This window comes from Podarcis gaigeae, assembly GCF_964106915.1.
Source record: "Podarcis gaigeae genome assembly, chromosome: 1".
Taxonomy (NCBI): domain Eukaryota; kingdom Metazoa; phylum Chordata; class Lepidosauria; order Squamata; family Lacertidae; genus Podarcis; species Podarcis gaigeae.
The window spans coordinates 93,645,139-93,759,125 of NC_139678.1; the positions used below are offsets into that span (position 1 = coordinate 93,645,139).

The following is a 113,987-nucleotide window of genomic DNA, read 5'->3' on the forward strand; positions in this document are numbered from 1 at the left end:
ACTCTGACTGGAGCAGGGCCTGAAGTTGTCTGTACCTGCCTCCCTTTGCCCTCTTCTTCCTCCTCAAAGCGCAGATGGCATATTGTAGCCATTAGAGTAGGTTGTTGTCAGGGTGGATGTAATAATAACAGTTCTTCTGTTTTGCAAACATGCCTATTTGCTCCAAAAACCAAAATGTCATCCTTATGTTCCATTATTTACAAGGCTGTTTTCCTTAAAGAGATGATGACTTGGAATCAGAGATTAGCTTTACTATGTTTGGTTTAGAAAAAAAGCAGCCCATATGACCTGGGGATAGGGAACAAAAGACTACAAATTGCATTTATTTTATGCTAACCAATACAAAATAAGTGCATGGTGTTCAGTGATCTCATCCACAAATAAAAAATAGCTTTGCATGATGATGATGATTAAAAACCTAGTGTTTACAAATATGATGGTTTGCTTGTTGCGGATATTCCTGCTCAAATTGGACTACTGAATAATAATTCACGATGGTCATCTGTGACCGATGACAACATAATAATGTCTTGCTGGCTCTTGTCTGTGATCCAAGAGTGGTCAGACGCCCCTGGAAAATTTACAAGCAAGGCATGACTATCTGTGGCTTGATATATGTAACCCCCTTCAAGTATTTTTATGAGTGTTATGGTTACAGACCGACGTTGTCGTGAGCAGTATTGGAACTGATCTGAAGCTTGGTGTGGGTCCACTTTCCAAGGCTGTGCTGCAGAAGGCAGGACCAATGCTCCAAGCCCAGTTTGATCAAGCAATCCAAAACCAAGGTGCTCAGGGCAGCTGTGTGATCCAAACAGGCGGATATAACCTGGCCTGTTCCATTGTGCTCCATGCCATCATTCCCCAATGGGATGCCGGAAAAGGACCTGCAATTCAGGTAATTGCTTCATACCCTTGACCACATTAATTGTAGTGGAATGTAAAATACACAAGTCATATGTTCTCCCACCCCACCCCGGGGACTCACAACAGCCCCAGCTAAGACGATCTCGCAAGTAAACTGGTCCTGAGTTGTTTTGGGGATTTATATACAATCAAACTTTGGTTCCTGAACGGCTTAGTTGCCAAACATACTGACTCCCAAACACCGCAAACCCAGAAGTAAGTGTTCCAGTTTGCAAACATTTTTTTTGGAACATCTGACGCGGCTTCTGCTTGAGTGCAGGAAGCTCCTGCAGCCAATCAGAAGCTGCTCCTTAGTTTTCGAATGATTTGGGAGTCGAACGGACTCCCGGAATGGATTAAGTTTGAAAACCAAGGTACCACTGTACTAATAGCAACACCTTGAACTTGGCCCTAGCAAATGGGCAACCTGCAGATCTCTTGAGCACAGGTACTGTTTGCTGGCAAGGCCTCAATCCTGTCAGCAATTATGTACAGCAATCCTGTCAGCAATAGTACATCAATCTGCGCTAACTGCAGCTTCCAGGTGAATTGCAAGGGAAGCCCCACATAATAGAGCACATTGCAGTAATCCAGTCTTGAAGCATCTGGTGCATGGACTACTGTGGCCAAACAGATGCATTAATTACAGTTGGTGAAAGGCACTTTTAGCCACAGAAGCTACCTGAGCCTTTGGTGACAGAGATGCACCCAGAAGCACCCCAAAACTGCTAGCCTGGTAGTGTGGGCCATGCTGAGCTAGGCGGACCAGTGGTCTAAATATATGGCAGTTTCCCATGAACCTTTCCAGTGTTGCTTGAAGCACCTTTTCCACAGCCCACCTCTGGCTACTAGAACTGAAGTGCTCATAATGGAGTATTATGAGTTAAGGTTGGGGTACCTAGCTTGGCACAGGGTTTGAACATGCCCTTAATGGTATATTGATAATGCACACAAGGAGGAGGCAGATGTTCTGGCTTGAATGGCTAAAAATCATATCTGAAGATACCTGGGTGTATATTTTACAGAAGCTTAAGGATATTGTGAGAGAATGCCTGGAGAACACTGAACGGCTGTCGTTGAGCTCTGTCTCCTTCCCAGCGCTTGGAACAGGAGGTTTTCACTTTCCAAAATCTGAAGTTGCTAAATTAATGTTTGAGGAGGTGCTTCAGTTCAGTAGCAGGAAGAATTTGAAGTCCCTTCAGGAAGTTCGGTTTCTCTTGCATCCAAATGATAAAGACAACAAACAGGTAATGTGATTGCTTTCCTGTCTTGTTCCAAATGTTGGTTTGCAAATACTATACTTCATAATATTAAGTCATGTTTTGTCTCCAGTTCTAGAACTGTGTTCTGTTCCTACATGGGGGGGGGGGGGAGAGTCGGGTCTCAGAAACCTTGTGGGTAACGCTTTGGTTTTCTTTCTAGGTCTTCTTACAAGTGTTCTCTCAAGCTTCTGGAATTTCCATGGGTGTTCCCCCGAGTGATGGAGACAGTACAGGCAAGTTGACTTGTTAAGTTGCAGCCGAATTCTGATCTCTCCGGCCCTCTTTGATGATGAATAAACAGCTACATGTGAAAATGAATTTGGACTGTGGCTCTGGGGGAGGGATTTTAACCCCATTTCCCTTTCCTCTTTTGAAATTGCCTACCTCTTAGGGAGCTAAGAGGAGCTTCAGTCAGGGAAACATGAAAGAATTGTTGGCTCCTACTTCCCCACTCCAAAATACCTCTCTTCAGAAGCTGCTACAGTGCTACCTCAGTTCTCGAACAAAATCTGTTCCGGAAGCCTGTTCGGCTTCCGAAACTTTCAAAAACCGAGGCGTGGCTTCCCATTGGTTGCAAGAGCTTCGTGCACTCAGCAGAAGCCGCGTCGCACATTCGGGTTCCGAAAAATGTTCAGAAACAGAAGCATTTACTTCTGGGTTTCTGGCGTTTGAGAACCGAAACGTGTGACAACGGAGGTGTTTGGGAACCGATGTTCCACTGTATTAACATTTTTAAAAATTGTGTTAGTTCCTGGTTACTGATCTTTGTGTTGCTTCAACCTTCATCTTTTGTAGCAAAATGAACAGTTTTCTGCATTGGTTAAATTCTCCTGCTTCTTTGTTCACTCTCAGGTTTCTTTGGGCCTGTTTCAACCCCTAGTTTGGGAATTCATGAAATGCAGATTGGATCAGTTCTATTTCAGATAGTAACAGGAGACATCACAAAGGAAAATACAGATGTAATTGTAAACTTAACAAATGCAACATTTGATTCCCAATCAGGTACTGAATTTCAGTTAATTTATCTATTGTCCTGAATTTATGTTGATGATGATTTAACTGGGAAATAGGAAAAAGCATTTTAATATGCAAACACGTTGCTGGATACGTGTGTGTATGTTTGCGACATCCACTCAGATAGCTGTAAAATGGTATTAGAAGATGGATTTTATCTAGCGTCACTATACTACACTGGTTCAAACTATAGTATACCTATAATGCAATGTCTAATGTGATTTCTGTTTGACAAGTTTGACATGTAAGTTATAGAGATGTAATTTTAAGCATTTGTTGGTGTTACTTGCAAAAGTGAGCTGAGTTTTCAATAGCTTTTATTACCTACAGTAATAAACTGTCTCCCTCTGATTTTTGAAGGTGTCTCCAAAGCAATTTTGGAAGGTGGCGGACCTCAAGTTGTAGCAGAGTGTGCGCTACATGGTATGACACAACAAACGGTCCCATTCAGTTAGATAATAATATTTAAAGTTCTTTCATAGAGAGGAACTGCTTATGGCTCATTGTAGATTTGATTGTTTCCTAATCAGCTATTATAGGGAGTGGGGTTATTGGGGCTAGATGAATCGTTATGCTGTATAATATGCAGTTGTAACCTGTAGTTTCTCGGTGCTGGCAAGATTCTAGTTATCACAAGATGTGCATTGGCACATTCCCAACTAGAAGGATGTTGCATGCTAGCACGAGAAGCAGAATACTGTTGCCTACTGCATAATACTTAAAAAGTATAATGGGGAGGGATGCAGTGTGTATGATGGTACCCACACTTGAGTTGGCCTGACTTTTGGGGGGCATCTGCTGACAGAGGAGAAAGTGTACCTTATGCATCAGGGACAACCATTCTCAATTCCCTAAATATGATCTGGATGGGGCATCTCATATCCTTCTTACACAGAGCTCTGGATATTATACACTTGTTTCTCTTCTCTTCTCTTTCAAAAACATAAACCAGTGTGCAATAGCATGCAGCTGAAAAAACCATCTAGGTACACAATAGGGTGATCTATTACCAAATATTTGTGCTGTAGGGCATAGCTTTTAATGAAAAGTAAGTTTTATCTATGCATGCAATGCTTTTGGATCCCAGTTTTCTGCTATTTTGTGGCAGGCCAAGGATAGCCATTTTCAAAAGTCTGGTGACTTAGGCAATTTTCAGCAGATTTGCCAGGGATCTCTTGGCATACTCTTCTTTTGGCTAGAAAACCTGAAGTCAATCAAATGCTAAGAGATGTCTGTAATAACACAGGGCCCACCATACACCATACGTTTTGATCGACATTGGAAGCCAATGTTATTTGCGGTCATTGCCTTTTCCTTCCGCAAATTCTCTTAACATTCACAAAGGATTTGGTGGGGTTGGGAAGCAACCTCTCAGTTTCTGTGTGCTTTAGAGACACTTGGAAGCAGCTTCTAAATGACTCCCAAACCCAGTGGTACACAAATTCCAACTGACTTTGTGGCAGGTGGGTGGGATGGCCAGGCTCAATCTCACACTATGTGTTTTGCTGTGGACCGCTTCCGATCTCTCTTTGGCAGCTTCTGACCTTTCCTAACTCCTGGCACTGAATGTGAGTGAGCCTGGTACAAAATGAAATGTATGTTCTCTGTGCACATAGCCGGAAAATGTATTGGAGGTATCTACCCAGCATGCAACGGGACCCCCCAAAATATGGGCAATGTGCAGAGAAAACCCGCTTTGCTTGAGACAATGAAGGGCAGACAGTTGCCAGAAAGAGATTCCTAGTTAAGTATGAATATACAGGTTGTCATCCTTTTTTCTTTCTTTTTTTAGGCTCACAGTCTCACAATGGATTTATAACAACACAAGCTGGCAATCTGGTCTGTAAGAAAATAATCCACCTTGCGCCCAATTCTGATACCAAAAATCAGATCTCCCTAGTGCTCCATGAATGTGAAGCAAAGAAGTATACATCTGTTGTCTTCCCTGCAATTGGAACAGGTTTGCAAATAAGGTTTCATTTAAGGAGTGAAGGGCAGAATTCTAGTGGAAAGTTTCACCTATTCTTAGGTCACTGTCGTTAAGGCATTTGAGTTCCTGGAATAGATTTCAACGGCAATGCTAGTGGGCTGGCTGCCCATACACTGCCAGGCCAGGTTCGAGGTTCTTGCATTAATTCATAAAACTTTAACCAACTTGGGTGCAGGATACCTTAAGGATCACCTGCACAGTTCATATCCACCAAGAGCCACATGTTCAATATTGCTCGATCATGCAGGCAATGCTGGGATCTTGAAATACCAACAGAATATCCAAATAACAAATAACTGATGACAACAAAGGTCCACATTTAAAGCAGCATAATTAATGGAAAAACACCATAGTCTCTTAAACATAGAAGATTATAATTAAAAATACAATGCAATACAATAAATAAATTAGGGCTGCCAACTTCACCCCACCCACGCTTTGTTCCTGTGCCCTCCAAGAACTGTACGACAGGCAGAACTTCAGCGTTAAAACCTTTTCGTAGCATGGAAATGCACTGGTGGAAACAACTTCACATTTTGAATTTCTGCCTCTGTCCAAGGCACGGGAGCCTTGTGTAGGGAGGACTAGGTGGCAACATCCTTCCTTTTCCTTTCATTCTGTTTGGCACCATTGCTTTTCTGCTGTGCTTTCCCACCTCCTCGTTCCAGAAATGGCAGAGGGTTGCTGCAGCCATAAGGGCTTGCACACTTGCATTCTGGTTACCATACTTTTCCGTGTATAAGACTAGGTTTATTTCCTTAAAAATCATGGTAAAAAGTGGGGGTCGTCTTATACCTTGGTAGCGCATAGGGTGGACGTTTGATTTGTTGCTGCCGCAGCTGTCAACAACTATTATACGTGTTATTGGTTGCTGCATGAATGGGTAGTGGTGAAATTTCCTGAAATTTCTGTCCCCCAAAATAGGGAGCATCTTATACATGGAGGCATCTTATACACGGAAAAGTACAGTAATTTGGAAGAATGTTTTCTGTGGGGAGAGCAGGGAGACTTGTGGTCTAACCTGTCTGCTGGCCATATGGAACTTGTGATGGGCATTTGTTTCGCCTCATTAAGGTGCTCTTTTTTAACATCAGATGCGGGGGAAGGAAGGAGCTATGGGGTTTACTTCTTTGCTCAGGTGATTATTACTTGTCAGCCATGTTGAACCGGTGGAAGGAAATAGGACCTTCTATATTTTAAAATGAAAGTGCAGACACTTACACTAACACCTGTTTCTGTTTTCTTTTGTGAGATGAGCAGCCCCTCTCCATTTTGTGCATAATGCATTTATTCTTCTCTGTTGTGTTGTATACAGGCCAGGCAGGGAAGAACCCAGCAGATGCAGCTGATGACATGATTGGTGCAGTTGCTGACTTTGTGGGCAAAGTACCACTGCAATATTTGCAGATGATCAAAATAGTTATTTTCCAGCCGCATATGCAGAATGCTTTTTATGCCTCTATGAAAAAGAAAGAAGGTGCTGCATTACCTACCTCTAAATCTGTGTTTTCTATAATTAAAGGTAAGTGCAGAAGGTTATATCCTTCATATTCCTGGCACAATGTCTTGTAATATTTGTTTGGCATATTTAACAGAACGTCTCTTTCTATGCAGATTTTATCTCTGGTAAGAAAAAAACCCCTGGAAAGAAACGTCAGTTGGTTGTGGAAACCAAGGTGGAGGTTGCCGTGTTTGAAGTCTGTGGTGAAAGCAAAGAAAATGTTCAGGAGGCCGAGTCCTGGTTAAAGAAAATGATTCTTCGGGAACAGACAGAAAAGCTTATCTCTGATGAATCAATAGATTTATTTGGTGATGAAGAAATTAAGGAACTGAACAACCTCCAGAAAAGACTGCATATTGCCATTCAGCTGGAAAGAAAGCAATCTCCACCTTTCATTCTCGTATCGGGCATTCCTCGTGATGTCCTGGAAGCCTACTCACAAATTGATGACCTGGTCAAGAAAATTAAACGTGACCGAGAAGAGCAATCCAAGGCAGAACTTGCTCATAATTTGGTCGAGTGGCAATATTCCACAAAAGGGAATGATTTTGCGCCTTTTGACAAGTTAAGCAATCTTCATTTGGAAGATGCTAGAATGAGTAAGAAAAACACTAAGGTCCAAATTCTCGGAAGGAGCTACACAGCAGACACCAGAAAAATGTGTGCTGTGGATGGCCAAGGAAAAACTGTAAACATTAAGCGCATTGTAAAGGAGGAAGGTAATGAGGGGCTTAACTAATCAAGGCCTAGGTTAGTGCCTGTATTCCTTTTGGGTTTGTTGGATTCCCAATAGTGCAGGGATGGGGAACTTTTTCACCTCAAAGATTGTTTTCCCTTCTGGGGGCCACATGCTGGTTTGGCATCACCAAAAGCAAGAGTGGGCAAAGCAACAAATGTATGTAACTTTTACCTCTGTCCAGTGGTCTAGTTTCTGCACTCACTCACCTATTCCTCCCTATCCTCCCTCCAGAGAGTCAAGAGGCCTTATCAGAGCTTAAGGACCACTTTCTATCCTAGCAAAAACATTTGGAATGGGAAGCGGGGTGTGGCCTGGAAGGAGAGGGTGTGGCCTGGGGAGAGTTCTGAGGGCATGGAGTGTGGCATTTGGTCACTAGGCTTGAGGTTCCTTGCTACTTGGTTGGTGAATGTGACCTCACCAAAATACCTCCCTCAGGAAGTAACAGCAAGAATCAGCTGGAAGGGATGTGGTGGCAGTTGATGGCATGAAACAGTAGATGCCTTCATAGCCCAAATTCCCAAACTCCAGAGCTTAAAACAAAACAAACCTCTATACAGCGGTCCCTCTGGTTCCATACGTTTCAGGTTACAGATGCTTCAGGTTACAGACTCCGCTAACCCAGAAATAGTGCTTCAGGTTAAGAACTTTGCTTCAGGATGAGAACAGAAATTGTGCTCCAGCGGCAGCAGGAGGCCCCATGAGCTAAAGTGGTGCTTCAGGTTAAGAACGGCTCTCCAGAACGAATTAAGTACTTAACCCGAGGTACCACTGTACTTATGCACATCTTTAATTTGTAATGTCAATGTCGGGTCACCAGTGGATTGAGGCTGTACCCGTAAAGTCTTCCCTCGGCACCTCCAAGGCCTCTCAGCCCTCATTCTCACTGTTCCCTTGGACATACAGTGGTGAGGGCATTTACTTTTTTTCTCCTTTGAAAAATCCATAGAGCAGAAGGAGGAAGCTGCAAGAGTGCCACTCTTTCCTATTTCCTCTTTCAACTGTTTGTATTTTCTAAGCCTCAGATTAATTTTACCGGGTCCAACTTTTACTTAGATCACTTGGAAAAAAGTTTGTGTGTTCATGTTTTCACTCTTTTTGCCTCTCAGGGTGGGGGTGAAGGGTGTTGACCCAAGGGAAGGGGAGGGGAGGGACCAGAGCGGATGGCTCCTTCAGCACACAAAAATCCAAATGTGTTCACCCTTTGCAGGCGGACCGTCAGTACCTGTCCCTACACAATGGGAAGATATGAAGGGACATCGTGTCAAGATGGTTTTGCTGCAACCTGCAACAGCAGAATACAAAGAAGTTGAAAAGAAATTCCGGAGTAGCTGCCCTGCAAACAAAATAGAAAAGGTGCGGTATGTTAGAGGCAACAAGCTTGGGGAGCATGTTCCCCTTACAAGCATGCATCATTGAGTTGTATCGAAATGCTGTACAACGTAGTCAGATCCTCGTGTAATATCCAGACACATAATATGTCCATGCAACTGAAGAGTGTGCATGCGTAAAAGCTGTCATAGTTAGGATATCCCCTTTCCTCCAGCTACAATTCCTATTTACATTCAGTTATATGGAATAACTGTCATTTGCCCTCCACATTGTCTCTGAAGCTGGGAATAGGAGCATTATTTCCGTTCACATAAAATCAAGCTACTGAGCTTAGTGATGGGTTAAGCTTGCAAACCAGGCTTCTCAGCCTTGTGTTTGCTGAATAATGGCACCTCTTTCAGGGAGAAGCAGCAGGTGTGTTTCTTAAGCATTCCCCACCTACTGATTTTCCTCTGTAACACTTGGATGATGACAGGCCTGCTTGGTGAAGAAGGTTGGTAGTGGGGATTAGTGGTAGGGAGCGGGTGGCGCTGTGGGCTAAACTGCTGATCTTCTTGGGCTTGCCGATCAGAAGGTTAGCGGTTCAAATCCGTGCGACGGGGTGAGCTCCCGTTGCTCAGTCCCAGCTTCTGCCAACCTAGCAGTTTGAAAGCACACCAATGCAATTAGATAAATAGGTACCGTTGCGGCAGGAAGGTAAATGGCGTTTCCGTGCACTCTGGCTTCCATCACAGTGTCCGGTTGACCACATGACCTGGAAAACTATCTGTGGACAAACACCAGCTCCTTCGGCTTGAAGCGAGATGAGTGCCACAATCCCATAGTCGCCTTTGACTGGACTTAACTGTCCAGGGGTCTTTTACTTTCTTGTTCCCTTCTGTTGCTGTTTCCCTGTAAATGCCACCCCTTTATGTTATCAAGCATGGGGTTTGGAATACAGTGGTACCTCGGGTTACATACGCTTCAGGTAACATACGCTTCAGGTTACAGACTCCACTAACCCAGAAATAGTACCTTGGGTTAAGAACTTTGCTTCAGGATGAGAACAGAAATCGTGCTCCGGCGGCGCGGCGGCAGCAGGAGGCCTCATTAGCTAAAGTGGTGCTTCAGGTTAAGAACAGCTTCAGGTTAAGAAGGAACCTCCGGAATGAGTTAAGTACTTAACCCGACATACCACTGTATGTGCATGTTGACATAGTGTGTAGTTGTGCCCTTTTAATGTTCCAACGAGACCTATAATCTGTTTTTACAACCAGATACTGTCTTTTTCTTTTTCTTAATCTCTTCTTTGCAATTTTTGTAGATTGAGAGGGTTCAGAATCCTTACCTTTGGAAATCCTACCAACTCAAAAAGCAGGATATGGATAAGAAGAACAGCCATAACAAAAATGAACAGATTCTATTTCATGGGACTCCTGCTTCCACGGTGACCCCCATTAACCACACTGGATTTAATCGCAGTTATGCTGGAAAGAACGGTAAGTCAATCTGAAATTAGGTAACTTTATAAAGGAATGTGATAGCGAGTGTGATTTGCAAACCGCTCTAAAAAGCAGATAAAGAAATACCTACGATTCAGTAAAGTGGTACCTCGGGTTCCATACGCTTCAGGCTACAGACTCTGCTAACCCAGAAATAGTGCTTCAGGTTAAGAACTTTGCTTCAGGATGAGAACAGAAATCGTGTTCCGGCGGCATGGCAGCAGCAGGAGGCCCCATTAGCTAAAGTGGTGCTTCAGGTTAAGAACAGCTTCAGGTTAAGAACGGACCTCCAGAACGAATTAAGTACGTAACCAGAGGTACCACTGTAGTGAATGATCCCTTCTATTATCAGAGTGGGGAACCTGCGTATTGCCCCCATCAAGTTGTTGGATTCCTGTTCCCATTAGACTCAGCCAATATAGCCGGGTCAGTAATAATGGGAGTTGTAGTCCAACAACATCTGGACAGCCACAGGTTTCCAGGTTTGAAAAACCTTGCTTTCTTATAGCCAAATACCTTTTAATGTCTTTTCAGAAATTAGTCTTGCTATTTTGAATAAGACTTTCATACCATTGTAAGTGCAAACAGGATACTTAGACTATATACAAAATATTATTTCTGAGAGGCAATGATGGGGTGGGAATTCCCATTGCTGCTACAGTGGTGCAGGGCCTGATTCTGGGTCATTAGCTCATACATGGAAGCAAAAGAGGTGGAGAGACTTCAGTTGGAACACCTTTGAGAGATTCAGTGGAGAATTCTGCCTTAAAATAAAAACAAAAGGAGATGTTGGCTGAAGTATTGGAAAGGAACACATTGTATAAAGAAACAAAACATGTGCCCATGTGGGAACTGTGGGTAACATGTATGCCATCTTGGTTCCCAGATGGAGGAAAAGTGAGATATAAACGTAAGAAACGAAGTAAATCCCTCTTCCAGTTGATGTGTTTTTATACAAGACATTTTTCTATTTAAGGATAAAAATGGTTAATGTACCTAAATTTTTGCCTTCGAAAGCAGGAACTTGTAATAATAGTAATAATAGACAAAAGTAATAAAATAATAAAATAAAAGTAGTAACAGTAATAGTAATAATATAACATATTCATATACTACCTTTCTCCCAAGTTGTGATTCAAGGTGACTTAACAATATTTAAAAGCATCATTATAAAATAGAATTAAACTAGTTAAAAGACAATAGTGAAAATACATCAGAACACATATAAAACCAGAAATTAAAACACAGAATGCCCTCAGAGCACAGACCAGTGATCAGCATCATCAGACCTTAGTTTTCAAAGGCTGTCAGAATAGGAAGGTGTTAGAATGTGTGTGTTTTCATTTATTTAATAGAATAAGCTGCTTGTCTAGTGTATCAGATAGCTTTGCAGATTAAATATGGTTGTAATGCCTTGCATTAGTTTTCTAAGACATTAATATTTTCTGAGATGTTTCTTTTTTTTTTTGGCCTCAGCTGCAGCGATTGGAAATGGGACCTATTTTGCTGTTCATGCAAGCTATTCTGCAGGTGATACATATTCCACACCAGACGCCAATGGTAGCAAATATATGTATCTTGCTCGGGTTCTTACTGGGGATTATTGCACCGGAAAACACGGACTGATTACTCCACCACCAAAAAGCATAGGAGGCGTTGAAATTTACGACAGCGTGACTGATGACACGGCTAAACCATCCATGTTTGTCATATTTTATGATTCTCAGGCTTACCCAGAATACCTTATTACTTTCAGAAGATAAATTTCTTTTGCAGCCGAAGACCCATTGTGCTGCCCCTCCCCCCGATAATCTGAAAATGCTTTTTAGAAATTACTAGTTTTTGAAATTTCTGACTAATTGGTTTAGCTATGCCTTCCAAAGACTCAAATAATTTTGACTGATATCTAGTAAAGCTTGTGACACGCGTTTTGAAAGTGTGCTTGAAGTCAGGCAGGGTTTGTACAACTTGGTAACTTTAGTGTAGGTAGAACTGACTTAAACAGAAAATGCTGAAATTAAAATAGGGTGGGTAATATGTTAGAACCATGTGTGCTGTCATCTCATAAAGGCAATGGGTAAAATATATCAAGGGTGGTCTCCGATGTCTGCCTTTCCCTATACATTCTTCAATGTTCTACTCAGTTTGGGTGGAACTGCGCATTGCACATGGATACAAGCCTCATTGACTGTTGCTTCCAGGGATAGCAGTTGCAGCAGGGCAGAGAACCTCCTCTTTGCTCAGTGCCCTTTACAATTGCATCTTCTGTCCAGTCCCTTTCCCTGCTGCTCTCTATAGAGTTGGAGATGTGTTTGCTCTAAAAAAAAAAGATGGTTAAGAAATAGCTTTTGTTAGTGGGCTGGTGCAGTAGCAGCAGAAGTTACAAAGCAGCCAAGTAGAGCTTTGTAATGTAGGTACATCCTTACTATCTTTGCTAGTTCTCAGGAAATTCTGAGTGTCACCACTGTGCCTCTCATCCACTTTTTCAGATTGTTGTGCCTATTTGCAGTGACTTGTCTATGCCGTTCAGATCAGCAGCCTGCACTACCTATGCACAGTGGCAAATCATTTTTCTCAGGTACTTAGCAGGCAAGAATGTACCTATTTCTGGAGACATTTTTAGCAACGAGCTTTTTCTTAAAACGAAAAGGCCCGTATGTATTCACCGCAAGAGTTTCCTCTGAAAGTACTTTATGCCCTCTCTTCGCTTGCTGGTTAGCAGGGAATTAAATGAAAAAAGAGAGGTCCTTTGATATATCAGGGACAGACTGTTGAGTAATGTTGCCGAATGACCAGAAAAAATACCTAGCCTGGGGTTACTTCTGTGTCTTTGGCAGAAATCAGCACGTGAGGCGCTTCACAGTATGAAAATTATCTGCACATCAAACAAAGGCCTAATCTTAAGAGAATGGGACATTTTTAAAGGGTAATGGATGATTCTTACATCTGAGGCTTTAGAAAACAGTTCAGCCTCCTGTGAGAAAGCATAAGAGGGCGAACAAGGAAGAGAGTACATTTCTAGTAATGTGTACGTCCAAGTGCCAATATGCATATTATGCAGACTACATGAGAAGCAACCATCTCTGCTTGTAGATACCTGAACTCTCATGTCAGTCGGCAAATAAAGCTGAAGGGCATTGCTATCAAGAAGAGGAAAGAAAACACTTCTCAAGCTGTGGCTTTTTAGCAGCTTCCAGCGGTGGCTCTAAGAAGTTTTGATTCTGTATGTTTGGGTATGCATAGAGTATGGTGCCCTTTCACACTACAGGTGTGGCTTTTGTTCTTAGCAATATTGTTTTATATGGTGTACACATGAACTAATGGAGTTGTCAGACTGAACTGCCAATTCACATCCCTGTTTACAGTTCTCTCTGCATCTATATGGGCATACATACTGCCACCTTAGTCAATGCTTCACACCTTTTGCCATAATAAATTTGCTGGACTTTAAAGTATCGCACAAACATTCATTGCTTCTTCTTAGCAGCCAATATCCCTTGCTATTATTTTCAGCTGCTAGGACAAAATTAGAAAAGTGCTTAGCTAACTCAAGGTAGATCATTGGGGGCAGACAGCACTAGGCCTAGGAAGATGCTTAAAAGGTGTTCACAGCAGTCTTTAAATCTCTCTCTTTATATTCAGCCCAATAGCTGCCACTCGCAAAATTGTTAGCTTTCTTCTGCTGCCAGGTTATACCATTGTGTCATTAACTAATTTTGGTTTTGTCATATTTCAAATGCCTGTATTATCATGTGATTTCTGCTACTGCGACTCTCCTTAAAATTAGTTCTAATCTTGCCTCGCATGTAAGTTTATTAAAGGTTATAAAAATGCTCAATTTGTCAAATATTTGAACTTGTCATAGGAATGTTGTTTGTTTCATTCACAAACCATTTCAGAGTGGGCCTTTGTCTTATTGCTGCTCCTCGCTGAAGCTGGAAACGCCACAAACCACAACTGTGTGCATCATCACAATGACCTAACACAGTATTTTCCTCCACACAGTCCGCCGCCAGTCATTGGCAAGGTTGAGGCACATCACTCATTTTTTTTGGCCTAACTGCAAACCATATCAAGAGAAGTGGAGTCCATAATCTTATAATAAAAATGTTGATATTTGCTCTTGTATTATTCACTGTTGTAAGTTTGTCGATTTCCTCCCCATCACAAGAGCTTTTTTTTAAAAAAGTGAACTAGCACTCTTGGATTTGCCCTATGCATCCTGTTAAATGTTTTGGCCCCTATCACTTAAAGCAGAGGTTACTTCATGATCCTGGCTCCAAGCCTCCCCCCATTTATTGTAGAGGTAAGGAAGTTCAGTATGGCTTTTAGAGGAAGAACAGCCTGAAAATGCACTACAATGCAGACCTAAAATGAAATGTTACAGGCATGTGAAAGTCTGAATGCAGCCCCAGTTCAGAACAAAAACTTCCAGAATGGCATGAAATCTTTCATTCCATTCCTTCTTTATTTAAAAAAATCATTTCATAAAACATTGCACCATTCCTCTTAAGAATCAAGATTCACAACATAATCAATTTAATGCACAAATTGTTGATTCTAATTCATAATCGGTAGCATGTCTCCCAAATAAGCAATAGGAATTATGACCATTTTCTAACTTGCTGGTACTGTTGTGTGATTCTATTTTTCTGGTATGTTAGATCAAGGTACTTTTACTCAACTAGTATTCCTCTTTTCTTGCTTAAGTAGTTCTTTCAATCACTACTGAAATGTTTGAAGTTAATGTACATTTTCTTGTCTTTATCATGTTAATTTATCTTGCAAATCTGTGGCCCCTGGAAGAATACCTCATGGGTAAGGGTTCCCCATTTGTGCCTGCTGGCCCAAAGGTTGAATTTTGGGTGTACCAGGGGCCGAGTCACAAAATGGCTCCCTCCCATTGTGAGAGGGAAACCATCATCATACGACAAAAGACTGAAGCCCTCCCTTTATGGTCTTGTTTGCTAATTAACATATTAAAATACGGTGTACACATATAAGTAAGAATTATACGCTATTACTCTTCAGCATTTTCACTTTTAAAATTAGTTACTCCACCCTCCTTTAAAAACAGCAAAGCCATGTTAAAAGGCAGGAAAATCTCACCTACTTCCCAAAACTGGTCAAGGAAAGATCTTTAAAACAAATGAACAAAAAAACAGACCGCAGACACTATTTAATTAGCATATAGAATTTTATTTCCTTTTAAGTCACATTTAACAATTTGCTGATGAATATACTTTAACCTAGCCAGTTTAGTGGCAGCAGCAAGCTAATAGAATCTGTTGCCTCATGTCACATTACATTGTGCTATGTGCCATAGAGTAAAGCAGAAAATACACACAAAATGTACTGCGATGCCTTCAGTCTGGTGTCAAATGGAAAGAAAGAAAGAAAATATTGCTCAACCATTTGATTTTCAAGAGGGGGAGACCGATCAAGGACATAGTTTTAATAGCCACTTGGGTTCCAGATTTTGTTTTTTTCTTGTGGGACAACGATGCTCCAAAGATTCAAAATAGGACACAAACTGCAACCTTTAAAAAAAGTAATAAACTTGGGTTGAACACTATACTTCAGTCTGCAGATGGCATTTATCTTAAGTTTTACTCTGAGCAGACTCACTGAAATCAGCTCACGTAACTAATTAAGAAAATTTAGTATGGCCCTGAACTCACAAAATGCTGAACCATTTTTATTGGTTTGCTTTTACTTAAGAATCTTCACAATGCAGAGAAAGAAGGCAAAACATAGCCCAGTTCTGCAAAGGTGAGAAAAACTAAACTTCGTTCCACCCAGTTATGCTGCAAGTGGTAGCAGTAGCAGTAAGCACACAAGAGAGGGGAAAGTGTTTAACAGCCTAATCACGCACGCTTCTACTTAAAACCGACACCAAGTGACTTCAGTAGAACTGTGAAAATCAAGGTCCGCTGCAATCAATGGGACTGGGCTCCATGAAATGTGGTTTGGTCTATAGCAGCTGTGTGACACTTGTAGCCCTTGATATGTTAAACTCCAACTCCCTTCAACATGGCAAACTATCATGGTTGATGGAAACTGTACATCTCATGGGCCACAGGTTCCCTACCCCTGGAACGACAGCTTTACTTAACAGCACTGCAACAGATTTTTAGGAAGTTATTCAACAAGTTATGCAATTCAGAATTTTGTACTGGATAAGCAAAAAAAAGCACCATAAGCTGAATCCAATTGGCACATCTTTGGACTGGTACAGATTCTGGACAGTCGACTGGAAGAGCGCTCATTCAATTCCTTTCGCCTTCAGTTCTTCTTGAACACGTTTCAGGTAATCTGGATCGGGGTAGCCAAAACTAGGAGAGAAAGAGTTTTGTTTGTAAACCAAGCAATTCTCCAATGAAGAGAGGTTGTTGTCTTAATATATCTATCAAAATACTGTGTACTCAAATACTGGAGAAACAGTGTGCCGACACCACGGTGGCCCAAGAAAAAGAACCCTGCAGGAATCTTCAGTTATTTTGAGGTGAGGATTTGAATGTAACATTTGCGCCTTGGCTTTATGAATACTTAACATGTACACAACATGCGCCTCATAGAAGAAGAGAAGAAGAGTTTGGATATGATATCCCGCTTTATCACTACCCTAAAGAGTCTCAAAGTGGCTAACATTCTCCTTTCTCTTCCTCCCCCACAACAAACACTCTGTGAGGTGAGTGGGGCTGAGAGACTTCAAAGAAGTGTGACTAGCCCAAGACTAGCAGCTGCATGGGGAGGAGTGGGGACGCAAACCCGGTTCACCAGATTACAAGACTACCGCTCTTAACCACTACCCCACACTGGCTCTCTCATAGGGGATGTGTTAAGCTGAGGTGAATGACAGCTTGCTGCTGCAGCAGCTTTCCGCTCTCTTGATGGCCTTGAGTGCAGGAGGCCTATAGGGAGTTGACTCCATGGCAAGTGGAAGGAAGTTGAAGTAGACTGGGCCCAGGGCTAGACACAGGACTGGATTATTTTGATTATTCAAAATACTCAAATGCTATGTACATTATATATACTACTGCAGTTTGAGAACATGGCATGCCTCCTGAGCATGCAATTAACAAACAAAACCTGACTCTGCTGTTTGGATCATGCAAAACAAATATCTGCAGCTAAGATTGTGAAATGTGAAAAAAATGTCAAATCACTGTCCAAAACACTTCTTCCAAAATGGTTCCTATACTTGAGTGAATCTGCATCCAACAAAATCAAAGCTAGAATGAGATTACATTGAGAAATGCATCATTGGCACTTAGAACAAACAAATACAACACACCTGCTTGCCCCTCCATAATAGTTAGTTTTGTGGTGAATGTCATTCCAGGTAACAACATTTTTTGCACCGGTTGTACGTGACTCGCCAACTGTGAAAATCAACTTTTGATCAAAGGCCTTCTGAAGCAACTTCAAAATTTCTCTTCCTTCTGGGTTATCGGGTAAATATGCTGTCCGATGTGCACCGATGAATGGTCTTCCAGGGTTTGGGTGGCCTTTCTGCAATGCATAGGTATTAAAATAGGTAAAGTGTTATACTTTACTTGCATGAAGCTCAGCAACTGTCAGGGAAGCACTTCTGCTGGATTCCCAAGTGTTTATCTAATCCAGCATCTTGTTTCCAACAGTGGTCAGCCAAATGGTTCTGGCAAGGCTCCCAAGGATGGCATAAACAAACAGAAGGAAGCCATCTTCTGTGATTCAGAGGAATCCTGAGAGTACCATTTAGCTTCCATAGCTAACAGACTTCTTGTCACCACACCTTGGGGTAGGGACTCTGAGCATTTAATTGTGTTGAGCTAAAGAATTACTTTACATACATACATACATACGTTACAATACATTTTCAATCAACATATCCTCTCTACAGACACCTCTGTGATGATGGTGGAATTAAAATATCCCCCTGTTCATCAATAAAAGAGAAAAAGGGGGACCAGATTGTGTCATATGTATGTTTTTTGGAGATGCCTTTGATTATTCGCTGATGGTATGTTGCTCCATCAGAACGCCTCACATAATTACTTTCTTGTGCCCCAAACTCCTGCCACAATCAGCGTCACTGGGTGCAACCTTCCCATGTTTGTGACAGAAATTTTGTTTACACCATTCATAATTCCACATGCCTCTACCCCAGAGAAGGGCAATCTGTGGCTGTTGGCCTAATTTCATTTAAGTGGCAAGGATGGACAAATGGGAAATGGCAGGTTGTCCAGAAAGGAATGTGGCCCTTAAATTACCCCAGAAAAAGGTTCCCAACCCATACCATAGAAGGAAGATGGGGAAACCCAGCCAGATGGGCATGGTATAAATATTATTATTATTATTATTATTATTATTATTAAGCCAGAATGGCTGGGCTGAATAGAACTGCTGGGAGTTGCAGTCCAAACCATCAGGAGGGCAATGGGGTTAGCCCTATGGTTAAGTGAGACAAACCATTCAAGTGGAAAAGAGAACAAATGTTCCTGAGGCAAGAAAGGATGTATGTGGAATAATGGCAGATTCTGCAATTGGGGTAATTTAAGCTCCATCCTGTTTATGGCTCTGCTGCTCTCGCCTTCTGGAACTCCCAAACCCCGTCCCAACAGTATGTCACTAGTACAAGTTTTGCCTGTGCATGCAGCAATATAAAGTTTTCCTAAAAGGATATTATGAGCAGATATAAGGTGGGGCTGCTCACACTCCCTCATGCCATTCCAATCCCTCTTCAGCCCCCAAAGTGTTCCTTGCGACTTACCGTTTGAATGCCATCAGGTATGTTATATGAAATTTGGATGGTACCATATCCAGCATAACCAGGAAGCGACGCTCGAGATTTCTGGATGTTCATTGTCCCTGGTGGTTGGTTTCCTTCCACCTTCCCATAGGCCACATTACACACAGGGCAAACAGGCTTGTATTTCAAGGCCTGCTCAATGCACTCAGTACAAAACTCATGCTTGCATTTGGGCAGCACTTTCTTCTGGTGGATTGTGTCCATGCAAATGGTGCACACATCCTCTTGTTTGACTTCCATTTCCTTTGACTCCTTTTGCTCCCTGGGAGGAGGGGAGTGCATTTTGGGGGCCCCGTTTTGCTCCAAATATGCACCTTTAGTTTCTTTGGAGCTGGAACTAGGACCTATACTTCCTACAGGTGGATGAACATCAGCTTCCAGAAACCTCATGATGTGCTTTTCAGCAGAAAGCACATGCTCTGGAATACCAAGCAGAATTAGATTATTTTTCTTTGATATACGAATTGATACTCTGGGATTTTCTTTTTGCAGTGCTGAAAAGAACGTGTCTAGTTTTCTTTTCTGGTCCTCAAGAAGATTCAAAGGGATGACTCTTTCTATGAGCTGGGTTGAAATAATCTGATAAAAATGGACAAAGCTCTCATAGGCTTGTAAACATGAATCTGGGTTTGGATAGTTCCTATGCTTAAAGAAAACATATGCTTTCTGCAGGCTGAGAACAAACTTTTTCTGTGACTCAGTATTGTACTTTCGGTTTATATATACAATTTCTTTATCCAATTCTGGTTCCAATAATTTAAATGTCTTAAGATCAAATCCGGTGTCAGTTTTCAAAGGGTAAGCTTCAGATTTTTTTACCAATTCTCCTGCCTCTAATTCCCCTATTGCCCCTTTAGCAGCTGAAATCTCCTTTGCAGGGCCACGGAGAACCAATGCATTTCTCTCTGTTTTAACAAGGATGCTCTTGAAATTGAGGTTTAAAATCTGCTGTGCTTTAGCCATCTGGTCGCTGTCAGCAAAAGACATTCTCTCCTGTTTCAGATCTGCGGTCACCTTCTGAAACGCTGTGACAAAATTATGCTGAGCTTTCTCTAGGAAGCTAGGGTCCCCAACAGAAGAGAAGCGTAGAGAAGCCAACCCATTTCCACATTCTTGACTAGTCAGCTTTACACTGAACTTCTGCTCCAGTTCATCAACTTGTTCCTTGCAGGCCTGGCTGAAGTACTCAAAGATAGCTGAAGGAACCTTGATATCATACACATCTACATCATTCTTCCTTCCTTCCTTCCAATCATCCACGGGCATCTCTCTCATAGTTTTTGGCTCTTTAGGGTGTGAAAATTCATTGCTGCGGTGGTGGGGGCCTCCAAGGAGCTTCTCAAAATGACGGTGTAACTTCTCAATGTCGTCATAATCTCCTGATACCTTTTCTATGCCAGTCTGCCCTGAGTGCACATCTATTTTTAAGGTGGGACAGACAGTTGTCACCTGACTTCTCTGCTCTTTTGTGAGCAATTCAGTATTCAAAGTGGCAGATACGCCAAGAAAGATCTGAAAACAAGAAAAAGAGAGAGAGAAAATCGGTTTTATTAACACACATGCACATAGGGCTTCTCCAAATGCCCTATGTATTGAACATCCGTCCCAATTTGCTTGTACAAGACTTACATGGAAGTTAGATTGTTCAATAAAGACGAGACAAATTCATTCTGATTTGTGGGAAGGCTATACAACAATTAGCATTTATTCCTATTCGCTTGCGCGGTGTTTATACCTTTCCCAGTTTTTCCTTCTTTTATTCAATGTCCAACTGCCTGATATTAATGATTCAGTTGTTATCAAATAAATGGGTAAAAATAGCCAATTGAAGAAAACAGTAAAGATGCAGTTAACCAGTACTGGAAGAAGAGGGGTGCAGCTTAGGCGTTCTGAAGTTCTAGGCCTTGGTGGATTCTTACCTTTCTGGTCATACTTTCCAGATCACCTGCATATTTTTCAGTCAGCTTTTGCTCTCCAAAATCATTTGGAAGTGGCAGAGTGCTTGAAGCAGAAAGCGAGCCGGCTGCTGAGCTCTTCAAATAATTTGCAAGTGATGTTTCTGTCATATCCATCATTGACACCTCAGAATCTGGAAGGATATTTATCTTTACAGATCTTCCAGAAACTTCTATGAAATGAGGTCCATTTTTCTTCACTTGTTGCTTCACTAAATTTATTCAAATAAGAAACATATGTTATTGCTATTTCACTTATAATGATACTATGTCACATTTTTGCATTAAGATATCTCAAAGCAGCTTACACGATCAATGTAAAAGATATGTATGATATATCTGTTTTGGTGATATTCATATTGCAAGCCTAAGAAAATTTAATTCTGAAGCCACAGTTACACCAGGTGATATTTGATCCCACATAAGCCAGTGTAACTCATTCAAAGCCAAACTCCCTCTTACTCTTCAGAATCTCCCATTTTCTGTCCTAAGACAACTTCCCAGGCAATAGACAAATCTCGACCTGGCTGACAGGATTTGCTGTGACTAGTCCCTTTTTGAACACAGCTATATGGAAGCGAGTGATGTTGCTTAATTTCCAAAACAAGAGAAGGCAGCTAGATTGCAGCCTCTGTAATGATTAAATTTTTGGAGAATTATTCTAATCACCTGTGAGATTTTCATTCTAAACTAAGCCAAGTATGAATCTGGGAATTGGTTCTCTTCATATAATTTATAAAGACTTCCCACTCTCTCCTTATTTTCTCATTAGAATAATTTCTTATTAAACTCATAAGTTTGGTCAAATGACAGTTTAAAAAACCCATTCTTCTTGGTGTTATGTTACTTTTCCAATGTTCCTAATCATTTCTCTAAATGTGCTTGCCAACTTCTCCCTCCCTGCTTTTTGGAAGGGCTCCAGGGCCTTTAACAGTTAAGCCAGAGATGTCCTTCTTCAGTTTTGTCTGCCCCTCTTCTTTGGTTGGAGTTGTACACACTTAGGATCATCTAGTCCAACCCCCTGCAAAACACAGTCAGTGGCAGCAAAAGCAGCATGGCTCCATCAGTGCCGGAGTTCTGTATAAAAGGTAAAGGTAAAGGTACCCCTGCCCGTACGGGCCAGTCTTGACAGACTCTAGGGTTGTGCACCCATCTCACTCTAGAGGCCGGGGGCCAGCGCTGTCCGCAGACACTTCCGGGTCACGTGGCCAGCGTGACAAGCTGCATCTGGCGAGCCAGCGCAGCACACGGAACGCCGTTTACCTTCCCGCTGGTGAGCGGTCCCTATTTATCTACTTGCACCCGGAGGTGCTTTCGAACTGCTAGGTTGGCAGGCGCTGGGACCGAGCAACAGGAGCGTACCCCGCCGCGGGGATTCGAACCGCCGACCTTTCGATCGGCAAGTCCTAGGTGCTGAGGCTTTAACCCACAGCGCCACCCGCGTCCCCCAGTTCTGTATAAGCTAAGCCAAAATCCCTTATTTGGGCTGCTGATCCCTTATTTTCGAGACTGCTGCCCCTTATTTTCAAATCTGTAAGTTGACAGCTACGATAGAAACTCAAGAGATAGGGAAAGCTTTATCTCTGCCTGTCGTGCAGCTGTTGGATGGATCAGGATGAATGGGGGGGGGGGTTGGCGTGGAAGGAAATAGCAGACGAAGCATGGCGAAAAGGGGAATTCATACTAAGGGCAAAAAGGAAGAGAAAGCTGGAAACTCAAGGGAGCTAGGCGAAAGTGGAAACTCCTTCCCTCTAGACATTTAGACATTTATTTAACTTTGCTACAGAGAAAGGCCATGCCCAAATGCTTGGAGCCAAGTAACTGTACACCACCCCGTCGGGGCCTCTGAAGCCTCCAGTTACCTTCCTCCGACAGGAACTGCACCGAATAAACGTCCCGTTCACGATCCAGAACTCGCACTTCGCATTCGCCGCCCCCGGAGCGTTTCCGGGATTGGAAGTGGCTTTGCAGCTTGAACTCGAGCCTCCCCAAGCCCCTCTCTTCAGGAAGGAGAGAGAGCTGCACGAAGAGTGGAGCAGGAGCGCAAGCCATGGCGGACCAAAGCAGGGGGGGCGAGGCTCGGACTTTCACTTTCGGTTCTTCGCCAACTCCCTCCGAGGCGAGCCTGCCTCCTCCTCCTCCTCCTCCTTTCGGGCGCGCCGGAATCCGCCGCTCGGCTCCAGGCTGCGTCGCCGCAGCGCCTCCTGCCGGCCCATCCCTGGGAGCCGAGAAGCGCGGCGGGTTACGGAGGAGGCAGGTTGGCTGCTTTTCCGGGAAGGCTGACTCGCCGCTTGCCGAGCGCTGGGCAGAAGCTCAACCGGCGAGGCGGGCCCGGCTCAAAATGCTTGTACACTTGTACGAGAGCGGAGGAAATGGGTGAGCTGAGATGCCCGAGCTCAGGGCTCGTTCCCAAGGCGAGACGTTTCGTCCTTCGAACAGAAGATCACGACCTTGTGACTTCGTTCATTGAATTGCTCCTTAGTACCTCTACTTTTTCGACTCGGAATTGCTGAAGCGAATTAAGGTGCAATCCTACACTCATTTATTTAGGGATAAGCGTCACTGAACTCTGCAGGAGCGTATAAGTAGATATGTATAGGGTTGCACTAGCATACCCTCCAACATTTCTCGGATGAAAATAGGGACGTCCCATTCCATCATGATAATTTTACTACTTATACCCCCCCCCCCACATCTGACTGGGTTGCCGCAGCCACTCAGGGCAGCTTCCAATTTGTATAAAAACATAATAAAACGTTAAACATTTAAAAAAACCTCCCTATATAGTGGTACCTCGGGTTAAGTACTTAATTCGTTCCGGAGGTCCGTTCTTAACCTGAAACTGTTCTTAACCTGAAAGCACCACTTTACCTAATGGGGCCTCCTGCTGTCGCCGTGCCGCCAGAGCCCGATTTCTGTTCTCATCCTGAAGCAAAGGTCTTAACCTGAAGCACTATTTCTGGGTTAGCAGAGTCTGTAACCTGAAGCGTATGTAACCTGAAGCGTATGTAACCCAAGGTACCACTGTACAGGGTTGCCTTCAGACAGCTCAGGGGTCAGATAACTCCAACGTTTCTCCAATTAAAATAGGGACATCCTAAGGAAAAGTGGGGACGCAGGTGGCGCTGTGGGTTAAAGCCTCAGCGCCTAGGACTTGCAGATTGAAAGGTCGGCGGTTCGAATCCCTGCGGCGGGGTGCGCTCCCGCTGCTTGGTTCCAGCGCCTGCCAACCTAGCAGTTCGAAAGCACCTCCGGGTGCAAGTAGATAAATAGGGACCGCTTACCAGCGGGAAGGTAAACGGCGTTTCTGTGTGCAGCTCTGGCTCGCCAGATGCAGCTTTGTCACGCTGGCCACGTGACCCGGAAGTGTCTCCGGACAGCGCTGGCCCCTGGCCTCTTAAGTGAGATGGGTGCACAACCCCAGAGTCTGTCAAGACTGGCCCGTACGGGCAGGGGTACCTTTACCTTTACCTTTAAGGAAAAGTGGGACATTCCAGTTCAAATCAGAAACCGGGATGGCTTCTCTAAATCAAGGACGTCCCTGGGAAATAGGGACACTTGGAGGGTGTGCACTATAACTCCCTCCACTTAAATCTAGAGTCGTATAGTGGTGGTAAAAGGGGGTGGGTGGGAATGCAAAATAATAGAATCTAAGAGCTTTAGCCCCCTTGCAATGTAGGAATATGCAGCTGCGTACGGATCGAACCCGCAACTTTGGCATTATCAGCAGCACCTTCTATCTGGCACTCCATCCTTTTTGCATTCTAACTAGTAGCCATGAAAGGGTGTTAAAACTGTAAGGTATCCACAGTCACAGTTGCCACAGTTGGAATCTTAGGCCAACCATATTTCCGTAGTGGGGTGGTTCCTTTTTATTTCTATTCAACACCTTCCAAATTAGTGTGGATTAAATTTTAGCCAGGCAGCCCAGTCCTAAACACGTTTACTAAGGTGTAAATCCCTTGTGACATGAAGTAATATACCGAGAGCTGGTTTCTTGGCGATGACAAATATGTATCACTTGGAGGCTTTGGGCAAGTTAGTTGGGAGCCCAGACGACAGGAATACAGTGGTACCTCAGGTTAAGTACTTAATTTGTTCCTGAGGTCTGTTCTTAACCTGAAACTGTTCTTAACATGAAGCACCACTTTAGCTAATGGGGCCTCCTGCTGCCGCCGTGCCACCGGAGCACGATTTCTGTTCTCATCCTGAAGCAAAGTTCTTAACCTGAAGCACTATTTTTGGGTTAGCCGAGTGTGTAACCTGAAGTGTATGTAACCCAAGGTACCACTGTACGGAATACTGTTAAGAGTTTGGGGTTGGGGGAAGTAGGCTGTGTGCAGAGACCCTTCTAACCCCTGGATCCTAATAAAGTCAAACCTCGATTCCCGAACGGCTCAATTTTGGAAGGTTTCGGCTCCCAGAACCCCGGAAGTAAATGTTTTTGAACGTTTTTCGGAAGCCGAATGTCCAACGCAACTTCTGCTTGAGTGCAGGAACCTTGCAACCAATTGGAACCTGCGCCTTGGTTGTCAAACATTTCGGAAGCCGAATGGGCTTCTGGAACGGATTACATTCGACAACTGAGGTTTAACTGTAAGTGTAAGCATTTTTTAAAAATCAGGGTTGGGGAGTCTGTGGCCTTCTAGATGTTCTTAGACTCCAGTTCCCATCAGCCCCAGCCAACATGGCGGATGGCTTGGAGTGAGGAGAGCTGTGGGCCGCAGGATCCCCACCCCTGCTTCAAAGGACAAGAAGATTGTGATCTGGGAAGCAACTTGACAATGGGGTTGAAGTTCCAGCAGGGGTCTCCATGGCAACCAGACCAGAGGATTCCAAGGCAGGCCAGTGTGGCAAAAGCAGCTCCTTGCTGCTTACCCTAGCCTAGGCCAATGGAAAATGGAGGAGCAAAGCAGCAACATCTAAGAGGGGACAAAAAAGAGGAAATTCAAGATGGGGAACATGATGAAATTGTTGGTAAGTCAACACAAAAGGAAAAAAAAGACTGAAACACAGGTTTTGAGTCGCTGAAGTGCGTTGAGTGGAAATGACCAGGCTGGGGGAAGGGAAGCAGGACTTTTTTTTTTTTGACCATGAAAGAAACAAGTTGCTCTGAGGCCTACCTCAGGTTCAGAATATAAACATGACACATGAACAAAACCCCAAATGCCCAGTAATCCCTTCAGCACCTAATTCCACTTTGGAATGAAACGAGAAGCTGGAGGATTGATCTTTACTGGCATATAGTGCATACAGTCACTGCAATCCTAGTCTCACTTAACCTGGGAGTAAGACCTATTGAATACAATAGGATTTATTTCTGAGTAGACAGGGTTAGTCATCCAGCCAGCTGGAGTGACTAGTATGGTCCCTGGGGTATGGTCTGAAGGTAAACCACATATGGACCCCATCAGCCTTGGCATGCTGCTGGCTCTTGAAGACGACACACCTGTTTAGCCAAGCATTCCCCTGAATTTGAACTTATTCATATAGTTGTTTAAATTGCTCTTCTAATTGTTATACTGTTTAATGGGCTGCTTTCTTGTACATTTTAATTATGGATGCTTTTAATACAGTTTATTACCGTAATTTATTGTATTGTGAATGTGAGCTGACAGATTTGTTTTTTGTTTTGTTTTTCCTTTTCTGTGCTTTCTCTTTAATAAATTTGGAACAATAATCATTAAAAATGGATTCCCGTAATGCTTTAATGGAACTGATTTATAGTGTATTTTAATTACGTATGGGTTTTATAATTGGTTTTATACTTGTAAACTGCTTAGAAGCCATTCTGGCATGTAAGCAGCATATTAAAATAAAATATGTTGAAGCCAAGCAGCTCTGGGTTTAGTCAGTGCCTGGATGGGGTACCACACATGTATGCTGCCTTGGCTTCCATGATGAAATAACTGCAGGGTATAAATGTAAGAACATACAGTAATTAATAGCATTAGCAATATAATACTGTTTATATTGAATTATTTTCACAGAGGGCGAAATAGGGCTTTATGAATGAGGATCACAGTCCACAAACATTAATTTCTGGGACATTTGCCGAAGTAATTTTGATTTCGTTTTTTGCTTTTGTTTTTACAGACTTCCAGTTCCGAGACTCCACAAAATGACAATGCAGGTAGATAGTTCACTTGATACCTTTCACTGCAGATCATGTATAGGTAGTGGGGAATCCTCCAGAGGTTGTGGGCTCCATGTTAACTACCCCTGGGGTAGTGATTATAAATAGGTTTCTGCTTTTCAGAAGAGGAAAGCCTACAGGAGACAGGGATCAGGTTTCTCTCCAGATTCCTATACTGCAGGGTTTCTTGTACTTTGATCCACCTTCTTCATCTCTTCATCTGTCCTTCTATTCATGTGGAGCTGTGCATGCATAGTCTGCATATTGGGTGAGGGTGTGTGTGTGGATTATAGCCAATATCCGCTTCTCAGCAGCTTCCCCAATTACTGTAAAACCGGCATAGCAACAAGTCACATTTTGTGATGTGATGCTGGAGAATAATTGCTCTAGGCGTTATACTCTCTCAACAACTTTTCTATAGGGGCCGTTCGATATGTAGCATTATTTAAAGAGATCAACATTTCTATTGGTCGGTTAGGTTGAGAGGGCATTTTGCAGTTATAATATATTGGCAAGTAATTTTATTTTCCTGAGCCATTTTGGTGTGGGGGTGAACAGAGAAATCTAAAACATGTGCAGGTAGAAAGGTTTTATGTAAACCCTCACCCACAACACCACAAAATATGTACTTTGTTTTGTTCCCCCTAGAGATCAGAATGCCAATAGATGAGGAAATGCTATCCATTCCAATCAGCAACAACGTTTATGCAATTCTTAAGAGGAGAGAGAACTACCTGTGTAGTCTGCTCGAAAAGAAGTTTGGCTGCATAACTGTCCTCAAGAGCATCAGGAACCCCACGGAAGTGTATAGGAAAAGCCTGAAGGAAGGAATTGAAGTTTCTGTCTGGGTAGATGATCTTACAAGGCACGAGGCTGATGCTTTGGTGAATGCAGCCAACGAATACCTGCATCACTTTGGAGGCCTTGCATTTGCCCTCCTGAAAGCTGGAGGGCCAGAAATTGAAGAGCACTGCAAGCATTTCATTGAAAAGAACGGACCGCTCAGCGCTGGCCAGATTGCAGTCACTAGTGGAGGAAGACTCCATTGCAAGCAAGTCATCCATGCAGTGGGTCCAAGATGGTCGGAGGAGCAGAGGGAGGAATGTTGCCTCAAGCTTGAAGCAGCCATCATCAATATTCTGAAATATGTCAATGCTCCAGAAAACAATATCAAGTCCGTGGCCATTCCTGCCCTCAGCTCTGGAATCTTCAACTTCCCACAGGATTTATGTGCTCAAGTCATCGTACGGACTATAAAGAATTTTATTCAGTTAGCTCCGTTATTTGGATACTTGCAAGAAATCCACCTCGTGAACATTGATGAGACCACAGCTGAAGTCATGAAAAGGGCGTGCGAAGACTTGCTAGGCACCAATGATGTTGTGCCTCTGGCGGGAGCAGCAGACTCCATCACAGTCAATGATCTCTGTCTCCAGATAAAAAAAGGGAACATAGAAGCACAGCAAGTAGGTTACTGTATTTACAGGTGATATGGAGAGGGTGAATATTCATTACTTTCCGCATTAATTGGGTTTTTCAATGCTCACAAGTACCAGACGAGCAGTATTGTGTGAAAACACATTACAGAACATCAGTGATAAAAACAGAATAAAAAACATACTGACAGACAGCCTAATAATAAAATAATCATCATAATAACAGTCCCCTCCCCCACACTTTCACATGCCATAGATTATTTAATAGCCATAGGCCTGGGTAAAGAGGAACGTTTTTGCCTGGCACCTAAAAACATGTAGTGATGGCGCCAGGCAAGCCTCTCTGGAGAGAGCATTCCACATTCGGGGAGCTACCACATTCCCCAGAGAACCATGCATGTAGAAATCGTGCATAGATTCAAAATGAAATTGTTTCTGATTCTTACATCATTCTCTTCCAGGCTTCCATTATTATTAGCTCTGTGACTGTGCAAGATGATCTCTCTCAAGGAACCATTTCAAGAGCAATCCTCGAAAAGGCAGGTCCAGCTATGCAGGAGCAATTTCTCTCTGAGTTACAGAGACTTCCAGCAGATAACCTGAAACTCATATTCACAAAAGGGTGCAATATTGACTGTGAGTTTGTGCTCCATGTGGTATGGCCATCTTACAGTGAATGCAACGCACAGGAGGTGATGGCTTTTTTTCTATTAGCTTTCCATTTCACTGAATGGGAGGTGGGAATCGCCATTATAACTACTTTCCTCCTCCAACAGGCACTAAAAGCTGCAGTTTCTAGAAGTCTTCTCAAGGCTCAAGAGCAGCAGTCCTCATCAGTTTGTTTTCCTCTCCTTGGCATTGAAGATTTACACATGCCAAAGGATGAAGTGGTAGAGATTATGGTTGAGGAAATAATACACTTTGCGGAGGAATATCCTGGGAAGAAGCCTGATGTATACATTGTGGTTCCTCCAGATGACAGTGATGTTTATGAGGTGAGGTTCTGAATGCTCATGGCAAGTAACTAAAGATTGGCCATCTAATACAGTGGCCATCTAACACATACGCTTCAGGTTACAGACTCCACTAACCCAGAAATATTACCTCAGGTTAAGAACTTTGCTTCAGGATGAGAACAGAAATTGTGCTCCAGTGGCGCGGCAGCAGCAGGAGGCCCCATTAGCTAAAGTGGTACCTCAGGTTAAGAACAGTTTCAGGTTAAGAACGGACCTCTAGAACAAATTAAGTTCTTAACCCGAGGTACCACTGTAAATGCATCTCTCTAAAACATTTTTCTATAGTTCTATACTGGTTTCCACATACTGGTGCCCTCCAAATATTTTGGAATACAGCACAACTGTGGTCAGCTCCAGCCAGGATGGCAAAGGTCAAAGATGATGAGAGCTATTGTCCAACAACATACAGATGGTGCTAGATTGGAGAAGCCTGGGTTATCATTTGAGATAGGCACATGCTCAGTTTAATATGGGAACTCTCACTACTGCCCATTATACTCATTGTGTGGGATTATACTGCCCCAGGTCTAATCTTGAATGTGGATATGAAGTAAATGGTGATGGGTTTAGCTTTCTGCAGTGGAAAATGACCATTGTTATTAGATGCTGAAGATTTGTAGTGCTTTGTACACTACGTCCTAAACTGGCACAATAATGCTTAGAACTGAGCCCCAAAAAAGCAGCAATCACATGTGTTTTCTCTCTTTTTAAAGGCTTTCTTCACCAAGCTTATGTCAGTCAAAAACAAACTGGAAGAAAAGATGGACTGCAGCAATATGGATGGCATGGGTAATAAATAAATGGTTAAAACTGGTTGAGATTCTCTGTATGTGTGTGTGTATGTGTGTGTGTGTGTATATATATATATATATATATATATTGCAGGTTTTGGTGTCCTCGGGTGTCTTCCCGTGTAAAAGTTGGGGTGTCTAGGCGACGTTTCGACGAGGTCTCACTCGTCATCTTCAGGCTGGTGCTTTCGGCTTCTTGTTACTGGAACAGAGCGGGATCTCAATGTTTGAGTTCCTATAAATACTGTAGAGGGGGTGTGGTGTCTAGCCTCCAATGTTCTGGGCAGAGAGGAAGTTCCCAGGCTAGTGTGCCTTTTCTTCTTTTGTTCCTTAATTACTTGAGAGATACCTTGAGTGATTTCTTGAGTGATATCCTGAGTACCACTTAGGTGGGTCATTAGGTGTGGATTAGTTGCTAAAGTCTTTGTGTCTTGACCTCTTGAACTTTGTGAAGAGTTTTCCTGAGAAGATGGCTGTATTGCACTTAGTTGTGCTTTGGCTTGGCTTCGTGTATAGGGGCGAGCTGTGGTTTTGTGGCTTGTGTCAGCCAGATCTGTGTAGGGATTGCAGGGGGGTGCAGCATCCGGAGGTGCCACCATGGATTGGCTACTGGATGGTGTCAGTAATTCATCTGTGGAGAGGGTCTGGGTTTGGGTCTGGTGTGGTTGATTGGTGTTGGCGTTCTGTGTGCCTCTGGATCTGGTGTCAGTTTTTGTGGGGAGGGCTAATTTCCAGATGTCTGGCAAGCGGGATGTGTCGTCACGCTTGTTCATGTTGTGAGGGTGTTTCTCTATCTCGATGGCTTCCATGATTATTCTCTTGTGGTGATGTTCCGTGTTAAAGAGCAATTTGGAATCTGCAAAATTAATTTCGTGTCCTGTTTCTTTCATGTGTTGGAAAAGAGAGGAAGTTTTTTCTTCTTTTTTGACGGCATTCTTGTGTTCTGCGATACGTGCATTTATTCGTCTGTTTGTTTGTCCAATGTACGTGGCTGGGCAGACTTTGCAGGGTATTTCATAGATCCCTTGGTTTTCCAACTGGATTTTATCCTTGGGGTTTCTGAGGATATTGGCTATTTTTTGGTTGGTGCAAAAGGCTGTTTTGATATTGTGTTTATGGAGGATTTTGCTAATTTTATCTGTAGTGCCCTTGATATAAGGAAGGAGGGCCATGCCATTGTTTTCTTCTGTGTCTTGGTTTTTGGGGGGTGTTTCCTTTTGGATTAGCTTCGTAATCCTGTTTTGCTGGTATCCATTGGCAATTAACACATTTGAGAGATTCTGTAACTCAGTTGTCAAGTGGTCTTTGTCAGCCAGGCGTTTGGTTCTGGAGATGAGAGTCTTGGCTACGGAGTTTATTTGTGCAGGGTGGTGGTGTGATTGTGCATGTAAGTAGCGGTTGGTGTGTGTTTTTTTCTGGTAGATAGTGTGTAATATCTACCAGATAAAAAACACACACCAACCGCTACTTACATGCACAATCACACCACCACCCTGCACAAATAAACTCCGTAGCCAAGACTCTCATCTCCAGAACCAAACGCCTGGCTGACAAAGACCACTTGACAACTGAGTTACAGAATCTCTCAAATGTGTTAATTGCCAATGGATACCAGCAAAACAGGATTACGAAGCTAATCCAAAAGGAAACACCCCCCAAAAACCAAGACACAGAAGAAAACAATGGCATGGCCCTCCTTCCTTATATCAAGGGCACTACAGATAAAATTAGCAAAATCCTCCATAAACACAATATCAAAACAGCCTTTTGCACCAACCAAAAAATAGCCAATATCCTCAGAAACCCCAAGGATAAAATCCAGTTGGAAAACCAAGGGATCTATGAAATACCCTGCAAAGTCTGCCCAGCCACGTACATTGGACAAACAAACAGACGAATAAATGCACGTATCGCAGAACACAAGAATGCCGTCAAAAAAGAAGAAAAAACTTCCTCTCTTTTCCAACACATGAAAGAAACAGGACACGAAATTAATTTTGCAGATTCCAAATTGCTCTTTAACACGGAACATCACCACAAGAGAATAATCATGGAAGCCATCGAGATAGAGAAACACCCTCACAACATGAACAAGCGTGACGACACATCCCGCTTGCCAGACATCTGGAAATTAGCCCTCCCCACAAAAACTGACACCAGATCCAGAGGCACACAGAACGCCAACACCAATCAACCACACCAGACCCAAACCCAGACCCTCTCCACAGATGAATTACTGACACCATCCAGTAGCCAATCCATGGTGGCACCTCCGGATGCTGCACCCCCCTGCAATCCCTACACAGATCTGGCTGACACAAGCCACAAAACCACAGCTCGCCCCTATACACGAAGCCAAGCCAAAGCACAACTAAGTGCAATACAGCCATCTTCTCAGGAAAACTCTTCACAAAGTTCAAGAGGTCAAGACACAAAGACTTTAGCAACTAATCCACACCTAATGACCCACCTAAGTGGTACTCAGGATATCACTCAAGAAATCACTCAAGGTATCTCTCAAGTAATTAAGGAACAAAAGAAGAAAAGGCACACTAGCCTGGGAACTTCCTCTCTGCCCAGAACATTGGAGGCTAGACACCACACCCCCTCTACAGTATTTATAGGAACTCAAACATTGAGATCCCGCTCTGTTCCAGTAACAAGAAGCCGAAAGCACCAGCCTGAAGATGACGAGTGAGACCTCGTCGAAACGTCGCCTAGACACCCCAACTTTTACACGGGAAGACACCCGAGGACACCAAAACCTGCATTCCTGTACCCGTGAAAATCTACGAAAGCAAATATATATATATATATATATATATATATAATGTTTTAATGTTTGACTACAAATAGAACATGTCAGGAATATTAGAAAACTTTGCGTAGGTTTTAATGAGGGACTTGAAAGATGAGTGGAGTTGAAGAAGAGGCAGGGAGAATTACGTAGTAGAGTTGGTAAGAAATAATTCTAGCAAGGGTTCAATTTAGACTTTAGTAGCGGAACACGGTTTCAAAGTCCACTTTTGGTTTTCTTGTAATTTCAACCAATTAGCCCTGTCAAGCAACAGGAAAAATAACCCGCCCCCTAATCTATCTGTGTGAGCCCTTCAAATATTTGACTATCATATCACCTCTTAATTGTCCCTTCTTCATGAGTCATTCACTAACCATTGCAACACCTACCAATAATATTTTTCAGAGGTACAGACTGACATACAAGCCGATGGATGTTGTGAAAAAAACGGACCATTTGTGGAACTTATTGGACGCAGCCAGGAAACGCTGGAGGCAGCAGGACTGTGGCTCCAAAACATCATACAAGTTGAGGAAACTCACCGGATCGTTATACAAAATTATAACCTTCTCAACCTTGGCAGTGGTCAGCCAGTTGAGCTGTCTCATCTGCAGCAGCACTTTGGCATAACCATAGTGGAGAGTTTGACCGGGGAGGGTGCAGCTCTCGAGATCGAAGGTTCCCCCCGAGCCGTGATTGATGCAACATTCGCTATCGAATTCATGCTGCAGACTACAGCCAAGCAAGAAATGAAGGCAGGCGGTACGTGGGGCTGTATATACATAAGCACAACGCTGTTATGGAAAATATGTGAACACCTGCTAAGAAAGCATCTGGTGAAGAATTTGGCTTATTGATATCCTTCACCTTATACTAAGGGCAGACTTCTAGCCTGTACAAAAAACAATTTGAAACCATACAGGCAGTAGCCTTATTCAGTTGCTCTCCCCACCAGGCCATTTCCATTGTGCAAGTCGGTGCAAGGGTGAAACCTTTAACCAAACCCTTCCTATACATCACTGTCACTATCCCTGTACCCACCTGGTCCATTGAAGGTTGAACATTTTTATTTTTATTATTAAATTTGTACACTTTCCACAACACGTTTTGAAAGAGCATCGGATGTCAATCAGCCAAAGTATTTTATTATTATAATTATTAAATTTGGTGAAGAATTTGGCTTTGCAGTGGAAAGCCTTTTCGACTCAAGTAGGCTCCTGGATGTGATTTAGAACCCTAAGAAATCACGGTAAGAGGTTACAGGATTGCAGCCTCAAAGGATTTCAGTTGTTACTGTCAAAGGAAATATTACCACTCTGTGAAGAAGGGGCCTTTATTAAACAATGAACTCATTGTGCTTACTGTTTTTCCATTTTAATAAGCAACAGGCATTACCCGTCTCCAGTAAGCTTACGGTTAATTTTCCAATCTGAAAGTTGCACTACTATTCAGTATTTTATTACCTGCATCTAGGATCTCTGAGAAAGTCTCCTCATCAAGAAGGCCACAAAGAACTGGCGAGTAAATACTGTTACCAAGTCACTCCGATAGAGTCGTATCTTCAAGAATTCAAGTACAAAGAAAAACAGCTTGAAAAAGCTGGCCTCCGGGTTCTGAAGGTAAAGAGATAACCAATGGCAAACTAATTCTGAAAGAATATTGTGATGTTTTACAAATATCTAAAACCAAGAGGAATATAGGAGGGTAAAATCCAAGTCAAAATGATTATTGAAAACTGATAAGTTTTTACCAATATGTGGTATACTTCTAAATCAAACTCAGATCACATTACTTCATGTAGAGAATAAATTGGAACCGTTTGGTCTTTTTTCATCCTGGAATTTCTATTTTAAAAACAAATTGAAATAAAAAAGTACTTAGCATTGGAACAGTATGTAATTTTCAGTGTTGCTGCTATTGAGCTGGGCACAACTTACTTTCATTTTCATTTCAGATAGAGAAAATATGCAATCCTCTTTTAGAATCTACCTTCCAAAGGATTAAAATAAAAATTGAAGGAAAAAATGCTGGAATGCCAGTATGCCATAGGCTATACCATCGTGTCCCAGCTCAGTACTGTAGTCTGGTGTGCAAAACGGGATTTCAGAAAACCTACCCCTCCTCCTTACAAGGTAAAGCATGCATATACCCATGAAAAGCAAAACCCCCCAGAAAATCAGAAGATTATCTTCAAACAATTTGACTGCCATGTTGATACATTCATCACAGGTGTTCAAGTACATTAATTCAAAGCTTAAAAAGCTAGCTAAATAAAATATAAAATCAAGTGGTACCTATCTGGTTCTTACAATTATCACTATTGTCCTCACAGTAAGATTTACGGTAGCTTTTCCTCTGTAAACTGATCTAGAGTTAGACTACAGTGTCCATTGCTGCCACCAGGGCTGGTGTAGCTAGTGGGCAGTGTGAATCTGCTGCCTCTGGTGGCAAAAGGCTCTGAGGTGGTGCCCAGGTGGGTGCTCTGCCTGCCCCACTGCCTCCACTGCTGGCATCAGGACAGATTTCACACGAGATCTCACAAGATCTTGTAGTGCGTGCAAAATCTCATTTGAAATCAGCGCCACTGCTCCACCAGTAGCAGTGGAACAGCACTTCCCATCTTGTCTCAAGCAGCAAAATTGGATGTGCTGCTCCCGATTGCCACCATGATTGCAATTGTTGAAATAATTATAATACCAGCAGTTTCCCAGCATGTCCTTAAGGCTTCTTCAATTATTACTTGGTCCTCTTATTTCCATTCAGGGCGGGAGTGGGAGCAGACCAAGTCATATTCAGAAGCAGTTTGTCTTGCATACTGCTACCATAATGAAAACATGTTTCTGTTTAATCAGTCTGTGTTTTGCATTGTTTTCCAGACCAGAAATATGGAGCTGGCATCTACTTTAACAAGAACCCCAGGAACCTTGTAACAGATACCAGGGAAAAATGTGAAATGGACCACTTGATCTGTGTGTTTGAGGCTGAGGTTGTAACAGGCTCGTATACAAGGGGCAATCGAAGCTATGTTGCACCACCATTAATTAGTGCAAGTAGCATGAAACTCTATGACAGTGTTGTTGACGATATTCACAACCCTGAAATCTTTGTCATTTTCAATAGGGAGCAAGCTCTCCCGCTGTATTTGTTGACTTGTTCCCTGCTTTGGAATCCAGTGCAGAAGACCCAGTTGGAACCATCAGCTCAGAATCTATGAGGCCTTAAAGTTCAACAAATGATAGATACTAGGTTCTATGAGTAAGGTTTAAGTAATTTATGTATATGGCAGTTCTCTGATGCAGTGAAAAATTTTGCCTCGTTACAACTTGAAGTATCGTTATTGCTTAATAAGCAATCTCAGCATGGGAAGCTTTAATTTGATTTAAAAGAGAACCGCTGCATTCACAACACAACTTCTTATATTAAAATGCCAACTTCAAACCATCTGCAAATATTTGGTTTTTTTCTGTACAAGAATATAATAGCAAGTGCTTCATGCAGTTCAGGATCAGCTTTTGTCTAAGTGCCAGAGATGCTGCTTTTGGAAATTTCAAACTTCAGAAAATTCCAAGTAACTTTGTATTTCTAGAATGTCTTTGATGGTTTATTGAATTAAGTGCTATTAAATCAGTTGGTTTAAAATCCACAATAAATACCATGTTTCTATCAGCTGTACCACTAAATGTCAGTGTAACATTCAGCTCCTTCTCTATGCCATTGCATACATGCTTTGGATATGGGGTGAAGTCTACCTGCAACTACATTGGAACATATGACCCAAATTCTTAGGATTAAGGGGGGGGGCAAATATTATAAATGAGCTTTTAATAGGTTATGATCCTTAAACATTACCTTTGTTGCAGTAGCTAAAGGAGGCAATAACTGGTGTGTGACAGATACTAAAAATAGTAAGATTCCTTTGAAATAATACCATCTTTTGAGGTTTTATAGTTTCCATCTTTTAGTAGATTCTTGAACATCTGGCAATAGCATTTTTGAATAGTGGACATCTTTATAAATGTGTCCCCCCAAAAAAAGAATCTGTTAAGGGTGAGTACTCCCAGAAAAAAACACTGCTGGTAGGTCTCTTGACTTATTTGACAGATCCAACAAAGTTTGTAATCTCAGTTAACAACAACCAATAAAAGGCTCCCCGCTTAGCAACAACTAAGTGTCTTCCCCCAAAAATTGGCTGCTGAAAACAAAGAAAGCTTTAAAGCAAGCCAGTTGTATGTGAGAGAGGATGTGTAGGTGTATGCAGGCACTAGAAACAAATTCCCGAGTAAGCAAAAGCTGCACCTCACTCATTGGGTTGACTTCCAAATAAATATTCATAAGATTGTGCTACAAGTGTATGGTGTACCATGTCCAGCCACTATTTTGGAATGTGGTAGACTTTGGAGCACAAGTGAGATTTCATTTTTCTTAAGCCTGAAGTTTGCTTGCCCCCTTTTTAAAGATTTCAGTAGTTCAATACTATGTAATATGCACAGTCACCTGAAACTTTCAGTCTGCTACAGAAAATCCCCAGCATATTTATTCTTGCATCTATTTTTTTTAATTTCCTAAAGGCAAACACTGGATTTTGAAAATGCACAACATGACTCATCCTCCCTTGTGTAGTTGCATGCATGGGAGCAGATCATTCAGCTCAATGGACTACTTTTCCTTGCTGCAAGTGCCCCACTATAACCTGCTATATATGAGTGGCGTTTGTGCCTCCCATATGTAGATGTAGCCACATCACTCACTACTCACTAGGCCCATGTGCTCAGGCTGGAAGTACATGGGGTACCAGTAAAGAGAAGGACTGGCTGGATCTATACATGGGAGAGACACATGGGGCTCCCAGAGCAGGTCATAGCTGGGCACCTGTGCTCAGCAGAAAGCTGCAGGAAAAAGGCAACCCATGCAGACATGGTTCAAGTATTATTGATAAGCAAAGTTGTAAAAAGGCTTACTGAAAGAAAACACTTCATTAGTTATACATTCCAGTTTTCTGAGGACGCAACACACTTATTTTAAAGAGGATATAAAAAGAATATGACATTCTAACATTTAAATGAACAAATTTCACTACTGTGTTTTATTCTGCACTTATTAAAATTTTCCATGTAAACAATTTCTACATTGGTCAAAGTTCCTCTTTAGTGTTCTAATATATAAATTCTTTTTACAAAAAAGACATCATATTCTCATTTGGTCCTTCAATAAATTTCATATACAGCAGCTAGAAAATAAGAACAGCACAAACTGAATATACCATGAAGTATATATTAAAGTATATATTAAAGTAATCAAGTACCACAGCAATTGAAAATCCCTGATCTTTGTATCTGCAATAGTCAGAATAATGGAAAGCGATTACAAAGGTGCTGTGATTTCTTCATCGTCTACAACAAGCATATGAAGAATTCCTTCTCTTCTTTTCCCACTGCTGACAGCTTTAATGCAACAGTTATGCTTTCCAATACTGAAATGTGTTTCTGTCCCATCATCTACAAATTCTCCCTGGTACAAAAAAGGAAAAATAAATGTTGAACAGGTGATCAAATGTATTCAAATACTCTAATTGTTCATTAACCACCAAAAGATTGTTCTAAAAGTAAGGGTGGCTAACCTGTAACCCTCCAGATGTTACTGAATTACAACTCCCATACAGCTCCCTGATCAATGCCCAGGTGAGCTGAGGTTGATGGGAATTGTAGTTCAGCTCCATCAGGAGGGCCACAGGTTCTGATACATAGGCAAACATATTCAAAATCATCACAATGCACTTCATAGAGCAGCACCGAGCTTAGACTGTCATGAAATTGGTTAGATTTTAAAGGTTACATTGCTGACCAATGCTCTGTTCCCAAGTTTTATAAATTCCAAAGTGAATGAACTGTTTAATTTTTCCATTTCCTATGGAGGAAATTTATCACACACTGGTGGCCTAATGTGTAGTCTATGTCACAAAGACAAGATAATAAATTTTTCCTATGTTTGAATAACACTTCAAAACACTTAAATACCATTCTATAAGTGAGTAGCTTTTAAAATCGTTCCCTCATTTAAAAGTCTTTCAGTCAACCCTGGAATGGACTCCTTGGGAAGATGATGGACTATCCTTCCTTAGAGGTTTTTAAACAGAGTCTGGATGGCCATTTGTTCTGGATGTTTTAGCTGAGATTTCTGCACAGGAGGGGGTTGAAGTAGCTGAGCCTGAGGTCCCTTCCAACTCTACAATTATATGAAAGAAGGAACTGGTCAAGTGTACATTTCCTTGCTTTTAGGGGTATTTAAACCAAGTTCAAATTTTTCACTTATGGAGGGGGTGCGGATAACATTGAATATGCATCTCTTAATTGTAACTTTAGTCCATTTTAATTTAAAATTTTTCATTTTAGAATATCTATGATTACATACCGCCGTTTCCACTTTTTTACCATTGCACCAGACATCCATTGTGTCTTTTTCTGTTAAAACAAATAAAAGGACTGTCACTTAATCATAACATTTTCTTATATTAAAAACTATTTACTATAACGTATGCATGTCAGATATGTCCAGACCAAGGCTTCCCATTTTGTATCTTATATTTAATTTTGATTTAAGGCTTGTCCACAATTTCAGCCATTATTTAGCTATGAATTCATTTCTTCTCCATTCAAATTAGACCACAGTAATCCACACCTGCATGTATTTGAATCTGTATATGAGGAGCAACTTTGGTCTTTCCCTTTCATCCCAGTAGGCATTCTCTTTAGTGTTTTTGTTCCAGCCTTCCAGCTTGTTGATTTTATTATGCTGCATACATCTTTTATTTTTTTAAATCACCACCCAGGAAGTGTCCAAAAGCACAAAGACAGGCGATTTTAAATTCTCAACACACTCTTTCTTGCTGTTCCATGCCTGTGTCTTGTGAAAATCCAATCTTATCCACTGAACTGAACCACAGTTAAGCAAAATCTCCCTTGAGATTTTCTGTGCATAGCTGATTCAATGGGTAACATCAGATTTTTGCAAGGCACAACTGTGGGACAATGATAAAAACTCTCAGTTGCAGGGGAACCAATTAGTACACAATATGATCAAAGTACAGGTGAAGCAAAAGTGTGGATGAGCCCAAATCAAGTGTAGTTTTGCACCTTAGCTAGAGTGATGAAGACAATGCTTTGTACAGCCACAGTCCAAGCCAGTAAGATTCTGATAACATGAGGTTTTTCTTCCTAATTGACATGTTGGAGCCTAACAAGGGGTGTGTTAATCTACCTATGGGGTTGCCACCAACTAATCTCACCTCAGTGTGTTTTGTAAAGAGAAAATATGGGATGTAATGTTCAGGGTTCTCATAGTGCTTGTAGGGGGCAGGGAAATACAGGTGTGAGGGTGTCATTTTTTTCTTCTACCAGAGCATGGGTTAGTAGCATTCCCAGATCTCTGTAAATGCTAGCTATGCCCTTGAACAGGTTAGATGGTGCAGAGCATACTTTAAAGAGAGTTAAGAATATTGAGACAAGCATTGGGGCTTGTGTGCTCTCCCTTCTCCTGATGTTGCATGGCAGGAAGAATTATTATTTTTTAAATATATGTTTACTGGCTTTTGAGAAATAAAGAAGTAAAAAGTCAATAAGATTTCCAAATTAATCAAAGGGGGGGAGTAACTGTAACCATAACTGTGATTGAGTATATAATCTTCTTCATCTTCAGTACGCATTAAGAAATAAATATGGAACAATGGGTCAGAGTTTAAATCAGTTGGTTGGGGAAGGAGAGAACTTTGAAAGTACAGTGGTACCTTGGGTTACATACGCTTCAGGTTACAGACTCCACTAACCCAGAAATAGTGCTTCAGGTTAAGAACTTTGCTTCAGGATGAGAACAGAAATTGTGCTCCGGCAGCACGGCAGCAGCAGGAGGCCCCATTAACTAAAGTGGTGCTTCAGGTTAAGAAAAGTTTCAGGTTAAGTACGGACCTCCGGAACAAATTAAGTACTTAACCCGAGGTACCACTGTAATCCAATTTAGCATAACATGCAAATGTCATCCAGTGCCACTAATAAACAAGCCAATGGTAAAATGATCACTAACTCAGATTACTAAAACATACTGAAGTGTTCATATTTTTTTTCCATATCAAAAAGGCCCTTCACTAATTCCCAGGAGGTTCTAATGATACTCAGAGCTCTCCAGGATCAGGCTCCAATGAGATATTTGTTTTATAGTTTGTTTCAAATAAAGGAGTCACAACAAAAATCAGTGCTCTTGGAACGGCACCACAGCATGACTAAACAAAATATATGGGAATATATGGGACCATACAAAAGGCAAACATGGAACTATGTAAGAATAACCTACCTAATACAACCCTGTAATCTGTACAATCCAAGTGTAATATCCAAGTACTTGTTGTTTTTGACCTGTTCTCCATGTATTTTGTGAGGCTCTTGCCATTAATTTCCAAGGTATATTCATACGCAAAGCCACTAACAGCATCAATGTTAATAGTAGCCTTTGTTTTAGATGTTCCGACAGTAAATGTCTCTTTCCCCACTAATTTGAACATCCATTCTTTTCTCATTATTTCCTGAAGAGAAAAAAATAGCACTGATGTCAACATATATATTTGCTTCAGTACTGAAAAAAGGAAACATCACATAGCTTTCTGTTTGTTTACATCATAAAAAGAAAGCTTGATCTCAAGTACACATTTCAGTTTAATAAAAGTGTTACATTACAAGGGAAGGTAATACAACAGAGCAACTGGATGAGGTATTTTGACACACACCAGGAAGTACCGTTTTGCTTTGTCCCCCCTGCCCCACCTTGGTTTTAATGTACAGTGGTACCTCGGGTTACCTACGCTTCAGGTTACATATGCTTCAGGTTACACACTCCGCTAACCCAGAAAGAGTGCTTCAAGGTTAAGAACTTTACTTCAGCATCAGAACAGCGGCAGCAGCAGGAGGCCCTATTAGCTAAAGTGGTGTTTCAGGTTAAGAACAGTTTCAGGTTAAGAACAGACCTCCAGAACGAATTAAGAACTTAACCCGAGGTACCATTGTATCTATGTGGGCATTTTTGTTTGCTTGTAAGCTGCTTTGGGTTGTCTTAGGCAAGATAAAAGCAACTAACAAATTTAATAAATAATAATCATTATTATTATCAATGCTAAAGGGACCTAATGCCAAAGCTAATTCACGGATGGCACCTAGCCCTTGTACACCTATATCACATTAATAGGGGCATGTTGCCCTACGTTTAGACAGAATGTCACTTAACACATTTATGGTGGGAATTCTCATGGGAAAAGAAGTGTTGGCAGGCAGTCTCTGGTATAAATGCAACAGGAGGCCAATATGGATTCAAGATTGGCCTTGCTGTCATTTATGGGGTAGAGAAAATTGCTGGTATAATAGTTCATCTCCTAATAGCGGCTTACAAAAAAACCTGCTCATTACTGGAAAAGCAAGGAGGATTTTGTGCTGGGGAGATGGTTTGATAAGCATTTGGCAGTTTGCAATGGCAGAAAAATTCACAGCAGAGGCAGATAGGGAAGGAAACTTTCCATGAGGACTGTCTCACCTATTGCTTAGAAATCATTTTTGAAAATTTTTTTAACCTGTGTTTGGATCTATACAGATTACAGAAAACATGTATATATGCAAGCAAAATGATACTGCAAAACCAGCTAAAGCAAAGTACATACATTGTACCACAGATCACTGCCCATCTCTTTTATTTTTTGGGTGTTGCTATTAAAATTTAAAGGGGGAAATGACTGCACTTTCAGACAAGTATGCATGGACTTTTACATACCAAGAGAACTATGGTGATAAGGCCTTAAGGCCTTTTTCCTTATGGTAGAAGTTTCACCATGATATTGTTTGGATTTTCAGCAAAGCCTAAGCTTTCTTTCTCATATCATATGGAAAACCACATCCTGGCAGAACAGATAGGCATGTGTCAGAGAACAGCTCTATTGCTGGAGCTCTGCATATACTTATTACTAGGGATATCACAGGAATAGGGGCATCCAGAAAGTCAAAGTCTCCTGCTCAGTTTCTGTTAGAAGAATCAAAGCAGGAAGCACAGCCCATGTTGAGTGGACGTCTTGTCCTGATTCTATATGTGAACATATCCATTCACCAGCTGCCCATCCCAGAGCAAAGATTTACATTAGGGGCCAAGCAAGATGGTAGCAGCAACTCCTTGGATTGGACAGACTTCCTTGCCTCTTCCCTCTTTCCCCATTGCTTGATTTTCTTCCCCAAATAAAAGAGACATAACCAGCATTTATGTTGCAATGCCTCCTTCTACTTCATATAATAAAAACTGAATGGAACTGCAACCCCCATAATTTTTGGCCACGGCTGGAGATTATATGAGTTGTAGTTCAATTTCCAGGATCTCTAACAGAAGGAAACATCACAGTACACTTCCATTTGTTCCGGGGGAAAAGCAAATGCAGAAGGAGGAAGAGCCCAGGAGTGTGAGGGGCTGTCCTTTCCAAGGAGCTAATGCACTATTGCTATCACTGCTAATATTTTAAGAAAAGTAGAATATCTTCTGCAGAAAAACCGAGTGCTTTTCCACTACATGTTTTAGATTTTAGACCAAGACTTTAAATCCACATTACAGATCAGTGACATACATTTAATCTAACAAACTTCACAGAAAATAACCTCTTAAGGACTATTGTTTGGTAAACCAGGTTAACTAGGTTTACTGATATAAAAAAACTCACTGTTTGTTTTTCATACTGTGTGCTTTTCATGTAAGAATCCTACCTTTCCATCCACATACACAACACGTTTTCCTGAGGTGGTCCCATGTTCAAATTCAATTTTGTGGATGCCATCACTTAAACCTACTTCCCAGATAGCCACTAGGTCCGTCATTCTGTCCAGGTAGCTGCAAGAATATATGTTTAAATACAACTGATTAATAAGTAGTCCACAATTCAGATACCCCCTTTAGGTATGTACAAAAATCTGCACATGTATACTCCATACCCCAAGCAGATCTTTATTCTTAAGTCTGCTTCTGAACAGCTTCCAAATATTGTCCTCAGGTTTTGTGAGACCTCTTTGGAAAGAGGGATACTAAAGGCTACATTCCACTTGCCCTTGAAAACCTATCAATTGGTGCCTTAATCCTGTAGTGTTGTTTTTATTTAGGTAGTCTTTACCTCCTCACCCAAATTCTAAGCTACAAGGAACACAACAATAATCAAATTATATTAGAAATGGAACAATACTCAGATCACAAGACAGCCTGAACTAATTTTTTTTTTGTGGGCATTTACTTCGACAAATACAAATAGGATTGGACCCTATTTTGGACCTTTGGACTCTAGAAAGGCTTTTGATCTAACACAGACATACACTAATAGGGGACATAAGGAGGCAATTTTGTTGATCATCCTCCAGCCTCCTGAAAACCAGCTCCTTAGAGTTGGATAACTCTCCAAAACAGTGTGCAAGGTGGCATGGTGGTTTGCAGGGGGAAATCAGAAACATTGTCTCCCCTCTTCCACTAGTAGACATCTCTACTGCATTAAAAGTCGAAGTGCATTGCACCCAAAACTATTTAAATAATGCTTTCCTTTATCAAATAGATCCCCTTAAATAAATCAACTTTTTGAACCGGCTCCAATTGTTATCTGTGTCACTGTAATCAAGGTTAGTAGTAAACCCAGAAATAGTGCTTTTTCATATTTTTTAAAATTATTTCATTTTATATGCATTATAAATATAACAGACAAAAATTTAAAAATGAAAAACAAAGTATAAAATAGGCATGTGGAATGAGTAAATTGTACTTGAGTTAAAATAGCTAAGTCCAAGTAAAGACTATCAACTTTATCAAATCATCAAGTATAATTCTAGATGAAATAGTGCTTTTTATAGTTTTCTTGGCCAGTATTTGCAACTTAAAATATAAAGAATGAAAGCACAGCTCAAGTTAAAATTCTGTTTGCATCTCAAATTACCGGTAACTCATCTTATATGCATATTACAGTAAGCCTACTACCGGTATTTAAACTATATAGATAGCACAAATCCTATCACTATTAACATCTGGGAAGGCTTTCCCAGACCTCTTACAGCACAGATTACTTTTTACCTTACATCATCTTCATAGTCAGTACTCTCATCACGGGATGCCATAGCAATCAAAACAGGCTTTAATCCATTTAGCAGCAAGAAAAGAAAAAGCAGAACAATAGCAGCAGCAAAGAGATGTTGAAAACTATAACTCCATGTTTATTAGGAAGAAATCCTTTCCCAGTTTTCATCTTGTTTAAACACTATGGTTAGGATTCTTATAGGATTAAACACTGTTAAATATAATGTAATAAATCGGTCCATCGTGGCAGTGCACAAAGTAGTGGCAAATATAAATCACTTAGATCTACAGGCTTATAAAGTACTAGATTGTTTTACTAGGGCTGTGTATGCAACACTTCTTTCTAGAATAACTGAAGACTGAGTAATTGCTTTTTCTATATAGTCTGCACACAGTCTAGATCTATTGGATATATTTTTGCTCCTGAAAAGTGCTAATTAAGAAACAGAATTCATACCAAAAATAATAAAAGATCATTGTAGATTGTTTCCGCATTATCCTGCAGTGTGACCAGTGAAAACAGATGTACATGGTCCTGACAATGGGAGGTGTACCCACACATGCCCAATACAGTGGTACCTCGGGTTACATATGCTTCGGGTTACATATGCTTCAGGTTACAGACTCCGCTAACCCAGAAATATTACCTTGGGTTAAGAACTTTGCTTCAGGATGAAAACAGAAATCATGCAGTGGCGACGCAGCGGCAGCAGGAGGCCCCATTAGCTAAAGCGGTGCTTCAGGTTGATAACAGTTTCAGGTTAAGAACAGACCTCTGGAACAAATTAAGTTCTTAACCCGAGGTACCACTGTAATCTTGTGAATAGGCATATACTGTGTAAAGATCACTATTAACATTTCATTCATCATTCACCCGAGACTTGTTCAGGGAAGAAAAAGTGTGAATAACCTAATCATGGGAAGAATCTTCTAATGCATAACAATAACCACACCCATTCTTGTGGATCACAAGATCTAGAATTGATCTATATTGAAAGCAACATGCTGAGGACCAGCATGAACAATTCAAGATTGAGAAAAGCCACATTTTTGTCCTACAAATGGATTAGCGTGTACACAGCTCAAGTTTTTATTTGCTAGTTATTCATAATGTTTCAAGTTACATCAGCTTTGCAACTATGTTATTGGCCCTCAATGACTTTTACAAACATACTGTCTAGACTCTAGACAGTTGTATTTTAACAATTTGGAGCAAAGAGATGGCCTGAAAGGACAGTTTTGCAAGAAGGTATCTACGCAACACAAACTACAAAGTGATGGCTATAAACAAACCTGAGTTACATCATTGCTCTGGATTGGGTTGACAGCTCTCCCAAGTGTTGAACATGTAGTGATAAGTGATGCTTTATATTGAGACTTAAAGGTAAAGGTAAAGGGACCCCTGACCATTAGGTCCAGTCGTGGCCAACTCTGGGGTTGTGGCGCTCATCTCGCTTTATTGGCCTAGGGAGCCAGTGTACAGCTTCTGGGTAATATGGCCAGCATGACTAAGTCACTTCTGGCGAACCAGAGCAGCGCACGGAAATGCCATTTACCTTCCTGCCGGAGCGGTACCTATTTATCTACTTGCACTTTGATGTGCTTTCGAACTGCTAGGTTGGCAGGAGCAGGGACTGAGCAACGGGCGCTCACCCCGTCGCGGGGATTCAAGCCACCAACCTTCTGATTGGCAAGTCCTAGGCTCTGTGGTTTAACCCACAGCACCACCCGCGTCCCATATTGAGACTTAACATAAATAACCCAGTATGGCCTATTGGACTGACACCAGGACTGACACCAGGACTTCTTTAGCCCTGGTATCAGGAGATGCCAGGAACCGAACTGGGACTTTTTGCAAACCCACTTTAAAACATGGCTTTGGGGTGGGGGGGACTGTGGCAATCTCAATTAGCTTTAAAGACAGGTTGCTTATTTGGAACATTATTTGAGAAGTCATCTATGCACATACACATATGGGATATCCACCTGCACAGAACAGCAAGCAATTAAACTCTTACCTGGAAGCTGCCAGACAACAATGGAGATATCAATAAAGCTAGGCAGGCAAGCAAGTGAAAACCTAGCAGCTACAGACTGATAAGAGTGCTGGAAAAATAGACCAGTGATGTCATAATGTCACCTGTGTGTGACTAGACACTGAAATCTAAGAATTAAAGAGAAATTCCGATTAAGCAAACTCCCTGTCAATCAAAACCACTGATACTGCTGCCTCATATTATTTTATCCTAACTGCGTTTCTCCATCTTTTGTTCCTGGAGGATAAAAAAGCAACTGGAGGATAAAAAAGCAACTATCCAGTATTACACTGTGTGAAATCAAGACTGAAGAGGAGACCCTGAAGAAAATCAGAGATAAAATGCCTACATTTTTAAAGAGCAATAATAAAATAGGAATAGGAGGAGGAGATAGGAGACAGAAGCAGTTATAGGGAAAAAAGAATGTAAAAAGAGGTAGGAGGAATGAATGTGAAGAGGGTACAAGTGAAGGAGATGGGTACAAGAAACAACTGGAGATGAGGAAAATACATTTGAGAAGCATGAGTGAGGAAAGAGGAAGGATATATATTATATATATGATCCTCTTCAGAGCCTTAGGATCAGCAAATGCTGCCTAAAATGTAGAGACTGTTTCACCAGGGTCAATGTCTCTACTTAGTGTGAGAAAAGCTGAACTATGAAACTCCCTGCTGCAATGATATTGATTAGACATCAATAGAAAATGTCAGTAATTGCCAGCTTATTGTGCCAATCTCTATCTCCATCCACTACAATTTTGTTTAATAGTTCTATTCTACACCATCACTGTTTGACTAGTGGATTTTAATATTTTCAGCCCTTTCAAGGAACCTCTGGATTATAATAAGTGCGGGAGAGCTGCTCACCAAGATATCCCAGGCTTTTAAAAAGAAAGCCGCAGCCCTTAAATTAGGCCTGGAAGCTCACAGGCAGCCCATGTGATTTGCCCAGAACCAACTGGAAGTGGTCCCACCTGCCAGCAATTCACACTGAGAAAGGCTGCAACAATCTATGCTCACTGCCATTTCTGAGCAGTCTTCAAGGAATGAGAGCACCAGGGACAAGAATATGCCAAAGAGAGTTGGGGGTGAGAACACACAGACCTGTTTTACACCATTATTTACGTCTGAGGACCGCTGGGAGGTGCATAGAGAGAAAAAATGCCATGGTGCATATGCCATAGCATATCCTGACTCCTTCATCTGCCCCAACTGCAGCAACTCTACAGCCACAGTAACTCTCCAAGCGTTTGACTTCACCCCCAAAGGCGCATTCTTCCATTGTCTCCAGAGGCAGACAGATGTTGCCAACAACAACATTCAAGGAATGAGGTGAGAAAACCCTGTCCATGCCACAAATTCAAATACCAAAAGCATGTGGAGAATATGTCTCAATCTACATTTATAGCATTCTAGATTCTTCAATGGAAGGGTCACCAGAGGTATCAGAAGAAGCATCACCAGGCTTTCTCTATGTGCTGCATTTGGTGGCTCAGGCCAAGTAAGGTTGGATGTATATCTAAGTGTGCATTACCTTTGCAAGAGGATGCTTCTTTATTCCTGGATTAATCTGAAATAACTAGGAGAGGTGGGTTCACCACCATTCATCCTTCCACTCACAGAGTAAAAGAAAAAAAAGTTGTTCGTAGTTTAGGGAAGGGTTGTTACAGTGGGTCAAGAGAGCCATGAATAGTGTTTGTGTCCTTGAACCCGCTTTCTAAGGGCAATGCAGTTTGTCTCTAGGGCATATGTGTACAAAGAGGAACAGAAATGGTCAGGTAATCCAGATTAACTCCCTGGTGCCTTTTTAAATCAGCAAATGGATGAATCACAGCCCCCCTCCCCTCTTTATAGTCGAAGCGAGAACTCCAGCCACAGGTAGTCGATGTGAGTAAGCAAGGGGTGGCGGTTGTTAATCCGGAGTAATAAAGGCAGAGCCAAACAAACGGTCTGCTGCTTTCAATGATTTTACACGGATTTATCTAGGCCGGGGAAGTTGAAAGATACATACAGTAAAGGGGTGGAGGAGGTGGGTAGATGGGCTGGAATTGAGGGGGCGAGGAAGAGACGGGCCAACCATCGTGTCGGCTGGTGACAGGGCCTCCCCCTTCCTCCCACCCCACGGAGTCATCCCGAAGGCGAGGCCTTTTTCCTGGGGACAGTGGCGAAGACCTGTATCTATGGGCGACGGGCCCGTAGCGCTACAAACAACTCCAACCCAGGCGAAGGAGGAGAAGGAGATAAAATGGCGGGGCGGGGCACGACGAGTTACAGCGACTCTGTCCTCCTCCCTCCCTCTCCCTCAGATACCTGCGCGGCTCTCCCAGACCGTTACTCCGCTCGCAACGGACTCTCCCTCCCAAAATGGCGGCCAAGCCTGGAGGAGGAGGAGAGGGAGAGGCCGCCCAGCGCCTCTTCCTTCCTCCACCCGGCAGCTCACCTGCTTTGCTTCGTCCCGCCTGTCCGTCAGCGGGCTGCTTCTTTCATCTCACACACACACCCCGCCCGCCCTGCCTCCGTGGAGCAGCTTCCCTTCTCTCGAGGGAGGCCTCCCTCTTCAGCGCCACCTCTGGAGGCGCCTCGGCTGCTCGCTGCCCAGTTCCTCCTCTTCTCCTCAGGCTCCCCAAAGCAACGCGGGCTGACTGTTCCCCGCCGCGCCACGCTTAAATTTCTTAAAGGATGCTGCTTCGTCGTTCTTCCTTCAGCGCCCCTTCACCTTTTCTTCCATCATTACTTTTCCTTACTCTTTTCCCATGAAGCAGCTGCAAGGCGGATAGGGCTTGTTCCTAAATCAGGATTTATAGTCCCTCTGGAGAAGGAAAAAACAGTAACAACCCAGTTCGGATTTATTTCAGAGGAACAGGCGTAGGCGGTTTTTCTTCCGTGCTGCCTGAGTTTTGCAGTACTTTTCTTTCTCTCGGATTGCTGGAAAGAGATCGTGTCGAATAGTCTAGAAATGGAATGTAATTCTTTCTAGGCAAGCAAGAGTTATCCTTATATGTTTGCTTATAGCAAAGAAATACAGGATGGCGGCTGCTATTGTATATTCTCATCTGGGAGAGTTTGCTACGTGCCCTAGCCATAGGTGTGGAAAATTCAAAAAGTCTTAAAAACCCAATCCTGTATATATTTTACTCAGAAGTAAATAAACCAGACTGCTTCCAATGGGATTTAATTCCCAGATTATAGTCGTTCATAACGACTACAGTCTTACTGTTCAGATTAATGTGAGAGCGATTTGCCTTTAAGGAACAGCAAAATCGAAACGATGTTGATCGGTGTCTTTTCCCTGTTAACCACCGAGCGCACCCATCGACGGAGCCCCAATAACATTGGAAGGGAACTAGCTTCCCGGCGGCTCATGACAGAATTCCCCACAGGTGCCCTTTTGTCCTCCACAATCTCCTTTGGTACTCGTATGAGAGGGGAAATGCAACAGGTGCAGCTTTCACTGCGTCGTAGAGTTGGAGGGAACCTCGATAGCCTCGATCTTTTTGCAGCCCCTTTGTCTGATCTGGTGCAAGAGCACCCACGACAGATGGCTGCCCTGAAGACAGGATAGTGAGCGAAAGCTTCACCTGTTGAGTAAGATGCACGGGGGGGGGGGGCAACTGCTAAAGACGTTGGAGCGCAACCAGCAAAATGGGCCATCTTGCTGTCAGAGAGAGAGAGGGTGTAGAAAACGTGAGGTATTTGTCTCCAGTATAAAGCGCAGCATCTTTTTCCTGCGGCCGCCAAGTAAAGAGGAGCGAGCGAGCCAAGCTCAGAGAGTAAAACCTGCGTGGGATTGACAGCTCCTCTTTAGAAATGGTTCCCTCCCAGTCCCTAGATGGAGCCGAAAGGCGCCCATACTTAGAAGGGGAGGAGACTGAAGCCCAACCCTGGGGGCGGCCTTGCTGCGAGGATTTCCTCCAACCCGCAGCTGAAGCTGCAAAGCCCGCCTATAACGGCTGGGAGAGGCACAGCCCCGGGCCGCTGCAGAAAAGAAGAGGCTGGAGCTTGTTATATCGTCCGCGCCAGGTAATGGTCTTTTGAGTTCTCGATGTGAGCAAGTAAAAGTGAGGACACGTGTCAAAGAAAGGCGCAAGGGCCCAAAGGGAATTTAAGGTGCTTGTGGAGGGAGAAGGCGGCGGCGGGTGGGGAGCCTGTGGGGAGCTGTTATATTGCTTTTACATGTGCTGGTGCTTTTCATTTTTAGGCCTCTTTGCACAGACAGCGTTTACTAGAAGTATAGTAAGGGCTTTAATTTATATTCTGGTTTGCCACATGAGCTGCAACTTCAGAAGATAAAAACAAATAAAACAAATACTCCTCTGCAGCTTAAACAAACTTGCTCATCGATTCTCAGCTTCTGCCCCAAGAATATTCAAAACCACTTAAACTCTAGCGTGTGCCGGTAAAAGGCAACACTTTGTTATCTGCAGCAGTTTTTTTTTAGTAACTTGAAACCTTGCATGTGCTTTCACTAGCAGAAATGCCCTTCAGGCCAGGGAATACATCTAACCATCAGCTCCTTGTAGTTGCCATGACTGTTACTCTATATAAATATTTGTTTTAGTGTTTTAAAATTGTAAACCACCTTGGCAGAAAGATAGTATATAAAGCCATCCAATAAGAAAACCAGGCAAAACCCACACACTCTACAAAGCCAACCTCCACAAAAAGGCAAACCCCCCCCCAAACAGGCAAAGGCACTTTGCCATCCCCAGAAGCACTCTTCACAAACCCAGACAGGCAAAAGCGACTCATCTGTCCCAAAAATCCACACGCACAAAAGGCAAAGTTACCCAAAAACCCACAGATGATAAGCAAACGCACACATACCCCCCAAACAGTAAAACAGCCCACCAAGAAACAGAAAAAAATCCTCCTCAAATGAAAAAACCATTTACCCCAAAACATGGAACATCCCCTATAATAGACAAAGCACAAGCTTCCTTTTGCACAACCTGCACAGACATCTCAGTCACACACACACACACACACACACACACACACATAAAGCAAGCAGGCACCAACCCAACTGGCAAAAAGATCACTTTCCCCTTTACTGAACAGTAGAATCACCACTGTTTCTAATCACCTGCAACTATTATGCTGCTATTCATATGTGCAATGAGCCCTGTTTTGCTCTTATGATTTTTTGAAGAATGTGCAGGAGTCTTAAATTGGAAGGTGGGTGCTTTCAGTTTGTTTCTCTGTTGTACTTTGAATGCATCCTTAATAAGTTTGAACTAAAGGGGTATTCAGTGATAATGTGGACTTCTTTGTGAAGGACCTCCATGTTAAAGGATAATCAACAATCCCTTTGCAGACTTCAGCCATCTGAAATGGAAAACAGAAGGGGAAATAAGAACTTATCATAATATTGCCACATGTAAAATTTGTTCATATCAAATTTTCCTCCTATGTGTTTCACCATATTTTTCTCCTAAATGTATTTTTTGAGATTACAGAAGAGATTGGAATATTGACCACTAATCAGCTGAAACCAAGGCTCCAAAATAATTTACTATGACAGAGGTATTTGAACTTTAGATAATTGATAACTGTACATATGTGGAATTGGTAAGCAATAATACAGTAACCTTTAGTATATTATGCGTATAATGTATTCTTTAAAATGTTTGAAGTGTTGAGGGAAGAAGCCATTTATCCCCACACAAGACAAGATGTTATTTACTCTACTGTCTGTACTCACTTTCTCAGGAGTAAGTCCCACTGAATTCAGTTGGGCTTACTTCTGAGCAGACATGTTTGCACATTGTTCTGCTGGGCTATAGTTTAACTTACATGAAGAAAGTTAGGTGAATCCTATTTACAATTGCAACCCTACTCTTAGTAACTGGGGAGTAAGCCCTTTGAGTTCAACATGACTACCAAGTGATATTCTGTATTGCTCTAAAACTGGATTCTATGTATGCAAATACTATCTAACTGTTTATTAATTTGTGCCCAGTTTCAGTTTCCTTTTCTTTGTAAAGCAGAAAAATAACCAGATTAAAGCTGTACAAAAGTGTGTATTTTGCAGACGAAGTCTGCATATTTTAAAAAAAACGAAATCCAAAGGAATCATAAAAGATCATTCTATCAGAATTATGTGTAAGACTTGGATCTGTTGTTCCTCCACCTAAGCTTCTATGCAGTAGTATGCATCCACGGCTGCAATCCTATATCCACTCTTTGTGGAGTAAGCGCCACTAAGTAGAGTAGATAAACTTAGCATTTTGGTGTGTTTTTAACACATTCCTTTTGTTCGGTTTTCAGAGCTCTCAAAGTTGTAGCTTGCCCACAGAGGCAGCATCAGGTTCTATGATGATACATTCCTGCCCAGAAAGAATGTCTAATGGTAGTCAGAGAATGGATGAGGTAAGAAGTTAGAAAGTTATACTTTCTCAAAGTGTAGAACATTTTGCACTGAATTAATTGGGCTCTTGTAGAATGTCTTAAAATAGATTATGACTGTTGAACATGTGTGAAACAGGGAGCCACTTGAGGGGAATATTTGAGGGTGTGATTTCTCTCTCCCTTTCTCTGCCTTTTCAGTTGCTTGATTTTTCTTTTTTTTTAAATTGTGCATATGGAATTATGAATGGGTCAGAGTGGTTGAATATATAAAGAAGGCTCATAACAAGCCTTTAATTGGGATGAACTTTTATGGAAGAAGGGAACCTGGGGAAATTAAGTGGGAATAAAAAACACAATTAACATGAACGTAGTGAAATTAATAAAATATAAGTTCTATACAGTTTACTTTTACCCCATTTTACAACAAAGCAAGAAGTGTTTTTATGGTATTGCTCAGTGAAAGAATTTGTTATCACAAATTGAGGAGGTGCTCTCACTTATGACCAAATTGGATGCAATTGAAACTCATAAAATGTTGTGATGTGGGGTTCATAGTCTGCCATTGTGGCACATTTGCTGCCTTAGGTATGTTGACAGCGGTGCTTGGAAGTGGCATTGAGTGAATAATTAGTAGAGAAGCAAATTAGAGAACAAACAAGAAAAAGGTGTATACTCTAGCACGAAGAAACTCACAATATTTTCCATTTTGTCTGACTTTAAGCAGGAGCAAGAAGAATGGGGAAAATTAAACAAGTTATTAAGGCAACATGGCTTAAAACCTGTGTACCTTGATAAACCTGGAACCAGCAGAAACATAGCAGGTAAAACATCTGTTTTAGAAAAGAAACTGTAAATCAGCCTTCAGTTGAATTTTTCACTTTTCTAATTGCTTGAAGATGTGAATTTTCAAGTGTCCACAGTGTCGTTCATATTATATGGCTGCAAGGGAAGTGTGCATGATCAGCTATGTTACTACAGCTATGTTACTTGGTTTAATCTACATACAAAATGTAGAAAATTAGTATGGACCAAGGCAAATGTTAGATGCCATGTATTTATTTTTTTGAGGATGCCTCCACCTGGCTCAAGCACTACGAAGTGTCAAAAACAAACACACTGCTTTCTTGTTTAAGCCATCTGGAGATGTTAACCTACACTTAACTGTTTTCCTATAGGTACCTCTGTCACAATGTGCCTTCTTCATTCCAGTGGCCTGTTTTGAGACATTTGTTATAAAATGTGGTATTTTTTAATGAGCTTGTCAAGGACTGCCTTATTCCATATGAACCTACCGAGACCCTGAGATCATCTTTTGAGGCTGTTACTCGTGTGCTTCCTCCAGAGGGTGGCAACATCTTACGTCTGGAGGGTGGCAACACGAGAACAGGCCTTCTCTGCAGTGGCTCCCCATTTGTGGAACGCTCTCCCCAGGGAGGTTCACCTGGGACCTTCATTATACATTTTAAGGCACCAGGCAAAAATATTCCTCTGCTGTGGGGTGTGTCTGTGTGTTATTGTATTGTTCTTGTTTTTACTTTGATTATGTATTCTGTGTTTTTATATCGTGATTTTATCCTGTGAACCACCCTGAGACCTGCAGGTATAGGGTGCTATACAAATTTAAGAAATAATAATAATAATAATAATAATTAATAATAGTGACTTTTTAAAATAAAAAAACCTTTGCAGATAGGATTGTTATGGACAGACAGACTTCGCAAGCAATACGATATGCATTGAGATCATTAATGGAAGAAACAGAGCGTCAACGTAAAATAGTTCGTGGCTTGATAGAAGAAAATCGCCAAATTAGGTAATAATGTTTCTTAGAATTCTTCTGCGGCATCTAACAGGCTCAATGCAGAGAGTTCTGAACCAGCCTAGAGGCTGGAAGGGGACCATCTTCACCTCTGTTCTTTGCTAATCAGAGTTCTTCACTCTTGCCATGTTTTGCTTTACAGTGGTAGAATTGTTGCAGGGGAGACTGGCAGGCTGCTCTTGAAAGCAGAATGTCGTACTAGCTCAGCCTTCTCCAACATGGTGCCTCCAGAGGCTGCTGTACAACAACTCCCATCATCCCTTACCCTTGGCTGTGCTGGCTGGTGCTCATGGGAGCTGTAATCTTAAGAGATCTGGAGGGCACAAAGTTGGGGGAAACCTGGACTAAATGCCCTGATCCACTATAGCAGTTTTTACTTACTTCTGTTACATTGACTTGTCAATTTTTCTGCTTCCTAGCTTTCACAAAGTCTTGCTCACAACTGCTCTATTTCACTTGTTTTGTGGCTTAAAAGTTCTGACCTGCCCGTTACGGCATTTTGGAAGCTGCTCCATGCATTCTTCTCATTCCTGCACAGGAATGCCAGCTATTGGGGGGTTACATGATAGGTCAGGATTTGTCCCTGTGTCCATTCTCCAATGTGAAGAGGTATGCCTTGTTCTTCAAAGAGCGAGGAAAGAACATGTGGCTTGTTTTTCATCAAGTCGTGTTTCCCAAACTGATGCTTCACTTTGGCTCATGTACTTACAGCATGTGAAAAGCTACAAGAAAACGGAAAATCCTTCAGGAGAACTTGTTTATATTGTCTTTTAAATGCAGATTCTTTAATTCAGATTAAATACTTTAATCTGGAAAACTTTAATTCAGATTAAATTCATTTAGTGACGTAGTTTTCACTGAAGGAATTTATTTTCTATTTTATTTTATTTTTTAAAAAAGAGATGAACTACGTTTAGAACGAAGTCGGGCTTCTCGGCAGGAACAACGAGCCAATGAGCTCGACATCATTGTGGAAAACGTCAAACAGAAAATCTGTCAGCTGGAAGATAAGTCTATAGCTCATGCTTGTGAGCAGCAGAACCAAGTCAAGGAGCTTCAGAAAGATCAGCAAGCTTCACAGGTACTTAATTAGTAGAGATGTGGAATTCATAAGTTAATCATATCAGGGGATTACTGATCACAGAATCGATACCATTGTACAGTATGTCATGGCAGAGTGTTTTGACCTTATTGGTGATGCACTTTTAAAATGCACTTGCAAGAAAAAGAATAAAACGAGTTACCTCTTTTAAGAAAGTGAGAGACTTAGAATGGACAGAGCAAATGAATTCTGGCCTACCATTTACTTCCCTTCTTAGGACCGTTCTGCCTTCTGTGATTCCCTTGCGTTCTGCTTGCAGGCAAAGAATCAGCAACAGATCGACAAGCTCCGAGAGCAAGAAGAGACTATTGCCCGTTTGGAAAAAGAGCTTAAAAAGATGGACATGGAGGAGGAGGAGCGTTTGGCTACACAGAAAAAAATATTTCGGCAGTTCTGCAAACAGGCTCCAAGAACTCACTTGGATCAGCAGTAAGTCATTCTTGATAATTCGTGAGAGATTTGTGCAAATCTTAACTTTTGCAAGGTGAGTATTTCTCACTGTAATCTGAAGCATGAGCTTACTTGGGAGTTGCATAGGATTTCTGGCCATTCTTGGTTAGTACTTGGATCCAGGTACTTTACCTGTACTTTACAGGTACTTGGGACCAAGTACTTTACCTGTAGTGGTGATGTTGCTGCCACCTCTGTGGATGTTGTGTTGCCTTGCGGTGAATAAGGAGATGCAGGACAATCCTGGTGGTGCCATTTAAAATCTTGTGTATTTTTATAGTCTATGAGTAGTATTCAACTAATTTTTACTTAGAGTAAACCCACTGAAATTAATAGATCTAGCTTAGTTACGGTCATTGCTTTACCCTGTCTACTCTGCGTAAAAATTAGTTGACTACCACCCTATATATTTAATAAATATACCCCCAAATTTTAATATTCAGGCTGCACACATGCCATACTTTTAAAGAACATAACTTCTCCCAAATCATCCTGGGAGCTTTAGTTTATCTCTCACAGAGCTACAATTCCCAGCACCCTTAACAGATTATAGTTCCCAAGCTTCTTTGAGGGAAGGCATGTGTTTTAAACGTATGGCGTCTATGCAGCCTATTACTCCAAAGAAGGTCCATAGGAAAAAAATCAGAACTACCACAGGGTGGCAGCAAAAGGAAGAAAATGTCTAATAATCTCTGGCTTTATAACAAAGCTAGTTCCAAGCAGCAATACATTGACTTGTTATGTACTGTTAAGTCTGATGTTTTTTACAAAATTAACTCACCTCGTAGATCATTGTATGACAAATACTGTAAAATCCCGAAGAGTACAAAGCATTCTGTAAAATCTACAGTGGTGATGCTTTTTTGAGGAAAAAAAAAACCCCCTCTACTACCCAAACTTGATGGAGATCTGATTTTGTGTTTTTTCCACTTATTTTTAGTAAACAAAACTAACATTACATGTTATGTAAGTATCTGAAAAGCTTTTCAAACTTGTCAGAAGTAGTTAGAATTGAAATGTTTTTCTTGCTGGGGCAGGGGAATATTCAACAAAGATATCTTAGTTTGGTTTAAGTGTTTATATTAAAATAGAATCACAAGTACACTGTGATAAATTTCTGAGGAGAGTTGTTGGAAGAGATAGAAAGAGTCTGAGACATTACTATCACCTGTTTTTTCTGTTCTAAGTGTCTTTTGTTTTTTGCCTACATCCTTTCAGGAAGTGTGGGGGCTGGTGGCCTCCTTCGGGGTCTGGGCCTTCTTCCCTCTCATCCATCTTGCTACTGTTTTGAACTCAGGTCCCAGAGCTTCTGAAAAAGGATTGATTGCTAGGAGGGAAGATGAGTTACATATGCTTGCACTGCATAGGAATAGTTACTTGAAGACAAAAGTTAATTACAAGCTGATTTTAGATTTTCCCATATTAGATCCATTCCAATTGCCCAATTGTATTCATTCCAGTACTAATTGCTTGTATGTATTTTATAAAGAGTTGTTCTTCTGAAGAATACATAGTAGTGGAATAGATTTTGGAACATTTTGTATGATATAGCTACATTGTCATCATTATTGCTATAATAATAATATTTTGTTTATGTACTAAAATTTTTGCCACTCTTATGGTGTGTTTTCCCTTGTTTCTTTCTAGGATTTGTTCTTTAATTGACCATTATGAGTCTCAGATCAAGCAAGTGAGAAAAGAATTAAGGTAAGAAGAGAACTCATGTTAGAAGGAGTTTCATAATACGATAAAAAAGATGAATAGGAAAAGTCGTCAATACAAAGTGAGTGATTCGATGGTGGTGTATCGATGGCTGAATAGATCAGGTATTCAGGTTAGTCTTGCGGAATAGGTCTCACCAATCAAATGATTTCTAGTTTTGTAATTTTAGTATTTTTCACTGTAGTGGAACACATTTTAACTTGGATTTCCTTCCTAGGAGATATAACAGAGAGCCTGATCATACACAAGGAGAAGGGAAAAATGAGGAAGAATTCTTGAAGGACATAGATGCCACTCCAAATTACAGAGCCCTACTCATGGTAAGGCACAAGCAGGTACCCATGGATATAGAAACTGTCCAACCTCTAGGGAGGAAGTTAAAGGTGTCCACTTCAGGTTTATGCTGAAGACAAGATGCATGAGTGGCAGTCTTCCAATGACCTCCCCTCCCAGTAGCTGTTCCCAGGCTGTTTTCTACCTTGGGACAAATATTTCTTGGATGTCTGTCACTCTCCCCCGGATGACTGCCAGATGGAGCGCTTCTACAATGGGTGCAGCAGGGTTGCACTTGGTGGCTGCATAGTATATAGCAGCCGATCACTGGGGAATTTTGACAAAGGCTCCTATGCACATAGAGTTCCTCTGTGCAAGGGACAATCCTGCCCCAATGTGGAGGAGCTGTTGTGTGTAAGCCCCTTCTTGTGCTTACCAAACATGTGTCCAGCAAGGCCACCAGGTTTATTGGTGGGAGGGGAGATAGGCCATGCAGTCTTGTATAAAGGTTCCCATTGTTCTCTTCTAAATCTACCCCATCCCCCCAAAAACCTGCCAAAGTTAATCCCTGGTTTGATTTAAAACAAAACTCAGCAGTTTGCATCATCCCTTCTGTTTGATTCTCAGCATATTGTGTGGAGATGGGCACCCTTCAGTGATCTGGTTGCTGTTTGCACAGCATGGAACAGCCTCCAACCCAATGACTGACTGGCTGTTTAATTTTAAATATCATATGTAATATTTGGCTTTTATCACCTGGTTTTATAACTTGAGATAAAGTGAAAATGGTCATATACTTTTGAATAGATGGAATTTTAAACTTAAGAGTTTCTGATTCAAACCACAGTTCATCTGTAAGCTCCCTGGCTGACTATTTGAGGAAGTCAGTATTTCTCAACATTTTGTTGGTAAAGCCCCTTAGTATATAGCAATAGTACAGTATATTAGTGACTTATTTAACCCACTTGTTGTGAAGACAATTGAGGTTAGTGACATTATGAATGCTTATATGACAACATATTCATTATAAAAGTCTTTGAAGTCTTTCCAGACTCAGATAATCGAAACAAAAGCCAGAAATGAACAGCTGTTACGTGAAAATACAAATCTCAGCAAAGAGATGGAAATCAGGTAAATAGTGTGAATGTTTTATAGGCTGTTAGGAAAGCATAGCTGCTTCACAATGTAATTATTTCTTTAATAGTAAAAGTGATCTATAGCCTTCTATTCAGAATAAATATCTTTCTGATGCAGCTTCAAATTAACTAAAAAACCAACAAAACATTGAAGCCACAATAACCACATATGAAAAGTAATTGGGATTCTTCCCAGTAGGTGGTTGCTGGCAGATGGCCCTGTGGGAGGTGAGAGAAATCTAGCTAGAGCTGGCTTTGAAGTTGTCTTTACCTGCCTGCCTCTCTCTGCTCGATTCCTTCCCACTGGGCAGCTGTTGCCCTATGAGGGAGGTGAAAATCCATCTGAAGCAGCAAGCAATCTTCCACAAATCTGGAAAAATCCAAAATATGCAACTGTCTCCATAGATACTACTTAGTGGTTGATGAGGGAGGGTGGCATGCTCTTCTGCTCACTTTAAAAATTATGATTCTCTAGAAATGCACTGGATTTTTTTTTCCTTTTAGACCAACTGTGCAAGAGCTAAAATTTTACAAGCACCAAGTGAAGAAGCTGGAGAAAGCACTGAAGAATATCAAGTAACTAATTTCCATTAAGCATTAACAATAGATCTCTGTTTTGAAGATGGAGAAAGCAGGGGCCTTTTAGAAATAACCTTCTTCTGAAGGCAGGCAGACTTAAAAGAAAGCCAAAGAACAGAGGCACACAAGCTTTCACTGTAGTTCTAAAGATGGGCTGGTGGAAAGCAAAAGAATGTTGTGAAGAATAAGAGCAAAAGCATGTCTCAGTACTATCCCTGGAGATTGTGGATGTGCTTGTAGACTCAATCACATGTGTGAAGTGATGGGAAAAGAATCTGAAGTTGGTGAGAACTGCAGGTTTCCCCAACAACCACTTCTGCCAGTCTTCTACAGTCAAACCTCGGCTCCCAAATGCCTCCGTTTTGGAACATTTCGGCTCCCGAAGACCAAAAACCTGGAAGTAAATGCTCCAGTTTTCTAACGTTTTTCGGAAGCTGAACTTCCAACGTGGCTTCTGCTGAAGTGCAGGAGGCTCTTGCAGCCAATCAGAAGCAGTGCTTGGTTTTCGAACATTTCAGAAGTGTTCTGCTTCTACACTTTTTGTGGTTGGGACAATAATTTGTATGAAGCATTAAAACTGGGTTGAAATGTACATTTCAAACGAATTTAAATACATCTATTTCATTTTGTGTGCTGAATATATAAGCAAGAGAGGTTATAGAAGCATTTTTTGAAATATTTCCCCCCTTCTTGCTATAGTTCCTTTTTTCTTTTTTACCTGCAATATAGATCCCATGATATTGATGAAGAAGAAAGCATGAAAGAAAACAGAGAATGTAAAAGCACTACAGGAGGGGTACTTCAGGAAACCTGCAGGAAATACTTGCAGGTAGGTGGGCTGCCGTTGCAAGAGCTATTAAAAATGCACTCATTTCCAAAATAAGGGTATTTTCCCACCCTTATTACATGAATGAGTTGTGGAGTGCCTCAAGCTCACATTCATACCACCTCTCCCCTTTTGTGTCTCTGAGAAGATTTGAAGCTTTTGCTTCCAATTTTGAACTAGCTGCAGTTTTCCTTGACATTTGAACTTGGGAAACTTCAGTTTCATTTAACTGTAGCTAGAACAAACTAGGGTCAGACTTTGATTTCAGTTTTTGGTTTGTCTGCTCACTGGATATTTTAAAATACCCCCAGTCTCCTGTGAAAGCCAAGTCTTCTATTGTATTTTTAATATTAATTAGAGTGTGTATTTAGCACTGCAATAGTATCTGTCATAATTTCTGCTGTGTGGTTTTTCTGACAAATATTTAACATGAAAGGTGTTGTCCAGCATTGACGCTGTTATAAGAAGCCCAAGAAGAGCTCCGTTGGTCACGCATTTGCAGCGGAAAGGGTTGCCGCAAAGCTGCCCTAAAGGGGATGAGCAGGAATGTGGATTTGAGCACCTTCCTCTTACAGTTGAGATGTGGGCTGACCAGCTAATGGCCCTAAAGGTACGGATGGTCTTTGATTTCAACCTTTCTTTCTCTAGCTAGCTAGTTCTTCAGATGTGTGCCTTGTGTGTTTTCCATAGATAATAGTTTTCAACTTATTTCAAACTAATTATCCTGATAAGCTGCCGCCTTCTTCTGAGAGGAGCAAAAGAGAGGAATGTCATCCTTTTCATTTTTAACAAAATGTCATTGTAGATTTATGTGTTGTTTAATATATTATTTGCTCCTTTTAAAATTCACAGTACAAACACAATGAGCTCTGACCATTAAATAGAAATTGCACATGCTCATATTCTGGCCATTCGAGTTACTCCTGATAGTTTTGCTGATAGTTAAAATCCTTCTAGCTGCCATTTCTCCTTTAGGAAGAACATACTAACAGCTCTCTGTTTTCAACTACAGGATAAATGGCTTTGGAGGAAATTTTAATTAGAAAAATGGTGCTTTGGGGAGGTCAGATATCTCCCTGTACTCCCCCAGCCCTGTGGTCCTAATCTGATCTCCATCTGCTCAAGCAGCTGTTTTTTTTTTACTTTTAGAACAAAAAAAATGTGATTCTGATTTGGATGTCTCACACAAAACACAAGGATCACTTTCAGACAGGCAGAGCAATCCAAACCTCCCTTATGCTGGACTGGGTGGAGACTGTATTAAGTAGAGGGGTTGCTCTACCCAGCTGCCCTGGCAAATATCACCAGTGCCGACTTCCGCTTGCTGGTGGGTTCCCTGCTGGCATGATCCAGCAAAAAGCCCCAAAACACAGTGCTCTGGTAGTGGGGCTACGCCAGCCCTGAATCGGCTGGATCCCAGGCAGTTCACCCAATGGCATCAGGTCTGTTCATCTTGTCCCCCACCTTCTGAACTGCACAAAGCCTCACAAGCGAGAGAGGGGAGTGTGGATTGTGCACAAAAATATGTTAAGTTAAGCAGGCACTGTGGTGGCTTCTAATAATAATTTCTTGCTCTTTCAAGACTTTGCATAGGTCCCTGAAAAAATTGTTTCTGCAACTAGTGCCTTGGTGTATGGTCACGGTGCAGGATAACAGTGAATATATTAGAGTTGAAGACCTTCAGCTCATGGTAGATGAAATCTCTGAAGAAGTAGTAAATAAAGAAAAGGTAATTTTGTTCCAGAGCTATGTCTTTTCAAAGTTCTAGTATGAAATTTGCATGTGCTAGTATCAAGCCCTGTATTTATTTTATTTTACAATTATTAATATGCTGCCTTTTGTTGGGAAAGATAGCAAGGCATTTTCAGAAGAAAACCAAGAAAATATAAACCACAACTTCCAGAGTTCAGGAAAGATGGTACTATTAAAAAAAATAATCTGGTACAAATATTCAGATAAGATACAGGACACGCTTCCATTAATGCAGTAGAAAATTAGGGTCCTCATTGAATTTTGCTTCAAAGAATCACTTTGGCTGTGTTAGGTTTTTTTAATTACCTCAGTCCTGATTCTGCTTATACTTATAAAAACCAACCAATTAATTCCTTTAAAGTCTTATAAATCTCCTTGCACTAGTGTAACTGTTTAGTTAGATAAGGCTTCTATGTTTTGAGGAAGACGTCTTCAATGTTTCTGTATGCACCCTCAGCCAAGATTTAAAACTACTTCATCCTGAACCCCCCTTTTTGTCTTGCATCCTACAGAGAAGTTGTGTGCCTTCACAAGAAGCTTTGTATGCAATGGTGTCTCACTTTCAAAAGCTCTTTGATGTGAAATCTATTAATGGAATTTATCCTCGCATGAATGAAGTTTATACAAAACTTGGTGAAATGATCAATGCTATGAGAAACCTCTGTGATCTTTTAGAACTAGGTATGGATAATCTTTCCCTTCCTCCGATGTGCATCCCTCAGCTTGGGATGCAATAATAAAAAATAATAAATGCAGGGTGTCGTAATAATTGCTAAAACGTAATTTCAAATAAATACGATTTAGAATATTGTCTGGCTTCCGAGTGGGTGTCTGTTGTACTTTCCCAGATCTGCTCTTTGTGTTTAGTATCTCCCAAAGCTTGGTCCTGTCCCCCAGTATCCTTAACGTTATTGCTTTTTAAAACAATCTGTATCCGGAATGGAACCTCGAGAATCATTCCACATTTAGTGTGTGTGTTTGTGTTGGCAGTCACTTCCAGTGAGATTGCTCCTTGGTTTGTGTGTCTTGAAATGGATGTTTTCTTCCCAGATACTTCTGCCCCACCCAGTGTCCTGGTCAACAGGGTTGGAAAGCTGTGCAGTCTGCTCAATGAGAATGTGTCCCAGCAGGTAGAGCAGTTGCTGGGCACCCCTGACATCCAAAGGTATGCAAGCCCTTGATAAATCATAGTAGTAACTCTTGAATGATACATTTAGATCCATATTGCTGTGGTCATTCTCAGTACTTCATTCAATAGATCAGCCCTCAAAACCCATAACTTCCTTTTGAACCCTCTGGAATAACCCCTCAGGCTTAGTGGTTTGGAAGACTATGTGCATGTAACTAAAAGGACACTTCTTTATTCTGTTTGCTTCTACCTCTGCTTTCCTTGTGTCAGTTTCTGGATTGTGAGCCCAGCAGGGCAAAACCTTGTCCTGGTAAGGCACCATTTATCTGGATGGTGGTACCAAATAGTTGGCTATCCTAAGAAAGTATTTTATTGGTCATCTCCATGCAGCTATGGTGCAACCCATTCTTTGTGGAATCAGGCTATGGCAAGTCTTCCGCTGCTGTGTCAAGTGACCTTTGTCGATCTGGTGCTCCATGTTGGATGGGGCTGATGGGTGTTTTAGTCTACTGTACCATGCTGGCAAAGGCTGCTGTAGAAGACCCTCACAGCCTTTTTACACAAGCCCTGCTTTTGCAGTTAAATAGCCAGTGGCAATTGAAGTACATATATATTGACATCATAGAAGTAGTTATGGAACATTCCATGATGGGACCTCATTTTAATCTAATCCTAGAACTAAGAATCAAGTTTTCTTTGGGGGGGGGGCACTGTGACCCTCTCAATAGAATAGCTGCCTTGATATATGATCTCTCATACTCCACTGATGAGTGATATTATTTCTGCTACCTTTTGATTTGTAATCTGAAGTTAATACTGCTTCCCCAGCCCATTGTGACTTGGCTTCTGCATGAGATCAGACTTAAGTTTTAATAAACTATGGACTGCACAACTTTGTTGGTCACTTGGAGTATACGTGACACACTTCTTTTGTAGAAATTCCTTAAACTATGGCCTTTCCCTGCTGTTGTGGCAAAGCAGGGGTGAGGAAACTTTAGGGGAGAAGCTGCATCATGCCAGTTGAAAGCTGTTGGAGTGTAGTGCCATAGTTGGTGAGGCCAGACAGAGGGCCCCTGCCCCATGGAAACAGACATCCTATTATTGCTGACTACCCTATTTAAAAAGGAGAGAGAAGCAGTGCACAGCTTTGGTATTGTTTGTTTTCTTAGAGGCTAGATAAGTGTTCTCATGTTTCAGCAGTACTGCAAGGCAGCAGTTAAGCACCTACACTCCTAGCTGCTAAAGATGCAAGTAGCATAGCTCTGCCAATTTACACTATTCAAATTGCTGGCTACATGTAGCCATATACCCCATAGAGTAATTGCAAGGGAAGAGAATCATATTTGACCCCAGTTTCAAGGTAAAACACATCCATAAGCAGAGATGTAGCCTGAAGTAATAGTGTGAGTATGGTGTTAGAAACAGATGACCCTAGATGGATCTTATCAAGGAGAATTCTTATAAGGAGAATTTTGAAACTTGGAATATGAAGAGCTGGGAGGAAGGAAGCACAGATTTCAATGGGTTAGTTTCTGAAATGAAAACTGCAGGGAAATGAATGTGGCACAAATGATTTTTTTTCCAGCATTGTCGACGAGTTAAAAGAACATGATAACTTTTTCCAAGCATTTAAAGGTCTTATTGAAGACTTGCTTCATATTCTAGGTAAGTGATTTCTGCAACTTGCATCTTCCTGGTTCCCCAGAATCAGAACAGACGTAGGCAGGCATTCTGTTATTTATTATCTATACTAATAGGAAGTACTTGATGGAATGTTTCTCAGTTGTGTTTTCTGGTTCCTCAATCGCTACTGTTCCCTAACTTTTCTAGTTTTAGGCATGTGTACAGGTATTCCTATACCTGCAAATGTACATTTCACTCCACCCCACCCCCCACACCTAAAGCATACAACAGCATGCTTACTAGCTCCTTAGTTGTCATGTTTCCCAGTATGCAAAATTTAGGACTTTGCCTTTTGAGAGGGAGCCAAAATCATTTCCCATTTGGGTTTTCCCATTTTTAATCCTAAAGTCTTACACAAGACCTCAGTATTTATTTTTTTAAAAACACCCAAGCCCCATTTATGTAGTGCTATTATAGTCTATTGTATCCACCCCCTTTATTTTTACTAGAATGCAGATCTCCACATCCTCTTTTGAAATAGATAGGAAACGTTTGAGTGGCTGAAAACAAAATGGCTAGGTAGTACTTATTTGGCTGAGGTGCGAACAGAAGTAGGGGCAAGGCAATAGATCACTCACCAAAACACAAGAAGTGACAAACCACCCACTGAAAAAATGCTGTAAGGAACATCCATGTCATCAGTAGCTGGGTATATACAACAATTTTATACTTAAATTTTATATTAGGTGGGCTGGGGAAGCAGGCTGGCATTTTGACGCTACAGTAAGCTCCTGTACAGCCTGCCCTTTCTGAGGAGACACAACCCGAGTTTATTACTTTGCACAAAGTTATTGTCATCTAGATTTGCACTGTAATAAGTACTGCATATAACAATCACTTTTCTCATTTCAGAGGTCAGAAATCTGACAGATATAGTACCTGCTGTGCAGAAGCTGAAATGGAAAGCCTGATGATTATGTAAGCCATGTCTCAACGTAATACTTACCTACCTCTGTGTGTGTGTGTGTATAGCTGTTGAATAAAAGGTTTTAACTATTGAAATTTTGATATTCACACATAATGGTCCAAGGGATTTTTTTTTCTCTCCAAAAAGTCACAATACCACAGTGTTTAAGTTTCTTTATTAAAATCAGTTTTGTACTCAGTTTAATTTCAGAAAACACATGCATCTTTGGCATAATAAATATAGTTTAAGATTGTAGGGGTTCAGAATGCACTTTGGTTGTGAACCAGAAGACTGTAGCTGCAAAACAGTTTTCCAGTCATCCCTGCACTGGCTTAAAAAGAAGAAGCTGGCACTGAAGTAACAGTCATCACCCCCTGCTGCCCCCCCCCCATCTCAGGAAGAGGGTGCAGGGCAAATAGTGACATATTCTGTGTGAAAGTTTTATATAGCCCTCTGTTATTACAGAAGGTTCCTGAGGTCTCTGCTTCTCAATCAAATAGAGGTGGTGGTCTTGAAGTACCACCTGTTTCATTTCAGCAATCACCGAGAAGGGGCTTTGACTCTCTGCCAGAGCTCCAGATGAGGTGTGCTAGCACTGTACTGCACTACAACCTGGAAGCATTTCCTAGACTGAAGACCCAATGCATGCCACAGGCGTGCATATGAATGTTCATTTTAATTGTGTATTATTGCCAGCAGTACTGCCATCGCAAGTGACCGCAGAACTATTGCCAAAACAGTGCATCTTGAATAAATATTTTATAGAAGCGTATTAAACAATGTGATGAAGATAAATAAAAAATTACAAAGCTATTTTGTAATTAAAAAGTTCAAAATATACATATGTACACTTGCTTCAGCTGTTCATCAGGCAACAGGTATCAACTTTGGGGCTGTCCAGGCTGTCCATTTCTTGTTAGCTGATACCTACAGAAGAACGAACAGAATTGCATTACAAAAATTGCTGGACAGACACTTCCTCCCCCCGTCACTTTTTAAAGCTGATTTTTCTAGTAAGGTTAGACTAGAGGTGATCCCTTTTAGGAAAAAAATTTGTTCTAAAATCAGCAGCAATCCATAACAATTGTAGGAACTGTGCAGGCATTGAAACTACCACATACAACCTTTTGATGCCCTACTATAACTAAAACCCATGTAACTTTTTTTTTTTGTTATGTTCTTATAACCTGTAAATGTAAACATACCATTGGGAGAAGCCCCTGACTAAGTCTTCCTTTGACAAGTCAATCAGCACCTTCAAAACAAACAAACAAATTAAAAATTAAGAGATATTTCAAATAACTTGCTTGAATATTTTCGTTAACTGTCTGAATTACAGATAAATGGTTCAAAAATAAGTAGAGATGATTACCAGGCATAGAAACTGCAAGCAAGTTTTTATTGAGTTATCCTTTGAATGCAGGCGTACTCTTTAATGCAGAGAGGATGTTGTGACAGCACCAGAATTTTGAATATAACAGCAAATGCTTGATTAGTTGGGTACAGGAGATTTCTCTCTTAAGAATGCAATAGAAGTTGTGAGAAAGGGGGTATCATGGCACAACTTGAAGTATATTTAATCTTTCTGCCATGCAATCAATTTCACCAGCTTATTTGCCCTCGTCTTAACTTCTGAAAGCAGTGCCATACCTTTCCAAGCTCCTTCCTTTCATGTGAAATAAATCGCCGTCTGTTTTTCACTGCAATGTCTAAGGCTCGTTTCTTGATGTCTTCCAGAGTGTCAAAAAATTCAAACCTAGAAGTATAGACAGGAAATGCGTATATGAATAGGCACGGAACACAATACGACGAAGAAGTTAAAGCTTTGCAAATTAATTGAAAACACTGCTTCTGATAAGCAATACATTCTTAGCTGCCAAATGTTTGCATCATTGAGATTAGATGAATGGATGAGACAGTTTGACCACACAATCAAGTGGTATATAAATTTTACGAAAAACTAAATAACTACTTCCCTCACTGGTCTTTGCACAGAGGGAAGCATGATTTTTATAAATGTTTTAATGATTTTTAAAAATAGATAACAATTACAAAAGCATTATGTTTTCTGAAGCCCGGGTTGATCTGAAACCACCTTCATCCCCTATTTCAGAGACCACAATTAGGGGGTGTGGTACTAGAATATCAGATTTTCACTTTTTACCCACAAACTGAAACATTAAGATTGTGTGTGTGTACACACTGCAGGCCAGTGCTACTTTTGACCCTTCTGGGCACTTCATGCAAAACAGAAAGATCACTCCATTTCAGAGGCACTCAGTGATCTGATGGAAGTGGACCATCTCCTTGTTACCTCTAAACCAGGTGTGCAGAACCTATGGCTTGTCACTTGCTGGACTCTCAAGGCCCATTAATCCCAGGCAGCATGGTCAGGGGTGATGGGAAATGTAGTTCAGCAACAGCTGGAGGGCTAAAGGTTCCCCATCCCAACTCTAGACAGATAACCTTTTCCTGCTGAGTGTGCTGTAATCTCATGCTCAGAGCTGAAGATACCCAGCTGCTCAGGGGCCATGGACATAGCTCAGTCTGCCCAGTGGCAGGCTTCTGACAAAAGCCTAAGGCAGATCAATTTATCCTCTGCTTTCAGCACACGTTGCTTACCCATTAAGCATTCAGGATCATGAAAGCAAGCCTTTCTCAGAAGAGGGAAGCTGATATACAGAGGAGGGTTCATATTTTCTCTGTTTGAGCTGAGCAGACTTGCTTTAATATTAGATGACGGGGGTCATTTGGTTTGGATCCTAATGAGGTTTCCACTTGTAGGAATGTTTTTAAATGATACAGTTTTAATTATGTGAAGGCTAGAAATACATTTTTCAGATTCTTTGTGCTCCCTCACAGATCTGCTCTGGAGGGTTAAAGGGGATCCCTCTAGAGCAGCAGGAGAGGGAGCTGGGAGAAATAAAATTTGCCTTATTCCTGAAATAATCCTCTGCTGAATCCCAGTCCTGCCCATGAATGAAAGTAGCCCTTCTGTTCACAGATGGCTAGCTGGGATCCCAGCCAGGGTCAGATTATTGTTCACTTAAAAATTGTGATGTGCAGGATTTTGGAGGCATGCTGCTCCTCTTCGCACGTAAAGAAACAAAATAACAAAATTCTGGTTATTTCAGATACTGTATACACAGGTTCTATGTACCACACCAGAAGATCTAGAAATCAGGTAAATTTTTAAAAGCACCTTCCTACAGCAGATGTAAAAAAGCTTCAAAAAAGTGAGCAAAACCAAAGAGGGAAAGAAGATACCGGTAACAACAACAACAACAACAACAACAATAATAATAATAATAATTTTTATTTCTACCCCGCCCTCCCCAGCCAAGGCCGGGCTCAGAGTGGCTTACAAGCAATAATAAAAACAAGTTGAATGATTACAACTTAAAAACAAAATTAAAATACAACATTAAAATATTAAAAGAAACTGCTCTTCTCTTACAACATTTTCACCCAAATGATGACAGACTGCCACATCCAGTTCTCCCAGTAAAGGCATAGCTTTAGCCAATGACATATTTAAAGGTTTCAGTGCAACTGCACATTTCTGGCAAATAAACAGCAGGTAAAACACACAGGGTCTTGACAAGAAAATTCCTTCCAGGTTTTACTTACTTTTCATCATAGTGAGGATTCAGAGTTCTTTTCTTGACAGTAGTTCTTCTTCGCATTACCCATCTTTTGTCCGGGAGTAAGTAGATGCGGACATAGGGATGTGCTCCTTGCTGAGAGCAGGGCGTTAAATTCCTTTTGGGAAATGAGATACCATCCTTAGGATTAACAGGTGGAAAAAATGCTTATCTATGGTGTGTTAGGATTGTGCGTATGGGTGTGCCCACACTTGTTTTTCCTGCATCTGAAGAAGTTGTAAGAAAAGCAGATTAAGAAGTAAGAGGAATCTGTGGCTCCCAAGCTTTTCTGTAGATAGGGCTGCTGCTAATACAGTGCTTGAAGCCAGGCAGTTATTGGGCACAGCCAGGCTTGTCACTTCAGTACAAAGCATGCAGTCTACAATAAAGACCCATTACCAAATGAAGTGGCTGGACCTGGGCGGGAGGGACGGGGTCAATGGGTGGCAGACTGGTAAGACAGCCAGCAAGACCATGTTTGTAGCTGCATGTGATCCACTCCATATTAGAAGGATGTAACAGGATGTTTGAAAATGTGAGCACACCTATGTAGCACATCCTGGTTGTGTCTACAGCAGAAAATTGTGCATACCAAAAATCAAGCCCTAAACAATATCAATCACAGAAGACAAAGAGAAACAGCTCTCTCAGGGGTTACCTGCATGCATTGACCAGCACGATAAGAGACTGCCGTAGGGATGCATAACGCACAGTGAGGTGAATCTCTCCCAGGGGCATTCCATCATAAAGTGTCCCACTGCAAGATAATGAATTACATTTAAACAAACAAACAAACAAAACCTCCTCCAGAAGCTGAACACATGCTGCGTAACTAAGATCCCTACTAACTCACACTAGTATATCTCATCCCCATAAGCTAAACCAACTATAAGCCATTCCCAAGAGAAGGAATTCTCTGTGCCAAGGAAGATGTATTTGATTCCAGCATCTCTTGGCCCTCTCTGGGGTCATTTCACCTTGAGGTGTGTTCTGAAAACTATTCAAATCAGAAAAATACTCTTGTCACAGTAGTATAGATGCTAAACATGGAGTACAAAGAGCCTTCCATCAAAGAGACCTGGAATCCCAGCAGAAAGTAGAAGGTAGGTCAGCTGCCCAGGAGCAGCTACAGGCATCTAAGCTGAAGGCTGTGACTTTATTTCTATGGGGTCTGTGTGCCGACTGCTAGCCTTTCCTAGGGCTTGCCCACACTTTTGCTTGCCCTGTGCCTAGAAAGCATGGTCTGAGAGGTTTTCCATTTGTTCTGCCACTTTCCCCAGGAAAACCCACTCTTCACTGTGGAATTGGAGCAAATGTCGATTTGCGAAAAACCCAACTGATGTTTAATCCAATTCCGCAGGAAAGAGTTGGTTTCTCCCAGGGAAAGTGGTGAGACAAGTGGAAGTGCATCCCTTCCTTTCACTGAACTTATAACACATGTTGTGTTGCTCTGATCTAAATGCATATCCTGAGAAATAAAAGTCCCCCACAGATTTTGGGTGATTCCAGAGGGAATTCTAATTAGGTCATTGAAGTATTGAAGATAGGTCATTGGAGACAAGTTTTTGTTATTTCTTTAATTTCCTGGATTTTCCTGGGAATGGGCTGACATTCTGACAATGTTGTGGGTGCTGCAAAAGTTTTGCATGAGGCACCCCAGTGTCACAAACACACCTTTATCTTGGAACATGCTTAGAGAATCCTACACAGGAACACTTATGTACCTTGAAGGTAACGCAAGTCTCAAAACAAACACCCTCTAAAAAAACTAATCTGCCTTAAGGAGTTCCTCTTGCCCCTTTCGCAGTACCATGAACAACAGGAAATAGCCACAGTAATGCTAGCTTAGAAGATTAGCATCTGCAAGCGGGTCTTTTATTTTCCAAATGTGTGCAGAAACAAGCGTACAGCTCATGCTCAGTTTGGGCAAAAATTCACACCGAGGCAGACTTACTTATTGAGATCCAGATTGCTGCAAGTTACATCAAAGTTGGAAGCGGATATTGAGCCCAGAGACGCAATGCTGGGGGCAACCTGGAGTCTCCGCAGGGCTGGCAGCATACGGCGTGCTGGGATGGTCTGCGCAGGTGTCAAGGATTTGGGGCGCAAGCCGCCTGTGCCGGCTTGCTCATTAATTCCAGCCACTGCCTCTATCACAATAGGTCCTGCCAATTTCTCATTTACATTTAGGTTAGCATTGCTCTCGCGTCGGTCACCTTGGGGGTCAGGCAGGCCTAAGTCGCTGCTCCTCTCCTGGGGTGCTTTGGGCACTTCTACTTTTGGTGGTGGTGGAGGAGGCGGCGGCGGAGGAGGAGGAGGAGGTGGCACATGTGTCTTGCCCTTGGGTTCATCCTGCTCAGTGGCAGGGATGGGAACTTGCTTCGAGGCATTAACCCCAGTATAGGTACTTTCTGGATCACACTGCTGTATGTCCAAAGCCTGAAAAGAAAATGGGGGGAAAGAAAGAGTAAACAACGTGGTCATAACCAACATTAAGAGGCGCTGGACAAGGAAGTAGAGTTTTGTCAACTTGATCTGCCATTCTTCTCTGGTAGGGACTTTATCTTCAGATCAAGTTGATGGATTATGCTCAAATGGCTAAAATGACTGGAAGAATCAGAAATCAGGAAGACCAAAACTTTAACAAGGAATGGGGAAAATGTATAACTTATATTAAAAACCATTGTAAACAGTTAAAATTGTTAGTAGGATTGGACTATCACTTGTAGTTTAATGGTGAATTTTGAACAATGGAGAGGTAAAAGATTTGGATTATCATAAAAGATGCAAGAGGAAATGATTAAGAACAGGACCCACAAAGGGGAGGAGGGAAGTCCAAGAGATTCCTTGGAATCTTGTTTTTATGTTGTATGTTGGATATGTGACTGTAAATTTTTAATCTGAAAAACCAAATAAATAAATTAAAAATTAAAAAAGGAAGTAGTTTTGTCTTCCACTAACAAAGGATACTTCTAAAGTGCTCCAAATTCACAGTGGGAAGAGTTCGTGTTCTCTCTCTCTCTCTCTCTCTCTCTCTCTCTCTCTCTCTCTCTATTAGTTGCATGAGACAAGGAGGAGGAGCTTGCCCTCTGGAATGAGCCTAGAAATCAGGAAAACTAGGGGCATGACCGTAACCGTAAAATACGTAGGAACAGCAAATATTCTCTTGTTAGGTACGAAGGAGAGAACATTTTAAACATTTCCTTAACACCACTGAGTGTGTGCAGTTAAAACAGATACACAATTGGACCGCAGGTGTTTAAGTGCTGTTGGCTTTCAAGTCAATTCCCCAGTTGCTGATCTGTCTTGGGGAAGAATAGAAAGCATCCATCTGCATCAGAGCACGGCATGTGCTTGAGGTCATTATTTTGAAAATTGAAGGGAACTCTGTTCTAAACCACCTGGGTGCTTTTGGAAATCCTCGTATCCCATTTGTAGAACATGGAAAACAATGTAGGTAAGTACTAACTGGTTGAATTCAAGGTAAGACATTATCATGCTTTTTACTGGAATGCTCCAGCCACTCCTAACCAAGCAGCTTTTTAGGCTTTTATTTTGCATTGGCCACAATATTAACCCCCACCTCCTATTATTATTCGGCCTTTGGAAATAATAAATTTAAGCCAGGCAAGTGGTAACCATGACACGCTTGACCTTGGCAGTGGTGGCTAGTGTCCTTTGGGACTGACAGGGCAGAAAGCCGAATAGTAGCCAGAGCCAATGACAAGCAGAGACAACTAATTCTAGCCTTGCCCCCATCTTCCTTGCTGAATTCTACAAGGGCAGCACAGAGACTAGTGAGGACTGGTCTGAAACTGCTTACACACTATACCTTTAAAGAACGTTCTTTCGCTCAAAGAATTCTGGGCACTGTAGTTTGTTAAGGGTGACTGGGAACTGTAACTCTGTGATGGGTAAACTAACCCATAATCCCACAATCTGATAAATATTCAGCATTTTAATCAAGTTATTTGTTTTAACTGGTTTTCAAATGTAGCAGTAATTAATATATATTGTTAATATTGTTAATATTATGTTAATATATATATATATAATGTTAATAATATTATGTTAACTGGTTTTCAAATGTAGCAGTAATTAATATATATTGTTAATATTGTTAATATATTGTTAATATTAATATTGTTCCAGTAACAAGAAGCCGAAAGCACCAGCCTGAAGATGACGAGTGAGACCTCGTCGAAACGTCGCCTAGACACCCCAACTTTTACACGGGAAGACACCCGAGGACACCAAAACCTGCATTCCTGTACCCGTGAAAATCTACGAAAGCAAATATATATATATATATATATATATATCCCACCTTTTCCCTCAGCAGAACTCAAGGTGGTTTAAAGATAAAAACAAGAATTGAAAACCAGCCTGCTTATCCAGGACTATTGCTTGCATATCAATATGGACACCCAAGACCTACCCAATTACCTCTTTGAGGGGAAGCGGGGTTTCAAGAAGGAAGTTTCCTACAGGACCCATGAAGGGGCTTCTAACATGCCCCCTTCTAGGTATGCCTCCCAAATATTTCACCCACATAATTTAATAGATTCATCCGATGTAGAGATCAAGAGCTTGTTGTACACACTTCTGATAGATTTGAATTCATATCAACTTGGCACAGAGCACAAATCTATACATGAAGTAAGTTTGGTTTCAGTATAGTTCTACAAGACAGAACTCATCGTACCCCATGTCAATTAATCACCCGTTTATGAAGTCTGAAGCAATGTATCTTAGGATGTAAACAGAGAGATTCCTGACAGCCACTGCAGAAAATTAATTAGTTTCAGGAAAGCACAACAAGTTCCTACAGGAAGAGATACAACAGAGAAGCGAGGAGGGGGAAGATAGATGCAGAACCTTAAACTTACCCTCAACACAACTTTCAGCTTAATAGAGCTGTCCACACCAGAGTGATCCAGTTGAAAGTTCTGTTCAAGTGTCATATCAGGATTTTTTAGTAAGTTGGCAAGCGATAACACAAAGGTCCCCAGGGCATTCTCCCGGTCCTTATCTTTTATCTAGAGGGGGCGGAAGCAAACAAGACAGTATGGTGAGTTATGATTGGTATGATGAGTTAGTTCCAACAATGTTTTAATCCTTTTACCAGTTGTTGAAAACAAGGGAGAGGGTGCTCTTGTGCTTGAGTCCTGCTTGCCGGTTTCCCACAAGCATCTGATTGGTCTGAGAGGAGAGGAACCTGGACTAGGTGGGCCACTGACCCGATTCTGCAGCATTCTTCTTACGTTGTTAAAACATTTGTAGCACCATTGCTGTGGCTCAGCAGTGATTAACCATTGAACAAGAAGGCATTTAAAAAAAATAATCACTAGATCAGCGTTTCCCAAACTTAGTCTCCAGCTGTTTCTGGACTAGAACTCCCACCATCGCTAGCTAGCAGGACCAGTGGTCGAGGATGGTGGGAGTTGTAGCAGCTGGGGACCCAAGGTTTGGGAAACGCTGATCTAGACTCATCATAAACTTTTTACTAAACTCTCCCCCCCCCCCCATTAACTGGGATGTTTAGGGTCTTTGTAGGAAATGTTCACATTTTTCTCCTCTCCTCCATTCCCCGCCAGAAGTTTATTGGATGAGGGAGGGCAGCATCTGATACCAAAGAATAGGCTATATTGGGGGAAGGGAGAAATGTGCTGATATCGAGGCAGCTGGAGAGTCAAAATTTACCCCAAAGGGCCACTTGAAGCCTCCTGTGGCTGTTTAGTGAGTGAGGGTTGTGTGCGTTTGTTACATGTATGAACTGTAGGTGTTTGCATGAAATATTAATGTTTTTACATGGTCTTTAATTGTAGAATGTATTTAGGTATAATGTATTAAGGTAACAAGCAACAAGTCATAATAATAATACACGAGCATCATATCATTAAATCTGAAGTCCCCAAAGGAAGGCTGAATAATATCTTTACTGCATCTACAAAAAACATAAATATGGTCCCTCCTTCCCACAAAGCCCAGTAGTCCCTTTCTCAGTAAAAATAATGACCCACTTCTTTGAAGTCCCTTTGCAAAGCAGCAACAGGAGCTTATATACACAAGAGCACGTGTATACAGAGCAGAAACCCGTGCCAATTATTATTATTCGGTCAAAGACCCATTAAGCATGAGCTCATGTCGTGCCACATGCTCATAAAGCAAGAGAAGGCCAACTGACCTCCAGATGAAGAGACTGTGATGGAGCGCTGTGGACGAAGAATGTGAAGGCCTGGCCCCATGCAGGATCCTTAGTGAAATTACAGGTCTGAAGGGTAAGAGAGAAAGAACGGCATCCACACATTAGCTACAGAACACTTGACCAACAATTATTCCCAACCTAGCTGAGAGAAGGCCCCATTCAATGGGACATACTCCCAAGTAGCCGCGCATAGTTTTACTCTGCTAGAAACTGAAGAGCAGGAGGTTTTACAGGACAGGACAGTATACCAATTCAGAAGACAGTTCCACTGACTTCAACGGAACATGTTTTGAAGGATGTATCGGTTTCCCTGTTGAAATATACTCAGAGTCGCAAAGTGATTTCATGCTCTTTATTCAGCTATTCAGCTCATAGTGGTGAGGAGGAATGAATGAATATCCCCTCAAAGTATCTGCTTTATATACATTATTTACACAATGGGCTGCACATGATTGGCTAATTATGGAATTCTACTGTAAGCCAATCAGGTTGTGGATTCACTTATATCTGGAGCATGATTGGGTGGTTCCTGCCAACCAATCATACTGCTGCATTGTTCTAGGACCAATCAGACTGCTGCATTCTGAATCCTATTGTTCTAGGACCAATCAGACTGCTGCATTTTGGATCCTATTCAACTCAGTACATAACACCTGTCTTAAGCACTACCTTCTTACCCAAAAGGGACATAACCTAACCCTTAAAAAGCCTCTTACCCAGTTCACTTTCTTTAAGTCAGACAAATAAACACACAGAACCAGTTAGGTGCCCTGTAGACTCCCCCCCCCCCCGACTCCCCACATGATCTGATGAATGTTAATGCTGAAATAGGCCAGCTGAGTTATAATTGATTGTAACCGAAACTCCATAGAAGTAGCCACAGTTTGCACCTGTATGGAAAGGGAGTTCTTTGCTGCTTGTTGCAGCAGGTTTTGAAAACCACACCATAAATAGGCTAGCAGCCGATCCAGTTGGCCTAGATCAATTAAAGCTGGAGCTCAACGTGGAACAAGAGAAAGTATTCCCCTCCACCGCCTGCTTAGGGCGCAATAACTGACCACAGTAGAAGCAGTTACGAAGAAGAGCTCAAGGCTTGAAGGAACAGCCCAGACTCCTCCCTCTCCAACAGATTCATTGCCGGTGGCTTCAGTTAGCTAGTTGAAGTGGCAAGCCAAAGTACCTGTGTGCTAACAGGCTTACTCATGAGTAAAGAGGAAGATTGCTGCAGTCATGTCAAGCTGCAAGCTTACCGTAGGCAATTATTCTTAATGCAATGCCTGCGCTGACATAGCAGGAACACTGTGGGAAAACCAAGTGCCTCGCTATGGATGTATTCATTTGCACTCAGTTGCATCACTGGCTCTCAGGACATAGCCCAAGAAAAACAGCTGGAGCAGACGTACACTTAAAAAATGAATTTTTGGAAGGGGTGTAGCATCCATTTTGTAATCAGAGTGCCCAACTATATTAATACGACACAATGCATTATGTTCAAGACTTTTCCACACTATCAGTTTTTAATGCAACAAAAACAGACAAACTGCCCCTCATTTGTTACAGTCCAGTTGCCTTCACCCTACTCAAGGGGGATCTCAAACTTTCCCCAGACTCTGTGTGCTCTATTTTGTTCCTGAGAAAGCAAAACCTTGCCCAAAGGTAGCAACTCAATGGCGACAGTTATAGAATATAACAACACAAACACCATAGGTTTGGCTATTTTGACCAACACTGTTATTGTTTAAACTCTGCTATGGGATTCTCAGAGCCACCTGGTTAGCCTTTTGGTCCGATCATCTAAAAAGATTCCCGTAAAAAGTTACTGGTGGATGCAAAAGTAGCCCAGTGTGCTAATTTTAGTTCCAAAATATGACTCTTGTCATTTCAAGAATCTTAGCTATTTATTTTTTAGTCAGAATGTCTCTTTGTTAAAAAAAACAACAACCTCCATGTTGGCTGTATGTTCTTAAAGGAGGGCCCACCCTACCACATACAAAATAAATATTTACAACACAGCTGTGTAACTATTCCCACCAGCCCAAGCAATGCAGTCACTTTCACCCAATAAGTGGGGACAGGACATCACACCACAGATATTTCATTGGGGCAGCACCTACAAAACACCGAAGTGTTGCTTTTTAATTATCCGAGAAGGTACACACATATCCAAGATGTGACATTGCTACTGGAAAACCACATATTGCCCCATGAAGACAACTGTCCATTCAAGTTTTTAAAAACAAAATACAGTAATTCTGACACCCCCTTACCTTGCTTCTATGAGTTTTGTTGCCTACTGTGAGTAGGACAAAGGAAGAAGGTTCGCGTTCCATCTTCTTTATTAATTAAATTTTTGAAAGAAAAGACAGTGTCAATAGCATCATGAATTCCAAAAGACAAGGAGGTGTATTGAACAGGGAGGCTGATGTTAGGTATTAAAAACTGGGAGTTCTGCAAGATCTGGGAAGGGACAGGGCCCCTATTCTGAGCAGAACTTTAATAATTAAAACAGTAATAATTATTAATAATAATTTATTATTTATACCCCGCCCATCTGGCTGGGTTTCCCCAGTACATTCTCCACAAAATGCAATGCAATACAGTGTTACACCCTGCATTTATTTCACTGAGTGTAGTTAAGCCATACATGTTTGGAGCTAGAATTTGGGCATTAAATGGTAAAGATAACCTCACAGGGGTCAGCAGCAATTGCTGCTGCTGCTCTTGCAATACAAGACTGTCGAGTTCATCCATTATAGCTGAAGCACAAAACAGCCACACGGCAAGTATAAATCAGAAGGCTACAACCAAGCTGCCAAATATGTCAAACACAATTAAAGTTTGCATTACAATGACAGATGCAGCACCATTTATGACTAGATAATTATGGTCTTGCTAGAGGTGGTCCAGTAGCTGGGAAAACTAATAATAGGAATAACCAATAACTATTGGATCAGGGCTGGTCCAAAAATAATAATGGCTAGCTTTCTGAAATATAAACTTGCTTTTGTAGCACCACAAGGGCTAGAAACATGCTTTTGAATGCATGGAAGCAGAGACCACCCATGTTTTTTACTGGGCTCCATTGATCATAGGTAAGTGCTATGAATGTCTTGTGCCTTGCGTAATCTTGACTTAAGCATTTCTCCTACATGCTGCTCACCAGTTTAGCCTCACCTGCACCATCAACTACAGTGTCTCTGTTCTTCCTTGTGGTATGGGACACTGACATACCATTGAGAAACAAACATTAACCCCGTAGATGCAACATATTTTAGGGTTTTAGCCATGGCATCCATTCAGTAGGCTGGTGCAGCGCGTGTGCCCCTGTTGAGACACAGGGGACTCTGAAGCATTTACCTTGATGTATCTGTCTTTTCTATATTTCTTTGCTCCAAAGTCACCATTGTAAAATTCAAACTGATTTTTCTGTATTAGGGAAGATATTTAGGAAGGAATACAAAAACAAAAGTTAGGTGTCATACAGGAGCAGTTGATTGCTTGCCCCAGGTAGGCTCACCAAGAGTCAACCTTGTTGTCATTTCAGCACCAAGGATATTTTCCTTCTCAGGCCTTCCATCAAAGCTGGTTTGTTTTTATCCTGGCTGTTAGGTTTTATGCTGCTCTTATTATTCTGCTGTGTTTTAAAGAATATACATGTTTGTTTTTATTATGTTTTCTGATTTTGGAAGACACCCTTGAAATCTGATTGACAGGCAGGGTATAGATCCTCGTAACAAACAGAAGTAGTGTAGGATTAGGCTATGGAAACATAAGAAGAAAAGAACAGGATATTGCTGCCAGCAAAGGGAATCCCAGAAAATAGCAAATCACCTAGCAGGAAAAGAAGTCCTTGCTTCCTTCTCAAAAACAAAGGCTGTTTTTGCTTTGTTTTCAGTTCGAAGGCTAACATGGGTCAGAAGCTAATTTTACTGAAAGTAGATTAGCAGCATACATAATTGTGAACAAGGGCTTAATCTCAAATCTAGCAACAGACAAGGAATTCAATTCAGTTTGCATTTAAAGGTGAAACTTTCAAATTTGCATTTTCTGAAACAACGTGAGGACTGAAATGCAGCTAGCCTTCGAAAGTTGCCCTCCTTGGAATTTTGAGGTGCAGTTTTCCTACCAAATGATGTTTGCCAACATAACACATCGGGTAAAGAGGTCCATAAAATGAATATATTAGTGAAAATGCATAAGGCATGGTATTAGGGGAAATCTGCATAAGAATTTTCATGATTATTTTTTTTAATCACAAACATCTGCAGAAGTGTGGAGAACTGAATTTAAGACTGTAAAAAGGTGAAACTGAAAGAACTGATGCTGACAGATCGTTCCATTCTAGGGAGGGAAGACTTTTCAGCCAGTTAAATTCTGAACTTTTCTTCCCTCACTCCATCCCCTAAACAGGTGAACCCCTCCCTCATGGAGCCTTCACAGAATGCTTGGTCTTATTCATTTTGTTGTTTGAAATCTCAACTTCCGCTTTTATTTTTAAAAACCCATCAGTTCACTTTTGGAAGTCACAGATTTGTATACTCGTCATTCACCTCCTTTCTGAAATAGAAGTTTTCAGAACTTGGAAGGCATTAGCAAAGTTGTGGATACTAGTTTCCAGATAACACAATTATTATCTCAGCCAAACTGGGATGCTTAGCACCAAAGCAGCAGCATTCGGTGCACACCAGAAATGGGGAACTGTGGCTGCCCAGGTGTTGTTGAACAGCAACTCCAACCATCCCTGGGCCAAATGACAATTGGTATCCAACCACATCTAGAGGCCCACAGGTCCTCCATCTCTGCAAATGGATTATGAGCATGCAGACACTAACGATTGTGTGCAGCTGGACAGTTTGAAAGTGTTGTTCCATCAGTTTACTCACAGGAAGATTGAAAGCCCTGTCCAAATACACAATGAGAATTGCTGTGGCAAAACCATTCTTGTCCTGTGGGAAGGAAATGAAATCCAAAATAAGACAAGAGCTTTTTTGATATCCTCACATGCAAAGCTGGACTTGCGGACAGAGTTACTGTTACTGTTACTGTTACTGTTACTATTCATCTGCCATGTGGCTGGGCAGGGGAATAATCTGGATGCAAATACTAACATGAGTTGACCACAAGCTGCAGCCTTGCCCTAAACAGACAATGAGCCACTTCCAAAATGTCCATGCCATTGATTGACTGTCCAGTCAATGCACAGGGCTTCCTTAGCCCTTAGCTAAGGAAGGGCTTTAAATGCAGCCACCACAAGAAATGGTTGAATTATGTAGCTAGCAAAGTACACACAGGCAAAGAATGGAACTTAGATCCTTTCAATCAACTTGCGGCAAGTATCTCACTTCGGCCGACTCCGATCTCTCAAACACTCACCTCGCAAAGTTTCTCTTGATTGGTGACCAGAGAAAACCACTCAACCTTTAAATGCACATGTCCACTTGCAATCTTGCTTAAGGGGAACCACTTCGTAAAGAAAGAAAAAGCACATCAGTGTCATAAATGCATATTAACCTGCAAGTGTGTCATGAATTGTGCACCAGGGGGAACTGAAGTGGCAGAACCAGCCATTTATCTTTAGTGCTTTATGGGGCTGAGTCTATCCGAGGTACACTTTAAAACCTTGATGTGCTTAAACTGCATTTTTATTGCTGGAATGGTGAGGTCCATAATAGACTCTGCTCCAATAAAGAGACCCAGCTTGAAAATACATGGGGTATTTAGTTCTCCCGATTAATTGACAAGCACCTGCAGCTTTAAACTTTTCTGTCATGGTCCTTTGGTACTGCAGTATAACAACCTTTCTGTCCGTGTGTTCCTTGCCTGCCTTTTACACATCAGCAAATTGCTCTCGGGTCTAAAGAGCCTCAAGATTATAAGTCTTCAAATGACTTATTGTTCATCCTACAGCTAGCAGTATAGGGGATATGATTTCAGTATTTTTACCCCAGTTTAAAGTTGTATTCAAAGCAGTTCCCACCCACAACTTGCATATGTGTGTGCATACACACACAGAGAGAATTATAGGCATCTAATAAAATAGGCTTTTGCCTAAGAAAGTTTTTGTCAGACCCTATTTGTTGATCTACTCTTTGTAGCTTTTGTAATCTTCCATCAGCTGTTTTGTTCAAACACTTAATATATTCGATGATAGTCGTGAGAACTCAAGGTGATTTAAATCATCCCTATGGATCATTAAAATTTCGTAAAACTTCAAAGCCTATCGCAAAATCTGCACGCTTTCAAAAAACATTATAAAATGAAGAGTTAATGTGAGAACACATTTTACCTCATCAACAACTCTGTCTTTCATCACATCTGCAAGGTTTATAAGCAAGCTGTAAAAAGACAGAACAAGAATAAGATGTTTAGGGACTGTAGTATCTTTCCTTGCTTCTATGAGTTATAAACAGAACATGTATTGATGTTCCTGGTGTTCACATCTCCTCACCTGCATCAATTATGAATGGGTTGTGCTTTTTGATCAACAGAACCCTCTGTTCTAAAGTAATACAGACGCACACAGAACAGAGGTGCAGAAAAACTATCCCTTTAGTATCATGGAATATTTTGCCTCCTCCCCACCATCTCCAGCTGTGTGGCTACTTTGCCTTAGAAGTGCCCAGTGGCTCTTACAGAGTCTAATAATCTATTGTTCACCAGAAAGCTGTGCATCCCTTAAAATGAAGTCAGAAACAGCAAGGTTTGAGGGAGCTCCTTAAATCAAACAAGAACTGAGATAGTTGCTCCATTAGAATTAAAACTGGCTCAGACAATGAAGAGTTCCTTGTCTCAGGTAGGGATGGAGGAGGAATTTGTTTGGACTGCTTTATGAAGCATCTTGGCACTCCTGATCTCGCTTGTGGATTCAAACACAACACCTGGCAAAAATCATGCACTTCTCTGAATTTTGCAATGTAGTTTTGCCTGTACTCCAAAAAGTACACACAAATATACATATTTTATGGTTTTTACTGGGCATTGAAAAGTATGTATTTTGCGGGTACCAGGCTGCAGCATTCTACACAAGCAGCAATTTCTGAAACAACCTCAAGGGTAGCCCCATGTAGAGGGCTTTGCAATTGTTCAGTGTAGTTTGCCAAGCTACTCCTGTCTAGGAATGAAATATTACTTTTAAACTTACCAATGTGTTTAAAAAGGAAAAGGTATAACTGTACTGAGACTATCCCACTGCAGAATGCAGATAGAGCAAATGTATGTCAGAATGCTTTCCCTTACACTTTTATATACGTATATATAAAAAACAAACTAGCATGTCAGGGGGAGGAATTTAACTATTCTCTACCCTCTAGCTGTTGGTGGCAGAATGCTTTTGAAGCAGGAAAGTATTGCAATCTGCATTTTCCCCACCTGAATTCAGAAATGGTATAGCCCATGGAGGGTTGTACCATGGCACTTTTTTTTAATACTAATCGCACTGGCTCTTTTGCTGCAAGAGCGGCAGAAAGAGATAAAGCAGAACGAAAGAGGAAAATTTATATCCATCACCTGCCCAGAAAGTCATCTTTATCGGGATCTTCATCATACAGGTCTACTTCTAGATCCTGACCAGGTATCTCATGAACAACAAACTGTAGGGGGAGAGAGAGTGTGTGTTAAAGTAACAGAATATTGTACAGCTATTTTTCTCGAAATGCAGTTGCACAAATGCAAGCTTTCCTATTATTCTTAAACTTGCAGAAAGTGAACTTTCCTGTTTGCCAAGCAGAATCCTGCAGAATTGGGGAAGTTGCCGAAATGCCTCCGTGCCCTTTCATGATGCTCAATTAAAATCATGATGATTTCCCATCTTGTAACTCAGGAATGGGGAGCCATTTTTAGCCTGAAGGTCACCTTCTCTTTTGGACAAACTTCTTAGGGCAATATGCCATAGGCAAAAATGGCAGAGTGGTGAGTGTAAATTATCTTTGTAGGATAGGCAACTTTCTGCACCCACTCACTCACCTACCCAACCCTTTATAGTCTCCATTCAAGCAAACATTAGCAGAGTTCACACACCCATTCCAGCCAAGCACAAAAGTGGATGCAATGGGGGGCTGGGGGGCTAAGGGGCTGGGGCCTTTGGAGAGTCTCATGGGCCAGGTAGAGAGACTTGGAGGGCCACACCTGGTGCCTAGACCCCTGATGAAGCTTAACGAGGGCTTTGCTCATTAAAGCCTTGTTACACCATTCAAGCAAACAAATGGTGGTTAAGGAGCCAGTAGTGAAATATTTCACAGGGAACTTTCCCCATCTACTCCAGCTCAATTTTACTTACTCATATAAGTAGTGATCTGCCTTCTTCCAAAGGTAAGCCTTTTTTATTTTATTTAAGTACCTTAACTTAGTTGTGTCTAGAATTCTGAACAAGGAGAGATCACTGCATTCCAGCTTATTGATAGTAAGAGTTCAAGGAGAATCATCACCTCAAACATTTCATTCCAGATGGGGTTCAGGTTCCTGTGCACTGTCTTGCTTCGGAATTGCACCTGACCAACCCTCAGAAGAGCATAAGGGTCCGACTTCCCGAGGAAATTGTCCATTTGGACAAGATTTTCAGCTTCTTGTAGGTATACTCTTATTACTCCCTTGGAGAGCAAAACAAAAACACAGAGAAACATTAAAAAATATATACTTAGAATCCTCCCTAGATGCCAACATTGTAAAAAGCTACGATTAAGAAAATCCTATAAACACAGCAGTAAGAAACATGCCTGCTGTCTATCACTACGGAAGCTGGTTAATGAAATTTGACAAGGTTTAGCTTTTTACTAAAATAATCCACCAGAGTTTTTACTGCAGACTCATTCCTAGCCTGCCATGTTCTCTCTTTGTACCTGCCCATGAGGAAAGAATCAAGTGGTGGGTAAGAGCAAATGCAAACCAGGGGTGTAGTACAACTCTTTGGGGATGGGATTCCATCACACACACCAGCAAATTCAGGTTGCACAATTTAAAGCCGATATGAAGTTCTTACGAAACATGCCCAACTTGCTCCCAGAATTGCAACTTTTGCAGTAAGGGAAGAGAAAATACCATGGAAATTGCTGCAATATTGTGTAGCCCGCCCCCCAAACCCACAAATTGGAGTGAATGCTCATTAAATAGCCAACACCGTCTCATCTCCCTGCAAACAAAGCAGGACAAACTGTCCCTTGCCTGAAGGTGACTTGGGCAAAGGAGCTAGAGGATAATGCTTGTTTAGAGAGAGACACTCTTACTCCCTGAGCCAAGGCTTAAAGAACGCCATTCTCAGACACAACTCACGTATGGAATAGGGAACTTCAAGCGAGAAATGTCAATGTTCTTTTTCAGTGGGATGGTGATTCTGTTTGGCAACACCAACCGGGCAGCAATGAGATCTTGAATCAAGGTATCTGAAAATGAACTGAAAGAGGAAAAACCACACATTTAATTATTGGTTTTTTTTAAAAAAAAAATGCTTTGTACAGCAGCTGTGCTTAAGGCAGACCTATCAGCCTCAAAGCCACAGCTACAAAGTTGATTGTCTTGTCACAAATAGCGCAGAAGAGGAATGGGTGTATGTGTCCTGGTTAAATCTGACATGCTTGGGATTTCTTTGGCTTCAGCAGGAAAAAAGAAAATCATATTGGCTCATGCTTGAGGAACTCCAGGGTAGGCTTTGCCATGGACTGTCATTAAGAAAATCTCATTACAAAGCCAAATATCTGAATGCCCACAATACTAAATCTGAGAAAAGTTACAAAGCAAGCTAATAAACCCCACAAGCGCAACTGTGGCAAAATATATTCTTATCCTTCTCCACTGTTTGAGAAGAGTTCTGGGATGTCAAAAAGTAACAGAGGCAATCCATGTGATGGGCAGAGAGGCACTCTGCATACCTACAGCCACTAGTATGGAACAGCTGCCATACAGAAGGGGGTGTTAGAAATGGTCTTCATTTTGGAGACTGTAATGTGTGAATTGGTCCCAACACGACTCTGACATCTCTGGCACATCACCTTCCTTCAGATACAAGCCTTTTCCTTAGGTTGATGGAAACAAGTGAACATTTACCTAATGCCTGGAGCATCTAAGAGGTTCGTCAGTCCTGCCCAACTGATTTCCAAATGCTATATTAGGAATTAAAAGAGAGAGGGAGAAACCACGTGTTTAGCCACAGGAACAGACATGTATGTATTTACTTATAAACAAACAAATCTGTATAATACAGAACTGGCAAACAGTAGCGACCAAATTAGGAGCAAAGCTGTTTTTTGGCCTATTTAGCTGAATATTCTCTACACTTGTGGTCCTCAAGATGTTGTTGCACTATAGTCACCCCATCACCGTTGGCCATGTTGGCTGAGGCTGATGGGAGCTGAAGTCCAACATCTCAAGGACCACAAGTTCCCCACCCATGTTCTACAGAGATTGGCCTTTTCTCTCCAGGGACATTGAGGATTGAGCCTAGAACTTTTGCTTGGAAACCTTTGTGCACTAAAATCCAGCAGTACAGAATACAACGAAAGCCAACGGATGCCTCAAACACTTGAAGTCTCCCAATAAACACGCCCGTCATAAGCCTGTGAACGGTGGGTAATTAATAGCAATAACAATAGTTAATTCCATTTATCTCTAATGTGTGGGCATGTCAGTTTGGTATGAGAGCTGCGCCGTGTGGTAATTCTGACTGAGTTCAGATTACTCACAAACACTGAAGGCTTGGAGAGTCATGCAGCCCTAACTCATGCCTATTATAAAGAAATTGTGGCTGCTACCATGAGTTCCACAAGCAAAGAATTAGCACACACATCGTGGAATCCTCAGGGCAACAATGTGCTTGAGAAAGAGACGAACTTGAGGCTTGCCATACTGTCTGGATCCTTCCCATATATTTGTTCAGTGTGCGTCAACTTTCTCAACTCAATTAGGCATGCCTAAGTCAGGGTGGTCTTTTGCAGCACAATAAATCGCAATGCCGTTTCCAAAGCCAGCAATATGAGTTCTGGAACTGGTTAATTACTGAGGGCTCATCCAGACTTCCTTTTGTGTCGCATTTCTAGGCACAGATCCATTCTTTAAAGCTCTGTGTCCGTGTTAAAGAGCGGGCTTTCCTGAGGAAAGCTGCAGTCCCACCCCCCTCTAAAAAGCACGCAGACATAATTTCTGGTAACAACGTGAAGCTTAAAAGTCCAGATTTGTGCCTTCACCAGACGTGATCCCTCCAGATGCTTTCCACCCCTAGTCTAAGTAATTAACAAATTCCAGAACTTTTTAGAAATGGCATTTTCATTCGAACCCTAGGTACCATAAGGCGTTTTGCTTTTCTTACCTAACAGAAAACACCACAGCCCTAAGAGAAGAATTTAAGCTTTCTTCCTAGAAGCAGCCCTACCATGCAGCCATAAGTATATAGTAGGGAAGCTACTGGGGCGATTGCCCCGGGTGCAAATTTTTTAGAGGCACACCCCAGCCCAAGAAGGTATGCATGCATGTCCTGCAGGTGCTCCACACTGCAGGTGCAGCAGCACTGAGTGGAGGCGCTGGTTAGGGGGTGCAATACTTGTCTTAGGGGACACAATACTTTCCTTGCCCCGGGTACTGGCAACCCCTGCTATGCCACTGCATGCAGCAGGGTGAAGTGACCACCCTGAGAGAGTGCCTCTTTCTGGAGATAGGGGCACTATTGAACTTTATTTCAGGCAGCAAAACGTACTGAGCCAGAAATGATCTTTCTGAGACTAAGCAAAATGAGAACAAGCCTCAATGATTTAGTGACCCCTGCAGAAGGAGATCAAAGGCTGTCGCCCTATTCACACTTAGTACTAAGGGCAAGCCCCTTTCAACACAGTAGCATTTGCCTCTAAGGAATGTGTATGGGATTAAGGTTGTACATTATGCCCTCCCCTCCCCTCCCTTCCCCATCTTGCACCTCTGTTTTAATGGCCACCTTTTCCACAGTGCAGCAAAAAGCTCACAAGCATTTGGAAAAGGTCTGCTGATTACCTTTACTTTGTGCCTCCTTTAAGTGACACGCTGTAAATTAAAAGCCGAAATAAACTCCAGACTAGAATTCATAACTTACAGGTTTCTGGATGAAAAACAAGGTTACAGCACCAATGAAAGGTGGATCTGTCAGCAGGGGCTCCAGTATTACTCGCAATGTCCCATACAACTACAAAAGGCAAGGAAACCATATTTAGTGTAATGTATTCAGCCGCTCACACCATTTAGTAAACTGCAAGTAAAGTGCAACTATACATACCTGTATTCCTTTCATTCCTGCTTTGAACTTGGACAATTCCATGTGAATTTCACAGTCACCTATATAACTGAGAAAGGGTTCAAATTAGCATGTCACTAATCTGCAAGGAAAAAAGCCCTTGACATACAGAATACCAAATGCCCTTCTCATTGTCCTAAGCGGTTTTCCTTAGCTGCAAGTCAACTGATTACAAAATCAAGAAGGAAACCCAGTTTCAAGCTCCCTGTAAACAAGGGGACAAAGGACCAGATTTTCCAAGCGGGGCTGGCCCACCTGCTTTGGGCGGCAGGATCAGCAGGGGCAGCAGATCCAAACTCCAAGGAATGCATCACCTTCCGCTGCTACTATTAATGTTTGATGTTTTATTATTATTTTTATATGTGTTGGAAGCCGCCCAGAGTGGCTGGGGCAACCCAGCCAGATGGGCGGGGTATAAATAAATAAAATATTATAATATTATTACCGCTGGTGCTGCTGCCCTGTGACATGCACTGGAGTGGCATCTAGGCAAACAGGAGGTGTTGCTGGTTTCTTCCCACCCTTGTCCCCACTGTAGATCTTTATCCCTGCCTTGTTCCAGATGTAGATCGTCACTCATTCCTCCTTGCCTGGGGACACACCATACTGTGGGCCACCTCAAGTGCCAAAATGTCTTGGGCCAGCCATATCCCCAAGCAAGTACATTTTATAAGGTTTCCGAACAAATATGTTTTACAGTTTGCTCACCTGTCATAGGCAGCTGGCAGCTGCTTAGAAAAGTCGCTTTATCTCTCAGATCTTTGCTGCTACTTCTTACTATGCTTCTTAGAAACCATAGCTTCCCCCACCCATTGTTTGGATTGTAAGAAAGCAAAACACATCTAAATAAACATAGGTCTCAAGATTAGCTTTATGCCACTGGTTAGGGGGCAACAAGCTAGTTGCATGCTTCTTTTTCTCATCTTTAGAGAGAGACTGACCAAAGCACATATTTGCACCAGACTAGTCTCACAGCTTCAGATCAGATGAACAGTTAGTACGTATGAAACATATAAGGTTAGCAAGGGACTAAATGCAGCTATCCTACACTCGGGATCTCTCAAGTTCAATCCAATTGAATTTGATGAGATTCGAATCTGCAGAGACATACACACAATAACCAGGCTGCAAAATTTCTTTTCATTTTCCAGTTATTTGCAGCTATACAAGTCTAGAACCGAGAGGGACCAGAGCTGTTCGGATTTTATGTTCAGCACTGAAAGGAGGTTTAGAATTAAACACCTGCTTAGGAAAGGAAACTGATGAGGAACCTGTGTTTTTGGACTCACTCTATTAGCTCCAGCCTGCATAGCCAACGGTCAGGGATGATGGGAACTGGAAGATGCAACATTTGGGGGAAATCACAGGTTCCAGAGAACCATAGTTGAAGACTACTGCAAACAAGAGTGCAAAAAAACTACTATTTTAAGAAATCTATAATTTTTGTAGGGGCATTGCAAGAGTGATTTGCACATGAAACCTTGGGAGGCTTTGAAGACGATTGCCAGCTGGCTAAAATACTTGATCTTTATTCAAAAATGCCATTTAACGTATCTGCTCATGATTCAAAGAGCTTCAGGAAACCATTTCAGAAAACTGTTCTGTGCCTACTGAGAAGTGTGATTAAGTCCCTTGCTGCCAGACAAATATCTAACTGGGGTATCATCACATGGGTTGCTGTGGCCTCCAAACATCAGATGAAAGACAAACATACATCTGCAGACTGTTCACACACAATTTCTTTTTTTTTTCTTTCATGCGCAAGAAAAAAATGTCATGTGTGAAGCCCCAAGCTGGAATGCAGACTGTGTAACTGGGTTTAAACTCAGAAGTACAAATGATGTTCAGTTTGCCTTGAAATCACACTACTGCATTTACATTTTCAGCCTTTGCTCCACAGCCACAATTGGGGTCTAAAGGTAATTTTATGTATCCCTTCTGAATTAAAAAGCACACATTAAATACCCAGTGACTCCTATAGCAGCCAGAAAGGCATACCAAAGCAAACCTCAGTTTAGCCAAAACTCACATGTCACAGAATCTCCAGAGGGTTAATCTAAACTTGCACATCCCTGTGTGAGCTGCATCCCTATGCATCTCTCCAAAGGTTTCAGCATGTATGTCACATCCTGCTCCATACCAAACTGGTTCTTTGAGCTGACATGGTAACATGCTTATTCAGCTCCTGCAACTCTCCCCACAAATGTGGATCCCTTCTCAAGCATGCAGCATGATGCTGCGACAGCCAACAAGGGCCAAGAGCTACATTTCCCTCAACACACCCTGCCCAATTTGACAAATCCAGCGGGAGAACCTTTGCAGATCCAATCCACCCATCAGCCAAAGACTAGTTTCCTTGTGCTTTGAGATGTTTTGTGTTAGACCTATTAAACAAAAACATTGTATACACAGTATTTTCAGGAGGAATGTATATATATAAAGCTCTATTACCAAAACCAGAGAGAGGCAAATTTAGGTTGTGTACACATTACCATTGACTCTGGCTCCATTACATGGAGATTAGACGCAATCCATATCTATCCTGATATTTTAGGGAAACTTCCATTCCCTTTTAAACATCTAACAGCTTGGTGTTAAAGCTGTGATGTGCCATTTCCAGTTCAACTTTTGAGGAAGCCAATTATATTTTGGGTCATCCTGCCTCACAAATCGGGCCCCTTTGAACTCCATTAGAACAACAGATAGTTCAGCTGGTTAGAGCATGGTGCTCATAATGCCATGGTTGCAGGTTCGATTCCCGTATGGGACAGCTGTACATTCCTGCATTGCAGGGAGTTGGACTAGATGATCCCTCAGGGTCCCTTCCAACTCTAAGAAGATCCCTTAGCGGAGGCAGCAGCAGCAGCAAAGGCTGGGCCAAACAGAGCTATGCAGCAGGATCAGAGGAGGAAGAGACTTGCACAACTTGCTTGTCACAGGGGTATGACAGTGAGCCAATGCTGATTCACAGATTTAATTGGATACCCGTTTTCCAAACTACTTCCTATGTGACAGCACAAGACACGTGCTATTAAATCCAAAATGGGTTGCTCATGCATTGTAGTCTATCAGTTAACATATCTGAAGTGACTCATCCGTTTAACATTGCTTTGATGCCCAAGGGAACTACACTCACAAGCACCTTAGTGCCCACCTGTTTGGGGGAAGATTGCGCAGGAAAGCCTTTAGGTGGGCAGGGTGGGGGGAGCAGAGAAGAAACAGGAGGCCAGATCAAGTAGCAGCCACTTCTCCATGGAGTGGAACCAATCCCAGTGAAAGCAACAGCGCTGGTCTTGGGTGCCAAATGTAAACGGCGCCAAAGGCCACCATGGCTGCAAAGGGAACATTCAGAAATGTATGGTCCCAACTGCTTGGTGGTGAGCAACAGGTGAGTCTGTCCAGCCCAAAGCAGGCACACAGTTCATATAAATTTGGCACCAAATGTAAGCTGTGCTGCTTTTGGCAGGGATCAGGAGCTTCCGAGTGGCACCTATCCAGCCCAATAGCCGTAGGGCACCAAATCCAAATGGCATGTCAGATATAAGCCAAGGCTGAATAGGGAGAAATCAGGTGTGCAGTCTCATGCTTGCAACTGATTCAACTGTGGCTTTACCCATCCCGTGCCTAACCTTGGGTCAGTTGCACTGTTGCTGCTTACTGGAAGGCTGGAGGTGGCAGTGAGATGGAGCCAACCCATTTGAAGTGTGGCATCCTCCACCCCATCTCACTCCTCTATCACACACGAAGCAGCAATGACATGATCAGCCAGAGGTCAGATGAGGAGCAATGCCTCATCACACTATTTACTACTGCTGACAAGTGGGTGTGGCCAGCCCAAAGCAGTCTGAAAGACAAGTATTTCCTTACACTATTCCCACCCTCCCTACAAAATGCTCGTGTTTTGCCAAAGGGGCATGTGCAAAATATACTTTTGTGTTAATTGCTGCAACTATTATTCCCCGCCCCCCAGACTGCACTTATGCTCACAATCTGCGTGTTTCACATCCTCCAAAGCGGATTGCACTAATCAGGCAATTATATCTTGCATGTTACTGGCTTTTCAGTTTCTTCCGTTGTCTTTGAGCCACGATGATCAGATTACATTAGTAATAGACAAGAGCCAAGAAATAAATTATGTCGTCATGTAATCACCATCATGCGGTCTTGTGTAACCCTCGAAGTACAGCCAATTATGTTACTCAGCTTTGATCAATGTTGAATTCAACCGGTAACATGCAGCAACAATGCACTTAAGTAAAAAGCAGTCACGGGCATCAACCAAGTCAGCTTTAAGTACCCCTTTGGGACACCTGCTTGGCCACCGTGAGAACATAATGCTGGATCAGATGTGCCTTTGGCCTGATTCAGCAGGGCTAGAGATCTTATGTTCTTATGACTGTCAATTCAACACAATCAGACTTGCCTATGCTAATCTAAAGAAATACTAAACCACATAGACAAGACTGCAGTAACGCCAACGTTTAACAAAAGCTAAATATAAAATCTGGAAATAGGGTTAAGTCATAACAGCAATGTTTTGTGAGCTGTCTCATACCCGCAAAACCCATATGTTCTTTTTTTTAAAAAAAAAAATCTCCCAACCCCTTTGCAAAAGGTGTAAACTATCTGCAAGGGGGTGGAAAGAGGTGCATGCATTGCCCAAGTCACCATGCCAAAGCTCTCTCTCTCCCCAACTCAGCTGCACAGAATGGACTAGCTGAGGCAGGGCATGTGTTCGCATTCTGCTGCAGCTGGTTGTGTACAGCTATGCACAAATAAGAGCTAGGCCAGGGAGGAAAAATGTCTTGCCCTACAGCAGGAAAAGGAATCAAGAGTGAGGCATACCAAGAAGACACAGTGCATTTCCCTGCTGACCTGGACAACTAGGGATCCTGTTCCTCTCTCCCTTCCTCATTCAGAGTGAGGGCAATGGGAGTCTCTGCTTGCCCTAAGTGATGTCATCACATAATCACACCTGATTACAGAGTCCTGTGTAATTCCCATATTCATCACGTGTTCCCTAATTGGTTGAGATCAGGCAGCGAAGAAGCCTTTCAAAGATAGAAGGAAAAATAATGGCACCAAAGCAGCAAGTTGCAGAAAGAACTGTTGTGGGGAACAACATGGCAAAATGTGATAGGTCCTCATTTCTCCTCAATCTTGACTATTTTCCTCCCCCCCAAAACAGCAATTTCACATTGAAAAGCAAACCTCACAAGACTTCAGCATAGAGCTAGAACTTCCCAACCACCAACACTTTGATAGGAAGGAATTCTTCTCCATGTTTAACCTGCTTAGCTTTATTGCAGGTCACATTTAAACTCGCTGAAAGTTGTGGAGCATTTGTCACATTACAGGTGTAAACAGAGAATTCCAGCTGCTCCCACTTTTTCTTTGAGCCACAGAAAGGATCTGACAGCTGCTCCCAGTTCACAAGGCAAGGCAACATTCTCCAAGGTGCCCAACTGGATGAGCCGGTTTTTCTGTCCACTTGGATCCTCCCTCTGCTGGGACTCTTCCTTAGGTGACCTCAACACAGCATCCTCTGTGAGTCATAAGGAGGACTGTGGATACCAGCCAAGCAAGACTGGCCTATTTGTAATGGAAAGCTACCTGCATGTCCAAGCCCTATCTGAGAGGACACCCACAAATCATTTTCACAATGAAATGCCCTACCCCAGAGGGCACATAGTTGTGTCCAGGACACTGTTCCATTAAAACAACAACAACAACCCAAATGCATCCCCCGCTAAAGCAACTCAACAGCACGTCTTATAAAGAACTGGCTTGAACAAGCCAGCACCACACAGTTCTTTGCCCAAAGTAGCTTCTCTGGAATCTGCAGTTTTATGGGGTTTAGGAGACTACTGTAGGCTGGGGTAGCTCAGCTGGTAGAGCATGAGAGTCTTAATCTCAGGGTTGTGGGTTCAGGTCCCATGTTGGGCAAAATGTTCTTGCATTCCAAGGTGTTGGACTAGATGACACTTGTGGTCCCTTCCAACTCTACAATTCATGATAAACCATTTTACTTTGCCCTTTGGAGGGGACATCCAAAGTAATATTTTTGCCACTCCTTTCAGCACATTCTTTAAAGTCTATTTTCATAGCTATAAAGACTAGAAATTTTGAGAAAGTCAAGATGGCAGAAGGATTTAGCATCATAACAAATATAAAATCACATGGCTTTTCTGTAGTTTTGTAGAATATGTGTAACACTCTGCTAGTGAACTTTCACAGGCACCATCCACATACCTTCAAGTGTTTCTCGTTTCTCAAAACCACACCAGTTTTGAGGCTCCTGTTTTTAAAATTTGCCATGTTCTAAATGCAGCCACATCAGAGAGACAGTCACCTGCAGCATCATGAATAAATACTGGCTACAGCTTGTGTTTAGTTAGGAGAGAGCTTAACCACAATCCTGGATTTGGAAGACAGGCTAAGCCAAACCTTGCCTTGCCATGGTATGGGAGTAAAAAAAATAAAAAGGCTGGTAAGGAGCAAAGCAACTGCAAGTTCCTCTCTGGGAGCCCACACATTCCCATAGTGCTCCTGAGAAGCCATAGCTTGGTTTATCATGATCTGACATGTGAACCAGGCTGCAGAGACCCTTGTAACTGCCCATTGCACTTTTTCTCTTTTAGCAATGTAGGAACAGGACTATATGCAAGCACAGAAATAGCAACAGACAGCACAGGCTCTGCATTCATTAAATACTAATAAAGGTACTCTCCTTAATGGGCTCAGCATTTTCCCCAAACTATTTTCAAACATCTCTCAGTGTTGCAACATACTGTATGTCCTTCTCTTTGAGGTCCCGGAGGAGGAGGATAGAAAACATAATTGATTGATATAATTGATTGATGAAAAGCAATTCTATCAAGGTGCCCAAATCAGCTCATTGACTTTCCTTGACCACTGCACTGTAAGATCAGAGAATTCTTAGTGACAAGCTATACGGTGGCGGCGGCGGCGGGGGTGGGGAGCAATACTGCCCTACCATATTTGCAAGTCCAGGATCACTTGTCTTCTATCGACTTCTTTGGTATAGGCCTTTACTCCTTTGATTTTAGGGCACTGAAAGCAGAGAAGACACACAGCAGTGTTATCAGCCACTGTGATGAGCAACATACTGAAAAAAGGTCCAATTGCCTTGGAAAACAAGTAGAATGTTCAAATATCAGACTAGACGCATTTAAATACCAGAGGAAACAGGAAGCGGAACTTTGAACTTGGTTATAGCAGGCAACTTGCCCTCTAAATCCTGTCTTGCTAAATTCTAAATCAGAATGGAACAAGGCGTCCTAAACTGAACATCCCTCCCAGAGAAGAGGAATTCTGGTATTTAACAATGCTGCTAAAGAAAATTCAAGGCAGAAACAAATATTTTGGTTAGACTGACACTAAGTTGTTACAGTCCTAACAAAGGCTGGCTGTTCATACTTCTTGATATTTTTTAAAGCGCTAAAGAGCAGAAACTAAGCAGTTCACACACTTAGTATAAATTGAGGTGGAGGAAGAGAGGAGGAAATCTCTCACAAAGAGATACATGGAAGTTACTTTGTTTTAAGCACTATTCCTCCCCCTGCCCGAGCCACATATCCCAAAATCAATTAGCTTAGGTTTTCACAGCCAATGCCGTCACCTTACCTTGTCTCCAAACTGGATTTTAGTGAATGTACATGTTTTCAAGTGCACGTTCTTTGCTCTGATTTTTGGTTCAAGGACTTCCTTAAATGTTTTTTCCATGATGCTCCCAAAGTATGGCCAGGCCTGTTCAAGAACCTAAATACCACACAAAGCAGAAAAAAAGAATAGAAGCTTTGCATCATACAATGGAGTCTATACTGTGGTTCTGAATATCTAAAGATAGCAAGCAGAGAGAGTTAGTTTGCTAGTTTCCTTTTTAAAAAATAAAATAAAATATCAGATTACAGCAGGAGCACTCAGTGAGGAGTGGAGTCCACTGCCATTTACTGGGAAGGAGAGAGGGAATGGCGAGGTGGTGAAGAGGCTGGCGGTGTGCAAATACATCATCACCACCACCCTTTTCACCAACTGTTCCTGGATTCTAGAACAGAAGCAGGAAACACATTCAGCACCAAGGATTGCACTGAAAACACATGAGAAGGACAGAGGGTCTCAAGTAAATGCAGTCCAAAACTAGAATAGCCCAGTGGCCAGTGATAATTCTTATGTAAACCTTATGTAAACTTCTTGAAAAGTGGTATGCCCAACATGAGCATTTAACCCACCCACTCACTAGAGCAAATATATTTATTCACTGGACATTTATGTGCTGTGTTTTAGATCTAGCTTTACAGAGAGTATATAAAGTCTGTCCAGATCAAACTTGTCTTGATGTTGGTTCAGTGCCTCACCTTGTTCAGCCATTCCACCCGTTCAACATCAGGGAAGTGAACCTGGCAAGCAAGAACAAACAAAAAAGCGAGATGTGAGCTCATTTTTTTCAAAAAATGAATTATAGACAGGGTGCAAGTAAAGACAATGGGATTATGAAATACATTGATGAGAAACTATGGTGCACAGAACAACTTGTGAGGTTCTTTTCAATGGGAGTTAGTCCATTGATGTGTGTGCGTTGGCAAACTTAGTAACGGGCTTCCAAGGAAGCTTGTGCAAATCTTATTGCTACGCATTCAAGAATACTGCTTTGGGCTCCCCTTTCCCAACAGGGAAATTTAATTTCATTGAGTCAGTGGCCTACAGAAGACAGAACAGTCAGCATATAAGGCATTCTTGACAATACAGTCAAAAGAAACAAGCACACAAGCAGGATCAAATTCTCAGTAACAGGAGGCCAATCCTCCAGAGTCCAAATCCTAAACGGCTGCTTTTTTCCTTGCCATGCATTTAAAGCACATCAATTTCCTGCAAACTGTAAAAAAAAGCTATTCCTCAAAAAGCTATAATTTCCAGCTCCTTTAACGAACTACAGTTCCCATGATTCCTTGGGGGAAGCCATGTGCTTTAATTATATAGCATGGATGTCTGTCTCTCTCACACCCATCCAGTTATGCTCTGCCTTGACTAATTTGAGCTCCCTTAGGGATGAAAGAAGTGCCTATTTTAGCCGCCTGACAAGCCAATTATTCTCCATCATGACCAGGGCAGTTTTTCTATGTTGCAGTAAGAGGACGCAGCTCAAAACAAGACCTACAATGCCTACAAACAATGGGAAGTTATAGCATCACTTAAAATGCAGACCAGAAGTACACCAGAAGCTTTGGGGTTTTCACAAGATTATTTGTTCCACAAAAACTCCAACCTATGTAGAATTTACATAACTTTCCTGACTATGGTGCTTCAGGTTCTGTTCTGGGCTTCACTTGCTTCTGCACCATTCAGTTCATAGAGCTCAGCCAACTCAAACATTCATTGTGTGCCTGTGGAATAGACAGGACCTCTTCAGACTCAAGCTGGGACAATTCTGTTTTGAATACACCTCAGGGTAAAAAGATACCCTGATTGTGGAAGGCTAATATGTCAAGAACAAGAAGGGTTTAATCCTTGCATTATTATTGCTGTTTAAGCTGGTAGAGCATTCAAATACAGTGGAACCTTGGTTCTCGAATGCCTTGGTACTCAAACATTTTGGCTCCCGAATGCTGAAAATCCAGAAATAAGTGTTCCGGTTTTTGAACGTTTTTCGGAAGCCGAACATCCACTGCGGCTGTCGGCTATTGTTTCCAGGGTGCCTGCACCAGTCAGAAGTTGTGCCTTGGTTTTTGAACGTTTCGGAAGTTTAACAGACTTCCGGAATGGATTATGTTTGAGAACCAAGGTACCACTGTACCTGAACCTTCAGTCTGACTATGCTATAGCCTGCTATTTATTAACATTTGAACTGGCTCCAAGAATGACGAATTCTCCATTTGAAGATCGCCTCAGACACCAAATCTCTTGACTCCAAGTTCCTCCCACTACTGTAAACTTTGCTTCTGTAGCACTGTCTGAATCAGCCATTAGTGACATGTAAAATTTGGTAGATACACACTGTTCATGGCCCATATAGATGTGAATCCAAGACAATTACTGCTGTCCCAAAATATTCACAGCAAAAACTTAACCCTGTCTACTGAGAGGTAAGACCTATTGATGTCAACGGGGCTTAGGTAAAGTTAAAGGTAAAGGGACCCCTGACCATTAGGTCCAGTCATGGCTGACTCTGGGGTTGCGGCGCTCATCTTGCTTTATTGACCGAGGGAGCCGGCGTACAGCTTCAAGGTCATGTGGCCAGAAAGACTAAGCTGGTTCTGGCGAACCAAAGCAGTGCACGGAAACACTGTTTACCTTCCCGCCGGAGCGGTACCTATTTATATACTTGCACTTTGATGCGCTTTTGAACTGCTAGGTTGGCAGGAGCAGGGACCGAGCAACGGGAGCTCACCCCGCCGCGGGGATTCGAACCGACAACCTTCTGATCGGCAAATCCTAGGCTCTGTGGTTTAACCCACAGTGCCACTCACGTCCCTTTCCCTAGCAAATTGGATTGTAGCTCAGCAATTTGCTTCCACAGGTACACTTGGGAAAAGTCTCACCTTAATTCAAATACAGTTTTATTAGAAAGGTAGAGCACATGCCATGCATGCCAAAAGTCCAAAGTTCAAGCCCAGCATTTTATTTTTTTTAGCTGAATAGTTGAAATGATCATGTCATGGGCAATACCTCTAGCTATTTCTAGGGAACACTGCCGTCTCTCAGAGTAGACAATACTGAGCTTGACAGACAGATCTGACATGATATAAAGGAGCTTCATTCTTATGAATTAATTTGTATCTTTCCTTTTAATAGTGGAGGTTTCAAGCTAAGTCTAGTTCTTGAGATCTACAAATTAGATCTCCAGCATGCTTTTCTACACATAAGCAGTTACTATGCTTTTTCTAGAGGTCAACACACACAGGATTTTAAAATCACCTCCTCTTCTAGAGCAAATGGCATTAACACATTGGTGTTACTCTTATATGATAAAATGTGCAGCCTCTCAGGTGCTAGAGATCAAACACTGCTGCCATTTAGTAATAAAGGAGACCAATACTACAGGAACCAAGTGGCATTGACCTCAACTGTCAAGCCTTTCTGAAGGAGATTACACTCTGATTCACTATGAATTGCAGTTTTCATACTAATCAAAACTGCTCTTCTTCTCTATAAAATACCAGTTTATTACACCTTTAATACACAACTGAGCTACATCTTACTTCAATGTTCCAAGAGAATAATGTCTACCTAGATTATTTGTGATAAAATATCAGTTTCTCTAAGGGAATAATGTTCTGAATGTGGATCCAAATTTATGATGTTTTAATTATTTGGTTGTATACTTCCATGGTGTTATTTTTTAAAAAATGAATTGGTGGTTTAAAAACACTCTTATAAAATAGTTTGCCCTATATACCAGTGTCAGTGGAAATGTTTTATGAGGGCAAATAGTATTCCAACCTCTGGAAACAGCTTTTGTGAAGATCCTGGATGGGTATCAGTAATCTGCAAAAATGAAGTCACCCCACCTTGTGCAAAGTCACCACTGAATACAACCTAAAGTTCTTTCTTGCCAGTGATATGAATGTTATAGCCAACCTTCAGTTTTACAGGTGTAAATAGAAAGTGGAGCATTGCTGTCCAGTAAAAACAAAATGTTTTTCACCTCGACAGCTTCCTCTTTGTTACACAAGAGCAAATGCCACAACATGCAAATAACTGGTCTGGAACAATAGCAGGAAGCAAGATCAAATGGTACCGTCTGAGACAGAAAACATCTGTGTTGTATGCAATGTTAATGCTTTATATTGGGTATACGTTGTATTTATGTACGTATATGTGTTCCAAGTGTAAGTTGTTTGGAGACCTTTTAACTTCAAGCAAATTTCTGCCTCTAAGATGTTGCCCTTCCCCCTCAAAGTGAGACACTTAAGCTGTCGTCTAATACTTACTTTGGAGTAAGTACCACTGAATACTGCAGGTCCTACTTCTGAGTAAACATGCAGAAGTTTGTATTATTAGGGAGGCTGCCACAGGCAGTATCTACTGGTGGACCTGGGTGAAACTTCCTGCAGAATCAGTACTGGGAATTATAAACCCAATAATTTAACAATAGAAAGTTATTGGGCAGAAATAAATGAAAAAACACATGCAACGCCAATTATTTTACTCTCAGCCTTAGCGCTTACAGCCTGCCAAGCTGCTGTATTAGTTGGATGCCTTTGACCAGGTCTTTATTCAGCTCTGTTGGCCAGTTTGCAGTTAGGATTTGTAAAACTTGAATATTTGATTTGCACTTGTATATGCAGGTCATCCCAATGCATGGCTCATGGCAGGGCAAGTCAAAAATAGGAAAGAACAAAAAATAAAAAAAAAAAAAACCAACACCAAATCCATGTACTGAAGCAAACCAGAAGTGGCAGATGAATCCTGCTTTAACACCCACACTGCACCCAAGAGTAGAAAGCTAGCTTGATTGGTACAGGATACATAACATGGCAGACAAACAACTGCCCATTCACTGTACCATAGGATCTGCTTCACTCTGCCTTGTGGCAGGGCTGACCCTGACTTGTGGGGCGCAGAAGACGGTCCACTTCTGAACTAGATTGTTTCACCTATTGACTCAATTGCTAGAGCATCACATAGGCATTCCATTCAGGTTGATGATTTGACAGTATATTACTGTATATGCAAATAATGGGAGCATCAAATATAAGAGTTTCCTGAGAATTCCATCCCAATGACTGAAGCTAGCTAGACAACCAGCAGGTTCAAGAGTTTGATGTCAAGAATGAGGGCCCCTCCCACTGCAAGAAAGCAGTAAAAACTTAAAAACATGCATAATAAAACCTCACACACAGGAAAAGCCGATTTGTTATTGGCAAACCAAGCTCTAAACAGGCCTGACTGATGCAACCTTCTGCTGTTTACGCTACCCAGACCAACACTTTCATCACAGTGACCTTGTGGTGGTGAATGTATCCTATGTCGCTCCAAGCAGAAATGATCACACAGAGGCATCTACCTTTAAAGCACTTCCTTCTGAAAGTCTAATAATGTTCTCAATTATTTATAACTGCCAACACCTTTACAGTGGTACCTCGGGTTAGAAATATTACCTCAGGTTAAGAACTTTGCTTCAGGATGAGAACAGAAATCATGCTCCGGCAGGGCGGCAGAAGCAGGAGGCCCCATTAGCTAAAGTGGTGCTTCAGGTTAAGAACAGTTTCAGGTTAAGCACAGACCTCCGGAACAAATTAAGTACTTAACCTGAGGTACCACTGTACTACGTAAAATATTTTTTTCCAGAGAAGGAGGAAAAGCTGCTCTTGACCTTCTGCACATTATGTTGTACAGAAGTAAAAGAGAAACCTATGAAGCAATAGAAACTGGACAAGCAACATTCAAGGATGGGAAAATATTTCAGATACTTTAGGCATCCATCATGAGAATACATTGGAAATTCCAGAGTACAATACCAAGGCCTGCTTCTGCCGGAGTGTGTGTGTGTGTGTGTGTGTGTGTGTGTGTTATTTACTGCAACCTTGACACAGCTGCAGCAAATAGGGAGGTGGAGTAGATCCTTGTGGGGGAGTCAGAGATTAGTGATATTCCCAGGCTGGAAGAGGCTGAAACACAGACGAAGGCCAGGTTCACATTCTCTTTTACTGTGAAATCCCAGAGTTACCAGTGCTGGGTTTTTCATTCATGTTCACTCTCCAAAATGCATATGTAACCTTTGTTATAAGATACATCAAACTGTGTTTTACACAGGTTAGAGTCCTTCAGTCATTCCTAATTCATCTCTAGCCAAGGTGTGAACACTTTTGCATAAAGCATCCCTGTTCATCAATGTGCTGCCCCCCAGTCTATGTATAAGAAGATAAGAAGAGACTGCTGGATTAGACCAATGTCTCTTCTAGTCCAACATCCTGTTTTCACAGTGGCCAACCAGGTGCCTGTGGGAAGACTATATGCAGGATATGAGCACTTTCCCCTCCTGTGGATTCCGGCAACTCGTATTCCGTAGTATTGCTGCCTCCAACTGAAGAGGCAGAGCAATAGCCATCTGTGTATACCAGAGGTGCACAACCTGCAGCCATCTAGATGTTTCTGGACTACAACTCCCATCAGCCCCAGCCAGCATCAGTGATCAGGGATGATGGGAGGCGTAGTCCAACAACATCTGGAGGGCTGCAGGCTGTGTACCCCTGGTGTACACAAACAGAAATTAATCAAAGCCATACTGATGTGAACAGCTGGGGGGGAAGCTGTGAAATGCAGGAGAGGGGGACAAGTTCACTGCTCTCTCAGGTGCTAATGTGAACACATCTTAAGCTGTTTGGAGGAAGGGCGGGATGCAAAAATGATGCAATGCATAAATAAATAAGCTGCCAGTGCTACAATGCCACTCAAGGATTAAAGAAGGATACACTAATATAATATTTAGGAGTCACAAGGACGCCCTGAAGACAGATTTTCTTGTGATCCAAGGTTCTCCAAGAATGCGGCTCAAAACAAACAAACAAATGTGGCTTCTGGTGGTTTCTGAGTGCCTTAAAGACAGTATTGAAAGAGATATTTGGTGGAGAGAGGTGAACAATATCAAAGCTATGAGTGCAGATGGGACTTGAAGGAGGAGTAGCAATATCTACCTCCCTAGGTAAAAGATTGGGGGGAAATTGAGAGAAGACCCAGGGGTGAGAGCTGGAAGAGAAGCCTGCAACAAGGGAATGGTGTGGCTACATTTAATGCATGCAAGTTGAGCTTTTGTAGAATAGTATTTGGAAATAGCCCCCCACCCCTGTTTTGCATGCTGCCATTCTTTCTCTTGCTTAATTTTAAACTGTTGAATTAATTAGGTTAGCATATTTACACTGTTTTATATAATGCTCTTTGGGCTGATTTTTATATATTTATTTACTGAGATCATGTTGATTTCAAGTTGCTCCTCCTCTTTTTTATAATTGTTATACTTGCTCTTGTTCATCCTGTGAATGACTTTAGGCACAGTTTTGTGAGGAAGCAGCACAGAAACAAACAGATGATCAAAACTTATGATCAAATTGCCTCAGGGTCAAGTGTAGCAAATTGCACTTTCCCCTCTGCATGTTACTGCTCTTGTAGAGCCAATTGCATTTCAAGCAGAGAACACTATATGAGTTTGACAGTGCAGTATATTCCTCACAATGCAAACACTTGCTTCAGAGTAGGGGTTTCCCTCAGTACCTCAGCAAGAGAGGCAAGGTTTAAGTTCCCCCTCTGATCGCCTTCACTGTCAGTCCCAGCTGATGCAACTCTACATTTAAAACAACAACAGCAGCAGGTTCAGAAACAAAAAATGGCATCCAGCTAAGTTTTAACCAGAATAGGCCCACTGAAGTTAATAGGCCCAACTTAATCATGCTCATCTGTTTCAATGGGTTTACTCTGAGTAAAGCTTAGCTATTACACAAATACCCATTAACCTCACATGTGGTTTGCCCAGGGCTCCAGAGAGCACAATAAATCTGAACTCCAAACTCTCCATCATCTCAGTTCACTGAACAGATGAACCACCACAGTTATTTTAGCCATCACTGTTACATCTAATGGCATATTAATGTCAGTGGCCTCACAAGCACATACCTTTCAAGATACTGCCTGTTATCCAAGGGTTGGACTGGGACTATTCAGATGCTGTACAAAACCTTTACCTTAATATAAAAGTGGGGGTGGGGCTGGGGGTGGGTGGGTGGGAGGCAGAGGTCAGGTGTGTCCCCTTGTCAATAAACATTTTCCCTCTCACTGCTGTGATAAAACTAACACTGTCAAGCTCAGTTACGTCTTTAGAGAACCTCTACAAATCATCAGAAGATGGGGAATCTGCACCTTCCAAATGCATTCCTGACCATTGGTCATGGTAGCTGAGACAGACTGGAAACGGGGAAACCAACAACATATTACCTTTTCACTATCAGGACAGCCAATCAGAAGAAGAAAAAAAGCACAGGGGAAACAGCCGCAAACAACTACAGGTGGCAGCCATGAGTTTTAAGTTTTCTTTCCTGATAACAGTTTTTGTTTTAACCGTTTCATAAGCTGCCTGGAGCCTGAAAAAGGCGGCACAGAAGTGTACAAGGCTGCAATCCTATAAACACTTAACCAGAAGTAAGCCCCACTGAATTCAGTGGAACTTACTTCTCAGAAGAAGTTTACAGGATTGCATTATAAGTGACCTACAACATTTCAGAAGCATGCTTTTAAACATCAAGCAGTGTGACCACAAAAGATTATCAAAAACCATTAAAAAAGATTTAAAGGCTATTAAGAGCAATTAAATATACATTACAAAACCAGATACTAAAGCTAGACACCCATTTGGCTTTCAAGGCCTCATGGGGAAAGGATCTGTAAAGTTGTGATTCTAGTGACAAGAACACCCCACTCCAATCTTAGATTTCTACTGAGTATGGACCAGAGCAGCACTTCAACACAGTAGCTTAAGGATATTAAAAAGTCACATTAATTATTAACAGATTTTAAAAATTTATTTACCTACTGACAATAAGCTGGGGTGGCATCCCTTGGCTTAGTTACCACTTACATCCAAAGTTTCAGACCAATCTTTCAACATGACCCCACCAGAATGGAGAATTACCATTCAGAAAAAGCGATAAATTACAAGGGTGATTACTGCTTCTCCGTTTCAAAAACAGACAACCTGAAAGGGATTCTGCTTTGACTCAAAAATTGTTTCCGTTTCCCTCTGAAAAGCTCCTCACCGGTTTGGAAACTGAATATGAAGCCGTCTATAAATGCGTAAGATAAACCTCAGCGCAAAGAAATAAACCTCAGCGCTGATAAACGGGTACGATTTTTCCAGATTGCGATACGGGATCCAAAGCTGTCCCCGACAAGCGCCCCTTCCCCCGCCCGCGCGCTTACCCAGGCCGGCAGCTGCTGCAAGGCGATGCCCTGGCTGATGGCTTGCTTCTCATCTTCGACGAGCCCGAAGGCTGCCAGCAGCCGGGAGCGCTTCTCGCGCCGGTTCCTCCGCCACCACATCCACAGCAGCAAGCCGATGAGCACCCAGCTGGAGCTGAGCCCCACGTAGCCGGCCAGGTACACGGGCGCCAGGCACAGCAGCGCGCGCGCCGCGAACGAGCCCAGGTGCCGCAGGACGGGCGACACAGGCTTCGGCTCCCCCGACGCCGGCGCTCCGGCGCTCGGCTCAACGCCCGGCGGAGCCGTCGCCGGCATGGCAAGGAAGAAGAAGACGCAGAAGGAGAAGGAGAAGAAGAAGTGGAGCTGCTCCTAAGCGAAGGACCGGCGTCGGCGTCGCTTTTCCTCGCCCGTCCAGCCAGGCGCTTCGACGGAGCTGCCGCTTCTCTAGCGCGCGGAGAGTTCCAAAGCGACGACCATGGCGGACGCCACTCAGCGGCTCCAAGGCTTCTCACAGCCCGAGCCACGCAGGTGTTGTTGTTGTGGCGTTTGGCCCCGCCTCCTAGGCTTCTCTCAAGGGAGGGGATAGGGTAGGAGAGACCATGGGCGGAAGAGGCACCCGTTGCTCTCTGCTGCCCTCTAGAGTGCCTCTCTTTTCATGGCGACGGAGGAAGCTACTACAGTGGTACCTCGGGTTAAGTACTTAATTCGTTCTTAACTTGAAGCACCACTTTAGTTAATGGGGCCTCCCGCTGCTGCCGCGCCACCGGAGCTCGATTTCTGTTCTCATCCTGAAGCAAAGTTCTTAACCCGAGGTACTATTTCTGGGTTAGCGGAGTCTGTAACCTGAAACGTATGTAACCCAAGGTACCACTGTATTGATCCATCGAGTAAAGGGCCATCTACACCAGGGGTTGTCAACCTGGTCCCTATCGCCCACTAGTGGGCGTTTCAGGGTTCTAGGTGGGCGGTAGGGGGTTCTATGGCACAAGCGGAATCCTCCTTCCATCGAGTACTGGTGGGCGGTAAGGGAATTTTACCATCAAGAAAGATGCATTAGTGGGCGGTAGGTATAAAAAGGTTGACTACCCCTGATCTACACTGACTGGCAGCAGGTCTCCAGGAGTCTCTTTCAACCCAACCTGGTGATCAAGCCTGGGGTCTTCTGCTCCACCACTGGCACTCTACCACTGAGCCAAGGCCGTTCCCTAAGTGAACTTTGTCGTGGATTAAGCTTTGACTTTTTAAAATAAAGCCTGGTTCAGATTAGTGGTGTGTGTCCCTGCCCTGGGTATTCTGTGACATGTAGTTGACATAATAGTGCATTAATACAGTGGTACCTCAGGTTACATATGCTTCAGGTTACAGACTCCGCTAACCCAGAAATAGTGCTTCAGGTTAAGAACTCTGCTTCAAGATGAGAACAGAAATTGTGCTCCGGCGGCGCGGTAGCAGCAGGAGGCCCCATTAGCTAAAGTGGTGCTTCAGGTTAAGAACAGTTTCAGGTTAAGAACGGACCTCCAGAACGAATTAAGTACTTCACCCGAGGTACCACTGTAGTGGGTTTATGATGGACACGTGGCTATCCTTTATTAGTTCTGTGATACTATTATGTACATTATTGGCACCCTGAGGGGCACTCTGGCACTGTAGTGTTAACAAAAGTGACACACACACACAGAGTGGTGCACAGCACAGTGACTCTGCAGGTGAGTCGTTGCTGCATGTGGGGCAGGAGAGTAGGAGGGGCAATATGGGTGGAGACTGGCGCTGTGCAAACGCGCCGCAGCACTCCTGCGACTGCATTTGCACAGCACTGACCTCTCCTGTCCCTCCTTGCCCCCCCCCCCAATCTCCTGCTGCTAAGCAACATTGACTCCACAGCTGAGAGGTGAGCCAAGTGCCACTGCCCCATCCCTCTGTCCACTACTTTATTTGTGGTATGGAAAGTTACAGAAGTTCAGCAAGAAGCTACGGGGCGTGTGCTGACTGGAAATGAAGCTGTATCTCCACCCTGGAACACGTGCAGGTATTCACTAATGAAAGCAGAATCACATATAACTGCACCAATACCAAAAAGAGCACAAAAAAGCATGAATGGACAAAAAACACACTCCACACACATGTGTGGGGGTGGAGTAATTTGTACTTTATGTATATATAAAAAAGGCATGAACCATTCCATGAAGGGTGGGCTTCAGGTACAAATCATTCATAAGTAAATGCTTAAAGTGAAATAGAAACATCGTCACCCGTCCCCACTCTCACCCGTCTCTCCCCACCTCCACCTCCTTCCCCCCTTTTCCCCTAATGTCTCAACAAATGAAAATGATTTGTAAAAATGTTACATGGGGAAAAAACACGAGAGAGAGAGACATTGCACACTTTTGTAAATCAACAAAATCTTTAATAATAATAAAATAATAATAAGTAAATGCTTAATTTAAGCATCCAGAGGGGGAGGAATTAAGGGAGGTCTGTAAGATTTTATGTTAACTACTTAGAGATTGTAAGTCCCTCAGGTGGCGCAGTGGGTCAGTGCACTTGTCTGTTAACCAGAAGGTTGGTGGTTCAAACCCACCCAGAGACAGCAGTGGACAGGATTCCTGCATTGCGGGGGGTTAGATTAGATGATTCTCAGGGTCTCTTCCAACTCTACAATTCCATGATTCCTATTATTAAGTGGTTTATAAGGGAGGCTTCGGCAGGGTGGGGCGTGGGGGTGAAAAGGCACTTTCCTGTTCTAGTAAAATGAAATGCACAGCCCGGCCAGCACCTTACAACATGGGATACATTTGGGGTCCCCCCCCCATTTGTTTTGCCCTTCATCTGTCAGGCTCTCCTCTTCTCTACAACTCTTGCCTTCTCCTCCCCACACCCCCACCTTGAGCCTTCTCTCTCTTCTCATTACAGTGGTACCTCAGGTTACATACGCTTCAGGTTACATACACTTCAGGTTACAGACTCCACTAACCCAGAAATATTACCTCAGGTTAAGAACTTTGCTTCAGGTTGAGAACAGAAATCATGCTCCGGTGGCACGGCGGCAACGGGAGGCCCCATTAGCTAAAGTGGTGCTTCAAGTTAAGAACAGTTTCTGGTTAAGAACAGACCTCCAGAACGAATTAAGTACTTAACCTGAGGTACCACTGTATCTTTAACAATAAGAAACACCATCTTTTAAAAGAAAAAGAGGGATGGTGCAGCCCTGGAGGGTTGAGGTCACTATAAGAATGGTAGACCAATTACTGGCAATTACTAAATTCCACAGGCAGTTACTGAATTAATTAGTAAGGAGCTACCAGCTGAAGCAACTATGAAATGGCGTCTAGGGCATGAAAGATTGTGTCACAAATCTTTAAGTGCCAGGAGGTTCTTGGTCATGTCTTTTACAGACCAGCATGGGTAACCTCTCTGGAATGGCAACACACAAACTGGTGCTTCCAAGCTGTCTTCAGGGGCAGCCCCACGTAAAGTGCATTGCAACAATCAATCTGGGAGCTTATGAGAGTTGCGATGACTGTAGGCAGCTTCCTGCCCTGCTGGGAATGCAACAACTAGTTTGCTGGATGAGACTTGTAAAAGGCTCTTGACGGACATGGGGTAGTATTCAACTGAGTTTGTTATTATTTATGGTATGCATTTTTGTGTTTTTATATTGTAAACTACCTTGTGATCTTCAGATGAGGTATGTCGATAGGCCGATAGATATATAGATAATATTCTCTCACAAAGAAACCTGCCTAGCTAGTTCAGCAATGGAATCCTCCATTAGAGTTTAACCCTTGCTTGATCTAGGGCTCCAGGAATTAGAAGTGACTCAGGCATCACACAGATAATAGCCTAGGATGGCAGGGCTCACAGCATGAACACTCCAGCATGTTTGGCCTCCTCTTTTATTTCCTGGGCAACCCACAAGCCATAGCTCTGGGTCCAGTGCAGAACAAGATAAGCCTCAGTGTTCCAAGCTCCCAGAATCAGCCAAAAACTCACACAACCCCACTTCTGCCTCTGTTTTATTTTACTGTACTTTTCTACATTTGATTAATTTGTTGTTGCTGCCATCTAGTGCATAAAACAAATATTGCAAGGGAAGCTAGGTGAGCAGGAAATTCTGAGCCAAATCAGAATAGGAATGTAGTTAAAAGGTAAAGGTAAAGGTACCCCTGCCCGTACGGGCCAGTCTTGACAGACTCTGGGGTTGTGCGCCCATCTCACTTAAGAGGCCAGGGGCCAGCGCTGTCCGGAGACACTTCCGGGTCACGTGGCCAGCGTGACATCGCTGCTCTGGCGAGCCAGAGCCGCACACGGAAACGCCATTTACCTTCCCGCTGGTAAGCGGTCCCTATTTATCTACTTGCACCCGGAGGTGCTTTCGAACTGCTAGGTTGGCAGGCGCTGGGACCGAGCAGCGGGAGCGCACCCCGCCGCAGGCATTCGAACCGCCAACCTTTCGATCGGCAAGTCCTAGGCGCTGAGGCTTTAACCTACAGCGCCAACAGCCAACTCAGGGCAGATTAACTTGTAATCATGATTAAAATATGTTCACAGATTGAAATTGTGGGTGATGCATTTGTGCAGCAATCAAGTGTGCAGTGAACACACTTTTTAATGGAGCAGGTAAAAAGTTTCAATTATTTACGTTTTGATCTGCAAACCCTTTTATTGGATTAAATCTATCATTGATTGACATACAAAATCTGGACATGCACTTGTCATTATTTCAGAGGAGCCTTGCTGGATCAGACCACACAGATCCATCATCAGGTCCAACATTCTAGTCATTTATTGTGCGCATGATTCAACTATAATCATTGTGCAGTAAGTGTGCCAGCACCACAACCTCTGCTTCTGCAAGGGGGCATCCCCTACACACATCCTAAATCTGTTCTGGGGGTTAACACAAACCTTTGGACCATGTTTGGGGGCAGCACACATGTGGGGGAGGAGAGGAATGGTTTTTTGTATATGTAGAAGTTGTTCCACTAACACAATATTTTAGTTGAGTGCTAGCCTTTAAATACTTACAGCAGGAATGGCCAAACTTGGCCCTCCAGTTGTTTTGGGACTACAATTCCCATCATCCCTGACCACTGGTCCTGTTAGCTAGGGATGATGGGAGTTGTAGTCCCAAAACAGCTGGAGGGCCAAGTTTGGCCATGCCTGACTTACAGGCTACCTTTCTGGACAAAGTCCTCTCAAGGTGGTGAACATAATCTAATTACCCTTCTGGAATTTGGGTTCAAGTGCATTACAATAATTACATAGTTTTTAAAACTGCGCTTTAGGTGCTGTAACAGCAACCGTCCATTAAAACTGTGTACGCAGTTTACTCACAGCAGGTGTGGCTGTTCTTCACTAATGTTCCCAGTCTAAATGCCAGCCAAAGGTCCTTTAATTTTGCCTTCTTTGTCTTTTGATTGGCTTACATCAGGAGAACTTGTCTGAGCTGGAGTTGCTAACATGTGGTTTGTAATTACGTTGGAGTGCTGTTTCTAGCTCCTTGCAAGAATGGAAAGGAGAGAAGAGGTCCAGTGATCTTATGATGGCGTATAGTAGTGATGCTGAAACACCTACTGCTCTGGTTCACCATTTGAAATCCTCTAGGTCATAATGTGTAGCTGTTTTCTGAATCAAGTCAGTGCTTAGATTATAGGATAAAAGGAGGGAGAACTTTACTGAAATCCCCAAACCTGGCACCCCACCTGTGACTCCCCTCCCCCAATTTTAGCCATTCATGACCCTCCCCATAACTTTTTGAAAAAAGCTTTAGTGTGGCAGCACCGGTTTCCTGGAACTCGGCCTTTCACTGCATTGTTTTTCTGCATGCTAAAAACCATTTTGCTCACACAAGCCTACCTAGACATGTGATTTTATTATGTGCATTTCCTTTTAAAACTGGGTTGACTGTAACTTTTCCTCAGAGTATCATTAATAAAAACTAATAATAATAAAAAAAACTTTTGCTCAGTAGACCCATTGAAATGAATGGTCTCAAGTTAGTCATCATGACCATTAATCTCAATGGGTCTCAAAGACTGGGTGTGCGAAAAGCCCCTCTTTCTACTCTTGACTGTTCCGGGAGTTTCTGATCTGCTATCAGTGCAGAGGACCCTTCAAGGGGAGAGGCTGCACTGAATTCAGGGACCCCCGTCTGCTTCTCCTCAACCTTTGGGGTGCCTGGTTCATCCTTTGAGAACTCAGTGTCTGGTACAAGGTCAGGGCTAGGAGTGACTGATACTTAAATGTTTCAACAGAAAATGGTCAATAATTTTGGGGCTAAGAAATGTCTACACAGGTGTATGGGGTGTTAGGAAAGGGGTAGTACCTCAGGTGGGGGACATGTCATGCACCTTCTGGGGTAGTTTGTCCACCTTTGGTCCCTCACCCAGCTCTCACCTGTGGCTCCTAGAAGTTCTCAGCATGTGACAACAGCCACACCCCGGGAAACGGCTTTGACTAGCCAGGTAAACCAGGTGAGGGTAGCCAATGGGTCTCAAACCCTCAGTGAGTTAGGGACTTCTCCTGCATGTGAAGATAGACTCCAAGAGATTATGTGGACGAGACCAATAATGGGTCCAAAGATCAAGGTGGCAGTTTCTGCACAAGGATAGGCAAACTAAGGCCTGGGGGCCGGATCCTGCCCAATCGCCTTCTAAATCCAGCCCACAGATGGTCCAGGAATCAGCGTGTTTTTACATGAGTAGAATGTGTCCTTTTATTTAAAATGGATCTCTGGTTATTTGTGGGGCCTGCCTGGTGTTTTTACATGAGTAAAACATGTGCTTTTATTTAAAATGCATCTCTGTGTTATTTGTGGGGCATTATTTTTTCCCAAAACTTAGTCCAGTCCCCCACAAGGTCTGAGGGACAGTGGACTGGCCCCCCTGCTGAAAAAGTTTGCTGACCCCCATTGTAGAGGGAAATGGGGAGGGGCCAAATGGAGCTCATCAACCTAGGTAGCCATGTAGAAGGAAAACTCTGATCCTAAATCTCCACTGCCTTGCGGGATATCTTCAGGAGACGAAAAGGCTAAGGAGTAAACCCTACACAAATCCAGCGTGGAGTCTCTTAAGATGGTTCTGGAAACTCCTGCAGCCAAGCTGGTGCCAAACGTGTTGCTCTGCTTTCCTTTGGACCACATCAGCAAGACCAAGAGAGGGGTCTTACCAGCTGGGCAGCCCAGGACCTCCATACATAGTGCCCAGGCTTGCACCCCAGGGAGGTCACTTTGGGGCTGCTAAAACAGTGGCTTGACTTTACCCCTGGAGGCACACTCCATTGTCTCTTGAGAAGGAAGGATGTCAACACACATGAAGCTGAAAATATGTAACGATAATGATGGTTGTAAAATTGATGTACTTTTTGTTTCTTTTAATATTTTGTTAAAGAAACCTCTTAGTGTGTAATGTAGCAGCTTCCCCCAATTGTCGCCAGCTCTGAATATCCAGCTGTTTATGGTCACCCTGGTGACTGTATCTGTATCCCCCGTTTCCGTGGAAGACTGAGGTCATGACCACATTTTGCAACGAGGCAGCACCCCATAGCATAAAACTGTGCAGGAAATTAAAAATGCAACTCCAGCATGAAATAATGGAAATGAAACCTTTGCACCCTCATTCAGCTGACTGGGAAATTTAATCAAGTGGCACATGTGGCCAATAATCAATAGCAAATGTTGTTATTTGTACAGCTATGTAAGGTGGGTTATCTAGCAAAACCTGATTGAATCTGTAGCGCTGGCTTCAGAAACTTCAAACACACTTTAACAATGAATCACGCTATATAAACAATAACACTTTCGCAGCAGGGGACACCAAATATCCTCTATCCACACAGGTAAACTGGGAAGATTGCCCAGCAGTGAAGCAAGCCTGAGTCTTTTTAAAAAACAAGGGGAAAAGCTATTGCTTTAAAAGTGCTGGCAATGGCTGAGGGTGACGATT

The 113,987-nt window shown here is 42.2% G+C and overlaps 6 protein-coding genes across 15 annotated transcripts in view; 3 read left to right on the top strand and 3 right to left on the bottom strand.

Moving 5' to 3' along the window:
* The window catches only part of PARP14 (poly(ADP-ribose) polymerase family member 14), a 23,987-nt gene extending 9,935 nt beyond the window's left edge, over positions 1-14,052 (top strand). The window contains exons 7-17 of the mRNA XM_083702243.1: positions 659-895; positions 1,929-2,150; positions 2,326-2,398; positions 3,018-3,167; positions 3,540-3,602; positions 4,972-5,139; positions 6,485-6,691; positions 6,784-7,389; positions 8,617-8,762; positions 10,042-10,216; positions 11,696-14,052. Coding sequence (XP_083558369.1) covers positions 659-895; positions 1,929-2,150; positions 2,326-2,398; positions 3,018-3,167; positions 3,540-3,602; positions 4,972-5,139; positions 6,485-6,691; positions 6,784-7,389; positions 8,617-8,762; positions 10,042-10,216; positions 11,696-11,982 — 2,334 coding nt within the window. The 3' untranslated portion in view covers positions 11,983-14,052. The remainder of the gene's footprint in view (positions 1-658; positions 896-1,928; positions 2,151-2,325; positions 2,399-3,017; positions 3,168-3,539; positions 3,603-4,971; positions 5,140-6,484; positions 6,692-6,783; positions 7,390-8,616; positions 8,763-10,041; positions 10,217-11,695) is intronic.
* A 1,345-nt stretch (positions 14,053-15,397) lies between these two features.
* Positions 15,398-23,137, bottom strand: DTX3L (deltex E3 ubiquitin ligase 3L). The gene is made up of 5 exons (XM_083707620.1): positions 22,831-23,137; positions 20,933-21,180; positions 18,975-20,525; positions 17,517-17,734; positions 15,398-16,554 (listed from the first exon to the last, which is right to left on the bottom strand). Exons 1-5 carry the CDS (start codon positions 23,018-23,020, stop codon positions 16,485-16,487), a joined length of 2,277 nt encoding a protein of 758 aa, XP_083563746.1. The 5' UTR covers positions 23,021-23,137; the 3' UTR covers positions 15,398-16,484.
* Positions 23,138-25,780: 2,643 nt separating this feature from the next.
* On the top strand, positions 25,781-36,585 carry PARP9 (poly(ADP-ribose) polymerase family member 9). Its single transcript, XM_083707287.1, has 10 exons — positions 25,781-25,945; positions 27,065-27,101; positions 27,753-28,570; positions 29,002-29,232; positions 29,317-29,535; positions 30,270-30,345; positions 33,550-33,906; positions 34,618-34,763; positions 35,099-35,276; positions 36,021-36,585. Exons 1-10 carry the CDS (start codon positions 25,922-25,924, stop codon positions 36,356-36,358), a joined length of 2,424 nt encoding a protein of 807 aa, XP_083563413.1. The 5' UTR covers positions 25,781-25,921; the 3' UTR covers positions 36,359-36,585.
* Positions 36,586-38,198: 1,613 nt separating this feature from the next.
* Positions 38,199-49,873, bottom strand: FAIM (Fas apoptotic inhibitory molecule). Of its 5 annotated transcripts, none has more exons than XM_083715033.1 (5): positions 49,734-49,873; positions 43,917-44,040; positions 41,485-41,713; positions 39,553-39,602; positions 38,199-38,652 (listed from the first exon to the last, which is right to left on the bottom strand). In XM_083715033.1, exons 2-5 carry the CDS (start codon positions 44,025-44,027, stop codon positions 38,506-38,508), a joined length of 537 nt encoding a protein of 178 aa, XP_083571159.1. In that variant the 5' UTR covers positions 44,028-44,040; positions 49,734-49,873; the 3' UTR covers positions 38,199-38,505. The 5 variants fall into 5 exon arrangements, with proteins under 5 accessions (XP_083571159.1, XP_083571157.1, XP_083571158.1 ...); XM_083715031.1 differs by lacking the exon at positions 49,734-49,873 and adding an exon at positions 49,604-49,732; XM_083715032.1 differs by lacking the exon at positions 49,734-49,873 and adding an exon at positions 48,828-49,592.
* A 1,318-nt stretch (positions 49,874-51,191) lies between these two features.
* Positions 51,192-68,719, top strand: CEP70 (centrosomal protein 70). 6 transcript variants are annotated; one of them, XM_083709045.1, is made up of 19 exons: positions 51,192-51,313; positions 52,743-52,816; positions 53,561-53,662; positions 54,363-54,462; positions 55,331-55,454; positions 56,361-56,541; positions 56,822-56,991; positions 58,660-58,719; positions 58,952-59,054; positions 60,050-60,138; positions 60,648-60,719; positions 61,452-61,551; positions 61,985-62,158; positions 63,131-63,277; positions 63,813-63,981; positions 64,351-64,465; positions 66,015-66,094; positions 66,965-67,030; positions 68,359-68,719. In XM_083709045.1, exons 2-18 carry the CDS (start codon positions 52,808-52,810, stop codon positions 67,021-67,023), a joined length of 1,854 nt encoding a protein of 617 aa, XP_083565171.1. In that variant the 5' UTR covers positions 51,192-51,313; positions 52,743-52,807; the 3' UTR covers positions 67,024-67,030; positions 68,359-68,719. The 6 variants fall into 6 exon arrangements, with proteins under 6 accessions (XP_083565171.1, XP_083565174.1, XP_083565169.1 ...); XM_083709048.1 differs by lacking the exon at positions 68,359-68,719 and adding an exon at positions 66,562-66,594 and having other exon boundaries at positions 66,962-67,133; XM_083709043.1 differs by having other exon boundaries at positions 66,965-68,719.
* ESYT3 (extended synaptotagmin 3) lies at positions 67,178-106,616 on the bottom strand. The gene is made up of 23 exons (XM_083707039.1): positions 106,045-106,616; positions 97,494-97,535; positions 96,763-96,897; positions 96,113-96,189; positions 89,098-89,164; positions 88,918-89,007; positions 86,907-86,962; positions 86,136-86,256; positions 85,295-85,456; positions 84,378-84,460; positions 83,158-83,206; positions 82,245-82,334; positions 81,755-81,817; positions 80,229-80,297; positions 79,139-79,204; positions 76,851-76,937; positions 75,553-75,702; positions 72,618-73,102; positions 71,322-71,420; positions 70,650-70,781; positions 68,670-68,775; positions 68,225-68,274; positions 67,178-67,946 (listed from the first exon to the last, which is right to left on the bottom strand). The coding sequence occupies exons 1-23, from the start codon at positions 106,357-106,359 to the stop codon at positions 67,901-67,903; spliced, it is 2,640 nt and encodes an 879-aa protein (XP_083563165.1). The 5' UTR covers positions 106,360-106,616; the 3' UTR covers positions 67,178-67,900.
* Between the last annotated feature and the right edge of the window lie 7,371 nt (positions 106,617-113,987).

Coding starts and splice junctions, on each gene's coding strand:
- DTX3L (XM_083707620.1), bottom strand. CDS start 23,020: ATGGCTTGCGCTCCTGCTCCACTCTTCGTGCAGCTCTCTCTCCTTCCT. Junction 21,181..22,830: donor GCAGTTCCTGTCGGAGGAAG/GTAACTGGAGGC, acceptor GAATAAATTTAG/TGAAGCAACAAGTGAAGAAA. Junction 16,555..17,516: donor TATTATGGAGGGGCAAGCAG/GTGTGTTGTATT, acceptor TTTCTCTCCTAG/TTTTGGCTACCCCGATCCAG.
- PARP9 (XM_083707287.1), top strand. CDS start 25,922: ATGGGGAACATGATGAAATTGTTG. Junction 27,102..27,752: donor TCCACAAAATGACAATGCAG/GTAGATAGTTCA, acceptor TGTTCCCCCTAG/AGATCAGAATGCCAATAGAT. Junction 29,233..29,316: donor GTGAATGCAACGCACAGGAG/GTGATGGCTTTT, acceptor CTCCTCCAACAG/GCACTAAAAGCTGCAGTTTC.
- FAIM (XM_083715030.1), bottom strand. CDS start 45,299: ATGGCATCCCGTGATGAGAGTACTGACTATGAAGATGATGTAAG. Junction 41,714..43,916: donor TTGTGTATGTGGATGGAAAG/GTAGGATTCTTA, acceptor TTTTCTCTTCAG/GAAATAATGAGAAAAGAATG. Junction 38,653..39,552: donor GTAAAAAAGTGGAAACGGCG/GTATGTAATCAT, acceptor TTTTTGTACCAG/GGAGAATTTGTAGATGATGG.
- CEP70 (XM_083709043.1), top strand. Junction 54,463..55,330: donor AACCAGCAGAAACATAGCAG/GTAAAACATCTG, acceptor AAACCTTTGCAG/ATAGGATTGTTATGGACAGA. Junction 66,095..66,964: donor AGACTTGCTTCATATTCTAG/GTAAGTGATTTC, acceptor TTCTCATTTCAG/AGGTCAGAAATCTGACAGAT.
- ESYT3 (XM_083707039.1), bottom strand. CDS start 106,359: ATGCCGGCGACGGCTCCGCCGGGCGTTGAGCCGAGCGCCGGAGCGCCG. Junction 85,457..86,135: donor TGAAGTTCCCTATTCCATAC/GTGAGTTGTGTC, acceptor TTGCTCTCCAAG/GGAGTAATAAGAGTATACCT. Junction 80,298..81,754: donor ACAGGGCTTTCAATCTTCCT/GTGAGTAAACTG, acceptor TCCCTAATACAG/AAAAATCAGTTTGAATTTTA.